General features: G+C 41.6%; 3 protein-coding genes across 7 annotated transcripts in view; 1 reads left to right on the plus strand and 2 right to left on the minus strand.

The window, feature by feature from the left end:
- Positions 1-5,926: 5,926 nt before the first annotated feature.
- Positions 5,927-16,428, minus strand: LOC135200338 (translation elongation factor 2-like). Its single transcript, XM_064228909.1, has 9 exons — positions 16,273-16,428; positions 10,847-11,061; positions 10,221-10,414; positions 9,859-9,995; positions 9,353-9,549; positions 8,858-8,993; positions 7,686-8,338; positions 7,312-7,411; positions 5,927-6,935 (listed from the first exon to the last, which is right to left on the minus strand). The coding sequence occupies exons 1-9, from the start codon at positions 16,273-16,275 to the stop codon at positions 6,030-6,032; spliced, it is 2,541 nt and encodes an 846-aa protein (XP_064084979.1). The 5' UTR covers positions 16,276-16,428; the 3' UTR covers positions 5,927-6,029.
- Positions 16,429-26,432: 10,004 nt separating this feature from the next.
- Positions 26,433-97,545, plus strand: LOC135200341 (molecular chaperone MKKS-like). The gene is made up of 6 exons (XM_064228914.1): positions 26,433-26,589; positions 32,245-32,408; positions 58,645-58,748; positions 83,891-85,064; positions 95,185-95,358; positions 96,706-97,545. Exons 4-6 carry the CDS (start codon positions 83,892-83,894, stop codon positions 97,411-97,413), a joined length of 2,055 nt encoding a protein of 684 aa, XP_064084984.1. The 5' UTR covers positions 26,433-26,589; positions 32,245-32,408; positions 58,645-58,748; position 83,891; the 3' UTR covers positions 97,414-97,545.
- Positions 97,546-108,635: 11,090 nt separating this feature from the next.
- Positions 108,636-124,424, minus strand: part of LOC135200342 (synaptotagmin-10-like) — a 118,635-nt gene continuing 102,846 nt past the window's right edge. For 4 of the 5 annotated variants that reach the window (XM_064228920.1, XM_064228919.1, XM_064228918.1 and 1 more), the window contains 5 exons: positions 124,269-124,424; positions 120,354-120,474; positions 119,768-119,939; positions 113,273-113,473; positions 108,636-111,229 (listed from right to left, as the gene is read on the minus strand). The exon at positions 124,269-124,424 is cut by the window's right edge and continues 13 nt beyond it. In XM_064228920.1, coding sequence (XP_064084990.1) covers positions 111,226-111,229; positions 113,273-113,473; positions 119,768-119,939; positions 120,354-120,474; positions 124,269-124,424 — 654 coding nt within the window. In that variant the 3' untranslated portion in view covers positions 108,636-111,225. Of the gene's footprint in view, positions 111,230-113,268; positions 113,474-119,767; positions 119,940-120,353; positions 120,475-124,268 lie in introns of those variants that run through there. The other variant, XM_064228917.1, reaches the window with a different exon arrangement.

The following is a 124,424-nucleotide window of genomic DNA, read 5'->3' on the forward strand; positions in this document are numbered from 1 at the left end:
CAGTATACTATTTGAAATTAAGAGCATCCCATTAGGAAACAGCAATAGTTTTACTATTCATATGTAAGAACTGTCTGTTCACGTATACAGAGCAGAAATGGGGTCACATACAAGAGAATAGGAGACATCCAAAGAAAATGGAAGAAATTCCAAAAATATCCCTGCACTATAAATGTTGAAGGTAATGTCATCAGTACCAGGAAGGTCATTTTACAGATGAGAAAGTTCAGATTGAAAAATAAGATTTAGATGGTTTGGGCACATGATGCAAAGGAAGGAAAAGCAATCAGAGAAGTGGCAAGACACTAACCAAGGGGAAGGTGCAGAACATCATACAGACTACGGAAAGCTAGAAGTGAAGACAAATACTGTCCAATTTGTGGAAAGTTCCAGTTTTTAATGAAGAATCTATAGCCTTTCATTTAGGTTTTAGGATACCAGTAAATTCATTTTTATGTGCATATAAAAACAACTGTATTACTATTCATTCATAATTATATTAATTGTTTGTAAAGTCAATATGTATGAATGTATGACTCTGTTGTATAATGCAGATATTTAAAGATTGTAATTGTAAAGCAGTGATTTAACACTGTTATAAGACATCAGTTCAGATGTAATGTTAACATTCTTTTTGTGTATGCAGTATGTATGGGTCAGAAAGAGTGAGTAAATGTTACTTGTACTGCCTTATGCAAACTAAGTGTACCCCTTGGTGTGTCAGTTATGCCATAACGAATGTTTTCCTTATGATCCTGCTGAATTCAAGTTTAGCAATTTAACCATAATTGTAAATAGCAGAAATATTGTGAGAATACATTTTAGCGTAGCTTTGACATGAATAAAATGGAATTCATTATTAGAATAGTGATAATAGGTTTGTAAACAGTGAAGTTAGATGGAGATCTGTCAATATAAAGGACTGGATAAACTGTAAGCCAAGGGTTCAACTGCCTTGATGCATTTCTTCTTCAAATCCCCCTTTACTTTTATCTCGTCATCTAATCTCGTACCTCCCTCTTGACCTTCTGCCCTTAACAGGTTCCTTCCAAGACCTCTTCACTCCTCTCATCTTGATTACATGCCCAAACCATCTCAGTCTCAACTCTGTCAAATCAGTAGTCTTGACCATCCCAGCACTTTACTAATTTCTTCATTTTTCAGCCTCTCACATGCAGCAAGATCCCGAAATCCACCCCAACATCCTCAGTTCTGTTCTTCCTCCTTAATACCCATGTTTTTGAACATGTATTATCACTGGTCTGATCACGTTACAACAGATCTTAGTTGCTTTGTCCTTTTTCCACACACTACCCCTCTGTTAATCCCAGGTTGCTTTTATCCTACTTTCAACCTTGTCTTCAAACCCTAAAATGCATAATTAATACTGTAATATAATTTAAATATATCCTTATAAAACTGTGATCATGTACCAATTTTGTATTGTGTAACTATTCATAATTCACCAACATTATTTGTCCTTGTAGGTATATACAGTATACAAGAGAGAGGGTTACATGCTCACTACAGAATTTCTTTATAGTTAACATAATTTCAGTAGGAACTTTTTAATGTTGAAAAAATTTTTTCCCTGACATTTCATTATAGTCCTTGATCTGATTTATTAATTCTCTACTAAAGTGGATAGCTTAATTCACGTTTGTCAAGTTTATATGAATGTATATTTACAAATGATAGTGAGCAAATTTCATTGTTTGAGTTGCTTCCAGAACTTTCAATCTTGTCACATATGTATTGTGAAACTTTGGAGAGAAACAAGTGTGTGATATAGAAGAAAAGATTAGTTAAAGAAGTCTAGCATCCAGTATTCCTTGGCACCCAGCAACGTTAATTGTAGGATTTGGCAGAATTCATGTTCCTTTATCCAAACCCACATCATTCAGTCTCACTTGAAAATAGTTCTGTCTTATGCTGCAGTTCCACTTATGTCAGCTTAGACATATACATGTTTTGGGTAACCAGATTTGAAAACCCTCAGATTGAAAATGTGAGAAAAATTTAAACCCGAAGTCTCTAGCAGTACAAAAACATGTCATCTGCCTAGACTGGCAAGAACTTGATGCAAATGCCTTCAATCTCGAACTCTCCAGCACTCACTGTCCGAGTAGTGTTCATTTGTTTTTGGTCTTTTTGCTGCTTGTGTTGTCCACACCCTTTGAGTGAAAAACTTATTTTACCTACCATGAAAAACAGTCTTATCGTTTATGGAAGAAGAATCAGTCAAGACTTTTTGTAGTGTAATTTCATTCAGTGTAGAAGTCAAGCTTGGGTTGTCTATCAGAGAGCTGAAGGAGTGTATTACAAGACCGTGAAAATCTGCACTCCAGTGGAAATGACTATAAGAGGTGGTATACCTTCAAGTCGTCACTCTTTGGAGTTGATTCGAGTAGGCCTCTTGTAGGAGCTGATGGAACTGCTGTATATTGCCCTAAACAGAAAGCAAAACTTTCAAGTCAAGTCTTTATGAGCAGTGTGTTGAGACCATGGTGTTGCTGCAACCATACATTGCAGTGCCTAAGTAATCTTCATTGACCCTCAGGTCTAGAGAAGTCAAAACTTGCTACTGGGTCATGGCAATTATGGAGACATATTCTTAGATCCTAATGGGATCTTTCCCATCTGTCTTTAAGAAACTGTTGATTTCATTGCTCTTAGGATTAGTACAACTTTCAGAGGATTAGTTGGATTTGCAAGTTTGCCCTCTTGTCTGGAAAAAGGGCAACACTGCTGCAATACCTAAGGGACTAAGTCCGTCCTTAAGTCCTCTGAGCATATGCCTGTTACAATTACCCTTGTTTATCTAAGATTTGAGATGTTGCTCTCTTAGCATCTTTGTAAGTTTGTTGAAGATAATAACCTGCTACCAGCATTAGGAACTGGTGGATCTTTTATTAACATTTTAAATGAATTTTCAATAGGCAGAACCCAAAAATTCTGTTTTGATGGCCAGCATAGCAGCTTTATTAATGTCATATCAGGTATATCCTCTGGGTAGTGTTCGTGGAGCTATTTATTATCAGTATTAGTTAACTTTCAAGGATAAAGCAAAAATCACACTATTTTTGAAAAGTTATGTCACTAACTAAAATGTACCATAAGTTCAGAAAAACAAGCCAAATCATGCCTTCTGCAAAGAAGAGGATGAAGTTCCAGGAAATGATAGCTCTGATCCTAAAACCAAATGGTTTAGGCACTACTGCAATTGCATCTGTCCCAAGGAGGGCCAACATGCGAAACAAGCATGCTGTCTAAAAACGTTGACATCTATGGAACTTCTGGGCTGAATAAATATATAAAAACAGGCACATGCTTCAAAAAAAAAATGGCTTGGGTTAGAGCAAAGCAAAAGAAAAGTCTCCAAGGCGGTTGAAGAAAGTCTGGTGCATCACGTGGTTCGAAGCCTAGTCAGTGACCAACGTCTACCTTGTATACGCATGAGTTGCCAGATGCCACAAATTCTTGTACAATTTTTGTTTTAACCGCTTTCCCGGCTTGGCGCTTTAGATTATCCTATTGTTAAGACCAAAGGTTTGTTCCACGTATGAACAAATTCTTGTGAAGATTCAAATCATTAACATAAATTTGAGGCCATTTAATCACATTTTTAGATTTATAAGGCTCATCCAAAGAATTTCTCTTAACTGGTGAAAATTTAAGGAAGATAAAGATAGCCAATCAAGAAGATATTGGAGAGAGGAGACAAGAAGTAAAAGGCAAACAAGTATTTAGCTAGATGATGTATCTCATGATTATCAGCACAAAAGATCTAGGTTGTGATGTGTTAATGAAGCATTTGAGTGGGAATTGGTTGATATTACAATATTTTGCAATTTACTCATGTACAATATTGTCTTTCAGGTGAGCAAGTAAAAAAAAATTTTTTAGGTATCATGGACAAGTTTGCCTACTCATTTTTATTTCAACTCTAACATTGCACTATTATGTACTTTTTGCTGGGTCACTACAGATAATTTTGTTCCTGCTCTGTTACATCTCACCTCTTGCACACCAGTCATGTCTTGACAATCATCATACACTTTGGAGATTTTGCCCTACCTTTACTGAGCAAAATAGCCTTATTTTTATTTGCCTAGATCAGCCATACCAAGTTGCAAAAAAAAAAAATAAATAAATAAATAAGGCAAGACTTGTGGTCATATGGATAACAGCAAAGATCATGTTTCTTCAGTCCTCTTTTCACGAGAGATCAATCTTCACTTCTTGACAACTGACAAAAACATATCCGCAAAGGACCTGCAACAGGAGTGAACTTAGCAGCAAAAAGGTACAGTATCTCTTTGTTCCTTCGAAGGGGCCAAGCAAATAAAATGCAACTCAGCTCTTTCGACACTGTTTCCAGGTTCAAGGACTTAGCCATCACCAATATTGGAGAAGTTAACCAGAGACAGCTTCCCTATAATGTCACATAAGGTCTTCAGACTCCCTCTTTGTCACCGAGGGATAAAGTTGGATTTCATATGCGTGAGCAGGTCCAGGCAGAAAGAAAGGCATGGGGAATCCTCACCTATTTGATTACATGCAACATTCCACTTTTCCTCCCTACCAGTTGTTATCCTCTAGAGCTGGTGAGAAGGACGGGGAGGTAATGCCACTAGTGGAGGGATAGAGGTTAGATGTGCTGCCAAATGAGATATCACACACACTGGTCTGTGTATACTGAACTTGAGGGAGGGTCGTGACAAACTTTAAAACAAAAATGTGAGATGAAGAATTCAAGCCTAAATTATCATCCCCAGAGGGATTTGACATAAGTTTTATATTCTCACGGTACCTATGAAGACATTCACCACTGGTCCCTGCAACATAAAAGCACCATACAAAACAAACAAACAAACCATTGAAAGGGGACATGATAGTAGCAAGGTGTAGTAAGAGGAAAACCTGACAGTTGCATGATGAAAATAGGAGAGGGTGCATAGCAAGATGGGGAGAATATTACTGTAGGTACAGTAAAAGGAAAGAAGGGGTTACAGCTAAGGGACACTGCAAAATACCTTAAGCAGTAGGAACTACCGAGGTCCATTAGAAACAACAAAAGGTTTGAAAGGTGTAACAGAAATTGGAAAGTAAGATGGTAGACTATGAAATTAATGAAGTATAAGGCAGTAACCGGTTATAGGTTGGGGGGGGGGGGGGGTTTCAACTAGCGAAAAGACATAGGCAGTAACCGGTTATAGGTTGGGGGGGGGGGTTTTCAACTAGCGAAAACAGACATTAACTGGAACTTGGCGATTTATGGCATCATAATGGTATCTCTCATAGGTATGGGGAGGCAGCCTGATGGCAGAGGCATAGTTGGGGAGTAATGTGTGTAGGAAGCACAGTGTGTGTCCCACAGACAAGACTGAGAACTGATTATAGATTAGAGGCCACGCTATAAATCTGTTGTTAGTAGATGGTAAAAAGTAAGGGGAAAGGAGGTATAGTAAAGGAACAAGTTGCAGCTGGTTCCTAATTACAAAGCAAAGAACTTTTAAGTAATGCTTGCAGTGAATGCATGAAGTACACTACCACCCTCTGGGAAGTCTCATTCAAGTTTTGAACAATCCTGTTCTCTAAGAGAACTCACGCCTCCTGTGTGGGATCTTTCTCCTGAGAAGTCTCACTCACACTCCTTTCAAGTCCCTTTTCCTGATCATCTGAAGGTATCTGCCAACCCTCAAGGGGATTAAATATTTAAATGCTTTTGGTTGTGAACAGGAGTAAATTAGTTAAAATTGAAATGTTCTTAGAGAGGGTGGCAAAATGGTTCATGTCCAGGACTCCCAAGTGTGAAGCGTGATTTTCCATTCACAACTCCCTTATGATTCTACATCCTATTCATCTATTTTATGAATACCAAGTTCCTAATTCTCAGCATGTATTGGAGGAAACAAACAAAATATACCCTCTTATTTTTTTTTATTGTAATCACATCTTCCTCATAGCACTATGGTAAATAAAACCTTAAAATTAAAATATCCGTTATGTTATGTTGTATTAGGTGATTACAGTTTGTCAAGATAATTGGAAAGATCAGGTAAGCCTTCTTTAAGACCCTTCCTCTTTCTGGTTTCCATAACAATATTGTAAGGTTTGCAATTGGGATTGCAATCCAAAGGATTGCCAGGCATCTCTTGCCAGTGATCAAACACACATTGTGGGAAGGCCTGTCCACCAGTGTTGGAACGCAAGTCAGCAGTGAAACCAAAGGATTCATTTACAGGAAGATGAGCTTTAACAACAAACATAGGGGTACCAGCAACCTGCATTTCTTCAAATACGACACCTCTGCGCCTGTTGAGTACACCGTAGATACCACCCACAGCAGCTTCAGGACATTGGATTTCACAGAGGTATACTGGTTCCTGGAGACGTGGCTCGGCTGTAAGGACACAGGCATATAAAACACGACGGGTGGTAGGAATGATCTGACCACCACCACGATGGATAGCGTCAGCGTGCAAGGTCACATCATGAAGATTGAATCGTACAGCACGCATGTTCTCGTCACAAAGGACACCTTCCTTAGTAGCCCATTGGAAGCCAGCAACACAGGAGTCCTTAATTTCATTGAGGTACTGAACACCCTTGGTGACATCTACCAACAGATTTGCTCCAGTAGACTCGGGTCCAAATGTCCAGATCTTCATTGCATCAGTGGCATCGAAGCTGTAGTTCTCACACAAGAAGGTCTTCCTGTTCTTGGGGTCATCACGAGGAGTAACTTTGCCATTTTCAATGTCATCAGCCAAGCCATCAGGCATAGGATTAGCCTTCATGTACAACCTGTTGTGCTTGTTGGGAGACTTGGACAAACAAAGCTCAGTTGATTCAGCACTTACAGTTTCCCTGTATGATACTACAGGGTCGGTCTTCTTCAATGGAATGCAAGCATGATCTTCTTCCAGATCCTGTAAGGTTGAAAATTAATAATTTTCTTGGAAGTTTACATCAAATACTGAAAAATTAACCACATCCATACCCAGTTGTAGGTTAAGGATGTCACATTATCTCAAGAACATAAAACCTAGACCAACTACATGACATTACTTGGAAGTTAACCCTCAAAATTCATCAAGTTTTTGTGACACATTTTGCCTTAACATAGGTTTTTACATTTAATTTTTTTTTTTTTTGCTTCAGCTTTATGACACCACTTTCATTATATCAACTATATTTGGGAAAATCTGACAAACTAGCATAATTTGTATATTGCTGCAAACTAAATGGTGTTATGGGCAGCAACTACAATAAATAAAACTAAATAAATAAATGAGTACTACTTGCCTTCAAACAGATTTCTAAGTGAAGTTCACCAGCACCAGCAACAATGTGCTCACCAGACTCTTCAATGATACACTGTACCATAGGATCAGACTTGGACAGACTGAAATTGAAGTAAAAACAAAATAACGAAGTTCCAACAAAATGACAAATATAAATTAAATCATTATTACATCCAAAACCAGTAATAAATACCGATACACAAGGATGGAGACATAACCACATCTACTTACCAAAATTTAAAGATAGCATACTGGACTAATTTAAGACCACTTCCACTATTATATAACAAGGAATCAACATACTGGACATAATTTAAGACCACTTCTACATTATATAGCAAGGAATCAAGCAATATAAGTATCTGAAATACTCACCGCTTCAGACCTTCAACGAGCTTGGGCAAGTCAGAGGGGTTCTTTGGCTCCACAGCTACTCTGACAACAGGAGATACACTGAACTTCATCACTTTCATGTTATGAGCATCCTTGCTGGTGGTAATTGTACCAGTCTTCACCAAATACTGATCAACACCTACAAGACCACAGATGTTACCAGCTGGGACATCTTCAATGGCTTCAATGAAACGACCCATCATGAGGATAGACCTCTGGATTGACTTCTCATACAAATCTTCCTTCTTTCCTGGCAAATAGTTGGGTCCCATAATGCGAACCTTCTGACCAGAACCAACTTTGCCAGAGAACACACGTCCAAAGGCATAGAAACGGCCCTTATCAGTTGTTGGTACCATCTTGGACACATACATCATGAGTGGAGCTTCAGCATCACAGTTCTTAATACCTGAGCAGCAAGCATCATCACTGGGACCCTCGTACAGCATTTCAGCCCTGTACTTCTGAGCAGTTACAGGTGATGGAAGGTGAATAGTAATCATGTGGAAGAGAGTATCACCAGCAGGAAGCCATGTGCGCATTACAACCTTCAAAAGAGGTTTTCCTTCCTTTTCACGATCTTCAGGGGACAACTTGATCTTCAAAGTATCCAACAGCTTCTGAGTTTCGTCTTTCTGTTGGAGAAGGTAAGGAAAAAATGATTAACGTGTATAATGCTGTAGTAGTAAGTACTTGCATGTTTTCAAATTATTGAGAATTTAAAAACAATTTCAGCTAACTGCACGTTCAAACAAGATTATACAAGTCCAGTATGACAATCTCTTACTTTATGGACATGAACTTTACTAAAAACCAAAAGCATTGACTATAGAATTTAAGCCAAAGGCCATACACTGGGACCAATGGTCACTCAACACCGAAAACAGAAGTTGACAGTGAACATTAGAAAGGTGTGACAGAAGGAAAACTTCGCAGTTGCACTGACTCAATTGTTTAGAGGGTGGAAAGTAAGGCAGAAGAGAATATGAAAGGAGATACAACAAAATGAAGTACTCCGTTTAAAAATATAAAAAAATGAAAAAAAATTACTGGGGCAGATGGCACAAATAAAGGGTATTTAAAATAATCAAATAGACCTTGGGTTAAAGGGGACAGTATTGTTACCAACCAATATTTCAGGAAACACAACCAACCTTGAAATTCATGATAGCATCAAAGAGCTTGAAGATGGGGTCCAGGATGTAGGTGTTGAAGGCACGCTCGTTGTCGGAGCTCTTGGTGGTTGACCACTTCTTGGTCTTCTTGTTGAAGAAGTTTTCTCCCCACATCCTGAAAGATGAGGTAGATATTTAAAAGTTTCCAACCCCCTCCCCACAAATTACCTACACTACTAATTGTGTACACCAATTATTAGAGTAAGGTGAAGAAACCAATGGTGTTAAAACCTTTTTTCCAATTTGAAGGTGAGGGCACTGTCAATAGTACTGTTGTTACAGCAGCCATACAAGGATTTTGCCATACAAGAAAATCCTACAGAACCAGTCAAGAGGAAAAAAAATATGAAGAGGTGGCAAAGAAAATCAAAGATAACCTTCCTAACTAGTATTAAGTTTTTCTTTATTGAACACACAAACCCCCCCACCCCCCCCCCCCCCAAAAAAAAAAAAAAAAAAAAAGGAAATACTTACTTGTTCATCAACTTCGAGGCAGGAACTTTGAAAAGAGAGGCATAAATATCTGCAAACTCCTTTACAGAGAAAGCCCAACCATGAAGACCAGAGCCAAAGCCAACTGATCCCTTGCTGGGGTCAACACGCATTTCTCCCATGGGTCCAGTGTCGTCATTGTAGGTAGCAATAATAACGTTAACATTTTCAACGATCCTCTGCAAAATAAGAGCTTTTCGTCAAACCAATCATTCAAATACACTAAAAATTTGCAAGCAAGTCCACCATCGTCATTGTAGGTAGCAATACGAATGTTAACAATTTCAACAATCCTCTGCTAAATGAAAATTTTTTTTGTCAAATCCATCATTCAAATACACTAAAAATTTGCAACTAAAAATACTAAGCTGACAATTAATCATATAAGCCTTTTAGAAAGGGATTGGATTACGTGCATCAATACTGGGCTTACCTACCCCTTACATCAATTGCAATAACTCAAAAACACAACATTACTTCACACCAACCTGGAATGTTTGGTAAAGCTCCTCTTGCTCCAACTGCAATTCCAACAAAGCACGATCCATCTTGTTCATGAAAAGAACTGGCTTAATTCTTTCAGCAATGGCCTGACGCAATACCGTTTCAGTTTGTACGCATACACCTGTAATGAATTATTAATCATAGATTAAAGTTACATCAGTGTTAACATTTTTAACTTAGTAAATTACACCTATAACATTCTATAAAGTGGTTGACTTACAAAAAGTGAGATGCAGGTCTTATTTCAGAACCAATGGGCCGTCAAAACTAATTGCACCTCGCTAGCTGCCTATTTCAAACTTCAAAAATTTCCAAAAACATTCCACTATTGGAATAAAATACTGACCAGAAACACAATCGACCACAACAAGAGCTCCATCAGTTACACGCAATGCTGCTGTTACTTCAGAAGAGAAATCAACGTGGCCAGGTGAATCAATAAGATTGATCAAGAAGCCAGTTTCTCCCTCCTCCTTCTGATCTTTGCTGTTAATCAAGGCCACATTCTCATCACTGAGCTTGAAGTACATGGAGATGGCACTGCAAGAGAAAAAAGCGGAATGTGGAAAATAATAAAAATTTACCAGACAACTTTGTAACCTAAATGATTCATGTACCAAATTTCTTATAAAATGCATTTATGCAATTACCAGAAAATGCACTTATTACTTATGCACTTAAATATAAGTTTATATGCAAAGGCTGCTCAATTTGTTACAGTAGCACAGTAGACAGAAGTAAAATTTGTATCATGTAATTTTTTCCATCTTGTACATAAAAAAAAAAAAAAAAAAAAAAAAAAAACTACTACTTTGCCCATGCACTAAACTTATACCATCTCTTTCAATGCAAACAAAATAATCAAGACACCAAAGACAATTACGTACTATACCTAACCCTATTATGGTACTGCAATAAAACATTTAAATGTAATGGATTAGTCAAACATGTTCAAGTTTTGTCAATACTCACGTCGATTTGATAGTAATGCAACGCTCTTGTTCATCCTTACGCGTGTCCGTAAACCGCGTTTCTCCAGCTCTTGATGATGCTATAATACCAGCTTTGGACACGAGCGAGTCGGTAAGAGTTGATTTCCCGTGATCTACATGGGCAATTACTGACATATTACGGATGTTCCGTTTTTTGTCCATCAATTGACGGATCTCCTCGACTGTGAAGTTCACCTGAAAAATTAAATATTAAGATTAGGCTGGACCCCCAAACCAAGAAAATATTTTTTGTAATGTTAACAAACACAACCAAGCACTTAAAACTACTATAATCTCAATACAGTATAACTGGCACATATTGTCGAGTCCACCATTGTCAGTATATTGCCTAATAATTCCAGCATTTCCCAGTTATGTATCTCATCAGTATACAATCTGAAGGTCATCATAAAACATTTAAAACCTTAACATAAATTGCATACAGATTGAGATAACAGGTATTCAAGAGCTATAAGCTGATTACCTTACTTCTAATCAAGATAAAACGCTATGTACAAATGACATGCAAGAATGTTTGGAATACTATATAAATGAAAGGAAATAACCTTACTTTAAACAAGCAATTAACTTTTATGTAATAAATGTTGCCTATATAGAAATAAGTTTATCTAAGGCAACATATGCCTAGTAAATCTCTAATCAGTAACCTAATGTACCTTGAATGGAAGGTGAAGTGACAACAGAATACAGAATATTAAATTTTGGTAAAAGGCTGCGCCATTTAGCGCTGAAACGGAAACCAACAGCAACAAAGGTTGAAAGGTCTAACATGAGGAAAACCTTGCAGTTGCACTTGAAAACAACAGTAGTGAAATAATGACCGCACAGTGAATCACGGTGACCTGGCTACCAGAAACTTCCACCACCACATCAACTTGATTCTTAAAGAAAAGGCATTAAAATGAGATTCGAACCGATAGCTCTACTAGGCAATACTAATCCCAGCTGCAACTTGTCAGAAGAGTCCAGACAAAAGTAGTCTATGGATCTTCTGGCAATTCTAACTTTCTCCTGCACTTAAATGGCAGGAATGTGGTTTGCTCGATTGCTGGATGGTACAAAACCCAATGATCAGCAAACTTGACTTGAACCCTGACGCAATGCACCCAAGCATAAAAACAACAGTTTGCACAACTGCCTTCCCACCTTACATGGGTATTATGCTCTATTGATCCAATGGGCTCAACCGAAGAGCAGCAGTTACTTGTCCACAACCAATAAAGCTTCCAAAGAGCCAAGTGATCTGTTCCAACTGCTGAAAGGGTTATGAAAGGAGAAAACTCCTCAGGTAACAAGACTTCATTAAACAGACATTGGATTCATTCCCAGAAAACTCTCTTGAGCTGTGGAAACTAATATTTAGACCACCAAATATCTCATGGTACTTTGTAAGTACCAAAAATAGCAGGCCACAATCCTATGAACTACAATTAGCTGAATTACACGACAGGTAAAAACTGAGTGAGGAGCTATGGCTGAACGTTAACATTCATGTGCACTACATAAATGCATACTGCCTTTACTGGTATCATATTGTAACCACCCAGATATTAATTATACCTAGAACCCTCCCAAGGACAAGATAACTATGATGCTCCCTCTTCTTGTAGAAGGCCCTCCACTGTACACAGGCCATGAACAACATTCTGGGCAAGGATTAGCAACAGTACAATAATTAGATTGGCACCTACTGCATGTAGTACTATTGGGATCTAATACTATCCAAGGCAATCAAAGAAAGACTAACGCGTCACAGTGTTCTGAGCCTGGTCAGTGACCAGCTTCCACCTCATATACGCACGAGTTGCCAGATGCCAGAGATTCCTTGCTTAACAATCTTTGATTGTTTTTAATCAGTTTCGCTTAACAATCTTTGATTGTTTTTAATCAGTTTCCAGCTGGTGTCAAGTGTGAACCACAAGTAGCATGTGCAAGAACCAAGTAAGAGCAGTGACTACACAAACCCACAAGCCCTGGAGGAAACAGGTGCAGGAGTCACAGGGAAACTCAGTACCATGAAAGCTCAACAAACCCTGTGTCAGCTATCTACAAAAAGGTGTATGACAAGCTTGTGAACAATGCTACGACTACCACTAAGTGAAAGGCTGTAACATAAAGCCAGCAGGATTTCTTACAAGAGGGCTTCATGGACTAATACCAGTACTACTTCCTGCAAGAGGATGGGGAGGCAGACCACGGGTTGTTTAAAAAAATATCTTAAATATCTTAAGACTTCTTCACTTTATTCCTTACTTTGTCATAACTCTCCTCACAAGATCATTGAATCAGCAGGTAGCAATCACAATAGACACCGAGCCATCTTTGATGGGAAGGGCAACCACTAGTAAAGGCTCAACAATAATGAGCTGCTTACCATGTGCAGCAACAGCTGACGAGACTGTTCCAACTTGGCCAAAGGTTCAAGAAATGCTGAGAAAGACAGGCTCCCAAGAATAAATGGAAAGGCCAGACTGTATCCTCACAGGCACTTAATCATGTTGTCCACAGTTGTAGGAGCATGCAACAAGACAAGCATGTTCAATGGTCTCTAAGAACCAACCAACATAGGGTAAAAAACCGCATGGTACAGGGGTGGACCATTTACAACCAATGTGTACAACCCCAAGAAAAGTACATTATAACGCGTCCTGACACCGGAGTAGAGGTCTTTAGCTCAGTTTCTCACCAACAACAAGTCGCGTCTGATGCCCATCTCCGATGTCAGGACGCGTTATAATGTACTTTTTTGGGGGTTGTACACATTGATCGTACATGGTCCACCCCTGCACCATGCGGTTTTTTACCCTATAACAAATTCACCATTAGAATGTCATTCCTGGGGAGCTGGCCCCGACCTGGACCACAAAATCAGTGATCAGCATAGGTGGCAGGGACCCAATGTAGGTCAGGGGGTTTTCACTCTACTTTCCTCCTCTTACCTGCCCCCCCCCATATAAATTTCAAGTCATTTTAATTTGTCATCCTATTGAGAAAATGTAGAACTAAGGATACACACCATGTTTTAATCCATCCAAAAATTATTTGCTAATTCAAATAGGGCCGAGAAAAGTGTTTTTGTTTTCGTCTAGCCACCATCTTGCTTGTATTCTTCCGCTTTCTAGTGGAGCTCACCGCCATCTATCGGTGGGGTTTTGACTAGTAAAGTCGTCAAAGGTAGCCTGGGCCCCTTAAACAGCAGGCGCTCCAGACAGATAATCAAAGTGACAGTAGCAATTTTTTGTGTATATGTCAGTTAAAACCCCAACTCAACCAATTAATAACTGTTGCATATATTTAGTAATTTCATAAGATTTTTTAATAGCTAAGGAGTAATATTGTCAGAAAAAAAAATTGTGAAACTATCTCCATATATGGCATATAACATTCCAAACTAAAATGCAGTTGTTGGAGAAACAAATTTTTTTCTTTCCAAAATATATATATTCTTTTTAAGTATCAACTTCCAGATTATCTTAAATTTCATTTTTTGTTATTAACCAGCAAAACCAGGAGAATACAATCATGTATAACATTAGGTGATCAGTTAAAAAATGAGCAAGAAAACATTGGTTCCATTACTGATGTTGCTAATGCATAATATTGCTGTCATTCGTCAAGTAGCAACCCCCCTAGCACCTCCTGGATTAAGGACTTGAGCAAGTTGAGGACAATTTTTAGTTGGGTTAGTCTTTATTACAACATGGGCCACTAACAAGGGGTAAGACACAGAGGGGGGTAAAAGGGGTCACAACTTGCTTGAGGGGTGAGGACCCCCAGCCCTATTAAGGGCACACCACCCTGTGTTGGGTTAGGGTAAAGTTAAGTCTGGGGTATTTCTACAGAAGCAATCCGCAGTGGCCTAGACTATGGCAATTGACGTTCTCAAATATTATTTTACTTAATGAACAAGAATTTAAGGTATTTCTACAGAAGCATTCCGCATTACCGCATCGTTCATCCCAGCGAATACGAAAGCCACCAGGAATTGGGGTGTCTAATGTATTTCGCCATGTTTAGTACGAGCCCCTGGGGGTTAATTACAGTCGTCCAAAAAAATATTACTTAAAATTCTTGTTCAGTAGGTAAAACTGCATAGAAAAACCGCAACTGCCATTGTCTGGGCCGCCGCGGATAGGTACCCTAGATCTACCAAGTCTGATTGAGTTACATTCTCTCTGAAATGGGTACCAGGCTTACAGTAGCCCTGACCCCTTACTTTGCATTCCCTCCCTCCACACACGGGATTCGGGTTAGTCTTTCCATATGTTTGTATGAAAACTCCCACCATCAGTCTACTACTGTTTGTAATATCTGTTAAACATTAACAGCATAGAACGAAATATTTCAAGACCATAATTCCCTCTCTGGACAGTTAGGGGTATTAAAACACTTGGCTGTTACTGTCGAAAACCTTCGATATGGGGGACAAAAGCATAATATAATTGGCCTTTCCAAAAGATATTTTCGCGAAATAAGAACACTGAGGATTAGATCGAAGAAAATATGCAGGCAAAGTCGTAAAGCAGATGGAACAGTCTAGACTAACCCCAAAAAGGGTTAGCCTACCTTAATGGAACGACTTTAAATACTAAAATATTAACGTAAATTGTTCGTGTGGCCTTTTATTCGTTACTCGAAAAACAACCCTAAATTAACGGAGACTACCTAAATTTTTACGGGCGATGACCTTTCTCCCATACCCTACTCGTCAGCATACGGGTTGGAATTGGGCCAATTCCTCAAAATTACAACGGGGTGACCCTTGGGTGACCAAGTTTACGTAGCAACGGCCAAAGGTTATCGTTTTATTTCCATTAAGAGAAAGAAAAAGGCCTTCGAAAGTCGATAACCAGTCGCCATTCCACGTACTGACAGGATAATATGGGGCCGCCGTCTCCGTCAACTGAAGCATACGTCCGGGAAGCAGATTGACAAAATTCTCGGCTAATTAGAAAACAATTTCCTAATTAACGTACATGAACGGTGTCATGATTTATAATTATCAAGAGATTCAAAACCCCTTTTTCCATATTTCCTAATTTTTCGACTTGTCATTGTTCGAGTTCGCAAGCGAACTTTCGAAGAACGAGACAATTTTTATTATTCAAGTTTACGAAAGCTACACTGTTAAACTATTGGTTTAATTTCAATCGTAACCAATTGCTCAATTTTCATCGAATTAATAAATTCCTTCATTCGAGTAACGTATCTTTATATACCATTGGGCGCTGGTCAATAACAAGACTAGACCCGACAAAGATATGCACAGATTTTCAATATTTTCAGTATTTATCACCCATCCAAATAACACACACCATACACCAACATGATCTCCAGTAAATACTCTTTCTGAAGATGCAGTTTAAAGCCACGAATTATGCTTACCATCTTGGATGTTTGTTGGTAAAGTTCACAGAGAAACAGAACAATGCAAGGCGTATGTTGGAAACGCCGTAAAGGACCGACTAGAGCAGAAGGAGGGTGACGTCACACGATTCTCAGTCGCCGCTAGATGGCCTCGTGGAGGTTCTGTCACATTTCACTAGGTCGTTTTACGTCTTATTTTTCATTTTCTTGCTGTGATAGCCGAAGAGTCGTAGGTCCACATATTTCACGGTATACAGCAGGTTAATAGCTCGTTTCAGAATGGGGGAAATTATACAAATACCTTTCCAAAAGTGATTGCGTAACCTTTGCTATGTGAAGTAATTTGAACTCGGTGATTGAATGACAACAATGTATTTATAGTTTTCTTTAAGTTGAATTCATGATGGTAATTATATTTAATTTACATAAATGTGGTTTAACTACTAGCATCAAATATAAGATGCAACGACAAAGAAGAAGAAAGATGGTCGAATAACTTTTTTCAATAAGTATAGATTAGTTTATGATATTTTTATTCCTACAAATCTTTCTTAATAAAAACTATAGTCTAATTGTGCGAAAAATATGTACGTATGTGAATATTTTATTCACCACTGACAATATTACTAATATCGCATTTCCCAGAAGGCATAGATCATAAAATAAAACCATGATAGAGTACATAAGTTCACAAATCTCACGCCGCTCTTAACCCAATATCACAATAACACAGCTCATAATAACAACAATTGAGCTATATTGTGCTTCAGAAAATGTAAATGGATGTTTTAATCGTGTAAAATTACTCTAAATTTTACGATTTAATAAAATAACTTGCGGCCATATTGCAATGACCAACCACGTAATTCAAGTGCGAGTTTTTTTTGTGTGGGGGAGATGGTTTCACACCCTTCCCACATGGAAGTGTCATGTGTCATCTTCTGTTTAGGATAACTGAATTGGATAACGAAGAAAAGACTAAATCAGTTACATCACGATAAGTTACGTGAAGATACAACGCATATGCAATTTTGTTTAGAAATTCAGGAATAAGCGATAGCATGGGGAAGCATAGAACATGTCCTACTTTTAGGCCAATGGCATTGCCCTCCGCTCAAGCGAACATATTCGTACCCTACAAGCAACTCTAAGTGACGTACATCTTTTCGGATGAGCTGTCTTGCACTTAATCTGAAATGACCAATTAACACAACAATATAAAGGTATAATGTGGACGTTATAAGCAGGTTCATAAAGGGAATCTTATTCGTCTTTGTTTTGCAAGAACGAAATATAGCAAATCATAATGTCCTATTTTGACAGATGTATACGTTTTAATATACGTCTAATATCTTAGTATAGTAAATGTTTTTAATGTTCTATTATTATGTTTAAAAGTCTAGGACTTGCGGTCGTAACATTCACAACATTACGCAATCCTATCGTTCTGCTTTCTCCCCACTTAACGAAACGAAATCGACCAACTTCACCTATGGCGTGATTAAATCTTTCCAGAGAAACGGTGTGTAATTTCCATTTATAACTCCACTTCATGAGTCTGTAGACCCTAATTTTTCCCAAGACGTAAGCAGAATTTGTATAATAATGAAGCGTAGTTAATCTAGGCAAAGTAAGTTAAGGTACGGCTACGTGGAATAGTTTGCAGTATATGTTTGAAGTAATCTCGCTATAATGAAAGTATGGTAATTGTGAATATTCATTAATAAAAGGTATCAGATAAATGCAATAAGACTAGATTAACAAAATCACCGATCTGCAATAGGTAAATGAACATACACTGAGACTAACAGATATTATGAAGACGCTCCAAGAAGCGCCGCACCGTGACTTGTGGTAAGTTCTCGGGCAATCTGCACAGACGAAAAAGGACAGATAAGAATCCTGAACTCTATACTTCTAAACATTATTTGTAGTAAATCGTTTACTTTAGTAAAGAAAGGATCGTAAATAAAGTAATCTGCGGTAGTTAAAGGTAATGAAAGACTTGCATTTAACTGTCTACTTCAGGACAAATAAATGATAGACTCAGATAGTTCTTCTCAAGATAATTGGCTATATAACTTTGCCCAGCTTCTTAATTAAGAGACATTGACTGATAAGCCAGGTGACTCTAGATATCAGTTCATGAATCATCGACTTCAAGACAATGGCACTTACACCATCTTGCAGAGAAAGCAGAATTGAACGCCGGCTTTCGGAATATAATGGATAAAACATCTGCATCAAAATAAAAAGGGATGAACCCTACGTTCATATCCCTTTGTAATCTATTATGAATTAAATCCCGCAGCCCATATTTCCTCTCTTCTTGAATCTCGCATTTTAATCTATTCATTCTCAATGTGATCCAGCTGTTGCTTGACACACTGCCTTCCTGTAAAAAAAAGATAAAAAAATACGTTAGGATCTGCACTACGTAGACGCTGTTACTTGTACTATTTCTTTTACTTTAAATTTATGCTTATTGGCATTATCTCCTCCTTTAGTTTATGAAAGTACTCTTGTTTAAATTGGGAATCCTTATTATTAAACCATTTTTTCTAATCATAATTTAATTGGTTATCTTTGACGTTTTTACAACAATAACAACGACGACATCAAAGACTACTGCTATTACTATTATCATTTTTATCATTACACTTCGAAATGTTCTGGATAACATTAGCATATCTATATATATAATATATATTATATATATATATATATATATATGTGTGTGTGTGTGTGTGTGTGTGTGTGTGTGTGTTGTTGTTGTTGTGTTGTTGTTGTTGGTGCTGTTGTTGTTGTTGTTGTTGTTATTGTGATGCAGTCACTGTCACTTTTGCTGACATTATGGTAATTCGCTAGATCGAGCTTACATGTACGTTGTCTCGGTTTGATGATAAGATATGGTACAAGAAGTTGGAAAAAGCGAAGAACAAACAGTACCCCGCTCTGCTACAGACTTGAAAGTAAAATAAAGTATACATACAGGAAATTGGAAAATAAACTTCAACTAACGGGACGCCACAAGGAAGTAAGCATTCGATAAGAGTTAAGCTGCTTCCCTAAGAGGGCTTGGCTCCAGAGGAAAATGACCTGACCAGTTACTAGCCAAAATGGCATAACTTTAAACGCGAGAGAGAGAGCCGAGAAGAGGAGATTTTTTGAGAGAGAGAGAGAGAGAGAGAGAGAGCAGGAGAGATGAGAGAGAGAGAGAGATAGAGAGAGAGAGAGGAGAGAAGAGAGAGAGAGAGAGAGAGAGTCCTATCTTTAGCAGAGTCGAATGTGCATGTTTACAATTATCTCGGCTATCTGCATAGTCAGTGATTTCATTTTTGATCCTTTTGTTTCAGTTAATCATCGAGTGTGGTCAATCATCACTCATCCTGGAAGGTGAGACAGACTGGCTTAGTGCTTCGCCTTAACAAGAAGTCAAGTGAACGATAAAACAAAACCACAGTCGATGCGGATAACTCAGAAATTGTAAAAATGCATATTCGACACTTTACCATATACATATATATATATATAATATATATATATATATATATACATACATATCATATGTATATGTATATGTATAATATATATATATATATATATATATATATATATCTAATAAAAGGAGCCCATATGGGCTCCTTTTATTAGATGGAATTCTGTTGTTACAGAACATTTTTACCAGTCATATATATATATATATATATATATATATATATATATATATATATATATATATATGCATACATACATATGTATATGTATATATATATATTATATATATATATATAGTATATATATATATATATATATATATATATATATATATATATATATGTGTGTGTGTATATATATACTTAGATACAATATATGTGTATAAGCATATTAGGATCACATCAAGATATATATATATATATATATATATATATATATATATATATATATATATATTATGTCCGTGCGTGTGTATATTATCATGAACCACAACTCTGCTGCAAAACAGCACGAGAATCTTGCAAGAGAATATCAGAATACCTCATCAGCAAATGTGAATTGTTAAATTGTTGTTACAAGCTTTCCCATTCACCCAGCCGACCTCCTCTCTCTCTCTCTCTCTCTCTCTCTCTCTCTCTCTCTCTCTCTCTCTCTGCATTCACTGCACGCCTAAATGTCAATACCACTGCCCTCTCTAAAGGATTTGTTCCTAAAAATTACTCCCCAGCTGTATTCATATGCTAACTGACATATGTGTCGATATGTACGTTACAGTATCTCCTAATGGTTCGTGTATGGCAGTCCTTTTGTAATAAACAATATAATCGCTGGACGTTGCCGCAGTGACAGCAAAATGCAAGACACATGCAGTATGAAACGTCAGTCACACATTGACATAATATCGTCAGTAAGAAGAAGTGCAGTGAATTTTATTAGATTTTATATTTGCTATTCCCTCACCTTCTTTGAATTCAGATATGGGAATCCTGTTCGGTGGAAACTTCCTCCGTAAGCTAATGGTTATTTACGTAGATCCATAATTATACTGTTCACACGATTCGATATTATAATAATATCAATTAGAATAAATATGAAAGTATTGCAAAATCAATGCATGTCCCCTACTGACGACCTCCTACCAGCTTTTCGCTAAGAGCATTTCGGCTGATTAAATGTTGAAGAGGCACAATCATGGCCTCGCAATTTTCCCCAGAAAAGATGAGTTTTGAAAAGCGAATATCCGATGGTATCTATCTTTGGTATGAAGGTCACAGTCAAGGTTATAAGTCACTAACCTAGCATTTATCTAGAGTTTTTTTTTTTTTTTAAGTCTACATTTCTTTTCATTCAAAAGTTATCGTTGTGGTCAAAGTTCTTAGAATTTGGAACCGCCATTTCACCTTTTTGGAACGTCACGTTATTTGATGAAAGAGGGAAGTCTGTACAGTGACGCAGAGACACGTGGAACAGACGACTGGGAACGGTGTAATTCCCAGAATTCATCCTACGCGTTGACTTTCATAGCGAGCCTCAACAGAGTCGAATGCCCACGTGTGCAGAGAGGTAAAAAGAAAAAATCTTAATAAATAAACGAATTGAATATAAAATTCAGGCAATAAGTCAAGCACAGGGATCTATGCGATCATTCAGCGCTGAAATGGAAATTGACAGGAAAAGGTTTGAAAGGTGGAACAGGAGGAAAACCTCAAAGCAGTTGCGTTATGAACCAAGTGTTGGGAGAGGATGGAAAGTAAGATGAAGAAGGAATATATGAAAGGAGGTACTACAGTGAAAGGAACGAAAGTGGTTGCAGCTTGGGGCCGAAGGCACGCTGCAAAGACCCATAGGTAATGCCTACCGGGCAATGACGGAACTAGTACCCTACGGAGAATAAATGAAAGATTAATTAATGCAGTTATATCAATAATCAAGTCTACATACAAAACATGTTATGCAAATCAAGAAATCTATAGACCAGAGCGCTTTGAAGGGTTTTTTCTATCTTGTGAGCAGCAACATCAGTCGGTGCCAGAAAAGTCATTCCACAGCCTGGTAGTAAAAGGATTAAGTCAAGTATGCCAGACACGCTAACAAACGAACAAACAGATAAACTCAGTGCAAGTCCCAAGCCCTGATATATAGGGAAGGCCGGAGTCAGGAACTGCTTCCGTCCATAATAAATCTTCCGAAACCAATTATGAAATGAGCTGTTCAAAAGAAGGAACAGCTGGGGGAGGCTTATTTATATCAGCTGCCCTGGCTCGGATGAAGCTGAGATGAAAAAGTTTACCTTTATATCATGTCTGTCTGAAATACCAGGGAGAATTGTGATGAAAAGGTAAGTTTGACAGTCACAGTGAGACTAGTGACTGGTCAGGCAGACGGACAACCTTCCTTCGTGCACATCTATGCATGATGGTCAACCTCCGCATCAGTTTTGACTGATGCCCCTTTAGCGTGATAGACGCACTGGAGGACGGACAGACAAATGAACCGAAAACCTATAGTCCACCGACTATGTTGGCTGGAGAATATAGTAATGTTCAGAAGGATTTTAGCCAAAATCAGTTTTATACAGATATGAAAATAATTCAAAATTAAAATTGCTCCTTTCTGTTGTCAGTAAACCAAACAAAATGTCCCTTTTTAACGTATATATATCCACATGCATAGTTTCAGTTAACAAAGTGCTTAAGCCGATTAAACAAAAACTTATCATCCTCGTGCATTTCTATTTATGAGGCAAAGAAAGAGGCTGGGAGAGTGATGACCGTAAACGTGAAGGGAGGACCGGCCAAAATACTGCAGAAGAAGAATGAACCAATGAGGTACCCTACTCACACTTGTTTCTGTTTACAATGTAGGTTGGTTACGGGCTGTTGAAGAGCAAGAGCCTGTGCCAGTACAAGGCTGACTGAATCTAAGTAGTAGTAGCATGTAGACAGGTGGTTCTTTTCGCATGTAATATTATTTTTTCCTATAATGAGTGAAATTAAATGAGCTAATTGTGATTACTCCACACTCATATTTGTATGTATAACTGAATCACGAAAGTTAGGAACGTGATAAATCCATAAATAAAGATATATGCCACGAAGGAAAAATAAACGAAGGAGTATCTGCGAGATCTTTCGACGTTAAACGTCCTTTACTAAGGTCTCGCAGATACTCCTTCGTTTATTTTTCCTTCGTGGCATATATCTTTATTCATATTTGTATGAACATTTGCTCTGATATGTTACATTAGACTTTATAGAGCTGAAGTTAATATATATAAAAATGTACATAGGTATTTCCACTTTTTTCTTTTATGGTCCGAACAGTATATTTTTTCTCCTGATGAAGAGCTTCAGTGACTGGTTTTCCCTGCATTACGGCCCTAAAGTGCTCCCACTTGTTTCTTCGAAACTGCTAAGGTCATTCAAGGTCGAAGGTCTGGATAAGAATAAGAACAAGCATACGGCGACCAGGAACAATATAACGCCATTCTGAATGTGGAATTACCATTTAGGTAGGACATGCTTGCATACTCCCCCTCCTTACGCGTCTTCTTTTCTTCTTCTTCTTTTTCTTCGAAGTTTAACCGATGCGACTTGGGATCGCCTGTGCGTGCAAACTCAACCTCGGTTGCTATTGATCCGCAACGAAGGAGGTGGTGGAAGGAATCAGACACTCCGAAATGGAGTAGGGGTTGGGGGAAGAGGTAGGGGAAAGGTGGGAAGGAAAGGGTGTGTTTAGGAGATTTTGCAGACATACGGACACCCGAGTTTTGACGTCAACTCTATTTCTAGCGTCCAAAATCTATTCTACGGGAATTCGATTTCCAGCCTTCGTGAAAAATAACTTTAGGATGAGAAGTTAGACTACGGAAAAGGACAAGTCATCCATGAAAATTATAGGCAGTAACTGACAAATAAACGGGACCCGCCCCATGTGGTCCCCATAGACCACATGATGATGGTCGATACAACGGCCTACATTGATAAACAATGAGGATTATAACAATGAAACTTTTGTTTTTATCATCAGCCGTATCCTTTGCCTTGGAGATTTGTAACTTATTTTCCCAAATCTAAATTATTTTAACGTTTTTACGTCGATTTGATCAAAATGCTGAGTTCCTCTATGTAATCTATTCCGTGAGAAGCATCAGTGTCATGTTTGCTTAGTCAAAAAGTATTCTACTTAGTAAATATGCCTTATTTCGTACCGATTTTCATATGCTAAAGGTCATTATCAAGTTTACTTGCTCATTTATTGATTCCTCGCACAATTACATCTCATTTTATTATTACTACATTTGATTTATTTGTATAATTCTTATGCTAGAAAGTTTCCCTCAAACCGATAGTCACACACCTAGACTGATGCGCAGTTAAAATCAGGCGATGATAAATGATTTGTAATTATTGGCTATCTTTGTCGATCAGCGGAACTCAGGTAAGTACCTGCGCCAGAGGACACGATTGCATCATATGACGATATGGCACTTACAATATTTTTCTGGCTTTTAAGACTTTCACGACGTTAATTGCAGACGATTTTTTTTTTTACTTCCGACGATCCTCAGAATATGAAAGTAATTTCCCTGTAACTTTGCATTTAGTATAAACAGGACTAAATAGACTGCAGAGAGCTATATTGCGCAAAAAATATGTTTGTTTGTTTGTATGGTGCTTTTACGTTGCATGGAACCAGTGGTTATTCAGCAACGGGACCAACGAATTTACGTGACTTCCGAACCACGTCGAGAGTGAACTTCTATCACCAGAAATACACATCTCTCACTCCTCAATGGAATGGCCGAGAATCGAACCCACGCCCACCGAGGTGGGACGCTAATACCATACCAACCACGCCACTGAGGCGGCCAGTGGACTACTGATCATTGGGAACTGGGAAGACGTCGAAAGCATTCTGTTACCATCCGAACCACAGATAACGTCTATGGTTTGAGCTGTCTGGATCACGAATACAACTGATCACGAATACAACTGATAACGCCTGCCGTGCATTAGGCATCAAAGATGCACGACTCCCGTAGGGGGTTAGAGCCGTTAGTGCTCCTGACGCGGTGTGCTGCAGGCATCACTTAAGGTTCTTTGGAGCGTCCCTTCAGCCCCTAACTGCAACCTCTTTCATTCCTTTTACTTTATCTCCGCCCCTAGTCTCTTTTTCATCATTCTTTCCATCCTGTGAGGTTTTCCTCCTGCTACACCTGTAGGCTACAATCTATTACTCTCTATTTCCCTTCAGTGTGGAAGAACCTCGTAGGTCCCAGCGCTTGGCCTTTGGTCCAAACTTGTATATTACCTTTCATATTATAATAACTGCAAAGATGTACGCCCACAATAAAACATGATGCTTGTGTAGGAGCGAGTATATTTTCACATAACTACTGTGCACGAGAGAGAGAGAGAGAGAGAGAGAGAGAGAGAGAGAGAGAGAGAGAGAGAGAGAGAGAGAGAGATGCAGTTACTGAGCAACATATATTGCTGATGGAAGTCACACATAGGTTTGGTTCAAGTTACTCTAGAGTAAATAAAAAAAAAAAAGCCAATTCGAGTACAGAACACAAAACCTCATGTTGCATGCATGCGCAGGTTCAGCTGATCACGTGAACTGGTCGTGGCTGTTGCATAAACATTGCTTCTAGACCTGCGGATTAATGTCCAATATACAGGTTATTTTAGAATGACTCATAATTTCAGGCAAAGTCTACGGATTTTTTTTCTGCTTTTTTATTTTTGCCAGTGTCACATTCAACTTAACAAAATCACGAAAAGTGACTTGTAGCATGACCAAAGGTTTGAAAATGTCTTTTACTGTAACGTTTTTGTTTTTGTTTTGTTCTATGTTTAGGTAGGCAAAACTCATGTACTTTTTTTATAGACTACGCTGAAAATACTCCAGTTTTTTCCTACAGATTTTATATATAGATTTTGTTTTGCCGCTTTCTTCCTTTTGATATTCGGAATGCAGCTTTGCCAAACTGTGATGTGTGTAGTGCAGCGTAATAGTCAAGAAAATTCTTTATTTTGTCATAAACAATTGACTTAATAGTACAAGATCACTAACTGGGGCATACCAAACCATATTATTAGAGAAAGAACGTAAATGATAACACATTTAAGACACTAATAACGACTGAGGTCCACAGTTTTTTCTTGACTACTAAGTACTAAGCAAACTTTCCAGTATGATCCAGTACAGTTTTCCGTTTCCACGTAACTATTAAATGTCACCATAAACAAAAAATAGCAACGAATTTCTGTAAAGTTTGGTATAATTGAAAATTTAAATCAAATTTCTGGTGATCTAGTAAGGAGAGGTATAATTTGCTGTATAAAAAGAATTGTTTTAAATGGTATTGAACAGTGTTTTGCCACTGGCTCACTATAACTCCATTTATTGTAATGACTGCGCCTGCAGCCTAACCTGTGCAACTAACACTGTAGATTTTAAGCGCTGTCAAATCAGATTAAATAATTTTCTTATTAAATAAAAGAAGAAAATAAAATTTAAGTAGTCGGATGGGATACAAATCCAATCCCATGACATCTTTCAGCCATGTTTGACATGGGTCGTCAGATTTAGTCAGAAAATATGGTACGATTATTTTATACATCTATCAGTCAATGATAAATGCCTCTGGAGAATGATTTGCCAATATGTGCAATTTGCAAATGCAATGTCGTCTATCGCGAACGAACGCAGCCAGACAACAGAGATCAGCTGTTGGTCTTTATGTTGAAGGTTAGGTAACCAACCTACTTATGATGGTGTCGTTTTGATACCTTATAAAACGAAAGACTTGCGGTCGTCACTTAACGACAGGTAATTGAATCATAAAATTGATAAGGATAAAATTTAAGGATAAACTATAAGATTTTGTCGTAAACATTGTTACTTTACGCCTACGATAGGTAGTACTTGCCGGCATGCAAGTAAGGATGATGTTTAAGCTACGTTGTATCTTGATAGACCAAAGGCATGTGGACTTTGGTATCAAGGTTTTATGGTATAGGTTAAAACCTTGATTATTAGAGACTTCTTAAGGTTACTTATATAGTCGGTTTTAGCCTTTCCTGATCTAAATCGGGTATCATAACCTAGGTAGCTAGTATAGGGTACTATAAATGTTCTTTGTTGTAGCCTAAGGTACCTACTACCTAAAGCTAGCCCAAAAGTGCAGCCTATTGAAATTACTAGTATTAAAGTTTGGGTAGATCTACAGTACTATTCCGTGGCGGCCTAGACTATGGCAGTTGCTGTTTTTCTTTGCAGTTTTACCTCCTGAACAAGAATTTTAAGTAGTAATGTTTAGGCTATTCGGATGACTGTAATTAACCCCCAGGCGCTTGTACTAAACATGGCGAAATACATTTGACGCCCCAATACCTGGTGGTTTTCGTATTCGCAGGGAGGAACGATGCGGAATGCTTATATAGAAATACCTTAAAGTTTTATATTTCCTATAGGCTAGCTATTACCTGGGTGTTTCGTACAGGTCAAATATTCATTTAAGTAACAAGTGCTTTCCTAAAACGTTATTGGTAGTAGGTAGTATACTACACCTCTTCCTACATCGAACAATTGCCTACGAAAGCCTTACCTATTAATTAAGAAACTATGGTCTTACATTAGAGATAAATGTGGGAATGGAACTCTTCTCAACCTAACCTGACATAGGGTAATGGGCCTCATTACTTCTTCTGGGTTCCCCTTAACCACAGTGAAAAAATAGGTAGGTATGGCAGGATTGTCTGTTTACAGGGATACAACCAAATCTATCCCATCTTATGTGTGTATTACAACCCCTCTCCCCCCTTCTGACATTATAATCCTTCATTCTGAGAGGTTCTAGGTTCAGTAGGGTCAGCAGCCTCATCAAGGAAATGTCATAATAGGTTGACCACATGAAGAGGATTTTTTACTTGTTGTTGTTGTTGTTGTTAAGCCATCTACACCCTTAAATGGGAAAGTAGAATGCAGCTAGGTTGGGGGCTGTCAGAGAAATGCAGGCCAGTATGGGAGAGAACAAAGGGTAAAGAATGAACTAATAGAGAAATACAAGTAATTAAAACAAAATAGGATAAATAACTTTGAAAATTGAAAAAAAGGCAAATAACAAATAATGGAATGAGACTCATGTTATCCCGATCAGCAAAACAGTATTAATACTGAGTATAAACTTTGGATGAATTCATCTACATGATTATGAGAGTCATTGCATAATTTGGTCAAAGTTCTGTAATTTATACTCAAGTCATTTTATTTTCTCTTAATTATGTGTGATTACTCAAGAAATAATATATAAATTACAGTGATAACATTAATTAGCAAGGAACACATACATGCTTAGAATAAATTGTATATCTTTGGCCTGAATACAGTCAGTAGCTGTTGGCCTTGCAATATTTGTCGGCCATAATTTCACCTGTCATAGCTTTTTTAGGTTATGTAAGTTTCCTTAAGATGTTTTCTCTCTACTGAATGAGAGATATTCCTGCTTCAAGCACTCCCTTTTGATTAGCATTTTTTTGTTGCACAACGGTAAAATGCTGTTTCATATCACCCTTCAACACTGAAAAATATTTTTGTACAATATTGCGAAAGGAAGAATAAGATGGGGAGTATTTGATTACAATGTAATGTATTCACTGTGTGATCATACAGAACACAAAACATCTTTTTTTATGTAAGAGTACCCTTCAGCACAAGTTGGGCATCCAGTCTTAGAGCTTCAGCTTATTCAGAAGCAGCTCCCTACATTTCCCCTTTTAACAATGGAGGGGGAACAGTAGACCCATAAGCTGAACCCATCAAATTCATTTGTCAAATTGTAGCAGCCTTCTGACTTGTCAAGTCAACCCTTGTAGTGGTCACACTTACTTTGCCAAGATTTTCATGTACTATCAATATTCCAGACACTTCTCACTCAGCTTTAGGCCCCTATCACTCTGGCATCCCTGTGCCAGACTGAATAGGAGGTTAGAGGAGTTGTATAATGTATTAGTTTCAAGTGACATCTTTTACTTGTGTATGGTGCTTCTTGTATTTGGTATTGTTGTAGCTCCCATACAGTCATGAGTTTTGCTCACACCTTAAAATGATGCTGGTACTGTGCCTTGATCCTTGATGATAAGCAAGCAGTGAAACCTCGAGAAGTCTTTTTTTGAACCTCGAGAAGTCAACTCAAGGAAGGGCACTAAGTGATTTTGCAGCCTAGAGGAAGTGCCTAAACACAAGGGGAACCATGTTTGCATTAACATACGACTTGGCAATTGATATAACCTATCAGAGGGTGTCTTAGTCACTAAGTAGCATAAGGTTACTATGAAATTCAAAATTGGTTTTTAATTGCTTATACCAGGAAAAGCACAGGAAAAGCAATAATTTGAAATTATCTAAGAACAGGATATTGGCTTAGTACATTTTAACAAGTCACTGGTTTTCAAAAAACATGTGAAGTGCATGCTCTCACTGGAGGATCTTGCTTACTTCTTCATTTTCATCTAGTGACAGATAATGCACATACAATATACGTATGGGTTTGTTTAGTTACAAAGGATTGAAATGGTGTTGAAAATTAAAACTTAGTGATTTGTAAATTTCTAAATCTATTAACTGCAAATTTGTTCATGAAACTTACCTGACAGATATATATATAGCTGTATTCTCCGAAGTCCGACAGAATTTCAAAATTCGCGGCACACGCAGTGGGCGGCCAGGTGGTAGTACCCATTCCCGCCGCTGGGAGCGGAATATCAGGAAACTATTCCCAATTTCCATATTCATATTTTTTCTGTCGCTGGTCGGTAAACAACTGTTTACAGACCTCCGCCTAGGATTTTGAAACTTCATTAGCCGCTTAAGTATCCTAATTATTCTTTCGATTATTGACTGGGATTTGTGGCTAGGCATACGCTATCGTAAATTTTTTTTTTTTTCATTGCATTTGATGTCTGAAGCTAGTTAGCCTAGTTTCAGACTTTGTTGTCTGCATGGGGTAAGGTGAGGCTACCGGAACTTTCGGTAGACACTCGCTTAGTATATATGACGTTTACATGTTTTCTTTGCATAAGTTCAATGTAATTAGTGTAATGTGTGACTGATTACGGAAGAAGTAGGATTCATGTACGCATTTTAGAGCGGGTTAGAATCAGGAGTTTTCCTCCACAGTAAACAGAAGTTAGAAATAATGAACCTTCTAACCTCCTGTAGATTTTATTTTGCCTAACCCTGTGGTATGGCTTACGGGCCTAGAAGAAGTGTCTGCTAGAGGATTACATCAAGTAATCTTAGACTAAAGTGCTCGCTCTCCAATCAGTGTTGTGAAGTGTTGTGCCCCTTGTGTTGTGGAGGGGGCGTCAGATCGGCCCCATAATGCCTCTAGGCCTGGACCTCTGTCGGACTCCCAGGACTCAGGGAGAGGGCATGTCGAAAGCCGCAAGAGGGTTACGGGGGCTCCCCACCGATCTGGCGTCCCTTCGGCAGAACCTGTTGACGCTTCCCAGGCTGCTAAAGATCGTGCACGTGCACGAATCTTGAAGGATTGCTTCTCGTCCTCCGAGGCGTCCTCCCCGCGCAAGGGTTGGAGCTCTCGGAAGGACTCGCGCCCTCTAAGAAGCTTTAGAGAAGAGGACGCTTCACGTCCTCTCTCTCGTCAGGAGGGAACGTCAGATCGGCCCCATAACGCCTCTAGGCCTAGACCTCTGTCGGACTCCCAGGAAACCAGGGAGAGGGCATGTCAAAAGCCGAAGGAGGGTTACGGGTTTTTCATGCTGATCTGGCTTCCTTTCGGCAGGTCCTGTTGTCGCTTCCCAGGCTGCCGAAGATCGAGCACGTGCACGAATCTTGAAGGATTGCTTCTCGTCCTCCGAGGCGTCCTCCCCACACAGGGGTTGGAGCTCTCGGAAGGACTCGCGCCTCCTAAAGAAGCTTTAGAGTCCTTTCGAACCTCTACATGAAGCGTCTCTTAGGAACTTGACTAAGAAGGCTCTTTTCCTAACTGCTCTGGCGACGGCGAAGAGAGTTAGCGAAATTCAGGCCATTTGTAAGAGAGTGGGCTTCAAAGGGGACAACGCTGTCTGCTCTTTGAGTCCCACTTTCTTAGCAAAGAATGAAAACCCGTCGAACCCTTGGCCAAGGAGCTTCGAAATCAAGGGTATGACAAGCCTTGTGGGCCAAGAAACCTGAGAGAGTCCTGTGCCCTGTCAGGACTCTAAAGTTTTATGTCCACAAGACTAAAGAGGTACGAGGTCCCTCAGATAATCTTGGTGTTTCGGTTAAACGACCCGATATACCATTGTCCAAGAACGCTTTGGCGTTCTTTCTGAGGGACGTCATTAAAGAGGCTCATTCGTCTTCCACACAGATCGATTTGAGCCTCTTGCGAGTGAAAGCTCACGAGGTCAGAGCTGTCGCAACCTCGCTTGCCTTCCAAAGGAACATGTCGATCAAGGACATCCTTGACGCCACCTTTTGGAGGAGCAATTCAGTATTCGCCTCACACTACTTGAAAGATGTGAGAACGATATACGAGGACTGTTGTTCTCTTGGGCCATACGTTTCTGCAGACACAGTCTTGGGGGCTGAAGGTAGCTCTCTCCCTATCCTTTAGTTTAGTTTGTTAGGTTAGGTTTTAGTTGTTGTGTTTTTTGGTTGTGGTGAGGCTTTGGTGAAGACCTCCCATCTCTTAGCTTAGTGTTCAGGGGGTCTTGGATAGTTGGTCAGGTGGTGGTCAGTTGCTTCGTTGCCCTCATTTGTATGGCTCTATGCTCTTGTCACATTGAGGTCACGTCCCCGTTGACAGAGCATCCAGAGCGCACCAGCACTACAGGTCTCCACCTGGCTGGCAACTCTGGTTAAGCACAAGCAGGCTGAAGTGACAGTAATCACAGAGTCTACTTTGCTAACAGGTGAGGAACCAAGGTGTATATCATCTACTTAATTTAAGTTTCCTACAAATCCTATTCTGTCTCTTCCCACCATCCGAAGGTGGGATTCAGCTATATATATATCTGCCAGGTAAGTTTCATGAACAAAATGTTATTGTTATAATACAATTAAGTTTGTTCATACTTACCTGGCAGATATATATAATTAAGTGCCCACCCACCTCCCCTCAGGAGACAGTGGCACTGATAAAATATGAATAGAAAATGGGAATGGTTCCTGATATCCGCCTCCCAGCGGCGGGAATGGGTACTACCACCTGGCCGCCCACTGCGTGTGCCGCGAATTTTGAAATTCTGTCGGACTTCGGAGAATACAGCTATATATATATCTGCCAGGTAAGTATGAACAAACTTAATTGTATTATAACAATAACATTTTTAATCTTGATGTAGTAGTTACCTTTTTGGAGTAATGTGCTGATAATGCAGTAGTTTTCTGATAGAATACATACACTCTAGATATTTGTATTTGGAATAAATGTGATTTCATTTATAAACTTATACACTGAACGTTTTTATAATTTTACAGACATGAACCCCAAGTTTGGACGCGTTCAGGAATTTATGAAAAGAAACATGGTAATGTTGGTCATGGTTCCTATAATAATTGGATTTCATGTTGGATGGCAAAAACTACAAAGTAATGAAATGTTTGTTCCCAAGAAACAGAAAAGGGATCTGCCAGTGATTGAGGTAAGCTATTTATGTTATAATTTTTGTCGTCATGGTGGAGGAAAATGATTTTAATTGTGGCTTCAGATATACATATGCAAACTGGTAGAAATAAACAAAAATACCCTTTCAGTTCATTCTCATGCCACCAACTACTTTATTCCATTGTTTTATGCATGACACTTACCTGGCAGGTATATATATAGCTTATCCTCTTGACGCACTGGCAGAATTTCAAAACTCGCGGCAACCGCTAGTACACTGGTAGTTCAGGTGATGGCCACCCCGTTCCCGTGGCGCTGGTACTTGGAACTATTCCCGTTTTCCTCAGATTTTCTCTGCCAGCCGAACCGGCAACATCGTTGTTGGTTCTCTGTTAGAATTTCCTGCTCGTTGACTGACTTTTTGGATATTGGTATCGTATTCACGAAGTTAGCGTGGCAATCGCATTTTGTTTGGATTTTGATTTAGTATGTCTGATTCAGGAAGTATGTTTAGAGTTTGTGTGAAAGAAGGGTGTAAGGTGAGACTGCCGAAATCATCGGTAGATCCACATACTATTTGTAAGAAGTGTCGGGGGGAGTTTGTATGTACGTGGGACAATAGGTGCAATGAATGTCAGTGTCTGTATGAGAAAGAGTGGAAGGCTCTTATGAAGTATGTTGAGAGATTAGAAAAAGATCGGGTTAGAAGATCTGTCTCTAGGAGTGAGAGATCGGGATCTTCGAGTAAGCTTTGAATGAATCTTTGCATGTGTCTTCTCCAGCTCATTCACATGTAGACGTCAGCACCTTCCCCTCAGGTTTCTCCTGCGCCCGTTGCTGTATCTGAGGATACTACTGATCCACAAATCGTGAAAGTGTTCGCTGCCCTTGCGTCCATGGGAGATCAAATTAAACGATTAACAGACAAAGTGGAAGTGTTCGGTCCCTCTCGTACTCCTAGACCGAGACCTCTGTCAAGCTCCCAGACCCAAGGGAGAAGGCATGTCGACAGTCGAAGGGAGGCGAGAGGGGTTTACTCGCGATCAGTCGTCCCTTCAGGCAGTCCTGTTGCTTCCCAGGCTGCAGCAGTACGCCATGGAAAAGGCGATACTGGAAGTGCCGTTATTCTTCGGATAGTTCGGCGTCAGGAAGGAGTAGGCGTTTCGCGGAAGTATCGCGTCCTCTCAAGAGGTCATACTTTCCGTCCTCATCACAGGATGAAAGGGCCTGTTGACCAAGAAGGGTGGAGTAGCCCTGAGATTTTTTCATCGGAGGATGAAGAAATTATCCCTATCAAAAGGAAGAGGATTTCTCGTCAGTTGGAAGTTACTAGCGGTGCGGTGAGAGGTGTTTCTCCGCTTAGAGGAACTCCTCTGCGTAGACCGCAGGTTCGCTCGCCTCTCCGTGTTAGCCCGGTGCGTCCTCGATCTCCTCATCATCAGGAGTCTCGTAAGGAAGCGGAGACGAAGGAAGTTCTGCGGGACATGCAGGAGAGATTAGCAGTGATTGTACAATCATGGGAGAAGCCCGAACAACCTTTGGTTAGACGTAAGGACTCGTCTCTCCCGGTTAAGTCCTCCAAGAGGACGCAGGACGTGCAACGCAAGCCAGGACGCAGTGCATCCCTTAAGAAGGACGAAGCAGTGCAGGACGCAGGACGCAAGAGGAAGAGTGATGGACGCATGGTGGACGCATACGTTCAGGAGGACGCAGGACGCAGGCGGCAGCAAGTCGAAACTTTTTCTCGACAAGGAAGAGAGGAGTTTTACAAGGAGACAGCGCCGCATTCGCTCTCTAAGCAGGCTCGCATAAGAAATCCGTTTTTGATGAGTCATCAGGATCTTGGTTTTTCAAGATATTTCTTCGCAGGAGGAAGAATTTGTGGAGAGTGCGGAAGAGGACAAGAATGTGGAAGCTCCTTCTTCGGACTACAAGAGACTAACAGAGTGCCTTCTTTCTTTGTTTGAAGGAGATTTTCAACCTGCAGGCCCGCCATCGCCTTTGTCTCAATTTTCGAAGACGAAGACAGCCAAGAAATCGTCTTTTGTTCATGAAACTTACCTGTCAGATATATATATAGCTGTATTTTCTGAAGTCCGACAGAATTTTAAAAACTTCCGACACACGCAGTGGTCGGCCAGGTGGGGTTAGTACCCATTCGCCGCTGGGAGGCGGGTATCAGGAACCATTCCCATTTTCTATTCATAATTTTTCTGTCGCCGGTGCTGAAAACACCTGTTTTTATACATTCAACTTCCCTGCCAGATATATACTTAGCTATAGACTCCGTCGTCTCCGACAGAATTTCAAATTTCGCGGCACACGCTACCGGTAGGTCAGGTGATCTACCGCCCTGCCCTGGGTGGCAGGACTAGGAACCATTCCCGTTTTCTAATCAGAATTCTTCTGTCGCCCGGACCATCAACATTGTTGTTGGTTCCTCTCGATTGGTTTTTCTTTTTTCACCGGCAATTGATCTTCTTGACCGACTTTTGGTGACGTATCTGGATTGTTGGATTGGCATACGCTTTTGTGGACTGTTTTGTGGACTTGATTTGGAATTTCTTTAAAATGTCTGACTCTGGAATGGTTGTGAGACGTTGTGTGAATGTAGGCTGTAAGGTGAGGTTGCCGAAAGCTTCGGTAGACCCTCACACGGTATGCAAGGGTTGCAGGAGTATGAATGTTCTTTTACTAATACTTGTAAGGAATGTGAGAATTGAGTGAGAACGAATGGAAGAATCTAACTAATTATTTAAAAAAGTTATTGAGAGAGAAAGAGTGAGGAAGGCTTCTTATAGAAGTTTAAGTAGTTCTAGATCTGAACTTAATTCCTAGCTTGGGATCTTCCCCAAGGGTAAGTATTGCGTACTTCTCCTTTCCATTGCAGCCCCTTCTCCTATTGCAGAACCTGTAGATTCAGCGAAAGAACTTGCGGATCTAAAAGCAGCTTCAAGTTGATGGAAAACAAAATGGCTGCCATACAAGGTAAGGCTAGTGATTATCAGTGGACAGTGATATAAGTGTCCCCAGTGTAGTGGAGGGGGCATCTGGTCGGCTCAGCAACGCTCCTAGGTCTAGACCTCTTCCAAGCTCACATGCCCAGAGGAGAAGGAATGTCGAAAACCGAAAGGAGGTTGTGGAGAATCCCCACCGATCAGGTGTCCCTTCGGCGGTTTCTGTGACACCCCAGACTGCCAAGGATCGCTATTGTAAAAGCGTCCTGCGTGAGTGCTTTTCGTCGTCGGGATCTTCATCTCCGAGACGTGATTGGAGAGATTCAGATCAATCTCGGCCACTCAAGAGGAGTTGGAAGGCTCCGACTATTGATTCGAGCCCAGAAAACTTCCCTGAGGAGTCTCCCTCGGGAGTGAAGAAGGCAAGAAGAGCCATTCTTTCAACCAGAGTGAGAAGGAGGCAGGAGGTGGAGGCGATGGACTCCTCCCCTCCTCCTTCCCCTCCTCCTTCCCCTCCTCCCGAAGAGGATAAAGAGGAGGTTACGAAGAGATTCATGATGGCGATGCAAGAGCAGATTTCGTCTTTTGTAGGAGTCCTGTCAAAGGAGCCTCCTAGAAGGAAAGACTCTTCCCTTCCGATCAAAAGATCCTCCAGACGTATGGAGGTAGGATCTGCCGCCAGGATCGATACTCCTACTCGAGGTGAGGTTTCCGGTACGAACCTGGATGAACCTATCAGACGTCTGGCACCGGCCAGGAGTGAGGAGTCACCCAGGAGGCAGGAGCCAAGAGCCAGGAGTGAGGAGTCAACCAGGAGGCAGGAGCCAAGAGCCAGGAGTGTGGAGTCATCCAGGCAGGAGGCAGGAGCCAGGAGGCAAGAGCCAGGAGGCAAGAGGCAGGAGTCAGGAGTCAAGAGGCAGGAGCCAGGAGCCAAGAGGCAGGAGTCAGGAGGCAGGAGCCAGGAGTCCGGAGTCAGGAGGCAGGAGTCCGGAGTCAGGAGGCAGGAGTCAGGAGCCAGGAGGCAGGAGTCAGGAGGCAAGAGTCAAGAGCCAGGAGGCAGGAGTCGGAGACTCGTTCCTGGAACTTATGACTCTTCTCCAAATAGGAGCTCCTCTCCTTCAGAGCGTAGGAGGTCTTGGAAGGACTCTTCCTCCAAACGTGAACTTTCTCCTTCGTCTGATCGAGGTTTAGACGAGTTGTCTGATGACGAACCTCCTGCTAATGAGGAACTCTCGAGTTATAAGGTCTTAGCCTCATTATTGCTTCAAGAGTTTGGAGATTCTCTTAGTCCGGCGGCTCCTCCTTCTCCTCGGTCTCTCTTTTCGAGCTCGGCTACGGCAAAATCTTCGGCCTTTTTGAAAATGAAGCCTGCAATATCGATGAAGAAGGCTCTCCATTCTTTAGATTCTTGGATGGACAAGAAAAAAGAGTTAGGAAAGGACGGTATTCTGCATGCCTCTTCCAAACTACATGGAAAGAGAGGTATTTGGTATGGGACAGGAGAGACTATGGGTCTTTCTCTGCCTGCCTCTGCAGATGCGGACTTTTCCAGTTTAGTGGAGGCCTCTAGACGTCACTCCTTAGGATCGGTCAGAGCGACGTGGAGCACTTCAGAGTTGAACCACTTTCTAAAGGGACTTTTTGTCACTTTAGAGGTGTTCAACTTTCTGGATTGGTCACTCGGAGTTCTGGCCAACAAATCTAAAGATCCGGAGTTTCTTAAAAATCCAGAGATTCTCCATAGCGTCCTGTCTTGCATGGACAAGGCAGTACAGGACGGTTCGGGTGAAGTGGCTTCCCTTTTTGGTGCTGGTCTCCTGAAAAAGAGATCAGTATATGGATACCCTATTATCAAAAGGGGTTTCTCTGAGCAGAGGACTGCTTTATTATTCGCCCCTCTATCGGATCATCTGTTCCTTCTCAGTTAGTGAAGGATATATCTCGCTCGTTAACTGAGAAGGCGACACAAGACCTACTAACACAAACGTCCAAGAAAGGACGCCTGTAGTGTCGGCGATTAAGAAGGACTCTCGTCCTCCTCAGCAGCCCTTTCGTGGTGGAGGTACAGCGGCTCGTCCCCCTGCCAGAAAGAAGAGCTCTGATAAGAGAGGAAGGTCTTTCCTTTAGGCCCTTCAAAGAAATCCAAATGACTTTGTTGCTCCTTCAAAGCACCAGTGGGCGCCAGACTCCTGAACTTTGCAGGAGTATGGGCAAAAAGGGGAGCCGACCCTTGGTCAGTGTCGGTCCTAAAGAAGGGATATGTAATCCCCTTCGAGAACAGGCCCTCCCCTAACATCTACGCCTCGGGAACTGTCAGCGAGGTTACAGAGACCCGGTAATGAGAAAGACTCTCCTTCAAATGGTGGAACAAATGTGGGAAAAAGAGGCCATTGAACTTGTGCAGGATCCACACTCCCCAGGATTTTACAATCGCCTTTTTCTAGTACCAAAGGCATCGGGGGGGGTGGAGACCAGTTCTGGACGTAAGCGCTCTGAATCGCTTTGTTCAGAAAAAGAAGTTTCGCATGGAAACGTCCGCCTCAGTAATGTCGGCTCTTCGTCCAGGAGATTGGATGGTCTCTCTGGACTTGCAAGACGCATATTTCCACGTTCCCATTCACCATTTGTCAAAGAAATATCTTCGTTTTGTAATAGGAGACAAGATCTTTCAATTCAGGGCTCTGTGCTTCGGTCTGTCTACAGCTCCGCAAGTAATAGGAGACAAGATCTTTCAATTCAGGGCTCTGTGCTTCGGTCTGTCTACAGCTCCGCAAGTATTCACCAACCTGATGGCGAATGTGGCAGATGGCTTCACCTAGAGGAATAAAACATCTCCCTCTACTTGGACGACTGGCTGATCAGGGCCAAGTCGGAGATTCAGTGCTTGGAGGACTTATCAGTAACAAGGAACATGATAGAATCGCTGGGATTACTCGTGAACCTCGAGAAGTCGCAGCTGATCCCCAGCCAGAGCTTGGTCTATCTGGGGATTCAGATGGGATTCTTGGGGTTTTCGAGTATTTCCTTCGCGAGAAAGAATCACTCGAGGTTTGTCGAAAATCTCGAGCTTCTTAGAGAAAAGAACAGTTCAGCGAGGGATTATCGAGCCTCTTAGGGACCCTGTCCTCACTAGAAAAGTTCTTCTCTCTGGGGAGGCTTCACCTTCGCCCTCTTCAGTTTTTCCTGAAAGGGGTGTTGGGAGTTGGAAGACAGGGACAACTCTCGGACATCTTCCCGCTTCCACAAGAGGTAAAAGATCATTTGAAGTGGTGGATCCTTCCTTCTCAAAAAGAACGAAGGCGTATCGCTTGCCCTGCAGAAACCCAGACCAAGTGTTATATGCCGACGCTTTCGAAGTCGGGATGGGGAGCGACGTTAGGAGCAAGGGAGGTGTCAGGCACCTGGACAAAGGAACAGGTGTCCTGGCACATCAATTGCAAGGAACTAGTGGCCATACACCTAGCCTTAAAGTTCTTCGAAGAGATAGTCAGAGGCGAGGTGATACAGATAAACTCGGACAACACCACGGCTCTGGCTTACATACGCAAGCAAGGAGCCACGCACTCTTTCTCCCTCTTTCAGTTAACAAGACACCTGTTAACCTGGACAGAAGAAAGAGGCATAACTCTCCTCACAAGATTTGTTCAAGGCATCAAGATTGTGAGAGCGGACAGACTGAGCAGGAGGAATCAGGTCCTTCCCACAGAATGGACTCTATAACGAAGAAGTGTGTCGAAGTCTTTGGTCCCTGTGGGGGAGACCTCACATAGACTGTTTGCGACGTTCCTCTCCAAAAGAATAGAGATCTTTTTGCTCTCTATGGGAAGATCCGAGAGCCTTCGCAATAGACGCGTTTCTCCTGGATTGGTCGGGTGTGGACGCATACGCCTTTCCCCCGTTCAAGATCCTGGGGGAAGTTCTCAGGAAGTTCGTAGCTTCGAAGAACACGAAGTTGACGCTAATAGCCCCATTTTGGCCAGCCCAGGAATGGTTCACAGAGGTACTGGAGTGGATAGTGGACTTCCCCAGATCTCTTCCAAACAGACCAGATCTACTCAGACAACCCCCACTTTGAGAGGTTTCATCACAACCTCCAGGTCTCGCTCTGACTGCCTTTCGACTATCGAAAGACTTGTCAGAGCGAGGGGCTTTTTCTCGCAAGGCTGCGGGCTCTATCGCTAGAGCCCGCAGAGCTTCAACGAGAAGAGTATACCAATCAAAGTGGGAAGTCTTTAGGAGGTGGTGTAAGAGTCAGAAGCTGTCCTCCTCCAGTACCTCTATAGTGAATATTGCCGATTTCCTCCTCTTTCTGAGAGAGGAATCACACCTTTCTGTCTCAACAATAAAAGGATACAGAAGCATGCTGGTCTTCAGTATTTAGAAATCGAGGGTTAGATATTGCAAGCAACAAAGATCTACACGATCTAATTAGATCCTTTGAAACTTCAAAGGCAGCTACTCCTAGAACACCTAGTTGGAATCTAGACGTGGTACTGAAATTTCCTTTCATCGGATAAATTCGAGCCTTTACATCTGGCTTCCTTCCGCGACGTCACTAGGAAATGCTTATCTGGTGTCTCTCGCTACAGCCAACGAGGACGAGCGGAATTGCACGCCTCTAGATTCCACAGTGGGGTTCAAAGGAGATGCTGCCATCTGTTCTTTCCAGACAATGTTTCTGGCAAAGAACGAAAACCCGTCAAAACCGTGGCCCAGAAGTTTTGAGGTAAAAGGCCTATCTAACCTCGTAGGCAGAGAGATAGAGAGGTCTCTCTGTCCAGTGAGAGCTCTTAAATATTATTTAGAGAGGAAGAGGCAGATGGGAGCTTGTCAACAAGGTCTTTGGTGTGCGGTGAAGAACCCAAAAGACTCATGTCCAAGAACGCCTGGCTTTCTTTGTGAGAAGCGTAATTACGGACGCTCACAAGAACTGCTCGGAGGAATCCTTCGGTCTTTCTAAAGGTCAAGACCCATGAGGTGAGAGCAGTAGCAACGTCCTTGGCGTTCCAAAAGAATATGTCTCTAAAAAATATCATTGAGACTACATATTGGAGGTGCAATTCAGTGTTTGCATCTCATTATCTGAAGGATGTGAGAGTGACCTATGAGAAGTGCTTCTCACTAGGTCCATTTGTATCAGCAGATACAGTGCTGGGTCTTGGAGCAAAGACTGATCCTTAAATATTGTGTTTTTTATCGTACATAAACCATCTTGTCAGATATGTGCTTGGTTTTCTATTAGCAAGCTCACTGATGTCGCACGGGAGCATAGTGTCATTGCTGGTAGGGGATCAAGGGTATGTATGGCTAGTAGGGGAGTACAAAATTTTTTTTTGTATATTTTGTAATGAAAGTGTAATTATGTTTCGAGTTTTTTGGTTGTTTGTAAGGAGTTCGGGGATAACTCCTTGCAATCTTAGAACTAACATGGATGTTAGGATCAGGTGATCGGGATCGGTTGTGCTCCTTGAACAAGGTGTTATTGTCATGTAGTGGAAATAGCACCCAATGACAAAGGCCTTTAGGCTCTGCCGAGTAAGTGGATAAGACCCCATTGGCAGACCCACAAGAACTCTTAGCCATAGATCAATATCTCGCTGAGGCTCTTGAGGCTAAGCAGACTCCAAGGCAGTAGCCGCGAAGTCTTCAGCCTAATAAGGTAGGAACCAAGGTTTATTAATACCTACAACATATGTTGTTTACCTGTCTATTTCAGTAGTTAGCTGTCTCTTACCCACCCCCACCAATGGGTGCTAATCAGCTAAGTATATATCTGGCAGGGAAGTTGAATGATAAAAATGATATTGTCATGTTACAATAAAGTTTTTATACATACTTACCTGACAATATATACGATTAATGGCCCACCCAGCCTCCCCGCAGGAGACAGGTGGAGAAGAATTCTGATTAGAAAACGGGAATGGTTCCTAGTCCTGCCACCCAGGGCAGGGCGGTAGATCACCTGACCTACCGGTAGCGTGTGCCGCGAAATTTGAAATTCTGTCGGAGACGACGGAGTCTATAGCTAAGTATATATCTGTCAGGTAAGTATGTATAAAACTTTATTGTAACATGACAATATCATTTTCAGTACCTCCGTCTTAGGATTTTGGAAACTTCATTGCCGCTAAGTATCCTAATTGTCTTTTGATTTATTTACTTGGATTTGTGGGATTTGTGGCTAGGCATACGCTATCTTAAATTGATTTGAATTTGATTCATTTTTGCATAAAATATCTGAATCTAGTTAGGCTAGTTTCAGACGGGTTGTCTGCAAAGATAGGGTGTGGCTACCGAAAGCTTCGGTAGATCCGCACTTGGTATGCACGAGGGGTATGGGTCTTGCTTCTTTGTTGAGATTTGTCATGTAAGGAGTGTGAGACTTTTGTCTATTCCGTAAGGAAGACGTATGATTACGTATGTACGCAATTAATCAGTAAACATGTCTAATTCCGTAAGGAAAGACGTATGATTCGTATGTACGCAATTAAATCAGTAACAAAAGAAAATCAGGGTAGTGAACCGCTAACCTTCCTGTAGACTTTATTTTGCCTAACCCTGTAGTATGGCCTACGGGCTATGAATATGTCTACGAGAGGTGCTCGCTCTCCTTCATTGCTGTGAAGTGCTACTTCTGTAATTGTTACTCCTAACCCTGCAGTGTTACCTTCGGGCCCTAAGCAGTGTCTGTAGAGGAATTGCCCTTTCTCTGATACTCTTTCGATTCGTAACTTAGAATCGAAAGTGCTTGCTTTAGAGAGTAAAAGTGAAGTGCAGAAGTGCAGTGATACCCCTTGTGTAGTGGAGGGTGTGTCAGATCGGCCTCGTTTCGCCTCTAGGCCGGGACCTCTGCTTGACTCCCAGGACCCGGGGAGGAGCATGTCGAAAGCCTAAGGAGGGTTACAAGGAACCCCCACCGATCTGGCGTGCCTTCGGCAGTTTCTGATGAAAATCCCCAGACTGCCAAAGTGCGTCGCGTGCATGAATCCTGAAAAGATTGCTTCTCGTCCTCCGAAGCGTCCTCCCCATGCAGGGGTTTGGAGCTTTCGGAAGGACTCGCGCCCTCTAAATAGAAGCTTTATAGAAGAGGACGCTTCACGTCCTCTCTATCTCTCTCTCTCTCTCGTTATGCGTTTCAGTGAGAAGTAAGAAGGCGAACGTCGCATGAACTCGTGTCCGTCTTTCCACCGAGAAAATACGTAAAAGAAGTCATAGTAGCAGGAAGCTTTTGAGAGCGGACGCGCGGGACGCTCGGATGGACTCCAGGCGCGCGCGGGTGCAGGCCAAAGCGCGCGCCAGTGGACGCCGAGCGCTGCGCGCTCCAGTGGACGCCGAGCGCGCGCCAGTGGACGCCGAGCGTGCACCAGCGCACGCCAGGTGTGTCGCCTGGCTGAACGTTTCTGTTGAACTCTTCAAGCTCTTGTTTCAGATATGGGCCTAAAGAATTTTTACCTCTACCTTCGGTGATACCTTCTACCTCACCTGCAAAGAATGTGAAGTAGGCGGTGCTTCGGAGGAAGCTGAAAGTGAACAGACAACTTCTTCTTCGAAACCCAGCAAGACATCGGGTTTCGTGAATTCAAGAGGGTCTCTGTCAATTAATATTGCTTTTCGCATTAAGGTGGATGGAGTTAAGAAAGCTCAAGGGAAGATCTCGTTTGCTCTACCGCAACCTTTGCCATTCTGCCAATAAATTTAAGTTGCCACTACCGCAGTCAAGACTTTGCGATAAGGCAGTTACGGGTTATGTAAGGCTCGATGTCCTGCACGTCAGGACTCTCGGCAACGTTCAGTAGGATTCTTGCAAAGGCACTCATCAAAAGGACGCTCTTCAGGAAAGCGCAAGACAGGACTTCCTTTGCCATACTGCCAATAAATTTTAAGCTTTAGCAGGCATTAGTTGTGATACGGGAGAGGAAGCTGGTGGAGAGTTTCTTCCTCTTCCCAGGATAATTTTGCAAGCTTTTTAGCCCATCTGAAAGGGTTTTTCAGATGATGAGATTTTGGTTAGTTTCTAGTTCGGGACTTAACGCTGCCGAATTGAACAATCGTCGTTCTACTGTCCGTAAGCCCAGCCGTCAGTCTCTTAACAGGATTCTTGCCCCTTCCTCGTTTGAGACGGGAATCGGAAAAATTAAATGCTCGACTTCCTGGATTACGTTTTGTCAATTCAGTGACTTTCCCCCATTGACATATACTATCGTTTTGTCAAGTAAGTGGGTATCCACCCCTCATTGACAAAATATCTCTTTGTCCCGTAAATGGGTTAGTTCTCATTGACAAACATCTCATTAACTTGATATTGCGTAAGCGAATAAGCTCTTATTGACAAGATTCGGAAGAGCTCTCATTCGTCATTCGCAGACTCGTTACAAGAAATAGACTTGTAGACTACGTCAATGAATGCTTATGTCCAATAACATAAGAAGCTTGAGCTGACTGCTTCGATTCTTTTAAGTTTTGTTCATGAAACTTGCCTGTCAGATATGTATGTAGCTGTATTTCCGAATTCAGCTATATATATGTCTGCCAGGTAAGTATGAACAAACTTTATTGTGATATAATTTCATATTTTGCCTTGCGTTATTTTACTTCTGGTTGGTTCAAGTCATATACGCTTGCTGTAGTTACCTCTTTGGATGGCAACCGAGAGGTCTATTTTAAGGACATTTAATCGTTACTCCCTGCAGCCTTCCAGGAGTTTCCGATTTATCTTTTACCGTTGTATGGTAGTGTTCTGACGACACAAACGCATCTATATATTTAGCATTTTCTGTTTCGCTTAAATATACCAGCTGAGAGTCTTTTGCTCAAAAAATAACGGACCTATTTCTTCGTAGAATAGGGTAGCTGGCAACCCAGACATAAAGTTAAGAGACGACGTTCATAAGCTGCTGGCTGCTGCTGTGTCTGACTGTCCAACCGAGCCAGTAACAGATCGTGCGCTGTCATGCGCTGTAGGTTACGTCTCTCTCTCCTGCGGGATGACTGACTAACCGTATCTCTGTGCTGGCGGTTACGTCTCTCCTGCGGAATTGACTGACTAACTGTATCTCTGTCCTACAATCACGGACTTTAGCCTAAGATTGAGGGGATTTCTTACGTGAATGAATAAATGTTGCATTCGTTTTGCCTTACTATGTTCAACAGAGTTATCTTTTAATCCTTTCGGTGCTCGTTACCGCACGGTATAGAACTACGAGTCTACCGCAACATTGCACTTTTATATGCTCTCTTGCTTAGGCAAAGCGCAGCCTTATTAGGAAGTAAGCATACTCGGGGAGGGAATGGATGAGCTTGCTGGGGGACCATTTCCTTCCTGAAGAAGTTTGTTTCCCCGAATAGACTGCAATTCAGACCACAGTTTTTTCCTACCGGGAAACTGAAATATTATTCAAGGTCTAGGAATGATTCTGAACATCTCTCAGTGCGTCATGATAGAAAGAAGGTGCCGGACATCTGGATAGAGTTTCAGATGTCCTGGATCTTAACTGAAAGAAGTAAATGCAATTCGGTCGTCCCTCCAGTCCTCGAAACGAGTGTTTTTGGAACCAGTGGTCCACATCAACTCTGTTTTTCCACAGCTCTCTCATTTCTTAACAAGTTCTTCTCTCGGTCCCTGCTCGAGTTTACGAGAAAGAGCCTATTATAACAACAGGCGTAGAATGTAACGATCCTCTACAGGTTCGTTATAGGATTACAAAAGTCCGTTCGAATCGTCTCGATCGACGGCAGCAACTATTCACTTCCGAGTGGAATCTTTCTTTAGAAGTAAGTTGAGAGTTGTGTAGACTTCAGGGACGCCCTTTCATTCTTCTCTTCGATATGTTGAGGACGAAGAGGCTTCTTCTCTCTGCTCCCTTATTCTCGATCGGGATCGGTACCATTAAACGCCATCCTATGATATTGAACGGGGATGGATGTTTAGTCTCTTTTCCCACCCCTTTTTCAATCGCTTAGAAAGGAAATGTAATAAGAGGATTTATGACGTCACAGGGAGCGACAATGACGCTGATCGCCCCATGTTGGCCTTCAGGATCCTGGATTCACAGAGGTCACATACTTCCTAGATCACTTTCCAAGGACCTTTTCCGAGAGAGTCGGTCTACTCTAACTTGAAAGGTACCTATAACCTCTCCGCTCTGAGTCTGACTACGTTCAGACTATCGAGATGTTGACAGGAATAAGATTACCGTCTTCCATTTCCGTCTGAAGAATGGGATAAGCTGGCAGTCACAACTATTAAAGAATATGCAAATATGTTGTTGACGGCCTTTGGGCTCAGAGATTGCGTCTGTCAAACAACAAAGCCCTTCACGATCTTTGAGTTCTGTGGAATCTCGAAACTCGCTCACCATCTACTTTTGTCTCACCTGTTTTCTCGGAGTCAGGCACTCGTGCGAGATCAGGCGACATATAGTAGCCCTGAGTTTCTTGTTGACGAAGTCGGTTGCGTTTTTACACCCCGATGATCGTGTAACATGAGACCAGGTTGGACTGTCAGGCATTCTTCCTTCGGGACTGAATCGCCTTTTTGCTCCTCGCTCCTTTCTCCTGGCACCAGAAGCTCGAGTAAGGAGTTTGATTCGCTGACGACGTTTGGGTTGCGTTGATACACCCCCAAGGTTTGCTTAGATTGAATCGCCCAGCAGTCCAGACACTCATCCTTCAGCAAAGAATAGTGCCTTATGGTCTTCAGGGTACAGCCTTGCTGTCCTTGATTCGTCTGACTGGTCAACTGGTCGGTCACCTGACTTTAGTACAGACGGACTGACTGTGCATGTCCAGATCGAAGCTTTCAATATGGAACTTAGACGTAGTCTGAAGTTCTTGATGTCAAAGCATTCGAACTCTCCTACTGTTAACTTCTTGCATGTGATCAGGAAGGCCTTCTTCTAACCACCCTAGATACGACAAAGAGGGTTAGTGAAATTTTAAGCCATCGTCACAAGTTTGGCTTTAGAGAACACAAGGCGGTGTGCTCTCTAAGCCTTCCGTTGTGGCCTAAGAATGGAAACCCGTTTTGTCCTTGGGCCAGGAGCTTGGAAGCAAGGATGGCACAAGTTAGTGGGCAGGAGCCAGAGAGAGTCCTGTGCACCCTGTCGGGTCTCTCAAGTTTTATCTACATAAAACCCAAGAAAGTCGAAGTCATTCGGGCAATCTGCAGTGTTCCGAAAAAGACCAGACTTGCCCATTATCGAAGAACACCCTGGCTTTAGTGTTAAGGAGTTCTTTCAAAAATGCTCCTTCATTGTGTTTGCACAAAGATTTGAAATCTTTTTATCTGAATGCTCACGAGGTGAGGGCGCGGCCCCGGAAGCATTTCAACAGAGCATGGCACTCAGCAACATCCTGAGTACCATGTTTTAGCGAAGCAACTCTGTGTTCACTTCACACTCCCTGCGAGATGTGAAGATGGCATATGAGATCTGCCGCTCGCTAGGGCCATACGTGTCTGCAGACACAATCTGGGGGCAAGAAGTACCCACTCATCCTATCCTGTAGAAAATGGTTAGGAAGAGCTCTTAATTTAGTTGTTGAGTCGCCGACAACGGCGACTTCTTAACTCTTAAGCCTTAGTTAAAACACCTTAACTTGGCTAGGTTGGTCAGGTGGTGATATATATATATATATATTTATTTTACTTCTTAGCCCTCATGGTATGGTCAATATGGTCTAGTCAACGTCGTGGTCTCGACCCTGTTGACAGATCATCTGGAGTGCACCAGCTATAGGTCTCTACCTCGCTGGCAACTCTAGTAGCACAAGCAGACTTACGTGGCAGTAACCACGAAGCCAGCTATGCTAACAGGTGGAACCAAGATGTAAATCATCTGCATGCATTTGTTCCCAAATCCTTCTATTCTGTCCCCCCCCTTCCCACCTCCAAAGGTGGGATTCAGCTATATATATATCTGACAGGTAAGTTTCATGAACAAATGATATTGTTATGATACAATAAAGTTTGTTCATACTTACCTGGCAGATATATATAATCAAGTACCCACCCACCTCCTCAGGGGACAGTGGAAATAAAAATTATGAATAGAAAATGAAAAGGGAATGGTTCCTGATACCCGCCTCCCAGCGGCGGGAATGGGTACTAACCACCTGGCCGACCACTGCGTGTTTCGGAAGTTTTAAAATTCTGTCGGACTTCAGAAAATACAGCTATATATATATCTGCCAGGTAAGTATGAACAAACTTTATTGTATCATAACAATATCATTTTTTGAAAATGACTTTGTCTATTTCGGCCAAGAAAGCCCTTCAACGCGTAAATGAGTGGTTGAAGGAGAAGAGAGAGTGGGAAAGACGCTTTTGCCTTTCCTCCGGCCAAGTTGGCTTCTAAGTCTGGTGTTTGGTATGCTACGGGGGAAAGTCTTGGCCTGGGAGTTCCTGCCTCCTCCCAGGGAGGACTTTTCCAACATAGTGGACAGCTCCGTTAGACATGCTTTACATTCAGCAAAGTGTGGTGGACTTCGTCAGAGTTCGACCATTTACTCAAAGGTATCTATCGGCTTTTGAGGTGTTTAATTTTCTGACTGGTCGTTGGGGCCCTGGCTCGGACTTTGGAGATGGAAGATTCGTCAGAATCCGAGTTGCCGAGAAGTATCATGTCCTGTATGGATAAAGCCTTGAGAGATGGAGCTAATGAATTGGCTTCACTTTTTACAGCAGGCGTTTTGAAGAAAAGACATCTTTTGTGCTCGTTCGCTGCTAAAGGAGTCTGAACGCGCAAAAGTCGGAGTTGATGTTCTCTCCGCTTTCAGGACAGCTCTTCCCTCAGGATATCATTAAGGACATCTCGCTCTCCCTCACTCAGAAGGCTACTCAGGATCTTCTTACGTCTTCTGTAAGGAAGTATTTACCTTCTAATGTAATGAAGAAGACCCCGAAGGATACAAAGACATCACAGCAGCCCTTTCGGGGTAGGACTTTTTCCCGACCAGCATTTTAGAGGGAAAAAGAGTTCCAGCCAAAAGAGGTTCGAAAACCTCAACCAAGCAATGAGTCAGAAATCCTCCAGACTTGTGTGGGGGCCAGACTTTTAGACTTCTGGGAAGTCTGGCAAAGCAAAGGAGCAGATCCTTGGTCTGTAAAGGTAGCGAAGGAAGGATACAAGATCCCCTTTCAAGAAACCACTCTCGCTACAGCTCCGAGAGCCCTAGGGGCTCATTACATCGATTTAGAGAAGAGAGAGGCTCTTTGGCATCAAGTTGTCAGCATGTTAGAAAAGGGGGCCATAGAACCGGTTCTGGATCACGAATCCCCAGGTTTTTACAACCGTCTGTTTCTAGTACCGAAGTCATCAGGAGGTTGGAGGCCAGTACTGGACGTAAGTCAGCTAAACTTGTTCGTAGAGAAGACCAAGTTTACGATGGAGACGAACGATTCAGTACTGGCAGCGGTACGACCCGGGGACTGGATGGTAACGCTGGACCTTCAGGATGCGTACTTCCATATTCCGATTCACCCAAGGTCCAGGAAATATTTGAGATTCGTGATCCAGGGACAGGATTTATCAATTCAAAGCCCTTTGCTTCGGTCTGTGCACGGCTCCTCAAATTTTTACAAGAATGATGTCGAATGTGGCGAAGTGGCTTCATTTGTTAGGAGTCAGAGTCTCTCTCTACCTCGACGATTGGCTCATAAGAGCACAATCAAAACAGCAATGTCTGGAGGACACGAACATCACATTGGAGTTAACTCAGCAACTGGGTCTGATGGTGAACCTGAAAAAGTCACGGTTGATCCCCTCTCAGGAGCTAGTTTATTTGGGGATTCTGATATCCTCAGTGACTTTTCGGGCTTTTCCGTCACCCGAAAGGCAGACCATTGTGCCTGTGGAAAGTGCAAGAATTCCTATTGAAAGACCAATGCTCGGCGAGAGAGTGGATGAGTCTGCTGGGGACACTCTTCTTCGTTAGAGCGGTTCATTTCACTAGGGAGACTTCACATGAGGCCCATTACAGTTCTTTCTGAACAAAGTCTGGCCAAGAAGATCGCAACCAGATTCCTTCGGTTTCCAATTCCTTCAAAGATAAAGGAGGAATTAAAGTGGTGGCTAGTTCGGGGAGGTTGTCAAGAGGGGTACGTCACTCCAGCAGAGGAACCCAGACCGGATATTATTTTGCCGACGCGTCAGACGCAGGCTGGGAAGAGCGACGCTGGGCCCTCGGAGGAGTCAGGCCTTTGGAACGAAGAAGAAAAGGCATGGCACATAAACAGGAAGGAACTGATGGCGATCTTCTTGGCTCTGAAAGCGTTCAGACCGTGGATCAGCGGCAAAGTGGTGCAGATCAACGCGGACAATATCACAGCTCTGGCATATATACGAAAACAAGGAGGAACCCACTCGTTGTCCCTTTGCAACTTGGCGAAGGAGATTATTCTGTGGTCGCAGAGAGAAAACGTCACCCTTGCTCACCAGGTTCATTCAAGGAGAGAAGAACTCAGAGCGGATCTGTTGAGCAGGGACGGACAAGTGCTTTCCACGGAGTGGATGTTGCATCTTCAAGTATGCCAGAGATGTGGAAGCTCTGGGGCACACCAGTAGTGGATCTTTTCGCTCACCGCAGCGACGAAGAGGTTACCGAACTATTGTTCTCCAATCCCGGACCCTCTTGCAGTCGCAGTCGATGCCTTCCTACTAGATTGGACGGGTCTAGATGCGTAGCTTTTCTTTTCCCCCGTTCAAGATTTTAGGAAGGGTAATGAAAAAATCAGAGAAAGTCGAGGAACAAGGCTGACTCTGATAGCCCCATACTGCCGGCCCAAACGTGGTTCACAGAGGTACTGGAATGGACAGGGGGATTCTCCGAGAAGTCTACCCACGAGAGTAGATCTTCTCAAACAACCCCACTTCGACAGGTTCCACAAGAACACCCTCGCTCTGGGTCTGACTGCGTTCAGACTATCGAAAGACTTGTCAGAGCGAGGGGGTTTTGTTTCTAGAGAAGCAGCAAAGGCAGTTGCAAGAAGCACGAAGGACATCAACTATCAAAGTGTACCAGTCGAAGTGGGAGAACTTCCGTAAATGGTGTAAGAATCAGGAGATTTCTTCATCCAGTACCTCTGTGACACAAATTGCAGATTTCCTTCTATACCTGAAGAAGGAACTGGGTTTGGCTAATCAGACAATTAAAGGTTTATAAGTGTATGTTGTCTGCAGTGTTTAGACACAGAGGTTTAGACCTGTCCAACGACGCAGATCTTAGAGATCTTCTCAGATCTTTTAATACAAAGAAGGATCGACTTTGCAGAACTCCTTCTTGGAATTTGGATGTCGTTCTCAAGTTCTTGGAGACGGATAGGTTTGAACCTATGGGCAGTTCGTCTTTGCGAGAGCTAACGAAGAAGACTATTTTCTTAGTAGCCTTAGCTACAGCTAAAGGATTAGCGAGCTGCAAGCTATTGACAAGCAAGTAGGTTGGAAGCACAACAAAGCAGTTTGTCTTTTCAACAGGAGTTCTTAGCAAAGAATGAGAATCCTTCGCATCCGTGGCCAAGATCATTTGAGATTGAAGGACTGGCTGATCTAGTAGGTCAAGAACAAGAAAGGGTTCTTTGCCCAGTAAGAGCCTTACGGTTTTACGTAGAAAGAACAAGAAGCATTAGGGGGACTTCATGTTCTTTGTGGTGCTCTGTTAAAGATCTTACTAGACCCTATGTCTAAAAACGCGATGGCTTTCTTTGTAAGAGAAGTCATTAAAGAAGCTCATTTACTTTGTCAGGAAGAATGCTTCGGCTTGATTAAGGTTAAAGCTCATGAGGTGTAGAGCAGTAGCTACGTCCTTAGCATTCAGGAAAATTAGCCCTCAAGGACAATTATAGATTCGACGTTTTGGAGGACAAACTCTGTGTTTGCCTCTCATTACCTTAGAGACGTGAAGACAACTTTTGATAATTGTCAAACGTTAGGCCCGTATGTATCCTCAGGTACAGTACTGGGCAAAGGAGTTTCCACCCCATAACCTAATAACATGCTAGGTTTTATTTTAATTAGGTTATAGTGTTTTTTATGGTTGTCTGAGAAGGTTAATACCAGCTCAGTTTTTGGTGTAGTGTTTATTATTGTATGTGTGTGTGGTTCAGGTGACTAACTTTCCTAGCATGAATGCCCGTGGTAAATGAGGGCTAGGGTTCTCTGTCAGCAGATTGGTCATGTCCAGTTGTCAGACCCTTGTTGTTAGCTTTCTCAACAAACAGGTCACATCCTAGTTGAGAGCTACAAGGTTTAGCAGGCTAAGAGGCAGGACCTACGAAGTCAGCTACCTTAGCAGTAAGGAACTTAATAAATAATTTTAAAAATTTAGTTAACTTTTGAATTATGACGATGTTGCTGTCTGTGACCCACCTCCAAATTGTGTCAATCAGCTATATATATTACCTGCCAGGTAAGTGTCATGCATAAAAATGATATTGTTATGATACAATAAAGTTTATGCATACTTACCTGGCAGGTATATATAATTAAATTCACCCACCCTCTCCCCTCAGGAGACAGGGTTCAGAGAAAATCTGAGGAAAACGGGAATAGTTCCAAGTAACCAGCGCCACGGGAACGGGGTGGCCATCACCTGAACTACCAGTGTACTAGCGGTTGCCGCGAGTTTTGAAATTCTGCCAGTGCGTCAAGAGGATAAGCTATATATATACCTGCCAGGTAAGTATGCATAAAACTTTATTGTATCATAACAATATCATTTTCAGACAACAACAACAAGGTCATGTACTATACAAAATATTTTAGATATAGCACACCTTGAATGTAAAATATTTATGAATTAGAATATCAGAATATGAAAGATTACAAATTACATATATCTTATAATGATACAGCAGTGTTACACAGCTAATCTACTTAAATAACTGTATTCAACATAACTTTGCATTTTATCTTTACTTTAGGCTTTTGTAAAACATCAGCACATTAGATTCTGTTGGAACTTAAGGACAGCTCCAGTTTACCACGTCACTTCTGACCTTATGAAGTGATATCCCATTTCAGTTTGCGTCGACTTGTGACGACTAACAGGGTTCTTGGTTAAGGCTGTGGAGCCCTGGTTTATTGGCTCAAATTGTAAACTTGTTTTAGCTCAACATTTGCGACTAAATCTGTCAACAACTGAAGAAGAAAATCCCTTCCTGGTAGCTGAAGCTGAAGCTAAAGCCATATACTCAGTTTTACATGATAACATTGCAACTGTTGGTTGCCTCTTACTGTTTCAAGTTATTATAGCTGAGCCTTCACATAATCTGAAACAATATCCTGTTACACTCTTACTATCATCTGATAAGGCCCAATCTGCATTAGAAAACCATACAATCTCAAGTCATTTTCTGTGTAGCAAAAATATATATTGCAATACACCCCCTGAACACCTGAATAAGCCCTGGTCACTTACCAGCCCGAACCATCATTTATTAAAAATTTACCAAATCTTTGGTTAAAATAAACGATCAGTGTTGCCAATCTCCTGGCAAACACCCTCGTTACCTAGTTACCAGCCCACCGCTGGTAGTCCCTGCTCACGGGCCGGTCACACCTGCCCTCTCACGTCAATCACTTATCGTTCGCGTGGAGTACAAGATGTATCCACAGCGAACTCCTTTTTGGTCTTGCCCGGCCTTCATTTGCACCTTTGATTTGATTGATTGTTTGGTGACGAAATTACGCATCCCTTTGGATTACGGTTGGATTGCTCTTAATACCTTGTCATCAGACATTGATTCTGCAAAGGAAGAAACAACACAAGCTACGACAACGACTACTGCATTCTCGGCCACGACATCACAGGAAAACGACGAGCGGGAAGTTCAACAACGTATCGTCTTTGCCAACAACGCAAGAAAAGAAATGAGTACCCTATGACACGATAGTCATTCCTTATGCGTAAATTGTAGGCCTGTTCAATATAATGTAAAGACCAGATGTTTGGAATGTCAGGAGTGGTCTTTGGACCAGATGTTAGGGTATCTCAAACATAGGAAAGGTCTCGTATTAAGAAGTAAGTGTAGGCAGGAAGAGACTAACGTAGATCAAGATAAAGACTTATTAGAGACAGTGCTCTTTAAGAGACTTGAGAGTAGGCTGACATCGAGTATGACATCTCTGTTACCGATTTTGTCAAGATTAAGTGAGGATAGATCGAGCAATAGGGATACTGAAATTACTAATCGTTCTTTTCCAGCTCCCCTGCCTGTTCCAGAACCAGCCCTAACCGGTGCATGGGGGTTACCCGGGGATCCAAGCAAGCCACAGGGCAGGATCTGCCGTCCCCCCTGGCGCGGAGCAGGCAGTGTAGGCAGCAAGATTCCCCTTCCCTCGATGTGTAAGTTCTCAGGATGAAAAAAACAAAAAAACTTATGGTCAGATATAGGACGAGTTATGGGATAAATAGGCTACATAGCGTTAGTTTTGGAAGAGAAGTGCAGGCTTCTTCGGGTCGGTTTTCTATTAAAAGTAGTAGTTATAGAGGCACAGTGTCCTTAGAGCATCTTTAGGCTTTTTCCTGCTTCGAGTTCTTGCATCAGAAGCTTTTAGGCCATGGTTGGTCTTTCAGATATGCTCCTTCGTCTTTTAGGTTACTTTCCTCTACTTATACGATTCGATAATTGTTAATATCAACTAATTCTCCGTTCAATGCATATTGACTTACGATATTCAGTATGGAGAGAACTCGAATAAAATTAACTACGGTTAGCCTAGTGTTCACGATGATATATTGTATGCATATTCAGTAGCCTAGCCTAGCCTAGCCTAAAGTATTCGCTGTACAACATATCGGTAGTTATTTTTAATATGGCTAACGCTGTAAGGCTCAAGGCATTCTGACTTCGGATAATTCATTACAGGTGTAATTGAAAAACGAACGAGGGGAATCCGATCTGAGGATAATTAATATGAATGTAATCGAACAGAATGAGATCGGATTCTGTCCGACTAAAGCATTATAATTGTATTATATGTATCATCATATTAGCGTAGTATAAACACTAACTCGGCAGTCATTCACGCTGGAATCAGCGGATGACGAATACGGGTTTGCGTCGCCGTATCCATCTCATTCTCTCCTGATTGCCTAAAATGACTAACGTAACAACACTCTCACTTATGCCAAGTTTGTACAAACGTCTTGAAGGAGACGTGTGTTCAACTATGTTGACATTTAACATAGTCAATGAGGTATCCATCTTGGGGCATATAATCAGATGTCAGATATAAGGAATTCGTATGTATGTCGTCTTCATACGTTTAACAGACTATTGCCGTCAGTAATTAATTGCGCTTATGTCAATTACAGTTACAAATTATTACCAGTCGTATTATCAAATTACAATGACAACTGAAATTAATATTAGGCCTAATAAAGTTAATTTAATTACCTGTAAATATTATTTTATTACTTTTCAATTAAATTACAATTACACTAGCTTGTCGTCAAACAGCACTATTGTAAGGAGGTGTGGCTTAGACAGACAAGGATGCCGGCTAGTCTGTTTTTTTTTTCCTTGGCTTCCAGATTCAACCATATCACTTGGTCTCGGCTAATGTTTTTGTCCCTAGTTAGCATTATTAATGAATATCTGGATACTAACTTATGGAACGAAGTCAATCTGTTCGTCTTACAATGTAATTTAAGACCAAAATTTGACTGGTACGTCTCATTGGAAAGCTAGTTTTTTCCCTCTGGGTTAGATGGCGTTAAATTTAGGATTCCGTTCGTTTTTCACTCGTTTTCATAGGTATTATGAACCTTACACTTTATATACTTTATTAATCCTTTGTCTGTGTGAAAACAACAGTAATGAGCTCTTTCATGCTATTAGTTTCTTTTACCACGGCTGCGTTTGAATTCATACAAAAGCTCGGGACTTCTGTCCAGGTTGCTGATGCACGTAATTTTGCCTTATTAGCTTCAGCTGCATTTCTAACATGAATACAGTAATTACCGTCGCACGCGGATGAATACAATAACGGATGTTGCTATCGGATTCGATTACTGTCACACGCTGATCAATACAATAAAGTGATGTTGTTAGCAACAAGTTCTCGTTCGGTTGTTCATTGCTGTACGGGGTTATACGAGTATATTATCGTTAAGATAATACCCTTTTAACTTAGAAGAGGGTGCAATTTACGGAGGTGGAGATGTTAGACGATTGTAATCTCTCTCTCTCTCTCTCTCTCTCTCTCTCTCTCTCTCTCTCTCTCTCTCTCTCTCTCTCTCTCTCACACTTCCCTGATTTTATATTCTTCTCTCTTTATCCTAGACGATTGTAATTTCTCTCTCTTTCATCTCTCTCTCTCTATCTGTTCTCTCTCTCTTCTCTCATCTCTCTCTCTCGCTCTCTCTTCGTCTTTACTCTTGATTTCTTACTTTTCTGATTTCTATTCTCTCATCCTATTTTCCACGCTCTCCTAACACTGGACTCATTGTGCAACAGAGGTTTTTCTTCCTGTCACACCTTTTCAAACTTTGTCAATTTCCCTTCAGCGCTGACTGACCTCATAGGTCCCAATACTCGGCCTTTGGCCTAAATTCTATTTGTAAACCCAACAATCTTGCTGTCTGAGTTAGTATTAGAGGAGGGAGCGAATATTAGGAATATGTATAAGGTATTCATGATATGATATATCACGAGAGGATTTTAAGGATTAGGACAGATAGGAAAGAACATGTCTGGGTCTATCTGAGGGTATTCTTCCAAGTGCCAACCAGGCAGAGTACAGACAGGCAGGTACAACACTACAAGAGAGGACATCACTACGATCGACAACACCGTCGCAGACGCAACCGATGGACATGGTTGTCTCTCCGTACATGAGAGGCCTAAGGTCACATGGAGGTCTTCAGTTTCCCTCCATACATGAGAGGCCGAGAGCCACATGGGAGGTCTTCAGATTCCCTCCATACATGAGAGGCCGAGAGCCACATGGGAGGTCTTCAGTTTTTCCTCTACTCAGGTGAGGCACATAGCCAGCTGAGAGGACAGTTTGTCCCTCCCGCACTCAATGAGTTTTGACCTTAGGGTAGAGGTGCAGGGAGTTTTTCCCTCCACATATGGGAGGCCTAGAAGGCCACACATGGGAGATTAGTTTGGACGAGTGACAAATGAACTTGAGACTGACCCGCGTACTCAATTATATTGACTGACAACTGGTACAGTGGAGGGCCGGGTAGATTTGATTCCCCACCTCCAAATTAATGTTGTTAATCGGGCTTATTCAGGTGTTCAGGGGGTATTGCAATATGAAGTTTTTATTGTAAAACTAATATTGTAATACCTACCTGAACACCTGAATGATTCCCACCCTCCTCCCCTCTCATACAGAGTATTGAGTATGATTGACGTGAGAGGGCTGGTGGACCGGCCTGTGAGGCAGGGCTACCAGCGGTGGGCTGGTAACTAGGTAACGAGGGTGTTTGCCAGGAGATTGGCAACACTGATCATTTATTTTAACCAAAGATTTGGTAAATTTTTAATAAATGATGGTTCTGGGCTGGTAAGTGACCAGGGCTTATTCAGGTGTTCAGGTAGGTATTACAATATTAGTTTTTTACAATAAAACTTCATTTCACAATCTTAATGGATTATGATTACACCTCCAAACATGTTTAACAACTACATAATGTTCAGCACTTGATTTTCTTAAATACTATGTATGATAATTTAGTAACAGTCCATCTCAAATCATGTACTACATGTCATTGCTTAAACTAACTACCAATCATTTCTCTCCATTTTACAACATCGATGACCAGATTTAGTGAAAAAATTCAACCTAAGTTCACAAGTCTTAGCCCTTGGCTTACAGTTTTCCATCTGAAATTTATGGAGAATCTTTTTATGATACTGGCGTTACCAATTTTTACAGTATATTTTGAAATTTGAACTTTACCTAAAAAGTAAGGTATTTTCTCCAAGTCTGACAGTTTGAACCTAGTTTGTTGTTCTATCGAAACAATACATGTCACTTGATGCAATAATAATGTCCTCAACAGAGACAAGGTAAAAAAAACCACAATGTTCTGTTTTAAGACTGTACACAATAATCTGAACAAGACTGAATCTAAGACTGTACTCAATAATCGGAACAAGATTGAATCTTAAATTGACCAAAAATTCATGCTACACATTGTTCCAGTTATGGTCACTGTTTCAACCTGTACAAGAATTTTTTTTTTTCTCACAAAAGCTTAAATACCAACATTGAAATCTTCAGGTTGTTCTACGAAAATTTCACAAACTATGGGTGCATTGAGGTAAGTGGTTCTTATATCTAACTGAGAAACATTCAAACCAAACTGGGCCTCCAGTTCCATTACTCTCATTGAGGTCACCTCTGACTACTGTATAACCATTTGCAAAATACATGCAAAATACATGACTGGTGACTATTCTCCTATTTTCTGGAGATGGAATAATCTAAAATTTGTTGTAATTCTTCAAAGAGGATATTTTCCTTCCATTGCTTTATACCATTTCGTGGGTCTGGTGATGACACAGTCTCTTGATATGTTATTCGAACACCTAAAATGATTTTCATCATGCATAATTATCACTCAGTGGTAAAGCAAATATTACAACTGTTTAATATTTATTTACTTCTGACTATAGCTAATGAGTGACTTGTTCATAGCAACTGTGGTTTAAAACTATCGTACATGTTAATTATTGTGTAGGTAATGTAAAAAAAACTCTTAAGCTTTAGAGTCAGAACTTATTTTGTTTCATTTCATTTAACTTTTTCTATTTAATTTTTATATCTGTTTAATGGGAAATATAATGTTCCAATTTGCATATCAATATATTTCATTGCCTGGCTTCTGTGCCTGTTGAGTCTTACTTTATTTTGAGAGACACTTTAGTTTGTGTTTACACTTGAGGGTGAGATTTGTTATTTGCCACTAAAACCAGTTGCCTTGTCCCCTCCCTTTTTTTTTAAATGAAAAAATTGTGTTCTATGCTGGGAAATACAGTATGTACTTGAATTGGAAATACTTTGTACACACAACCATTCTCATTCTTTCTGTAACTGTAGATTACAGTATACTGAATTACTATGTGAAGTGTAGTCCAAGAAATCTTTTGCCATACACTGTAGTGCATTGTTATTTGAAAGGAGGAAGATTATTGCTAATCAGAGAAAAATATCCTGTTTCAGAAAAGACACAGTTGTAATATTGACCAATCCAGGGATGTGTTGATTTGAAATTAGTTATAACAGGAAAGTTTTCCTAGATTTATGTTGCTGCTTAAAATTATTTTATACCCTCTAATGATTTTTTCTGCTTTTATTTCAGGGAGCAAGATACTTGGAAGAAGAATTGAAATCTTCTCTAGGATTGAAGAAAGAGTAACCAGGCAGTTTTAACCATTTGTACATACAACTTAGTTTAGTTTTCAGGTAAGCTTACCATAAGACTCCTTTGGCATTAATGGTAGACTGTACTAGACTTAAAAATCACATTTGATAATCTATATAAACATATGTGTTTCCTAGCAATAGCTTGGGCAGCAGTCAGACCAACCCCAATAAGTTCTGCTCTGTCTCTCATTTGTTATGCTATTATGAATATCAAACTTATTAATTTTTCATTGCAATAGTCTTGAAACTTATGACTTATATGTATATCATGAGGTGGTTTTTGAATGCAAGAAAGTTATGATTTTTTATTATGATAATACATACAGGTCATTTAAGATTCATGTCCTGCAATTTTTGTGAATTTTATTTAAGGTATATAGTCACTGTCATGGGGTAAACTATGCAGTAAATAGCTTTTCAGTCAGCAAAGTGTTAGTTAGTGACAATTGAGAAGGAACCTCAAACTTCAACCAACCTTGTGTTTGTTCTCATTCTCAAACTTTGTCTTACCATGAGTGAACTAGAGGTCAAGTATGTTTTATTTTGGGTTCTTAGAGGACAAAGGGTGCAGCTTTACATGATGCCTAACTTGGAACACTTGAAGGCTCTTTGCATAATCCTTACACTCCTTTCATCCATATAATTTTGATCAAAAAACTTCTTGGCCAGGACCCAGGCTCCTTTTAGAAGTAAGACTCTAGTTAACTAGTTTGTTGTCCTTGGCTGGTGTCACAGTGAACTGAATGTCAGAAGTTGAATTGTCTTCTCGCAAAATATTGCAGTCACAGCATCTACTGAGTGCTTTATTTGGTGAGTTTTGGGAGACAAAGATGGCAAGAGATGTTTGGTGGCACCAACATCTTTCAGGCAAGATGCCCAATTGGTACTGGTTGGTAATACGTAGTACTACAGTATCCTTATCGAAATATAAAAATTTTATGTCTTTCTTGATAGGGTCACAATGCCATTTGTTGTAATGATTGATGTTTGCAGTCAACTTCATACTGCAGTTCCCTTTTGAATGAAAACTACAGCTATGCTTTGTATGAGATGGAGATTGTATGCAGTTATTGCTATTACTGTGGTCACTGTCCTGTTGACTGTCATGGTCAATGTATGATCAAGATTTGGAGTGCATCTGATAATAACATTCGTGACAGTCGCAGTTCCAAGAATGCTTGTATCTATGCTAGTACTCTTGTGCCTGAATGTATAACCTCTAGTGAAGAGGATGGAGAAGTGCTTTATCCCCACAAGGATCCCACATAGTTGTGACTTGATTTTTGCTTTACACATGACATGTTTTAGGCCATCACGAATGGAAAGACATTGATGGCTAGATCCCGGTAGCAGGATAGCTGTGATCTTGTGCTGTGGCACTGTACTTTCTACTGCTGGAGGACTTGTCTCTGTTATGGTCATTGCTGGAGTAGGGGTCATGGGTACATCAGCTGGAGGGTTGGTGGAAGAGTGGGAGCTGAGTGCACAAGCCATTCACTGGTAAAGGCAAGTGTTGAATTGTCAAGAGGAGAAGTAGGCAGAGTAGGAGTGTTGAGGAGTGCTCAGAGTGAACAGGGGCAGGTAGTTTGGGTTTCACCAGAGCCAGGCTGCTGGAATATCACTTGAAGACTGGCTCGTCTTGACTGTTTACTGATAGGAAAATTATATTACCTACCTAGAGACAAAAGACTCCAAAGAAAATGGAGCACATATTTCCGTGACTTTGTTCCTGGAAAGCCATAGCCTGTATGTTCTCTTTTTGAAAAAATGTGTCCCTCTGGCTGGATGACTCCAGGGTAGGTGAAAGCACCTGGTTTCATCAATTAAGAGAGTTGCATATGTAAGAATATATTTATCTGCTTAATTATTTATTCTCAGATAATTTAAACCAAAGTTAACATTATTACCTACATATTTGGTCATTCAAATAGTAGGAACAGTTTTGCCTGTGCATTTTGTATTATGCCCAAAATTGGATGCACTAGTGACCAGGGAGTTATCAGGGTATGAAATGAAGTCTCAGACTTGTTGAAATTCACTGTAGCACATAATCATTAAATGAGTTAGTAGTATTGCAATAATGGGGTAACAGTTATGGGCAGCTAACTGATGTAATTGACTCACTTGCAAAAATAACAAAATTATTGCATTAATAGTGGAACAGTTATTTTAATTACAGTATTGTACAAGAAAACAACATACTTAACAGTAATGAAACAGATCATTAGTGCTAGGAAGATAGTGCCCAGAAAAATGCAATAGCCAAAAAATACCTAAAATTACCAATATTATCTTAATATACTAAAAATACAATTCCAAGAAGAGGGAAAATCAAATTAACCTTCACAGTAGTGCTACAATTAAGAATATCAGTGAAGCAGGGTGCTGATGCAAATCAACCTCTTAATCCTAGTAAGTTAACTATATATGTCAAGTTATCATAAACATGTAGTAACACTAAAAAACTTGACACCAGAACTGGAGGGAATTTAGAATTAGTATTCAACAACTTGAAAAAAACAGAAAAATATTAGAATACTAGTACATATTGCTAACAACTGGAAGGGAGCGTAATTTTCTAAGGGCAGTTAAACAGATAACTCCATTTATGTAGGGGTTACACTCCTAAAGATGTTGTACATGTATATGTAAACGGAAATATTGTAAATTGATCATAGTTTCCCCATGAGAATCAAGGGTAATAAAGGGGATAAGGTTCTGAGATAGTGGGAAAAACTGACCCTTCTCTTGGGTTCAGACAAGAAATATTATGTGGACATTTTGAGTAACATTGAATATTAAAAAAATGCAAGTTTTCACTGTCCATCATTATTGCCTTACCGTCATCCCCTTTGCTTTGCTTCCAGTTTGCACTGTGACCTCAGGTGATGAATCCACATTTCCCTATATGTACATATGTACATAAGTTTAGAGGCAATGGAATATACTTTTCATTTGATACTAATAAGAAGCAGTATAGAAAATGTTGCTCTTGCTTCTTGTTCTTCTTACGTATCTTATGTACTGTGTTCACGTGAGGAGCAATTTGTGTGAACAGATCATTTTTTCGTCTACTCATTGCCTGTGTTAAAGTGACATGTATTTAGAACCTGTGTAAATGGGGAGTTATCTGCAATTCTTCAACTCCCTGCAGCCACACCATAAAGCCAGCAATTGAGGATACGTATATGAATTGGGTAATAATTAGTAAAACTAGTGAGAATATTGACTTAACAATAAATATGCTGCTCCTGCTAAGCTGCTGGGAGATGGTAGCAGCTTTTCAGACTAAAAGTGGGAAAGGTGACTGACAAGTATGTGAGGGCGGTAGGCGATACATGCATCATTGAACTACCATTCCCCTCTTTTGTCTGTTAGGCAAAAGACTTTTGAGATTGCAAATGTTGCCATATATGTACTATGATGAATTGGTTTGGTTAAAAAAATTATCCTTGCTGACACTGTCTTTATTCAAGTTGTCGTAGCACATAATTCTCGTTTATCAAATATTACTTACATACAAGGGTTATTTTTTCTGAATGGGATCTGTTATATACCAGTTTCCTACTTTTATTTTTCATTTTTTATTTGATAATAAAGTGCCTTGTAAAACATCTTTTGTTCATGAAACTTACCTGACAGATATATATATAGCTGTATTCTCTGAAGTCCGACAGAATTTCAAAATTCGCGGCACACGCAGTGGGCGCCAGGTGGTAGTACCCATTCCCGCCGCTGGGAGGCGGATATCAGGAACCATTCCCATTTTCTATTCATATTTTTTCTGTCGCCGGTCGGTAAACAACTGTTTACAGACCTCCGCCTAGGATTTTGAAACTTCATTAGCCGCTTAAGTATCCTAATTATTCTTTCGATTATTGACTTGGATTTGTGGCTAGGCATACGCTATCATAAGTTAAATTTTTTTTCATTGCATATGATGTCTGAAGCTAGTTAGCCTAGTTTCAGACTTTGTTGTCTGCATGGGGTAAGGTGAGGCTACCGGAACTTTCGGTAGACACTCGCTTAGTATATATGACGTTTACATGTTTCTTTGTTTGCATAAAGATCAATGTAATTGTGTAATGTGTGACTGATTACGGAAGAAGTAGGATTCATGTACGCATTTTAGAGCGTGTTAGAATCAGGAGTTTTCCTCCACAGTAAACAGAAGTTAGAAATAATGAACCTTCTAACCTCCTGTAGGATTTATTTTGCCTAACCCTGTGGTATGGCTTACGGGCCTAGAAGAAGTGTCTGCTAGAGGATTACATCAAGTAATCTTAGACAAAAGTGCTCGCTCTCCAATCAGTGTTGTGAAGTGTAGTGCCCCCCCCTTGTGTTGTGGAAGGGGCGTCAGATCGGCCCCATAATGCCTCTAGGCCTGGACCTCTGTCGGACTCCCAGGACTCAGGGAGAGGGCATGTCGAAAGCCGCAAGAGGGTTACGGGGGCTCCCCACCGATCTGGCGTCCCCCTTCGGCAGGACCTGTTGACGCTTCCCAGGCTGCTAAAGATCGTGCACGTGCACGAATCTTGAAGGATTGCTTCTCGTCCTCCGAGGCGTCCTCCCCGCGCAAGGGTTGGAGCACTCGGAAGGACTCGCGCCCTCTAAGAAGCTTTAGAGAAGAGGACGCTTCACGTCCTCTCTCTCGTCAGGAGGGAAACGTCAGATCGGTCCCCATAAACGCCTCTAGGCCATAGACATTCTGTCGGACTCCCAGGAAACCAGGGAGAGGGCATGTCAAAAGCCGAAGGAGGGTTACGGGTTTTTCACGCTGATCTGGCTTCCTTTCGGCAGGTCCTGTTGTTGCTTCCCCAGGTCTGCCGAAGATCGAGCACGTGCACGAATCTTGAAGGTTTGCTTCTCGTCTCCGAGGCGTCCTCCCCACACAGGGGTTGGAGCTCTCGGAAGGACTCGGCGCCCTCTTAAGAAGCTTTAGAGAAGAGGACGCTTCACGTCCTCTCTCTCGTCACGAGAGGATGAAAGAGTCCTGTGCCCTGTCAGGGCTCTCAAATTTTATTTACATAAACGAAGGAAGTAAGAGGTTGGTCCTTCGGGTAATTTATGGTGCTCAGGAAGAGACCACATCTACCCTTTTCGAAGAATGCACTGGCTCTTTTCCCTAAGGGGACATTATTAAGGAGGCTCATTCATCTTGCCAGAAGAGTGATTTGAGCCTCCTGCGAGTGAACGCTCATGAAGTTAAGAGCTGTTTCAACCTCGCTAGCATTCCAAAGAATATGGTAATCAAGGACATTCTTGATTCCACCTTTTGGACGGAGCAACTCAGTATTCGTCTCCTCTCCTCATGGCGCTCCGTATATGTTATGTAACGTTCGCTTTACTTCGAAAAAGGATGTTGTTCAAGCTGATAAGTTGGACGTCCGGCAAGCTGCTTTGCACAGTCAAACAATTTATGTCTCTGGTTCGGCATAAGAAGGGCAATTTAGACGTGAGGAAGCTTTTGGAGGTGCTCGACGTCCTACAAGTAGAGACGTTTCTCCAGGACGCTCGGCAAAGCACCTTGCGAGGGTGTCTTTCGGACGCTCGGCGTTCCTTTGCTGATTGCGTTTCTGGAGATGTTCTTTTGCATTACTAAGACGCAAGTTGTCGCACAGGCGGCCACTGTCTTTGTAAGAAGGTATGAAGGTCTTTTAAGGCCCGTCTTGAAGACGAAAGCCGTACGTCTTCCTTTAGTGTTCACACACTTCAGGAGCAGCGTGCGGCTCTCCATGGAGACTCGCATGAGGACGTCCCTTGAAAATATTCAACGTCCTACGCAAAACGCGGTACGTCATAACATTGAGATTTGGCAAGGTCGCTCGCCAGGATGCCTCTTGGCGGGCCTTGCATGCATCAGGGCGCTCAACGAGATCCTCTCTGAAATGTTTTTTCAGAAAACACTTGGTGTTCTCTGCACAGACACGCTCGCAGCTAAGCAGGACGTTTTTTGAGGACGCTAAGCAGGACTCTTTTGAGGACGCTCAGCAGGACGCTTATGAGGACGCTCGGCAGGACGCTTGGCAGGACGCTTATGAGGACGCTTTTGTGGACATTCGCCAGGATGCTTCGGTGGAAGCTCGGCAGGACGCTTTGCGAGAGAATAGACTTGTAGACGGCGTCTTATTGCTGTTCAGGACGTTTCTTCTTGGGACGCTTGACGCTTTCTAAACGCTCGTCAAGAGGAGGTTTTTCAGGACTCTCCACAGGACATTTCCTTTACAGTAATTTTTAAAAAAGGATTTCGGAGTTAGCGGAGAGACATACCCGAATTTTTTCTTCGATCCCTCCTGCCTCTTCATCGATTTCTCTGAGAATCGGGAAGATTATATACTCGGATTCCTGGGTGACTTTCGGTCATGTTAAAGGGTTTTCCCCTATTAGCAAAGTGCTAATTGTTTTGTCTAGTAAGGACGTTTTCTCCATTGTCAAGATACTTAACGTTTTGTCTTTTAAGTGGGGGACCCCTCATAAATGGGGTAGTTCTCATTGACATAGATTTTAACGTTTTTATCGTTTAAGCGGATAAACTCTCATTAACAAATTTCGGAAGAGCTCTCATTCATTTTCAGAGGCTCATCCGGGGAGTAAGAAAAAGACTTGTAGACTAGATCCAGGAAGTCTTATGTCCAATATCATAAGAACATTGAACGGTCCTTTTCGAGCCTCAGTTCTCACTTGATGGTCTCTATTCGAATATTACTCCCTTCTCTTGGCAAAGAGTCTTGGCAAAGAGTCAAGGAGTCTTTTAAAAAGTCTCATTCATTAGACGTGGACAGTCATTTCCTTTCTTTCTCTTTTTCTCGTCGAGGAAAGATGTAGTAGAGAATTCGATGTTCAAATTACTACAATACTTACGTAGTTTATCTTTGCGTCATTTTGCTAACGCATGGGTCAAGTCATATACGCATATCGTATTTACCTCTATGGATAGAAGCCGAAAGAACTGTTGTTCTAATGTATTTAATTGACACTCCCTTCAACCTTCCAAGAGTTTTCGGAGTAAGAACAACTCTTAAGGTATTGTTACGACAACACCAACTCAGCTTCTGTATTTAGCGAATTCTGTTTCGTTTAAATATGCCTGCTTGAGAGTTTCCTTTTGCTCGACAATATCATACCTATTCCTTCGTAAAGGGAGTAGCTGGCAACTCAGGCAGATATTGCGACCGACGATGAATTAACAAGGCTGCTGTTACTGTGATCTACGCAGTACCGGCTAGCTCTGTGACATGCGCGGTTGGTTACGTCTCTCTCCCCTGCGGAATGGGCTGACTAGCCGTCTCTCTGCTACAATCATGGATTTTAGCCTGCGGGTTGAGGAAATTTCTAGTAATCATGAATGAGCATGCCTTCCGTTTACTTAGAAAATTTCAACAAGATATCTCTTATACCTGTTCGGTGCGGTTTTACCGCACTGTAACAGAATTCTGTACGAGTCTACCGCGGCATAGCACTATAATAATGCTCTCCTGCTTATGCAAAGCGCAGCCTTATTTAGGGAAGGAAGCAGGCTGAGTGAGGGAATGGATGAGTTTGCTGGGGACCATTTCCTCGCTGGAGAAGCTTGTTTTCCCTGAATAAACAGCAATTCAGACCTCTACAGTTTTTCCTCACGGAGAAATTGGAATAACACAAAGATCTAGTAATAATTCTAATTTTCTCTCAACGGCTTGAGGATCACCTCAGGTGATAGCGAGAGGGTACCAGACATCCGAACAGAGGAACGAACAGATGTCCGGGCACATTGTCTGAAAGAGTTGGAAGCCAATTTGGTCGGCTCTCCAATTCCTCGAAGAGTGATTTTGGATCGAGTGGTCCAAATCATCTCGATAATTTCTCAGCTCTCTCATAGCTCAAGAAGAGAGAGTTGGTTATGGGCTTGGGCACGGAACGTAACGATCCTCAAGAGGTTCGTTAAACTAGTGCACGTCCGTGCGGGTCTTCTCGATCGAAGGCAGCAACTACTGACGTCTGAGTAATCCTCACTTAGAAGTATGTCGTAAGTTGAGGAGAGACTGAGGGCGTCCTTTCGTTAAGTTTTCGTAATATTGAAGACGAAGGAGCTTCCTCTTAAGTTGTTCCCTTATTCATGATCCTAGAGGATTAGCATTAGTCGCCACCATTTGGCCTTTAAGAAGTTGGATTCACAGAGGTCATGTAATTCAAAGAGAATTGTCCTAAGACCCTTCCCGAGAAAATCGGTGTAATCTAACATCGTCACTTAGTGAAGTATCTAATATCTCTCCTCTCTGAGTCTGAAGGCGTTCAGACTATCGAGAAGCGATAAGATCTTCAAGATTAATGGCAGTCTCTTGGCCAAGGCAAAGCAGTGCTGCCTATTTTCAGTGTTCATCGGAGGGGCCGTTTCTGGAGATAGTGAAGGGAAAATGACTGTTCCTCCACCTCGACCTCTGTGAATTTTCTTTATGGTTCTATCTTTCCGTCTGAAGTATGAGATAAGCTAGAAGTCCTAACTATTGTAGAATATGCAAATATGTTGTTGACGGCCTCTAGGCTCAGAGATTCGGTTCTGTCAAATAACAAAGCTTCACGATCTTTGAAGTCTGTGGAGATTTTGAAATTCTCTGGATCGAAGGTATCCGCATGGAACTTAGACGTAGTCTTGAGTTTCGATGCCAAGAGCATTTCGAACCTATCCTTTCTGCGAACTTAATACACGTAACCAGAAAGGCTAACATTCTAACCGCTCTAGCCACAGCAAAGAGGTTAGTGAGGTTTTAGCCATCATCAGAGGTTTTGGCTTTAAAGGACATAATGCGGTCTGTCCTCTAAGCCTTCCGTTCTTGGTAAGAACGAAAACCTGTCTAACCCTTGACCTGAAGGCTTGGAGACCAAGGGTATGGCACATTATTGGGCAGGGCATTAGAGAGTCCTGTGCCCTGTCGGGTCTCTCAAGTTTTATCTTGATAAAACTATAGAAAGTCGTGGACAACGGACAATCTGCGGTGTTCCGTAAAAAGACCAGACTGGTTCATGTCCAAGAACACCCTGGGATTATAGTCAAGGAGTTCTTTTAAGAAAGTCTCATCATTATGGTTTGCATAAAGATTTGAGATTTTTTCTAATATGAATGCTCAAGAGAGGGGCGCGGCCTCGGAAGCATTTCAACAGAGCATGACACTCAGTAACATCCTGAGTGCCACGCTTTAGCGAAGCAACTCTGTGTTCGCTTCACACTCCCAACGGGATGTGAAGACGACATTTGAGATCTGTAAGTCGCTAGGACCATACATATCCGTAGATATATTTTTGGGGGCAGGAAAGCAACACGAATCCTATCCTATAGAAAAGGGATAGGTGTGCTTTTAACTTTGAAGGGTTGGTCGCTTGAGGCGGCGTTCCTTTTGTCTTTAGCCTAGAGTTTATGGAACTAACTTTGATAGGTTAGGTCAGGTGGTGGTTTTAGCTTCGTTGCCCTCAGAAGTATGGTCATATGGTCTAGTCACATTGTGGTCACGACCCCCGTTGACAGATCATCTAGAGCGCACCAGCATTACAGGTCTCTACCTCGCTGGCAACTCTAGTAAAGCAGAAGCAGACTTTGGTGACAGTAATCACGAAGTCGGCTATGCTAACAGGTGAGGAACCAAGATGTATATCATCTACTTAATTTAGTTTTCTAAAAATCCTATTCTGTCTCTTCCCTCCAGCCGAAGGTGGGATTCAGCTATATATATATCTGTCAGGTAAGTTTCATGAACAAAATGTTATTTCTGGCTCAGCTCGTGTCGGCCTATGAAAGGATCCTTAATATCATTCTTTCTAGGTAAAATTAATCTCAAATTACCAGAGAAAAACAATTAAGAAATGTCAGTAAAACTGACTCGCTCACTCTTAAAAAGAAGTGTCGGTATGGTAATAGGGGCGAGTGGGAACACTACCACGAGACATTCACCAATTAGACCTTCCAATCAGAATCCCCACAAGAGAGAGCTGATACCAACGGGCGATGCAAGCCCGCTACTACCTACTACTAGAGGACGCCACGGACAGCAGCGCCCCTAGCGGTCATCCTTAATATTTAGCGCTAGCGTCCAGACGCATTTTTTCTCTGTGCTGTGCATTTTACGAGGATTTATTATCTTCTTCAAGATGGAACGTTCTGCAATCGCAACGGCTAAGTTTAAGTGCCTCATAAGTATGTTTTTACTATATTTTTGTCTTCCGGGAACCAGTATTTTCCTTCTAATAGGTCATATACGGTTTCCCGGTTGTCTCGTGGCGGCGCCATGCTGCCTCGTTAAGAATTCCCGGTCCTCCATACTGGGACTTCTTATACTTATGGGCTTACCTTTTACGTTCATCGTTTTTATTTTTACATAGAGTTTTAGCTAGTTTAGCCCCCCTTACCATTTCTCTTAGTTTGGTATTTAGGGCTATTATTATTGTTCCAGCCCAGCATCCCGGCTCTTGCTCTTCATCGGCTTTCGCTGGCTCCGAGTAGGCTTCTGTTCCTCGGAACAGTTTGCCTCCTCCTGGGCTTTCTTTTTCTTCTACTAAAAGTGTCATCCATCTTTACGATGTAATTTTATTCTATTTAGGGTGTTAGGCTAGCCTAGGTGCATGTTCCATGATTTGGTACAGCCTGGTTCACGTGGCCCTCCCACGGTTGTGTTGCTCGCGGCTTAGGCCACTTGCGGTCACGTGTTCCATCGCAACCTTACCCTTCCCCTTCCCTCCTACCAGGTATAGGGAGGTGCTGGGGGACCCCTTGGTTGTCATGACAACCTCAGTTGCCTCCTCCCTCCCTCTCTGAGGTGGCCAGGGGTTCCTCCCAGCGAGGGGTATAGGGCGACCACTCATAGGGGTACCGTGTCTCCGAGCGGGTAGTTGTTGAGACGGGGAGGAGTAGGCCACCCCCCCCCTCTCTCTCTCCCGCCGTGTTACGCCGAGACCCTCCACCCCCCCTTCCCCAGTTGCTCAGCCACCTTCCCTTTCTATAACGAACGGAGCCTTCCGTCGCAGCCGGGGCACCTTTGGTTATAGATTACTGGCTCCGCCAGCGGGCGGGTGGTCACTACTAGTGGTCGGTTGCTTTGCCTATATCCTTATATCTATCTCTCCCCCGCTACCGGAAGGGAGCTTGCTTCTTACCCGGGCACTCTTCTAGTAGTCGGGTGGAGGAAGGTTTGATATTATTGTATGTTAAGGATATGCCCTAATTTTACGATGATTTGTTTAATTTTATTATTCATATGCTTACCATCTCCCCGCCATTTTTCCGTAGCGTGGTTTCTTTTACCACCACTCCTGGTTGGATTCTATCTTTTGCCCCTCCCCGCCGCCAGCGGAGCATAGCCTAGGACAACCAACCAACCTTGTTACCACACGTATTATGGCGGCGCTCTGGTTTAATCTAACTTTCTCGCTCCGGCACCAGCGGAGCAACTGTTAGACTGTAAGTGTTCTCCTGATACTCATGTATTTTTCCACTTACAGGCTACCAACTGTCAGGTCCCGGCGTGCAACGCGACGTTGTACGACCCCTGCGGCCATGATGAGTGCAGGTCTCACGCTCCTTGTGCCACGTCATTCAACGATATGATCGTCTGGCACCGGAAGCCTGCGCCATCTGCTACGACCTAGTCGGTTCAGCTGGTGGAGGGGGTAAGTCGATTATAGGCTTCTTTATCACTTACTAACAACTCTTAGACATAAGTTTGTTAACCGCCCCGTTCCGCCATTAGAAGCTCATCTCGTCCTTTCTTCCAGGCTACTAGTGTGAGGGAGGTCGCCCTTGCTACCCTGAAAGCGTGGGTGGGCGGCTTCGGGAAGAACGCCGCCAAAGGCCAGCCGTACATCCTTGATAAGAGCTGGCCGTCCAGATCTTCCCGGCGGGCAAGTCAACAGGGTACGTTGACCCCTTGTCCGCAGCCCCTCTCATAGCCTCCATCCAGCAAGATCTCCAGCAATCTTCGGGTCGTAGCTTCTCAGGAGTCGGTCCCGGACGTCGCTGCCCTGGACCTAAACATCGAGCCGATGGCGGTTGGAGTAGAGATTTGTTTGGTTGAGGTAGGTGTGTCGGGGCGCCCAAGGTCTTTTCCTTGGGTGTTCCCGGATCTTCTCCTGTCCCTTCTTCGAGCGCCTCTTTCCAAGGCTTTGTGGGATCTGAGATCCCTACCCGCTCTCCCGCTCTCTCTGTACCTCCTAAGGTGAAGGGACAGAGAGAACCGAAGACTCTATCTAAGACGACTTCTAAGAGTCGTCTTCGTCTTCTTTCGGCTAGGAAGTCTTCGACTTCTTACGCCGACGCGGTGAAGGCCAAGCCGAGCTCTTCTTACTCGAAAGAGCTCTAGAAGCAAGGCTTCTAAGGAGAAGGCTCGCGCTCTCCGCCGAGCCAGTGCCTTCTCCTGCCTCCACCCGCATCCACTCCGGCAACGCCGTTGGGAGGAGCGGGATCCAGCACCTTTGATCCCACTGCTTTCTCGGCAGTGGTGATGCAACAGGTGGGTGAGATGGTTGGTTCGCAAGTCTCCGCCCGGGGTGGGGACCGAAATTTGAGCAGATGTTTGCACAACTGTCAAGCACCCTGTCTCAATCAGGCCAATCCATCCAGGATCTCTCTAACAGGGTTAGAGAGAATGAGGACCGAGTGGCTGGGCTCTCTCAGGTCCCTCTTCCAGTCTCCCCCAGGGCCAAGCGCTGGTATGTCCAGCTCCCGCCATAAAACGACCTCTCTGCCAGCTTTCTCTATGGAGAACCTTGGAGAGTAGCCGCCTACGCTCCATTTAAGGATGGATGATCTCTATCCCGGAGTGTGGAACTCGAAGGATTGAGGACTTTGAGTTTTACCCTCCGGGTCTGGCGCAGCCTTTCATCGGCTATGCTAGGCTGACTGTAGCGGCTCTTACTAGGGAAGACAAGATCTCTAGGGAAGATGTTCTCTACAGTAGGGATCATGCCCAACGGGAATGGGTTCACTGCCTTGAGGACTGGGAGTGCACAAACACTAAGCTCCAGGCCTAATAAGAGTCCTTTCACTATTTTTGCGACGGAAGAAGAGGCTTCTCTCCGTTCGCCACGAAATAGTTGAGAGGACTCTTCAGGCAGTCCTCAAGGATGAGCCCATGCCACAGCTAAGGGAGGCGGAGTCTACTTCTCCGCTCTTCCCAGCTTTTGGAGAATTGTGGGAGAACTTGCCAGCCACATTCACGCTTGGCAAGCTCAAACCGGACTGCGCCATCAGGACAGTTCGGCGAGAAGGCTCCCAAGACTGCCTGAATTCCTTGATTCAGGCAGAGTTTGACGCGCGAAATAGGTTTGGCAGGTCCCTCAATTCTCTAATAATAACGGAAATGTTGCTGCTCTTTCATATGCTACAGAACCGCTGTTTAAGATCTTGGCCAAATCCCAGCTTCAGACGGTTCAGACAGATGCTTTCGACTTCTTCCAAGCTAGGAGGAATTGCGAAAGCACGTTCTGCAGGAGTGCACTATTAGGCACGAGCCTAATAGACTCCTGGCTTCTAGCATGTGGGGAGCGGATCTCTTCCCAGAATCCGCTGTAAATGAAGTGCACCACGAGGCTGCTAGGCTCAACCAGAGCCTTAGAGCTAGGTGGGGAATTTCATCTAAGAGGAAGCAAGAATCCGCCCCACTGCTGTAAGAAACCAAAGAAGTCTGGTAAAAGGTTTCCAGGCTTCCAGCCTTACACCAGCAACAGCAGCAATTTGTCCAGGCCGTCCCGGTTACCAACAGGACAACCTGGTAGTTCGAACAGAACCAGCCCATCCTCCTGCTGTCTCCTCAATCACAACCGTCGACCTCCTACGCACTCTCGCCGGCCTTCAACCCTACGTATGAAGGTCAGGGCTACACTCCCTTTAACAAGCAGCCGAGAGGTAGGGCGAGAGGCTACTTTCGCCAGCGTGGGCGCAGGACGGGCGACAAGGAGCAGGCAGTTCAGAGAGGGCGTGGTGGTCAACCCGCCCATCAACAATGAGGCTCCCCAGGTAGGAGGGAGGCTGTTCCTCTTCCGTCACAGGTGGGGGTTCAGCAATTGGGCACAGAGCAATAGTGTCCAAAGGGTTGGGTTGGAGTTGGATCAAAGATCCTCCTCCAATCACATCATTCCACCAAATACCATCAGAGGAATTGACAGATTACGTGGAGGAACTCCTTCAGAAAGGAGCTATTGCGAGAGTCAAGCATCTAAAATTTCAAAGGTCGCTTATTCAGCGTGCCAAAGAAAGGCTCAACAAAGAAGGGTATCTTAGACTTGTCAAAGCTAAACTCTTTCATTCGTTGCGACAAGTTCAAGATGCTTACCCTCTCGCAAGTAAGGACCTTACTTCCGCGTGGAGCCGTCACATGCTCCATCGATCTTACAGACGCATTGCTATCATATCCCTATAGCCAGACACTTCCACCCATTCCTAGGGTTCAGGCTAGGAAATCAGACATTCTCATTCAAAGTGATGCCCTTCGGTCTGAATGTAGCCCCCAGGGTATTCACGAAAATAGCAGAAGTGGTTGTACAACAATTGAGAACTCAGGGAATCATGTAGCAGCTTACCTCGACGATTGGTTGATTTGGGCACCAACCGTCGAGGAATGTCTCAATGCCACCAAAAGGTAGTTCACTTTCTGGAACATCTGGGGTTCCAGATAAACAAAACGAAATCCAGACTTACCCCGGAGTCTCGTTTTCAGTGGCTGGGAATCCAATGGGATTTGTCTTCCCACAATCTGTCAATTCCAGTGGCCAAAAAACGGAAGGAAATAGCAAAAATCGGTCAGGCAATTTCTCAAATGCAAGCAAACATCAAGGAGAAACCAGGAAAGAATCCTAGGGTCCCTTCAGTTTGCTTCGGTAACAGATATCCTCCTGAAAGCAAGGCTAAAAGATATAAATCGAGTTTGGCGATCGAGAGCAAAACACCAAATCTCGAGACAAGTTGTCAGTAATTCCACAGATCCTTCGCAATCAACTCCGTCCATGGTCGAAAGTAAAGAACTTAGCCAAGCAGGTACCCCTTCAATAATATTCCCCTTCCAGTGTTAACCATTCACACGGATGCCTCCCTGTCCGGGTGGGGGGGATATTCTCAGTTCAAACAGGTTCAGGGGACTTGGTCAGTTCAATTTCGCCAGCTCCACATAAACGTTTCTGGAAGCAATGGCAGTATTTCTTACCTTGAAGAGACTGCTTCCCCCGAAAAGTCTCATCTAAGGCAGATTTTTGGGACAGTGCAGTGGTGTTCATTGCATCAACAGGGGAGGGTCCAAATCCAAGCATGTGAACCATGTCATGATAGCCATTTTGCCCTAGCAAACAAACACAAATGGCATCTGTCCGCCACTCTCACCTGGCGGGGGTAAGAAATGTGATAGCAGACGCTTTGTCCCGGTCAGTGCCTCTGGAATCAGAATGGTCCCTAGACGACGGGTCATTCCAGTGGATAAGCCGGAGAGTCCCAGGTCTCCAAGTAGATCTCTTCGCCTCACAAGCGAACCACAAGCTCCCTTGCTATGTGGCCCCCAACCTGAACCCTCTGGCTTATGCCACGGAGACCCGCCCTGTCTTAGATTGGGATCAGTGGAGAAAAATTTATTTTGTTCATGCCACTTACCTGACAGATATATATAATCTGTATTTTCTGACGTCCGACAGAAATTTCAAAACTCGCGGCACACGCAGTGGGCGGCCAGGTGGTGGTAGTACCCATTCCCGCCGCAATGCGGGAGGCGGATATCAGGAACCATTCCCATTTTCTATTCATATTTTTTTTCTGTCGCCGGTCGGTAACATCTGTTTAACAGACCTCTGCTCAGGATTTTTTGGAAATTGACTCGCTTTTAAGTATCTGATTGATTTTTTTTGGTATTGAATTGGATTGTTGAATTGGCATGCGCGATAGTGGACCGTTTTTGATTTTGGATTGACGTTTTCTCTATAAGATATGTCTGGGATCAAGTGTTGTGAGTTTCAGAGTGTGTGTGAGGGCTGATTGTAAGGTGAGGCTACCGAAAGCATCGGTAGAACCCCCACACAGTATGTATGAGTTGTAGGGGCTTAATTGTTTGATTGATCATCGGTGCAATGAATGTGAGAAATTGACTGATGATAGAATGAGTATATAGTCCTATCGCCTTAAATTGGAGCGCGATAGATCAGGAGGTCTTCCTCAAGGAGTGGTTCTTCCAAAGGTAAGACTAACATCTCTCCTGCATCTAACACCTGTATGTTTTACAACCCTAAACCTGTGTTGCCTTCGGGCTCTGATTCTGTGTCGGGAGAAGCGAATGCTCTCTCTATGATTTTGGAGTCTCTTCGCACTCTGGAGACCAAGGTGAAAGCCTTAGAAACTGGCTCGGTGCAAGTGTGTGATCGTGCCCCCATGTTGTGGAGGGGCGTCAGATCGGCCCCATAATCTCTAGGCCTAGACCTCTATCAGACTCCCAAGACCCAGGGAGGAGGTATGTCGAAAGCCGCAAGAGGGTTACGGGGGCTTCCCACCGATCTGGCGTCCCGTTCGGCAGACCATGTAGCAAAGACCCAGGCTGCCAAGGACCGTGCACGAGCACGCGTCCTGAAAGAGTGCTTCTCGTCCTCCGAAGCGTCCTCCCCGCGCAAGGGGTGGAGCGCTCGGAGAGACTCTCGTCCGTTAAAGAGGACGTTCTTGCGGAGGACGCTTCACGTCCTCTTTCGCCGCTTTCGTCGGAAGACGCTTATGATGTCTTTCCGCCTCAGAAGAGAGGTAGGATTTCCTCCGATGAGGACGCTAGGTTGCGTGCACAGGCGCGTATACCTGAGAAACAGGTAGCTGTACCTGTGAGAAGGAAGAGGCGTCCCCTCGCGTCTTCTCACAGGATCAGTCCTGCTTCCTCTGCTCATTCTTCCCGACGAAGAACATTCTTTTGTCCCTTCAGGACCAGCTATCCTCGCTTATGGCTCAGAGGACTCGCCCAGCAGCAGTCGAGCCTAAGCGAAGGAAGGACCTTAGACTGCCTGTCAAGAGGACTAAGCAGTCTCCTTCGCCTTCTCCTACTTCGTCTCGTTCGCCAGCGCATTCGATCGCTTCTCCCTTCGGCGATTCGCCGATCGTCGTCCGTCCGCTAGAAGACGTTACGTCAGGACGCTTTTGAGGAGGACGGCTCTGTACGAGGACGTTCGGCAGGACGTTGGGCAAGACGCTCGTCAGGACGCCTTGTCAAGACGCTCGTCAGGACGCTTGGCAAGACGCTAAGCAGGACGTTCGTCAGGACGCTTGGCAGGACGCTAGGCAAGACGTTCGTCAGGACGCTCGCCAGGTCGCTAGACAGGACGTTCGGCAGGACGCTCACCAGGACGCTAGACAGGACGCTTGCAGGAAGCTCGCCAGGACGTTCAGACCTCCTCCTTTCAAGACGTTTTTTGGGGATTCTGATCAAGAAGTCTTTCCCCCAGACGCTAGTTTACGTACACAGGCACGTATACCAGCGAAGAAATGTAAGGACGCTTCTCGAGCAGGTGAGACTGCTGCGGAAGGCGCTGAGGACTCGTCCTCCTCAGACGCTCTACCGTCAACGAGCAGTAAGCGTCATTAAAGAAGACAGCCGTATTAGGCTGCATCTATCAAGGATAGGGGTCCTTTGATAAAGCCAAGACCCTCCATTAGGACGCCTTCTCCTGACAGACGGTCTCCTCTTCCGTTTAGAGAAGAAGAGAGCTAAGTATTCTGCCGAATCGGCTGAGAGGAACCTTCTACAGCCCCTTCTATCTCGGACTATAAGGTCCTCGTACGACTCTTGCGGTCTTTGTTTGAAGATAAATTTCAGCCCGCAGCTCCCAAGTCTCCTCCTTCGCTGTTTTTTCCTCATCTAAAACTGGGAAAACCCCGGAGTTTGTAGAGATGAAAACTTCTCTATCAACAAAACGTGCTTTCAAAAAGCTCCAGGACTGGATGATACGAAGGAGAGAGCAAGGTAAGACGACCTTCGCATTGCCTCCTACTAGACTTAGTGGAAAAGGGGGCATTTGGTATAGAACCAAAGATGAAGTGGGAATTCGTATCCCTTCTTCTGCTCAGGGAGATTTCTCCAGCCTTGTGGATTTGCCAGAGGAGGTCGCTTTTACCCTCTGCCACCAAGGTAACTTGGACCGCGTCGGAGACTGACCATTCATTTGAAGGGTCTGCTCAGACGCTGGAAGTCTTCAACTTCCTTGACTGGTGTTTGGGAGTTCTGGATATGCAAGCGAGAAGCCCAGAATCTCTTAGTCTGGGGAGCTGTCCAACGTGTTTAGCATGGTATGGACAAAGCCGTCAGGGATGGTTCGGTTTCGGAGGAGCTCGTATCTCACTTTGGAACAGCTTTATTAAAAAAGAGAGCTTTGCTGTGCAACTTCACAGCTCGTTCGGTGACGCCAGCCCAGAAAGCGGATTTGTTGTTTTCGCCTCTTTCGAACCATCTCTTCCCCCAGACTTTGGTTAAGGACCTGACGAACAGCTTACAAGAGAAGGCTACTCAGGACCTTTGGCCCAGTCTAACTAGACGGTCAGCCGTACCTTCAACCTCTTCTTGGCTGCAGTTCGTCCGCCGAAGAAAGTTAAGCCCTTTCGTTGGGGCTCCCCCCCCTCGAGTAGCAGCTCCTCGAGGGAGAGGGTTTTCACGAGGAAGAGCTTCCTTTAAGCCAAAGCCTTCCAAGTGAAAAGCATGTCCTTCAGACACCAGTCGAGCCAGACTGAAGTATTTTGCGGGAGCGTTGGAGAGAGAGACACGGACTCTTGGTCCCTCAAGATCGTGGAGCAGGGGTACAAGATCCCCTTTTGGACCTTCCTCCTCTTTCTACGACTCCCACCCAGAGACCTTTCTCCATCCTATCAGGAGAAAAGAAGAAAGTCTTGTTCGATCTTCTTCAACAGATGATCGACAAAGAGCGGTGGAACAAGTCGCGGACCTGCAGTCTCCAGGTTTTTACAACAGAATCTTCCTGGTACCAAAGCATCGTCAGGTTGGCGTCCAGTTCTAGATGTGAGCAGGCTCAATCTTTTTCGTGGAAAAGATCAAATTCACGATGGAGACGCCTCATTATGTTTCTGGAGCGTTGAGACCGGGCGATCTGGATGGTATCCTTAGACTTGCGGACGCGTACTTCCACATCCCGATCCACCCTCTTTCAAGAAAGTATCTAAGATTTGTCTTGAACAACAAAGTATGGCAGTTCAGAGCTATGTGCTTCGGACTGACCACGGCTCCGATGGTGTTCACAGTGTGGTGATGAAGAACGTAGCGAGGTGGCTACACTCTTCGGGAATAAGAGTTTCCCTATACCTCGACGACTGGCTGATCAGAGCGTCGTCGAGAGAGTGTCCTGAAGGACTTGCAGTTCACTTTAGCCTTAGCGAAGTCCCTGGGACTTCTGGTCAACCTCGAAAAGTCGCATCTGACCCCAACACAGTCCATCGTGTATCTGGGGATTCAGATGGATTCAGTGGCTTTTCGAGCGTTTCCGTCCCAGGAACGTCAGCGGCTAGGCTTAGAAAAGATCTCAGCCTTTCTAAGGAAAGAGACTTGCTCGGCGAGGGAATGGATGAGTCTGCTGGGGACCATTTCTTCGCTGGAAAGGTTTGTTTCCTTGGGAAGACTGCACATCAGGCCTCTCCAATTCTTCTTGGCAGACGAGTGGAAGGCCAAAGACGATCTCATGCAGTTATTGAGAATATCGATTCCTATCAAGAACCACCTAAGATGGTGCGGTTGGACCCATCAGAAGCTTCAAGAGGGCGTGTCCCCTAAGTCTTTTGAGCCCGACCTAGTTTTGTTTTGTTTTCAGACGCTTCCATCACCAAGGATGGGGAGCAACACTAGGGGGAAGAAGTGTCAGGCTCCTGGAGAGGGGCAACAGGTAGCCTGGCATATAAATGTCAAAGAACTGGCAGCAGTCTTTCTGTCCCTGCAGTTCTTCGAAAAGAGGTTGGAAAACAAGATTGTTCAGATAAACTCGGACAATACCACAGCACTCGCTTATTTAAAAAACCAGGGAGGAACACACTCCAGAACGTTGTACTCCCTAGCGAGAGAGATTCTGCTGTGGGCAAAAAGAAAGAAGGTGACTATCCTGAGAGATTCATTGCAGGAGTGCAAAACGTCAGGGCAGACCTTCTCAGTCGTCGAGACCAAGTCCTTCCGACGGAATGGACCTTGCACGAGGACGTTTGTCGAGACCTGTGGACGCTGTGGGGACGTCCACTGGTCGACTTATTCGCAACGTCAAGGAACGGAGAGACTTCCTCTTTACTGCTCCCCGGTCCCTGGATCCAGAAGCAATCGCGGTAGAACGCTTTGCTTTGGAATTGGACGGGCCTAGACCTATATGCCTTCCCACCATTCAGATTCTGGGGGTAAGTCATGAGGAAGTTTGCGGCCTCGGAAGGGACAAGGTTAACCCTGATCGCTCCGATGTGGCCAGCGAGAGAGTGGTTCACAGAGGTCATGTCTTTCCTTGTAGACTTTCCAAGGACATTGCCCTGGAGGAAAGATCTACTCAAACAGCCTCACTTCGAAAGGTTTCACCAAAACCTCTCCGCTCTGAGTCTGACTGCGTTTCAGACTATCGAAAAGTTGGCCAGAGCGAGAGGTTTTTTCGAAAGCAGCTGCGAGAGCAATCGCACATGCGAGACGTGCTTCCACAAGAGCTGTTTACCAGTCGAAGTGGGCTTCCTTCAGGGCATGGTGTAAAAAAGGAGGGAGTTTCCTCTTCCTCGACCTCTGTGAACCAGATAGCTGATTTTCTGCTATTTCTCAGAAATGTGCAGAAATTAGCGGTCACCCTACCATCAACGGGATATATAAAAGCATGTTTGTCAGCGGTCTTTAGGCACAGAGGCCTAGACCTGTCTGACAACAAGGATATTCATGACCTTTTGAAGTCTTTCGAGACCTCGAAGGTTCCTCAAATGAGACCTCCATCATGGAATCTGGATGTAGTCCTGAAATTCCTTATGTCGAACACTTTCGAAACCGCTTCAGACGCGTCTCTTCGAAACCTGACAAGGAAGGCTCTTTTCCTAACTTCTCTTGCGACGGCTAAGAGAGTTAGTGAATTCAAGCGTTTAGCAAGTTAATGGGCTTCAAAGGGGACAATGCTGTCTGCTCGTTGAACCCATCTTTCTTGGCGAAGAATGAAAATCCTTCGAACCCTTGGCCGAAAGACTTTCGAGAGTCAACGGTATGTCAAGTCTGGTGGACCAAGAAACCCAGTAGAGAGTCCTTTGCCCGGTAAGGGCTCTCAAGTTCTACGTGCATAGAACTAAAGAGGTAAGAGGTCCCCTCAGGTAACCTCTGGTGCTCTGTGAAGAGGCCAGAGTTTACCTTTATGCGAAGAATGCTGTGGCTTTCTTTCTAAGGGACACCATCGGGAGCTCATTCATCTTTCCAGAAGACTGATTTGAGCCTCTTCCGAGTAAAAGCGCACGAAGTACGAGCCGTCGCTACCTCTCTTGCCTTCCAAAAGAACATGTCAATCAAGGACATCCTTGATTGCACCTTTTGGAGGAGCAACTCCGTCTTCGCCTCACATTACCTAAGGGATGTGAGAACGATCTATGACGATTGTAATGCACTGGGGCCATACGTTTTCTGCGGACACAGTATTGGGGTCCGGAAGTAGCTCTTTCCCTATTCCTTAGTTAGGTTTAAGTTAGGTTGTTGTGTTTTTAGGTTGTGGTGAGTCTTATGTGAAGATCTCCCATCCTTTAGTTAGTTTTTTTAAGGGGTTTTGTGTATAGTTGGTCAGGTGGTGGTCAGTTGCTTCGTTGCCCTCATTTGTATGGCCTCGATGATCTTTTCACGCTGAGGTCTCGCACCCCGTTTTGACAGATCATCCAGAGCGCACCAGCACTACAGGTCTCCACCTGGCTGGCAACTCTGTGATTAAGCAAAAGCAGCCTTACTGACATAATCACATAGTCTACTTTGCAAACAGGTAAGGAACCAAGATGTATATCATCTACTTAATTTAAGTTTTCCCCCAAAAAATCCTATTCTGTCTCTTCCCACCATCCGAAGGTGGGATTCAGCTATATATATATCTGTCAGTAAGTGGCATGAACAAAATGTTATTGTTATTATACAATTAAGTTTGTTCATACTTACCTGGCAGATATATATAATTAAAGTGCCCACCCTCCTCCCCTCAGGAGACAGAGGCAAATAATAAAAAATGAATAGAATAAAAATGGGAATGGTTCCTGATATCCGCCTCCCAGCGGCGGGAATGGGTACTACCACCTGGCGGCCCACTGCGTGTGCGCGAGTTTTGAAATTTCTGTCGGACGTCAGAAAATACAGCTATATATATATCTGCCAGGTAAGTATGAACAAACTTAATTGTATAATAACAATAACATGTTTTTCCTCCAGTGAATCTTCTCTTGAAAGTCTTAAGCAAGCTGAGGACTTTCAAAGGAATAGTACTCTGATTGCACCGGACTGGCCAAGAGCAACTGGTATCCTCTTCTTCTGGAATTGGGTCTCCGACCTCAACGGATTCCCAATCCCAAGCTGTCACAATCAGTACAAATGAGGACTGTGTTCGCTTCCTCAGGAATTCTTCAGACCCTAACTTTATGGACTTCATGAAGTTTGCGGCTAATAAAGATGCTAATATTGATCCACAAAATATTCTCTTCCTAGAATCAGATAAGAGAGAGTCAACCATTAGACAATATGACTCAGCTGTTAAAAATTAGCATCTTTCCTGAAAGAATCAAACACTACAACCATGACAGTTAATCTAGCTATATCCTTTTTCAGGTCCTTGTTTGAAAAAGGTTTAGCAGCTAGCACTATTACTACTCATAAATCGGCTTTGAAGAAGATCTTTCAGTTAGGTTTTCAGATAGATCTGACTGAATCTTATTTCACGTCTATTCCTAAAGCCTGTGCTAGACTTAAGGAGCCACCTTCTCAAAGGCCTACTGCAGTTTCATGGTTCTTAAATGATGTCCTCAAACTGCTTCAGATACTGACAACTCGTCTTGTACATTCATAATGCTTCTTAGGAAGACATTATTCTTATTAAGCCTAGCTTCAGGAGCTAGAATTTCAGAACTGTCGGCTCTATCCAGAGATGCGGGTCATGTGGAATTCCTCCCCTCAGGAGAAGTTCTGCTTGCTCCGGATCGTAGCTTTTTAGCTAAAAAATGAGGATCCTCTGGCAAGGTGGGCTCCTTGGAAAGTCATCCCACTTCCCCAAGATCCTTCTCTCTGCCAGTATCAACTTTAAGAGCCTTTCTATCTCGTACATCCTCAAGATCCTCAGGTCCTCTCTTCATGAGAGAAAAAAGGTGGTACTTTGTCAGTAAAAGGTATTAGACAACAAATCCTTTACTTTATTAAACAAGCCAATCCTGATTCATTCCCAAAAGCACATGACATCAGGGGAGTAGCCACCTCAATTAATTACTTTCAACATATGAACTTTGAGGATCTTAAAAAGTATACTGGATGGAAATCCCCGACAGTCTTTAAACGTCATTACCTAAAGTCCTTGGAATCTTTAAAATTTTTCAGCAGTAGCAGCGGGAAACATTGTTTCTCCTGCATACTGTATAGTAGTCGTAGTATAGATCCAGGTCTCCTTTCTACCTACCTCAGCCAACATGCCTCACCCTATCGCCATGCTACTCGGATATCCTAGCCTTAGCCGCTGAATCATACCAGTGGATTCTCCCTTATTTTTTTGCTAGGGACATCCACACTTGTACTGATATTGTACTTCAGTGTACCTACCCTTATTTTTATGCTAGGGTAGGACACAATGTGTTTGTATATTATGTAAATAATTTTCTAAGTAAATCTAATTTGTAAAAATTACACTGCATTATTATATTTACTGTGTTTACTGTAATTTTAAGTACTTTACATTACTAACTTTCTTTTATGTTACTGTTTAAAATAAGTTAGACTTAAGTACTTAGTTTATATGCTGTAATTGATTTACTTATATTATATCCCTCATTTTACAACTGCTTTTCATTTGTCCCTTTTTTCCCATCTTGTCTGTTTCTCTGGTACTCTTTCATAGGCCGACACGAGCTGAGCCCAGAAAAGGGATTTTGACGAAGGAAAAATCTATTTCTGGGTGATTGGCTCGTGTCGCCCTATGAAACCCACCCTGTATTGTTTGCCCCCCCCTGCAGGACAAGATGTTTTTAGATTAAGGATGACCGCTAGGGCGCTGCTGTCCGTGGCGTCCTCTAGTAGTTAGTAGTAGCGGCTGCATCGCCCGTTGGTATCAGCTCTCTCTTGTGGGGATTCTGATTGGAAGGTCTAATTGGTGAATGTCTCGTGGTAGTGTTCCCACTCGCCCCTATTACCATACCGACACTTCTTTTTAAGAGTGAGCGAGTCAGTGTTTTACTGGACAATTTTCTAATTTTGTTTTTCTCTGGTAATTTTAGATTAGAATTTTACCTAGAAAGAAGTGCATATTAAGCGGGATCCTTTCATAGGGCGACACGAGCCAATCACCCAGAAATAGATTGTTCCTTCGTCAAAATCCCTTTGTTATAATACAATTAAGTTTGTTCATACTTACCTGGCAGATATATATAATTAAAGTGCCCACCCACCTCCCCTCAGGAGACAGTGGCACTGATAAAATATGAATAGAAAATGGGAATGGTTCCGGCTTGATATCCGCCTCCCAGCGGGCGGGAATGGGTACTACCACCTGGGGCCCACCTAACTGATTGTGCCCGCGAGAATTTTGAAATTCTGTTGGACTTCAGAGAATACAGCTATATATATATCTGCCAGGTAAGTATGAACAAACTTAATTGTATTATAACAATAACATGTTCCCATTTGTAACCAAGCCATCAAGGGCTTTAAAGCATTGTCTATAATTTATGATAACCTAATCATTGTTTTAAATTGAGAGCTTGTCTCCTGATTTTATCAGTTATGTATTAGGTTCCATTTGGTGAAGCTGAAAATGAAGATTGGTCTTGATTGACAAGGGCTGTACCTGTTGATTTTGTGTTTTCATATGAAACTTTAGTCCTTGCAAAGATCAATTAACTTCTTTGTATTACTGTTAAATATTATGAAAAACAATGTCTTGCATGTCTTAGAAAATGTAAATTTAACAATTTGAGCAAACATTCTTTTATTTTGTGATATTAAAAAATTATAGGTTTTCAAGGAATTTATTAACTTGTTTTTCAGCATGTCTGGTGGAATTCTTCGAGAGGAACGGGTGAATGGTGTGTACTGTCATAGTTTACTGAACTTGTCTTTTGCTTCTATGTTGGCGCAGTACAGAAAACTATTGTTTTCTGCCTATGGTCCAAAAGGAGGTACACTTTTAATTACTAATTCTGTGGGAAGAAGTACTCTAGCATCATCTTCAGTTGATATTACAAAACAATTGTCATTTGGTCATCCTTGTGCAAAGTACATCAATGCGCTGATTTCTGCTCAAAATGCATCTTGTGGTCTAAGTGGTCTATACACTGGCATCCTTTGTGTGCGACTTCTAGAAGAAGCTCTTTGTTGTGAAGGTAACACACCCCACTATGCAATTGCAGATGTTTGTGAATGGATAATAGACCAGCTTCTGACTCAGATGGCTCAGTTTCCTGATCAAGTAGTAATAGATATAGATATTGGAGACATACAACAGGTGTCATCCTTTGTCAAAACTATTTTGGGCTCAAAAACGAACTTAAATCTCCCTAAAGCAGAAATGGACAACTTGAGCATTCAGATTGTTAGAGCTTTTTTGAAGAGCATTCCAGATGAAGGTTTGACAACCAAATTTGGTCATGTGAATGTGTTGCAAGAAGGCCCTCCAGGATCAGATGCTCGAGTTTTTGAGGGATTACTCTATAGGGAACCTGAGTTTGATACAAATCTATCAAAAAAAATTGCCCAGCTGCCCAAAGTTATCAATATTTTACTTTTTGCAGTTCCATTGTCACCTGATGTGGAAAAAACATCTTTACTGTGGACAGGCACTTATTCAAAAGAGGAAGCCTTTATCAGTAACTTGGTTGTCTGTCTTTTGTCCATTTTAAGGGACAAAAATGTTCATGTGCTTGCAAATCAGAAATACATCCATCCTGCTATCAAGTTTGAATTAGAACGTAAAGGTTGCATAGTACTGGAAAGACTTGGAACAATAGCCACAGATTCTTTGATGAAACTCAGTGGTTGTCAAGCTATTACAAATGTGAGTAATTTAAAACAAGAGGGAAGTAATGCTGTCTTGGGAAAGTTATCATCCATGCAATATGTCAGACTACGAGGGAAAAATTATTTGCTCTTGAAACAGGATTCAAGTTGCCTATCTACTCTCTTGCTCCCCGAAGTTAGTCCTACCACTGAAGGGACTTTGAAGGTAAGCTATACATCCTGACCAGTTTTAAAGGATAAGAAAACAATTCATGGTATTTTAAGAAATATTCTATATTAACCTTACTCGATTAGGGGCTAACGGATAGGAATAAAAAAAATGAAACCAGGTAAATCATTGAATTTTTACCTACATAGGAATAAATTTGCTGTCAATGCATGCACTAAAAACACCTTATGCATACACTAAAAACAGTAAATGTCATGTGATTTATGATTTAATTTCCCAAAGTACCTATGACAAAATAAACCCCAAAGCATTTTCTTGAAAGCCTTTGTTTACGTGGTTCGGAAGTCACGTAAAGCTGTAGGTCCCGTTGCTGAATAACCACTGGTTCCATGCAAAGTAAAACCACCATACAAACAAACAAGCAAACAAACAATAAAAGCCTTTGTTGTAGGCTGTTTTGTAATTTTACTATTAGGCATTTTCGTAACTTTTAAATGTAACTTGTTTCCAGACAGTGGTAATTTACTTATGTCTTTTTTTTTCATCTGTTATTATAATATTAATGTGGGAACATTGGTGATAAAATGCAGGGAGGTGATGGAAATGCTAGCAAGGATTGTGGCCTGGAGATAAGTTATAAAGGACTTGGCATAAAATCCATTGGAAGTGATGTGAAAAAATATAAATTCTGGTGGAGTGGTAGTGATACAAGGCAAAATTGGGTGGGCATCAGGTTAGATATAAAGTGGCTGTAGATGTTATAGAAAGTGGGTGAATAATTGAAAGAATAATGAAGATGATGATCTTTGGAAATACAGTAATGCACATATTTTTTGGTTTAATTTCTCAGAATTACAAAGTATTCATAGGAAGGGATTTGTGCCCAAAATGCATTACAAACATAGAGGGGAAAGTGAGTTGAGAACCTTTTTATAATTGCTGGGCAGGTTCTAGAAATAGGTAAAATATAACTGTTACTTTATTGGACACACGGGACTGGCAAGGTGTGAAAGAGAACTAAGAAAGACCAAATGCAGTATGGATGAAACAGAAAGATATAACTAGACTGCTGGTAAACTGAAATATCCCACAAGTAGAGGGAGCGAGCAAATATGATGTGTACATAAGACTGATACTGTATGAAGCAGAAAAATGGACTCTGACGAATAAAATGGAGGATATTTAGAAAAGCTGTAACTGTAGAATGTTGAGATTCATGGCCAAAGCATGGTGGGAAGGTTATATTGCAAGTGGAGAATTGATGGAGAGATGTGGCATCCAGAGGCTGGACAAGACTAAAAGCAGTAGATTTGGAAGTATGTACCGTAACTGGACAAAGACCTGTAGGAGGACCTAGGGAATCATGGAAATAAGGGATAGATGAATAAGCCAATTTCACTGTAGTTTTGGCTAGAAGAGCATATGACAAGAGGGAATGCATCTCATGATTAGCCCCATAATGTATATGATGATAATGTTGGTAATATAATTCACCAACTAAAGCTACATCAAAATGCTTTTAAATCACCCCATATTCTGTCAGAACTTCACATGCTTTCTGATTTTGCCACAGCTTCACTTATTACTTTGTACATGCAAATGTTGGACATCCACAAACAGTGGGACTTCAAACTTTCTCTTTATCCAGCTACACATTTATATTTGAGATTTGCTGGATTATATCACACCACATTTGTTTTCTACATGATGGTGAGTGTATAGCTTGAATTTTCAATGTTTACTTGAGATATAGTCAGGCACAGTTTCCTTTTCATGTTCGTTGGTTCATTAGCATTAATCCCTACTTATGATGTGCGGCAGTGTCCCTTCAGCCCCAGCTGCATTTCTTTCTGCCATGGATTGTTAATTTTTATTAATTATACGTGTATACATTATATTCTATGAAACTCATATTTTTTTTATATGTCCTTTTTATTGTGTAGGGACATTTTATTCTAAGGAAGCATGATAAGCACTTTCATGATGTTTTGATTTATGCTGTAGAATTACATGATCATTATATATAATTGGTAAATTGTATTTTTGTTTTATTATACAGGTATATTCTTTTGACTTCTTGGAAATGTTTTATAATGAAGACTTATAATCTATATATGAATAGAACATTTTTCTCTAAATACACATGGATTTTTTCTTTCTATATTGTCCCTTCCAGTTTTCTCAATGGGTGTAATCATTACTTTGTTACATGCTCTTCCAAGGTTGACTAAGCAGTTTTTTCATTGTAATTATTGCATTCATGTTTCACACTCCTGGATTTTGACCTGTTTACTTGTGTACATACTGCTTACACCTTTACATCCCATAAAACTACCTAATAATGGTAATAATACTGTTTAAAAGGCAGGCATATTTTTTTATTCCTTGCTGCTTCAGAATTTTTATACATTCAACTTACCTGTCAGATATATACATAGCTATTGACTCCGTCGCGCCGACAGAATTTCGAATTTCGCGCACACGCTACAGGTAGGTCAGGTGATCCACCGCGCTGCCGCTGGGTGGCGGGAATAGGAACCCATTCCCGTTTTCCATCAGATTTTTTCTGTCGGCCATACTGGCAACATCGTTGTTGGTATCTCCTGCTGGATTTCGTTTTTGGATACAATTGATCATTGTTTTGGACCCTTTGGTGACATATTTGGATCGTTGTACTGGCATACGCTTTTGTGGATCGTTATTTGGATTTTGGCTTGGAATTTTCATCATGATGTCTGATTCTGGAAGTGTGGTGAGAATGTGTGTGAATGAAGGGTGCAAGGTGAGAATGCCGAAAGCTTCGGTTGATCCTCACACTGTATGTAAAAGATGCAGGAAGTATGAATGCTCGATCGATAACACTTGTCATGAATGTGAGAGTTTGAGTGCTGAAGGGTGGAAGTCTCTAACTTCTTATTTAAGGAAATTAGAGAAAGACCGGTTAAGGAAGTCATCTTCCAAAACCAAGCCTAGCTCTCAATCTTCAAGTGGTTTGCTGAGTAATATTGTACCCTCCTCAACATTATGAACGCTCCTTGTAATATTTCAGGTCCTTCTCCGAATGCAGATCCTACGGACTCTGCTTCGGAGATAGCAAGCCTTAAAGCTGCGCTTATGAAAATGGAGCGTAAAATGGCTGCCATAGAAGGTAAGCAAAGTAGTGCTGTGGAAAGTGATGTGAATTTCCCCAGTGAAGTGGAGGAGGCGTCTGATTGGCTTCACAACGCTCCCAGGCCTAGACCTCTTTCAAGCTCCCAAGCCCAGAGGAGAAGGAATGTCGAAAGCCTTACGGAGGTTATGGAGGATCCCCACCAGTCAGACGTCTCTTCGGCAGAATCTGTAACGTCACAGACTGCCAGAGAACGCATTAGAAAAAGCGTTCTACGTGAATGTTTTTCGTCATCGGAGAATTCCTCACCTAAAAGAGGATGGAGATCAGCGGATCGTTCTCGTCCCTTGAAGAGGATCTGGGAAGAATCGGGCATAAACTCGAGTCCGGAACGTTTTTCGGAGGACTCCCCGACAGAGAATAAGAAAGCAAAGGTTTTGGCTTCTCCCGATAAGTTGTGGGGAATGGAGAAAGAAGGCTCTCCTTCCTCTCGTTTAGACCAGAGAGAAGAAACGACGAAGATATTAAAGGATATGCAAGAGTCTATTGCTTCTCTAGTCGGGGTTCTTTCGAGAGATCCTCCAAGAAGAAAGGATGTTAATCTTCCTGTGAAGAAGTCAAAAAACCCTTACTATCAACCTCCCAGAAAAGAAGATTCTTCTTCGGATGAAGGGTCTATTTTTCACAGACCCGCGAGTTCGGGGCGCGAGGCGCCAGCCAGGCGTGAAGCGCCAGCCGAGCGCGAAGCGCCAGCCAGGCGCGGAGCGCCAGTCAGCCGCAAAGAACTAACACGTAAGCGCGAGGCTCCAATCAGGCGCGACGCGGCAACCAGGCCCTATCCGATATCGCAGGAGACGACTAGGCGCGAGAAGCTGGCCAGGCGCGAGGAGCCAGCCGCGCGTGAGAATTCCTACAAGCAGGAAGAGACAATCAGGCACAAGGCGCCATCCAGGAGCGTAGCGCCAGCCAGACGAGAAGCGCCAGCCAGGCGCGAAGAGCCAGCCAGGCGCGATGCGCCAGACTGCCGAGAAGCGCCTACCAGGCGAGAAGCGCTAGCCAGGCGCGAGGCGGCCGCGAAGAGACATACAGGCGCGAAGCGCCAGCCAGACGCGACGCGATAGACGGCCGCGAAGCGCCAACCAGGCGTGAAGCGCGAGTCGAGCGCGAGGCGCACGCCGCGCAAGAGGAGCCAGCGAGGCGGGGCGAAGCGCGGAAGCGCCTAGCGAGCGTACGGCGCCAGCCGCGCCGGATAAGATTCACCAAGCGCGAAGCGCCAGTTCAGGCGCAAGGCGCAGTGATCATGACGAGGCGCCAGCCGCGCAAGAGGAGCCAGCGAGGCGCGAAGCGCTAGCCGAGCGTGAGGCGCCAGCCGCGCGAGAAGATTCAACCAAGCGCGAAGCGCCAGTCAGGCGCAAGGCGCCAGCTGATCATGAAGAGCGGCAAGAGCGAGAAGTTATAAGGGGTAATAGAAGATCTTTTCATGTAATGTCTTCGGATAGCGAGTCTCCTACAAGTAGAAACCCTAATGCAAGGAAGCAACCTGGTACATCGAAGGTTACGGTTTCAACCTCCATGTCTCAGGAATGTTTTTGGTGTATAAGAAAGGGAGAACTTCTAGATCTGTCAGTCTCTCTCCTTCTAGGAGTATTTCTCCTATAGGGAATATGTCTACGGACAAGAATCTAATAAAAGAGCTCGCTCTCCTTCTAGGATGGAGTTGGATGAGGTGTCGGAGGAAGAAACCCGAACAATGAGGGGGTATCTAACTACAAAGTGTTAGCCTCTCTTCTCCTACAAGAATTTGGAGACTCTCTAAGCCCTGCAGCTCCTCCTTCCCCGAGATCTCTGTTCTCCAGTACGAAGGTTCCTAAATCGTCTTCATATTTAAAAATGAAACCAGCCATATCAATGAAGAAGGCTATTCAATCTTTAAATAATTGGATGAAGGTGAAGAAGGAAGCTCAGAAGACAGTTTTTTGCACTCCTCCATGTAAGCTCGGAGGTAGGAGGGGAATATGGTACAGGACAGAGGAAGCGATGGGGCTTATGCTTCCATCTTCCGCGGAGGCGGATTTTTCAAGCTTGGTTGAAGCATCGAGAAGACATGCTTTGAATACAGCTAAAGCATATTGGAGCATGTCAGAATTGGATCAACACCTCAAGGGACTTTTCCATGTACTAGAAGTTTTTAACTTCTTGGATTGGTCCCTTGGAGTGCTGGCCAAGAAGGCAAATGAACCAGATGTTTTAGAACCTGAAGTTTTACATTGCATTTTATCCTGTATGGATAAGGCGGTTCAGGATGGATCGGGAGAATTGTCATCTCTATTTGGAGCAGGAGTAGTGAAGAAGAGATCATTATTTGGTTCATTTCTAACCAAAGCGGTTTCTCCTTCACAAAGGTCAGCCCTGTTATACGCTCCTCTCTCGGATCACCTTTTCCCTTCGCACTTGGTGAAGGAGATTTCAAAGTCTCTTGCTGAAAAGGCAACCCAAGACTTATTAGTACAATCCTCCAAGAAATCAAGACCAACAGTACCAGTAGCGAAGAAGACTACTCGTACTCCGGTAGTGCCCTTTCGGAGAGGTTCCACCTCTCGTCCTGCCAACGAAAAGGAAGACAGCAGAAAAGCGAGGAAGGTCCTCTCGTCCTCCAACGAAAAGGAAGACAGCAGAAAAAGCGAGGAAGGTCCTCCTTTAGATCTTTCAAGAAATCAAAGTAGCAGCGAGGTCCTCCAAACATCTGTAGGGGCCAGGCTCCTAAACTTCATAGGGGAATGGAAGATAAGGAAAGCCGACCCTTGGACGCTAGCAGTCTTGGGGAAAGGTTACATTATACCTTTTCAGGACAGACCACCTTTGTCGAATTCCCCAAAGGAACTGTCGGCGAAGTACAAGGACCCTGTTCTGAGGGAGACACTTCTTCAGATGGTGATAGGAATGAAGGACAAAGAGGCAATAGAAGAGGTTCAGGATCCTTCCTCTCCGGGGTTTTACAACCGCCTGTTTTTAGTTCCAAAGGCATCCGGGGGATAGAGGCCAGTCTTGGACGTGAGCATTCTGAACAAATATGTGGAAAAGAAAAAGTTCTCGATGGAGACTTCTGCCTCGGTACTTTCAGCCCTGCGAAGAGGAGACTGGATGGTCTCTCTAGACCTGCAGGATGCATATTTCCACGTTCCTATTCACCCGTCATCAAAGAAGTATCTCAGGTTTGTGATTCAAGGGAGTCTACCAGTTCAGGGCCTTGTGCTTCGGCCTCTCCACGGCTCCACAGGTATTTACGTACCTGATGCGGAACGTAGCCAGATGGCTACACCTGGAAGGCATAAGCGTCTCTCTGTACCTAGACGATTGGCTGATAAGAGCAAAATCCCAGGAACAATGTTTGGAGGATCTGAAGAAAACATTAGAATTGACAAAGATTAGGACTTCTCGTGAATCTCGAGAAATCGCAGATGACCCCCAGTCAGGACATAGTCTATTTGGGGATTCAGATGAATTCTCGGGATTTTCGGGTTTTTCCGTCCCAAGAAAGGATTCTTTGGGGGATTCAGAAAGTTACATCCTTCCTAAAGAAAGACAGGAGTTCAGCCAGGGAGTGGCTGAGCCTTCTAGGGACTCTTTCTTCCCTGGAACAATTTGTATCCCTAGGAAGACTTCATCTAAGGTCTCTACAATTCTTCCTAAAGAGATCTTGGACTTGGAAGAAGGGCCATCTGTCGGACACTTTTCCGGTAACATTAGAGGTGAAGAAACACCTAAAGTGGTGGCTGCTCCCACTCAAAGAGAACAAGGGAGTGTCCCTAGAGGTTCGGAACCCAAACCAAATCTTGTTCTCAGACGCTTCAGAAACAGGATGGGGAGCGACTCTAGGGGCAAGAGAAGTATCTGGCAAATGGAAGAAAGAACAAAGAGATTGGCATATATGCAGTGTTTCTGGCATTAAAATTCTTCGAGTCAGAAGTAAGAAATCAAGTGATTCAAGTCAACGCAGACAACACCACGGCGTTGGCTTATATAAAAAAACAGGGGGGACGCACTCGTTTTCCCTATTCGAGATAACGAAGGATCTGTTGTCATGGACGGAGGAGGAGGAATATTACCCTCCTGACCAGATTTGTGAAAGGGGAAAGAAATATCAGAGCAGACAGGCTCAGCAGGACGAAACAAGTTCTCCCCACGGAGTGGACTCTGCACGAGCAAGTCTGCCAAAGTCTGTGGAACCTGTGGGGAAGGCCGCAGATAGATTTGTTTGCGACGTTCCTGTCAAAGAGGATAGAGAACTTCTGCTCCTTAGTAGAAGACCCGAGAGCGATAGCGGTGGATGCCATGCTACTGGAGTGGTCGGGACTCGACGCTTACGCTTTCCCTCCATTCAAGTTGCTAGGAGTAGTGATGAAGAAGTTCGTAGCATCAACAGGGACGAGATTAACTCTCATCGCCCCGTTTTGGCCATCCCAAGATTGGTTCACAGAGGTACAGGAATGGACAGTAGACTATCCAAGATCTCTTCCAAACAGGATAGATCTTCTCAGACAACCCCACTTCAAGAGGTTTCATCAAAACCTCCCCGCTCTCGCTCTGACTGCCTTTCGACTATCGAAAGTTTGGTCAGAGCGAGAGGCTTTTCAAGCAAGGCTTCGAAAGCAATTGCTAGAGCCCGGAGATCGTCAACTATCCGGGTCTATCAATCGAAGTGGGATGTGTTTAGAGATGGGTGTAGAAGAATAAGCTGTCCTCCTCCGATACCTCTGTGACCAATATAGCAGATTTTCTGTTATTCCTGAGAGAGGAATCCAATCTGTCCGTAGCTACAATAAAGGGATACCGAAGTATGCTCTCAGCGGTATTTAGAAATAGAGGCTTAAACTTGGCAGAGGATAGAGATTTGCACGATCTCATAAGATCGTTCGAGACGTCAAAATCTATATCCTCTACTCCGCCAAGTTGGAATCTGGATGTGTGCTCAAATTCCTTACATCGAAAAATTTGAACCTCCCGACCATGCCTCGTTCAGGGATTGGACGAGAAAGTGTGTTTTTCTCATAGCCTTAGCGACGGCTAAGAGAATAAGTGAAATTCAAACTCTGTTTTTGGCAAAAAATGAGAACCCTTCGAGACCATGGCCAAGGAGTTTTGAGGTGAAAAGTCTTTCAAACTTAATGGGAGACGAAATTGAAAGAACTTTATGCCCGGTTAGAGCTCTTAGGTTCTATCTTAAAAAGAAAGAAGAGTTGAAGGCATGTAAACAAAGTCTATGGTGCGCAGTTCGGGACACGAAAAGACCAATGTCCAAGAATGCGCTAGCGTATTTTATTAGAAGTGTGATTATGGAAGCTCATAGCGATTGTGCAGAGGATTCCTTTAAATTATTACGAGTTAAAGCTCATGAGGTAAGAGCAGTGGCAACATCATTATCATTCCAAAAGAATATGTCCATGAAGGACATTATTAATGCGACCTATTGGAGATGCAACTCGGTATTTGCATCCCACTATCTTAGAGATGTTAAAATTACCTACGACAAGTGCTTCTCTCTAGGTCCTTTTGTGTCTGCGGATACAGTGCTGGGACTGAGGACACATACCGATCCTTAAACTTTTATGAAAAGTCTAATACTTCCATACCATACTGGTGGGATGGGCTCTAACTTTCTTACCTGACGGCTAGTTGTTGCACAGGCGGCCATGGCCTTGTTTAGGTAAGGAACTTTTGAGTTTATCTTACAGGATAGGCTTGGATAAAAACGGTGTCTTTGATTACGGAGATCTCCACTATTTGAGGCAGTTTTTGTGTTACTATTGGTAAAAGTGCTTGGTGTCGCACAGGCGGCCATAGCCCTTGCTAGTGAGGAACTAGAAATGTGCCTTTTAAACGGAGTAGGATTAAAGACATTGTCTAAATTCGTACAGGGACCTCTCCTTTTAAGACAGTATCAGGATTTTCTGCTGACAAGAGTGCTTGGGCTAGCACAGGCGGCTTTTGGTGCTTTTGACAGTATGAGAATGTGCATAGGTCTTACAAGCGAGGTAGTACAAATTGAAATTATATGTTGTTTATTTTTATTTTTATTTATTTTTCATAAAGAATTAGGTGTAAAATATTGTGATTGAGTTTTTTGGTTGTTTGCAAGGAGTCCGGGGATGACTTCTTGCAATCTTAGATACATTTGGTTAGGTTAAGGTGATCAGGATCGGGATTGTGCTCCTTAGAAAAAAGGTTCTTGTCATATAAGTGGATTGAAACCCTTTGACATAGCCCTTATAGGATCGGCCAAGTAAGTGGATAAGACCCCTTTGGCAGACCTACAAGAACTCTTAGCAATAGATCAATATCTCGCTGAGGCTCTTGAGACTAAGCAGACTCCTGGGCATTAACCATGAAGTCTTCAGTCTAAACAGGTAGGAACCAAGGTTTTATGTTATTAATACCTACAACGATTGTTGTGTTTTCCTGTTAAATCAGTTATTAGCTGTCTTTACCTCCCCCCTCCAATGGCCTTCGTGAATCAGCTATGTTATATATCTGACAGGTAAGGTTGAATGTATAAAAATGATATTGTTATGATACAATAAAGTTTTTTTATACATACTTACCTGGCAGATATATACAATTAAACTACCCACCCAGCCTCCCCTCAGGAGACAGATGGTGTAGAAAAAATCTGATGGAAAACGGGAATGGGTTCCTATTCCCGCCACCCAGCGGCGGCGCGGTGGATCACCTGACCTACCTGTAGCGTGTGCGCGAAATTCGAAATTCTGTCGGCGCGACGGAGTCAATAGCTATGTATATATCTGCCAGGTAAGTATGTATAAAACTTTATTGTATCATAACAATATCATTTTTCCATCAGTCAAACATAACTTCTAAAGTACTTTGTTAAACTTGCCCTGTTCTTTTGGCATAAAACAGGTTACGTATTATGTTGATGAGATTGTATTACTTTTTCTCCCATGCAGCTTTCTTTATTGTATTGAAGGGTTGCAAATTACTTTTGTTCATAATGAAAGACATAATAAAGTGTCACATGCTTCTTATTAGGAGGTTACAGAAAGCTGCCTTGCTGCCCTGAAGATGGCTGTTGTAGATGGGAAAGTTGTTGCTGGTGGTGGATGTTTAGAGACCTGGCTAGCAACTCAAGTGATCCATATGGTGAAAGTGAATATGGATTGCCTTGCATCCATGGCAGAAGTCCCGAGTCATCACATTGTCAGAGTATGTACTTTCTGAAAATATCTCTTTACTGAAATAAGTATAGAAATAGTTTATTAACCAGATTAATTAATCCAGAGATGTGGATTTTGAATATGGTAACACTCATTGTTTGTTGGCACTATAGTATATCTAAGCCACAATGAAATTATTTTACCTTTATTTAGCTGCTGTGAGGATTGGCAAGGGTACTATTGTGGAAGATATTTAACGGATCTTTTGTTGCCAGAGTTACAATGTAATGGATGAGGGAACGCTGAAATGATGTTTCTTTTGTCATATCCTTCTTAGAATGCTGACTATGTATTAGCAGCATAAATGGTTGTTTCTTTTCTGTGTACAGGCAGTCCCCGGGTTACGACGGTCTCGGCTTACAACGTTCCGAGGTTACGACGCTTTTCAATTATATTCATCAGACATTATTTCCAGGGTTACAACGCATGTTCCAGGGTTACGACGCATGTTCCAGGGTTATGACGCCTACAATGCTCATCTGGCAGATGAAATATGACACCAAAAATGCAAAATAATCAATATTTGAAGGTTTTTTTGATGAAAAATGTCATAAGAATGCAGTTTATATAGTTTTCAATGCACCCAAAGCATTAAAAGTAAGGTTTTCTTAGGAATTTTGACAATGTTCCGGCTTACGATGATTTTCGGCTTACGACGCGTCTCAAGAACGGAACCCCCATTGTAACCCGGGGACTGCCTGTATTTAGCTGACATTTTTATGAATACTGAATCCCTGTTAAACACAATTATTTTTAGAACAAATGTCATTCATCTTGAAAAAAAATCACTGTTGATCACATCCATTTTCTGGATACAATTTCCTTGACAGATTCATCATTGAATCAAATCTTAAATGTTTCTGAAAATGTTAGTGGGTTCTAAGGTAGTTACAATAATTGCCAAAACATCTTAAAATGGTAGGTGATGCAGACAGTCAGTGGACTTCCTGTTCTGCTAACCCACAATGAAGTAGGTTTTAAGATGGCAGAGGATGAGGCGAGGAGATGCCTCAGTCATTTTCTAGAAAAGTTTAGTTCCCCTTAACAATTCTCATGGCGTGTTAAGGGCATTGGTAATCATAAGATTGAGAAATTTAACTTCTACCTGAGAGTGCTATGCTCTGGTGCTATAAGATTTTTCATTATTTATGGCTGTTTGTTTATTGACATATTTATTTATTGATGATTTTATTTGTATATGATATTTAAATCTCCAGTCTCCACTGAAATTTTTTTCACAAAGGGCCACTTTATTAAGGATTTCAGACCTGTGACCTTATTTGTGAGCCTTGTTTAACTACAATTTTTTTTAGGAATAATAACTCTTTTATTACAGGTTGGCAATGCCTTTGTTCGAGTGTTCATGGAACTCGCCATCCAAGTAGCAGGCGGCTCATCAACAACAAAATTTGACTGGTGTGTTGATTCTGTCTTTCACCACCTATGGTATTCTCAGGAATGCCTGGCAAATGGAGAATCTCCTCAAGAGAGCTTTACTGAGCAGAAACTGCACAAATGTGTGTGTGGCTTGTTGACAGATGAAACCATCAAAAGCAAATATGGTGGTTATTGGTATGACTTGGATTTCCAGATGAATCAGAATGTTCTTCAGGGGTCACCAGAGTCCACTTGTTTTTGTGAATCATTGATGCAATTGGATAATACAGAGGGAGAGACATTTTACCATGACTCAGAATTACAAACAGAAGATCCCGATGTTGGCATTGACAATGACAGCTTAGAAGAGAAAGTTGCCATTGAAGATGATGTTGATAGTTTGGAGAAGACTTTAAATAGCCTGGAAGAAGAAGGTGATAGCTTAGAGGGAAGACTAGAAAGTTTAGATGATGATGTGGATAGCTTAGAAGATGTATTGGATAAAATGGTGGATCAAGTACACACAAAACATAATCCAAAAATTATATTCAATTCTCAAATCCCAGATGTGTTATACGACAGTTACCTTGCAAAGTATAATGCTATGCGTCTTGCCCTGGAAGGTTTCACCCAGTTGTTTCAAGTAGGTTACTGTGTGTATGACTAGCAATTTTATTGTATGAACTATAGGCAATTCTCTAATTGTGTTAGAAATTTTTTATAAATGTATTTCAATGAATAGTATGTGAATGGCCATGCATGTTATTGAGAGATGTACAGTAATAAAATAATTTCTAAATTTGATGTTTTACTGAAAGGACATTTTGATTTCAGGATAGAAGATCTGCTGAAAAGTACCTCTGCATCTTATCGTTATAGCTAGTGAGTTTGCAGAAAGAGAGGATACTGTAACGTAATGTGAAATTTATTTGAATTATTTCATAATTTTGTGTAAATATATGTAATACATTCACTGTACAGTACAAATTTTTGCATTTCTACAGACTGAAAGTTCTTTATACTGTGAACCCTAGATATTATGATATAGTACACTCAAGTATTTATTATGTGATACTTTTGTCATGTACTGCTTCATTTCTTCTACCTGTGATTAGAATTCATATGGTAATGTAAATACTGTGAGATCTTAGAATTGCAGGTATACTGGTCTAAAGGAAAAGTTCATGTTAACACCTTTTGAAACTTAATCATCTTCCAATTTAAAAGAGAGCACAGTACAGTAGAGTATTCAGTAATCAGTAACATAATTTAGCACAGTGATCAGCAGCCATATGCCTAACTTCGTGAGGGGGTTTTTTTTTTTTTTTTTGTAGAGTATTTTTACTTAATTCCTTAATTTTACTTTGCTACTTCCTTTGCAGACTTTCTAATTAGTGTCTCTGTTAAAATTGCAAGAAAAGTGAGCCAGAATCTCAAAGGGCTGGAGACCAAGTGAACATGAAAAAATTCAGTGAATTAAAATATGGTGAGTGAAAAGGCCATGCTGTACCAGAAAGGCAGAACAGGTATGCTGATTTTATCCTTTTATGTCAAGTTGAAATGAAGATGCACTTTCCCCAGATTAATTCTGTTTAATAATGTAACTTCTTTGGTGTATCAATTTTATATTTGCTTTTGATCTAGGACACAATGAAAATTGAAAGTCCAGTTCAAGTACTGTTGCTTGTCTAATGTGAATAGCAATGGGTTAGTAGTGCTCCTTGCACAGGGTACAGCAGGTAGTGCCAAGTGTTCTTCATAAGTTTCCTTTCCCAGTCCTATAGATCAAATACTGTACTCTTCATGAACTATGTGATGCCATTACTGTAAATGTTGAGCAGTGCTAGAATTGGTACTAAATGCAATGATGATGCTGGTAAGGCAGCCAAGTGTGTACTGTAATGACTAGATAAGAGGGTAAATGATTATGCAACACTGTGGAAGCCCATTACACTGAATGATGACAGAATTTGTGGAATAATATATCAGATTAAAGATTAAATCCACAGATGGTTATAGTAATCTACAAGTTTTTCCAGACTATAGGTCAAGTCTTAGGGGGTATTATCCTGTTTGACAGTTGGCCATACCCATTAAAACATCCCTCATGACCCAATTCATGTCCATAGATAAGGCAGTACATCTTTAAAAGAAAGATTTTAGGTGATCTAAATTTCAGTCAACACACAAGAATGTTATTGAATGAAAATTCCTTGAAGACTTTAAATACTGTGTACAAATCTTCAACATTTCCATTGAATAATGATTTTTTTTTTTTACAAAACTGATGCAATTGACAAGTTATAATTAATATTAATATATTTTATAAGAATGCATCCAGCCCCCCGAGAGTCAAGAATTTGAACTCTGTTGTCTGGTTGAACAGTCTTTGATACCCAGGTGTAGAGTTCTTTTCATTAGGTCAAATAAACACCACTCAGACATACCTTAATTATGATGGACAAAGAGATCTTGATCCATATGTATCATCAAATATGATTGGAAAATATCCAGAGTGAACAGCATTGAGGTGAATACTTCAGTGACAAAACAAAGGCAGATATTAATTTTGAAGTAGCCAAAGGTTTGTATTAATTTAAAGGATTTACTGTACCAGCTTAACCTCAAGTTAAATTAAAATTGATTAAACATCTAGCCCCTTAACCAGAAATTATTTACTGCAATTCTACAAACAATTCTGGATTAAGAAAATGTTTTCAGAAAAAGGGCAACATGCCATTGGTATGCCAATAATCAAACCAGGCAAGGACCTTGGGAATCCATCAGGCTAGAGACCAGCGTCTTTAGCAAGCCTCCTGTTTTATGATGGAAAAATTGTCAACTTGGTGTCAATGTGGTAGCTGTACTGAAATGAATGCATCCAAGTAATTGTTGCAATATTTTTTGACATCAAAATGGTGTTTGATAGTACCTGAAGACAATACACTATGGGGAAAAAAGTACACATAAAAACTATGTCAGCGTTCACCTATTATTATTCATTAGAAAGAACATAAAACAGACTATGTACACTTTTTGTACATGAACTTTCCTGCCAGATATATACTTAGCTTACGTCTCTGACGTCACGACAGAATTCAAAAACTCGCGGCAAATGCGACAGGTAGGTCAGGTGATCTACCCCACCCGCCGCTGGGTGGCAGGTGTATGAACCAATCCCCCTTTCCAGTCATAATTTTTCCTGCCGCAGGTGTCACTACATCTGTTGTCGATACCTCTCGATTTTGGATTATTACTCGTTTTCGCCCTGGATTGTTTCATCGGACTTTTGCTGAAGTACCTGCTCCTTGGCTTGGCATTTGCGATTTGTGGACCGGTTTTTGATTATTCTTTTGATTATTCTTGGAATTTCATTATGTCTGATTTAGAAATTAAGAAATCAACTATGTTCAGAGTTTGTTCTGGTTAGCGATTGTAAGGTGAGGCTACGAAAGCTGCGGTAGACCCTCACACAGTATGCATGAGGTGTAGGGGGAATGACTGCTCATTTATTAACCCTTGTAATGAATGTGGTAATTTGAATGAAGAAGAATGGAAGGCGCTTTCTTCTTATGTAAGAAAGCTTGAGAAGGACAAGGTTAGGAAAGCTTCATCTAGGAGTTCTAGTAGGTCTCGCGCTAGCGAGTTTGAAGTTGATAACCCTGTTGTAGAAGTAGCGCCTTTTACCAGTTTCAGCCCCTGCTTCCTGCATCGAACCCGAAGATGCGCCTTCGGAGGTGGACACTATGAGAGCCACTATTCGCAGCATGGAGCTGAAAATTAAATTGCTAGAAGGTAAGAGTGATAGCAATTTGTGCAGTGATCCAGTGCAGTGGAGGGTGCGTCTGATCGGCTCCCTAATGCCTCTAGGCCTAGACCTCTTCCAGACTCCCCGACCCAGTGGAGGAGGAAAGTCGAAAGCCGCAGGAAGTTTTAGGGAGAACCCCCACCGGTCAGGCGTCCCTCGGGTAGCGCCTGATGTTCGCTCCCAGGCTACCTTGGATCGCGCCAAGAGTGAAGTCTTACGGCAATGCTTCTCGTCTTCGCCTTCTCCTTCGCCCAAGCGTGGTGGTTGGAGCTCCTCGGAAGCTTCTCGGCCGTCGAAGAGAGCCTGGCAGGCTTCTTCCGCTCTCCCTCCAGCCCTGAAGTTTTTTCGGAAGATCCTGGATTGGATGTGAAGAAACCGAGGATTTCTTTGGAGTTTCGCTCTCCTAGTAAGGACGAGCTGCGTCTCCCGTGAAGGACTTTGTTAAGTCTCCTACACGTGTTTTGGCTAGTCTGCAGGCGCAGATTACGGCTCTGGCTGACTCTTTGATTAGACTTATTGTCGTAGGAAGGACGTCTCGCTCCCGTTAAAGAAGTCCAGGCGCTCTTCTCCAGGTTTACGCTATTCGTCATAAACCGCCCCTCTCTCCAGGAGTGGATCGTAGTACGAGGCGCTCTTCAACGGACAGGCCGCTCTCCTGCGGACATCGTTTCTCCAGTCGGACAAGGGGCATGCACCCGTAGACGAGCCTCTCCTGACAGGCGCTCGTCTCGAGACAGGATCTCTCCCGCTGGCAGACGCCAGGAGCCTGGTAGGCGTTTTTTCTCATGGTAGCCGCTCTCCTTCAGGCTTCCGCTCTCCTGTGACCAGACGCCCTTTGGTAGACAGGCGCTCTTCTCCTGTCAGCTGCCCTTCGCTTAGCAGGCACCAAGAGCCTGGTAGGCGCTCTTCTCCTTCAAGGCGCTCTTCTCCCGATTTTCGCTCTCCTCGAGTTAGGCGCCGGGAATCGGTCAGACGCTTCTCTCCTGTAGGCGCTCGTCGCCAGAGATTCGCTCTCCTCGCAGCAGGCGCCAGAGCCGATAATCGCTTCCCGCATGACAGGCGCTCTTCGCCAGGCAGCCGCTCTCCTTTAGACAGGCGCCAGGAGCCTGATAGACGCTTTTCGCCTAATAGGCGCTCTTCGCCTAATAGGCGCTCTTCACCAGATTTTCTCCCTGCGTTCGTTAGGCGCCAAGAGCCTAGAATACGCCCTCATCCTGACAAGAAGGAGTTTTCAGGCAGAATCTCAAACGGAAGTTATGACTTCCCCGGTTAGATGTCAGAGTTCTTCCAGACGTTCTTCCAAGATGGACTCTCGGCTGAGGACAAGACAGCCTATCATCGTAAGGATCGTTGAAGGATCTTCGCGGAAGAAGAACAGGATCCCTCGGAAGAAGAAATTCCTAAAGATTCCTCCGTTTCTTCATGCAAGCGTTTGACGGACCTGTTGCTTCAGGAATTCGGAGACGCCCTTTCTACTGTCGCCCCGCCCTCGCCTCTACGTTATTTTCGACCTCGAAAACTTCGAAGGTTTCATCCTGTGTCAGGATGAAGCCTGCAATCTCTATGAAGAAGGCGCTTAGAGGTTTTGGTGAGTGGCTTCTTTCGAAGGAAGAGAAAGGGAAGACGGTGTTCTCTTTCCCCTCCTTCTAAGCTAACGGGAAAACTAGGATTCTGGTATGAATCGGGAGAACCCTTGGGCCTCGTTCTTCCATCCTCGGCAGACTCGGACTTCTCTTCACTGGTGGATTCCTCTCGACGCTCTTGGCCCTCATGTCTGCTAAGACGACATGGGGGATGAATGAGCTTGACCACCTGTTGAAGGGAATGTTCCGAGTCCTGGAGGTGTTTTTAACTTCCTAGACTGGTCTTTGGGCGTTTTGGCCAGAAGACACAGACCCTGGATTCCATTTCACCTGAGGATCTTATCAGTGTTCTCACGTGTATGGATAAGGCAGTGAGAGATGGATCGAGTGAAGTAGCTTCCCTTTTAGGAGCGGGAGTGATCAAGAAAAGATCTGTTTACTGTTCGTTCCTGACGAAATCAGTATCTCATGCTCAGAGAGCCTCTCTCCTGTATTCTCAGCTCTCTCCTCAACTCTTTCCCTCAAGAAGATCATTCAGGATGTTTCTTGTGCCCTTTCAGCTAAGGCTACACAGACATGCTAGCCCAGTCTACCAGGAAGCCTCACTCTTCTTTCCAAGCTAAAACCAAGAGAGAGACTCCAGTTAGGCAGGAGCCCTTTCGAGGAGTCCCTCCTGCCAGAGCTTCTTCCTCTAGAGGATCTAGACCCACTAAACGAGGGAAGACCTTCTCTAGATCCATCAGAGGGCGGAAGAAGTAGGATTCAAGTTCTCCAGACATCAGTGGGTGGCCAGACTTCTGAAGTTTGCCGACGTCTGGGCCCAGAAAAGGGGCGGACAACTGGTCACTCTCGATTGTCCGCAAAGGCTACCTCATTCCCTTCTTATCAAGACCTCCGTTGACGACGACTCCGAGGGAGTTGGTAGCCAAGTACAAGGACCCCATCATGAATCAAGCCCTCTCTCTAGCAGTAGATCTTATGCTGGAGAAGGAGGCGATAGAACTAGTGAAAGATCCTCATTCTGCGGGTTTTTACAACAGACTGTTCCTAGTTCCCAAGAGCTCAGGAGGATGGAGACCGGTTCTGGATGTAAGCGCCCTGAATGTCTTCGTAGAAAAAAGGAAGTTCGCCAATGAGACAACTTCTTCAGTGTTGGCGGCTCTTCGTCCAGGGGACTGGATGGTGTCCCTAAATCTTCAGGACGCTTACTTCCATGTGCCTATCCATCCTTCTTCACGGAAGTTTCTGAGATTCATGATGGGGGAGGGAAGATCTTCCAATTCAGGGCCTTGTGCTTCGGCCTTTCGACAGCCCCTCAAGTTTTCACGGGTTTAATGAAGAATGTAGCGCAGTGGCTACATTTGGAGGGAGTGAGGCTGTCTCTCTATCTAGACGATTGGCTGATCAGAGCAAGCTCACAAGAACGATGTCTGGAGGACCTACAAAAGACACTGACTTTAGCAAGTTCGTTGGGGGTTCTGGTGAACTTCCAGAAGTCACAATTGAATCCCCAGTCAAGAGCTGATATATCTGGAGATTCGGATGGTTTCTCCGGAGGATTTTCGGGCATATCCGTCACCAGAGAGGATTGCTCGTTGCCGAGGAGAAACTAAACGACCTTCCCTAGAGAAGATGCATGTTGGCCGAGAGAAAACTAACGACCTTCCTAAGAAAAGAGATGCACAGCGAGGGAGTGGATGAGTCTGTTGGGGACACTTTCCTCGCTGGAGCAATTCGTTTCTCTAGGAAGGTTGCATCTCAGACCTCTCCAATTCTTCCTTTACCGGAACTGGAGGTGTCTCTCTCTAGACCTGAATTCTCCTTCATGATATCAAAGGAATCAAGAAGGATCTTCTGTGGTGGGCAGATCCTCTCCGATTTGCAGAAGGTCTGTCTCTGTACATGCCAAACCCGAACCAAGTATTGTTTTCCGACGCGTCGGAGACGGGTTGGGGTGCGACCCTAGGGTCAAGAGAAGTGTCAGGCACCTGGGAGGGGGAACAGGTGTCCTGGCACATCAACAACAAAGAGTTGATGGCAGTGTGGTTGGCGTTTAAAAGCCTTCGAGCCCCACGTCCGAAATGCTATAGTTCAGGTCAACCCGGACAACCCCACAGCCTTGGCTTACATAAGAAAGCAGGGGGGACACTCCTTCTCCCTGTACGAAACAGCGAAGGACTTGCTGTTGTGGTCTCAGGCAAGGAAGATCGTTCTCCTCACCAGGTTCGTACAGGGAGAAAGGAATGTCAGAACCGATCTCCTGAGCAGGAGGAATCAAGTGCTCTCCTCGGAGTGGACTCTGCACTCAGAAGTTTGCCAGGACCTGTGGAGGTTATGGGGCAGACCTCATATCGACCTTTTTGCGACAGCAAAAAACAAGAGAATAGACCTCTACTGCTCCCCGATCTCGGACCCAGGAGCAGTGTCAGTCGATGCTTTCCTTCTAGACTGGAGAGGTCTGGACGTCTATGCTTTTCCTCCATTCAAGATTCTGAGTCAAACACTCAGAAAGTTTGCGGCCTCGGAAGCGACAAGGATGACGCTGGTAGCTCCATTCTGGCCGGCCCAAGATTGGTTCACAGAGGTACTGGAATGGCTGGTGGACTTTCCAAGAGCTCTTCCACAAAGAGTAGATCTGCTCAGACAACCCCACTTCGACAGGTATCACAAAAACCTCCCGCTCTCAATCTGACTGGCTTTCGACTGTCAAAAGTCTTGTCAGAGCGAAGGGGTTTCAGCTAAGGCAGCGAAGGCTATCGCCTCTCAGCTAGAAGGCCCTCTACCCTTAGTGTCTACCAGTCGAAGTGGGAACGTTTTTTGCCGTTGGTGCAGAAACCAGAAGCTTTCCTCTTCCAGTACCTCTGTGACCCAAATCGCAGATTTCCTGGTTTTTCTCAGGGAAAACAAAAAATGCGGTCTTGCAGTTTCGAACCATCAAAGGATATCGGAGCATGTTAGCAGCTGTGTTTAGGCACAGGAACTTAGGATATCTCCAACAACAAAGATCTACATGATCTGCTAAGATCTTTCGAAACTTGCAAGAAACCCTCGTCTCAAATTCCGAGCTGGGAATCTGGGATGTGGTTCTTCGTTTCCTGAGGTCCTCAAAGTTCGAACCTCCCCAGTCATCTTCTTTCAAGGATCTTACGAAGAAGGCTCTGTTTCTTTTGGCTTTAGCATCTGCCAAGAGAGTTAGTGAGCTTCATGCTCTAGAAGAAGGGTAGGTTTCAAAGGAGATTCCGTGATTTGTTCCTTCCTTCCTTCTTTTCTAGAATAAGAACGAGAACCCCTCAAATCCTTGGCCAAGGAGTTTTGACCGGTTCCAGGCTTAGCTCCCCTGGTAGGGGAAGAGCCGGAAAGAACTCTTTGCCCTGTGAGGACTTTAAGATACTACCTCCAGCGGAAGAAGTCTCTTAAGGGCATTAAGGATAGACTTTGGTGCTCTGTAAAGGATCCCAGTAGACCATTGTCTAAAAATGCTTTGTCCTTCTTTATTAGAAGCCTCGTGAAGGAAGCACATTTGGCTTGCGGTGAGGATCAGTTCAAGCTTTTGAAAGTCAAGACTCACGAGGTAAGAGCCATTGCTACGTCCTTGGCTTTCAACAAGAATATGTCACTCCAGAATCTGATGAAAGCAACATTCTGGAGATGCAATTCAGTATTCGCGAACCACTACCTTAAAGACGTCAAGATTACTTACGATAAGTGCTTCGCGTTAGGCCCGTATGCATCGGCGGATTCGGTGCTGGGGCAGGGAGCTGAAGCATATCCTTTGTAAATCTTTTTTCCCCTATTGTTTGTATTGTGTTTTTTATGGTTGTTGAAAGAGGATGCGGGTAGGCATCTCTTTCTATTCGATTGCTAACATTAGAATGGTTAGGTGATCTGTTTGTGCTAGAGCTCCCTGCATTGGTAGTGGTCAGGCTCTGTCATTTAAGAGGGCGAATCCCATTGACATGATCCGACTTGGATTCTACTGAGTAAGTGGATATCAAATCCCTTCGTAGACCCAAAGAGTCTTTTCAGCTGTAGGTCACGCCCTCGCTGTAGCTCTTCAGGCTTTGCAGACTAATAGACAGTAACTATGAAGTCTTCAGCCTTATCAGGTAAGAACCAAGGTTTGTTAGTATCCTACAACAGACGTTGTTTCCCCTTTTTCCTTGTTAGCTCTGTCTCTTTCCCTCCACCAAGGGTGTCAATCAGCTAAGTATATATCTGGGCAGGAAAGTTCAGTACAAAAAATTGATATTGTTTTATTTTTACAATTAAAGTTTTGTACATACTTACCTGGCAGATATATACGATTGATGGCCCCCTCCCAGCCTCCCCTCAGGAGACAGGTGGAAGAGAAATTATGACTGGAAAGGGGGATTGGTTCATACACCTGACAACCCAGCGGCGGTGGGGTAGATCACCTGACCTACCTGTCGCATTTGCCGCGAGTTTTTTGAATTCTGTCGTGACGTCAGAGACATAAGCTAAGTATATATCTGCCAGGTAAGTATGTACAAAACTTTATTGTAAAATAACAATATCATTTTTAGGTGCAAATTGAATTGATATCATGCAGTCAAACACATATAACCTGAAAGCGGTATTCCTCAGGCTGTTTTGAGCGACAGTGTTCTTCTAATAGAATTAAAAACGCACTCCAGGTTGTACTTTGGAGACTTCATATTTTCCACTGCCTCAGACTTCCTACATAGGTATGTTGTTATTTTTAACCTTGCCATTACAAAGGTAGATACTTGGGCTTTTTCAGTAGGTACTACTGTTACATTTTCTGTGGAAAAAGCAAAAGTGGTCCGTCAAACTGTAAACTTCATCTTTTTAAGCTTTGGTACACACCTGAAGAGGAAAACACATATCACATACATAAAAGGCAAAGGGAAAATGTATTAATCATAATAATAAATATTAAATACAACTGCGGAAGTTGGCAAATCAAAGCTGATGTTACTGCATAGCAAATGTTTTATCTATTTTAGATTGTGGGTGCCAAGTACATTGCCCAGCATCAAAAGGGTTAGATTCAATTCACTATGTCTGTACTGTACTGGGCATTCAGGTCCTATAGTATAAATAAACCTGCAAATTGACAGTGATGAACCTCCTCCCTCTCTTCATTGAGACTTAGTACGTAATCGTACAAAGGGCAATAAAGATTCAGGCAAGTGATTTACCAACTAAAAAACTAAAATAGACATTTTTATAAAAGCACATTCCCTACCAGTCCTAAGAAAATTTTTGAGTCAATAAATTAAAACATAATGCTTCCTGAAGCACTAGAATATCCCCTCCTTTAATTATATTTATGAAGTATGTCTCTGTTCAAACTTAAGTACTATCTATCCAAAAAGTATCCAAATGCAATGCTCCCAAATATCACAAGAAACATACAGCATTCCACCAATTATATGAAGCTGTTATAGTATGGTGCTTTTCATTCCAAGAAAAATACTAGATTAAATTAATATTCCATCTTCAAATTGGTCACTCGTGCCTGACCATGGTAGTTTCATGAATAACCCACATGACCGATTCCCTGACTGTAGATAAAATATGATGACACTTTTGTGATTGTCCAACTTTCAACCAACAGTTAATATAAAGTTTCAGATATACTAAACCCTGGAAAGAAATTGTCAGAGCCTTCAACATTTTCATTTTATCCAGTGATTGGATTTTTAAGGAGTAACAATACATCATATACTGCACAGTATGATATACTGCACAGTATTTAAATTTAGACTGAACCCTTTAGGTCAGCCCTAAGAGAATCAAGAATTTTAACCCAGTATTCTGGATATTATGGTACAGTACTGTATTAATGGTGGTCTTAGCAGGTTGCAGTCTGTTTTACTTGGAATACACTCCCTTTGGGAGTCTCCCATCCAGTTGTGCAAATTTTGTAACTTTGCTGTGTATTAATAGTATTCTCTTCTCTCTTGAGAAGCATCTACTTCAGACCTCCTTTCCAGAAGAAAGTGTGAAATAAGTCAAGTATTATGCTACACATTCTTTTATTAGTCAAACATATAATGTATCTCTACATTCCATAATGTTAAATTACTGTTGGAAGTGAAAAGGTATAAAAATAGACAATGTATATGAAATGGAAGATTCAATTGCACATGACATCATGCTTTGAAAATATAACATAGATAACAGAAAAAGGTACAGTACCTTAAGTTGCTATCTCACTTAGCAGATCTCTTGTAGAAATATTAATACGTATCCCCCCACAATTCCCTTAATTTAACAAGTCAACTTGAAAAAATTAAAAAGTTATGTTAAAATAACAAATTTCATGATTTACATTTGCTAATCAAGAAGTTTTGGTACTGCCAAAGTAATTAGGCTCTCAAATTGATATACCTTAGATTGAGTTACGCCAATATGATTATGATTGTAATTATTATGAAAATTGTATAAATTGAACGACATTTCTTGAACTGAAACATTTGAAGGTTATAGAGTGAGACAAATTGATAGAGAGAGAGAGAGAGAGAGAGAGAGAGAGAGAGAGAGAGAGAGAGAGAGAGAGAGAGAGAGAGAGAGAGAGAGAGACTAAGGCATTGTCATTACTAAGAATGAAATTTATATGAATACTAAGGCATTGTCATTGTAGATCAAAGTTTGAATAAAAATATAACACAGTATGATATGGACAAGCTTATCTTAAGAGGTTTATGTCATGGCACAGCCATTACATGCTGGGTACAAATAAGAAGCAATGATTATCTCTGCTTCATCCCACTGAACAGAAAGCATATTCAAGATTACAATTACAGTAGACATCTAACACAACACTTACATTGTTACAGTTTTCTTGACAATGTTATGTATTATACCATGATGCAGCAGAATATGGATCTTGACATAGTAAATTTTGAAGTGTAATTAATGTTACAGGTGTTTTTCCAGATCGTGGAAAATGTTTTCATCTATTAATAATGAAAAGCCAAACTGCACAATACAAAGTACATTAGTGTTGCAACATGAACATGCTACAAATGCAGACCATTTGAGTACCAAGCACACATCGTTCGCGTTTACCTTAGAGGTCAATGTATGTAAGATCAACAAAAATATCTTCCTTTGACTAATGTTACTACAGTCACAGCTTAACACAGATGTATCTAATTTTCAGCCAGGTATTGAGAATGATTCAGATAGCATGTGTAGACATCAAGTTTACAAAGAAAGGGGCAATTATGTATTCACATACATACATACATACATGCATACATATTTTATTTATATACTGTATGGAATACAGAAATCTATATGTAGTACGTATTTGCAAATGTGCTTTATACACCTCATTCGCTCAAGCATGTGCTGTAAATGCTTCTTATATATCTGTAAGACAATATTTTATATTTTCTGCCAGACTTTATTCCTGTTAATTAAACTCTTTGGAATGTCTAACAGGTCTAACATTTGTTTCAGCCTCACACCACAAATAATCAAAGACAATGTCAAACATTCATAGAACAATGATTTGCGCTATAGCTGAAAAGAAACCTAGGAGATATGCAAGGCCTATTTGTTGTTTTATTAAGTGTACAAACTTTATATTCCTAATTCATTTTATTTAAAACTAAATACTGTACTACTAAGTTATGCAGTTCATAGTAAAATATTTTAAACCCCTGTTAGCTAAATGTATGCCAACACAAAGGTACTGCAATATTGATTTCAGTTCATAAGATCTGAATATGAGAACATTTATTTGAAAAAAATGAATAGCCAATTTCTTGTTCTATTTATTACTATTTAAGGCCTTAGTGTTTTTGTAAATGCAAAAGTATCAGAAAAATTGAAATTATGGAAATTCTTGCTATGTTACTGCAATTAGAATCTAGCTGGCAAGAATCACTTGAATTGAAGCTGCATTACACACTGTGCCAGCTATGGACTTTTAAAAAAATGATATACATTTGAAATATCAAAACCCTCTCATGCAGCTGCATGCAAAATTTTGAATGGCGTCTTGGAAATTCTTTGACAACTTTCACGTCATGTTCTTGATATCAATAAAAAAATAGGAGTTACAGACCTAGTAACATCAAAAATATATCTCTAACCAAACATTTTCCCTGATTATCTATGTTTGTATACTGTTTTTATATTATCTACTACGTATTTGAAATGTGACAAACAACCAAGTTTCCTGGTATATTACGGTGTTTTGCCACCAGACTTTGTGCCAAGTAACAAATATTGTTAGAAAAACTGAAGTCATCCATGTTGATATTTTTGTAACAATGCGCCATGAAAAAAAAGAGGAATGACTTAAATTCTAAGTTAATATAGAAGAAAAATATTGGTTGCTTCATGCAAACTTAAGTGGCAAGATTCCAGAAAACATGTTTGTTGGCCACCAGGTTAAGGTAACAATTTTTCTCAGTTGAAAAAAAAAAATCTTTGTACAGGATAGGATATATTCAGGTTTCACTCTAATCTTCCTAACTTTACATCAAGACAATCTATGTCAGTATCTACTAGACTGACTACATCCTATTAAAACACCTCCGGAAGATGACTAAAGATGATAGTCACATAAGCACATTCCCTGGCATGTTTAGTGTCATATCAGACATAGCATCAAGTAAACAATGTTTTCTCTATATTGCTGTTGTGCATAATCAAACATTTATGACTGTCACAAATGTACCTTCAATTTTGCATGAATATAGAAAAAGGCATCGATTACTTGGTGCAAGGTTTGCTTGCAAGATGCCATAGAAGTTGCTCAACTGTCACCATCCCAAAGCATTTCTAGAAGGGCAGCACTTGCTAATGAAGAGACTTTCAGTACAAGTAATAATGGTAACCATAAATGCGGATGCTATGGAGACTTAACTACCATAAAGCTTTATTTATTGTTTACTGTCTATTCTGCCATATCTAAAGCAAGGGAGATGGCACCAGCACCAGCCTCTTAACTGAATGATAAATGCTCAATTCATCAAAGTGTACCTCTTCCGAGACATCCTTGGATTCTCCTCCAAACGATGACAAAACTTCCAGTTTGTTTCAATGATTCCTAAAGGTGTCATTAATCGTATCCTTTTGAGCTTCACCTGCAAAAAAAAAAAAAAATGCTTTTAGTAATCCATTTTATGTTTGCACAAGCAAGTCACTTGATATCTTTAGCATCTTGCAGCTAAATTTTTGTGTGAAGTTGCCAATATTTTCTTCACAGCACTTGTAACCAAATTCAAGTTATGAATTTTCTTTTTGTGAAGGCAATGCTTTCAAGAACAACTGTGAAGAACTTTGCCACTGGCCATGGCAATATTGCATAGAATCTGTTTTTTAAGATGCTAAACTATGCCAGGAAACACGTTTGTGTTTCACAGTCTTAGTTGTTTAGATGTGTTGAAAATTTAAATGACTTAAGGCTACTAATTACTTAATATTACACTTTTCTTGCCTAAAGTAAGGGTCGAATATAATCCTAGTGACGCCTCCACCTAACGGACTTCTTTGCTATTCATTACATTATTATAATTATTTTTTACTATGTTGCCATTTCAGATGTGTTACATTTTTAAATGTCTCTTAAATCAAATGTTAGTTTAGGTTAGGAACTGTGTGTAATTGCCTCTAGCTGTAAGATATCTAGAACATGTGCAAGTATAGCATATGTGAAGTTGGGGACTAAGGTGGGGACACTAAAAAATTCATCTTCATATAATTTATTTATAATTTATTGTCCTGAAACGTTACTAAGTCTTTCATACTGGAATTTATTAACAGATATTGTATTGTACCAATTTGTACAGAACTTTCCCAAATTTAGGGTCGAGCTCCCTTTCCCATCATACCCCGGCTATTCATATAGTCTTATTGTAAGAAAGCTACATTTTTTGCATTTTCAATGAACGTCATTGCGTTTCATTTGCAGTTCACAAAGCTTCCTACATTTTTCAAGATATTCAAGATTGCTTTGTTTGTGGTATTTTCAATGTTAATTCCTTTCATTATCTTTCAGTAATCTTTGCCTTTATCTTTTGCTTGATTTTGTTTGTGAAGTTTGTAGTGGAAACCAAATTTAGTTGATAAAACTAGGTTTAGTTGTTTTCAGCAGCTGTCTGTAAGCATTTTTGTGTTTTCAATTTGGGTATGCACTGTAGGCATTAGGTACTTATAAAGGCCCTTGAAATAATAATAAAATTCACGCCAATGAGCTCAATGCAGCAATTATATGGTGTCAAAATACGCACAAAATTCAGTAGGCTTACAGCACCCCCTTTACCCCCAACTGATAGCTAGGTCTGCTTTACTCGCCAACCCACCCAAACCATAAGTTCCTAACCTCCCCCCCTCCCCATGAAAAATTTGAAATGGCGCCACTGTATACCTTCCATTTTAATTTTCTTGTTTAAATCTTTATGAATTTCTGAAGTATTATCTACGTACTTGATTTTCGATAGCTACCCCATCAAAATCTGCTATTACCAAGGCAAAATAGTCTTGATCAGGTGACTAGTGGTCCTGATGCATCAGACTGGAAGACATCTTCTGGTGATTTTTAGTCATCTTATCTTATTTTTGGACACTCGTCTTTTCTTATTCTTGGGCACTCGGGTGTTTTCTTTGCTAAAACAGTACCAAGTATCAAGTAAACAATGTATGAAAGGAGAGAAAAATGAGAGCAATTAGCTGCTCCAATAATTGTAAGTTTACCTCCAATAATGTAAGTTTACCGTGCTATAAAACTAAAGAAAATGAGAATTTCCAATTAAGAAAATCAGATTTTTAAAAGGAGAAACTAAAACAACTACATCCGACATTAGAATTTTATCATATTACCCAGTGATTTATCATCCCCAGGGATATGGCGAGGCAGTTCCTTTAAAAAAGGATACTTTAGCCATTAAAAGTTTTTCACTGTTAAAGATATTGCAGATTAAAATATGTGCTTTGAATTTTCGAAAAGCTGCTTCCCTCCAAAATGCAAATACCTTATAAGTAATTAAACGCAACCAAATATTCAATCTCTGTTCTCTTATACAACGAATATAAATTATGTATCTATTGTTCAATATACGTAGAATAATGATAGGAAGTCCGGACTAATGAAATGGATTACCTCTCTACAAGTTATCAGAAACACTTACGTGGAGTTAAGGCAAGAAAGTGGTGGTGGGAGAGTGCGAGAGGGAGACACCACTAGATTTACCGGCACACTTTCCATCAGGGGATACCATTGAGTCACTGGCCTCCTCGGGCACTCCAACATCTCCAGCCAGTGGTCTCTTCCTGGTCCAATGACCTGAGTCCCAAGGACAGTGACGCCCAGAAGTTCATTTGCTCCGACCCTGCGAGGAAACTGCGGCATAACGTATGTTCTCCTCGAAGGTATGAATTGAATGTCTTTATGTAAAACAAATTGTAGTTTTGTGGCAAACAGAAATGATATTTTATTGTCATACCTATTTGCTGTTAACTAACCAAATATTTACTATTAAGCTAGATTATGGGTTTATAATAATATTATACTGTAAAATGGTACTTGTCAATAAATACAAATTGTGAATTGTCAAGTTAGCAAATGTCATTTTTCTTTTTGCATGAATTAACAGAATGGTGCGATTTCTTTAAACATGATGCATTCTTTAGCTAGACCTAGGATTATCATTCGTGGGTTCTATAACCAACGAAGGTGGTACTCCCACAAAATATTGGAAAAGCAAAATGAAATTCATTTGAAAAGCGCACTTATGAGACTTTTAGTTTAAGCGATTTTTTAAATTGCATTTCCAGATTTCAAGTTAAATTTCCTGTTCTTATTTCACACATTTCCGTCATCATGCTGAAAAATTGAATATGCCTTTTAACTTGCATGGTAATTTTCCACAAAGCGGCCCAACGTAAAAAAAGAAAAAAAATCATGACGACGGAAGTATAGTAAGATACCGATGAAAATTAAAATAAAGGTAAATGTTATGTATGCAAGACGTTATGTAACGAGCGCGGGAAATCTTGGAGCTCCGCAGACACGTTCAGTTCAGAGCTATTGCACTGTGTTGCATAATGCGTAAATGTTATAAGTATAACCAATTATTATTGTGTTAGTATCGAGTCCGACACAGAGGCTTCGATCTTATAAATTCTACCTCATGTATGCAGGATATGATTCCTTATTGTGTATAGAGCGTCGATGCTCATATGTTTGTTATGATTCTATTATATACGCTTATTGTATTTTGTATATTCAACTACCCGCCTTCTTCAATGTAGTTTAAGCCAATAAACACCAGCAAGAAGATATTGCTTTATTATCGCCCTTCATCCCGGAACCTCGGCGACGAGAAATGGAATATTACATCCAATACTAAAATACCATCTTTCCCTCTACCTACAGGTAAGAGTGAAGAATTGTCGTATGGTCATATAACTAAGCAGACCCAAAATAATGACGACAAACATTGGCGACGAGAAATGGAATATTACATCCAATACTAAAATACATCTTTCCCTCGACTACAGGTAAGAGTGAAGAATTGTCGTATGGTCATATAACTAAAGCAGACCCAAAATAATGACGACAAAACATTGGCGACGCAGGTGACGAACTCGTAGCAGCCAAATGGAGCCTATAGCCTACGCCTAATCTCCTAGCCAAGAAGCGGAAGACGACGACCCCAAACGGATGAAGTCTACCCGAAAACGAAACATAACTCAATTACCTAGATGCCTTCATCACACTCAAACCAAGCAGCGCTGTGCCAAGTCAGGAGCGTTACAACAAAAAAGGTTGGTTTAGAGAGTAAAAGTGCAAAAGGTATGTCTATGCAAGTGTAGCCTACAAGGTAGAAAAAAAAAAAAAAAAGAAGAAAACTTCCAAATTCCTAGCCTAGCCTAAACTTCTTAGTATCACAGCAAAAATGCCGATAGATGTCCAAAAGTTAGACAGCTTCAGCATCGGTGATGATCCTAAATCAGTGGTACAAAGATGAAAAAGTGGATAGGCAGCTTCCAAATTTATTTAGAAGCACTAGGGAAAATAAACGAAAAGCAGCAGAAGGCTTTGTTACTTCATACTGCAGGTTTAGAAGTTCAGGAAGTATTCAATACTTTAAATCTAACAGGTGATTCATTGCAGGACGCAATTGAAGGGCTTACAAATTATTTTGCTCCTCAAGCAAATAAATACTTTGAACGTTATCAGTTCATAGAAGCATCACAGGAATCAGGTGAGACAATAGATTCTTTTGTAACTAAGTTAAAGAAATTAGCTTCAACTTGTGAATTTGGAGATCTAGAAGACAGGTTAATAGAACAAATTATAGTAAGGAGTAACTCGCAAGAGCTTAGAAAGAAGTTATTGCAAGAAAAGAAGTTAAATTTGCAAAAAGTTCTGGAAATAGCAAGAGCAATAGAAACAGCTAATTACCAGTCCAATGTCATTGTAGGTAAGACTCATAATAACAACAGTAGTCAGGTAAATCATGTAGCCTATAAAAGGAGTTACCAACATGCAAAGAAAGGGCAAACAAATGAAACGAGTAAGCCTAGCCCAGGTATATCCAAGTATAACAAGGTTAAACCTAATGCATACTCACAGAAAAGTCAAAGTCACATAGGGACACAAAAACCTCAAAAGAAATCGTGCTTTAGATGTGGTAAACAAGATCATTATAGCAATGATTGGGATAAGTGCCCAGCGTCAGGTCAGACGTGCAATAACTGCAGGAAGCGTGGTCATTTAACAACTCAGTGTAAATTTGCTAAGCAAAAGACCACAAAACAAATCAATAGAACCGTAAATTCAAATGACTGCTCTAGCTCAAATGAAGAAAATGTACATAAGACCACAGAAGTAGAACAATTTGCATTTCACATTAATTCCGTGAACAAAGACTCACAAGAACGTCTTATGGCTCAAATAGAAATAAATGGGAAACTCACACCCATGCAAATAGACACAGCTGCAGATGTGACAATAATTTCTGAAAGAGTAGCACAAACGATACCTAACCTAGTGATAAGACCTTCAGACAAAGTGCTCAAAAGTTATAATGGTACAAACATAGAAGTAGTTGGTTCATCACAAGTGAAAGTTCAGTACAAAGATCAAGAGATAGGTAAGTTACCATTGACAATAGTCAAGGGTCAAGGACAGACGTTATTAGGATTAGATTGGTTAAGATGCATAAAATTAGATTGGCCTAGTATTCTAAGGGTTACAGGTACAAAACAAGAACCAGCAGAAGAAATTTCATTAACTAATCTTCTATCAGATTACAAAGTAGTATTTGAAGACAGAGTAGGAACAGTAAAGAATGCACAAGCAGTCTTAGTTTTAAAGGAGAATGCTACTCCTAGATTTTCTGCTCCAAGACCAGTTCCATATGCATTGAAAACAGCTGTGGAAACTGAAATTAGAAGGTTAGAAAGTGAAGGTTCATGGGAAAAGGTAGATTATTCAGATTGGTCTACACCATTAGTTCCAATTGTTAAGGACAACGGTCAAGTTAGGTTATGTGGAGATTACAAGGTGACATTAAATCCACAATTGCAAGTAGCACAACATCCATTGCCAAATCCTAAAGATATGTTCGCAACTTTGTCAGGATGCTCAGTATTTTCTAAGATAGATCTTAGACAAGCATTTCAACAACTATCCATGGATGAAAATTCCCAAAAGCTATGTACTGTAAACACACATTTAGGGCTGTATCGTCCAAAAAGACTTCCCTATGGTGTTGCTAGCAGTCCAGCAATATGGCAGCAAACAATGGACAAAATATTTGCAGGTATGTCAGGAGTATTCATTTTCATTGATGACATATTAGTAGCTGGCAAAAACAAAAAAGAACATAGAGAACAAAGGTTACGTTAGCAGTTCAAAGAAACTAAAGGAACACAATATCAAGGTCAACCAGAGTAAATTGTATTTTAGGAGTTGACTCGGTTGAGTATTTAGGCTTTATTGTAAATGGTAAAGGTATTCATAAGACTCAAGATAAGGTAAATGCAGTGCAGTCAGCAAAGTTACCAGAAAATGTCAAGGAATTGCAATCATTTTTAGGTTTAGTAACATTCTATGGTAGTTTCATTCAAAACTTAGCAACAATTGCACACCCATTGTACAATTTGCTGAACAAAGATGTAAAATGGAATTGGACAAAGGAATGTCAAAATGCTTTTGAAAGAATCAAAGCAGAAGTGACATCACCCACATTCTTAGTACATTATCAAATGGATTTGCCAGTAAAGTTGGTTTGTGACGCCTCAAACATAGGATTAGGTGCAGTACTAGCACATGTAATGCCAGATGGTACAGAAAAACCAATAGCTTTTGCCTCTAGGGTATTGAACAAAGCAGAGAGAAATTACTCACAAATAGAAAAGGAAGCATTAGCACTAGTGTATGGAGTGAAAAGTTCCATATGTATCTGTATGGGCAGGAAAAGGTTCACATTAGTTACAGACCACAAACCATTATTGATGATTTTAGGTCCAAAGGCAAGTTTACCGACGTTAGTAGCTGCAAGACTACAACGTTGGGCAATCATATTAGCGGCATATGATACAACATAGAATATAGACCAACATCTAAGATGGGTAATGCAGACGCTTTGTCGAGATTGCCTGTAGACAAAGCACCAGAGCAATATGAGGAAAGTATTCTTTTGATTTCTGCATATAATTTACCTATTACAGCTAAGGAAATAGCACAAGGTACAAAGAAAGACCCAGTACTTTCAAAAGTAGTGCAGAGTCTAATAACCGGCAGAGATATTTGTGCAGAAGATGCCAATTGTAAACCATACAAAGAAATTTGGAATGAATTGAGTGTAGCACAAGAATGTATTTTGAGAGGATCAAGAGTAGTGATTCCAAATGCATTAAGGAATAGAGTTCTATCAGAAATACATGCAGACCACCAAGGTATTGTCAGATCAAAGTCATTGCTAGAACTTATGTTTGGTGGCCAGGTGTTGATAGGGACATTGAAAATTTGGTTAAGAAGTGTATGAATTGTGCATTACAACAAAATAATCCAAAACTAACACTAATGCACCCATGGGAATTACCCAGATACCCGTGGCAACGTGTACATGTAGATTTTGCAGGTCCATTTTTAGGATACTCATATCTAATATTAGTAGATGCATATAGTAAGTGGCCAGAAGTTATACCAATGCAAACAACTTCATCGGTAGCAACTATAAGATCACTCATGCAAATCTTTGCAACGCATGGTTTGCCAGAAAGAATAGTGACAGACAATGGCCCACAGTTTACTTCACAGAGTTTTTAAGGATTCTGAATGTAAATGGTATACACATACATTATCAGCAACTTATCATCCATCCACGAATGGTGAAGCAGAAAGGTTTGTTCAAACTTTCAAACATAATATGAAGTGTAGACAAGCAAATTCTGGTAATGTAGCATCTCACATTGCAAAGTTCCTATTATCCTATAGAACAACCGTGCATAATACTACGGGTGTAACACCATCTTATTTGTTGATGGGAGGAGGATCAGGAATAATTAGATCTAATGTATCCAAGCTTGCAGAGTCAGTTAGAACAGAAAGGTTATGATCAAGTAAAAAAACTTCCCTATGTAAGACATTTCGCTCCTTCAGGTTATGTCATGGTAAGGTCATACAATACACCAGAAAAATGGGTACAAGGAGAAATTGTCAGGAAGATTGGTAATTTACATTATGATGTTAATGTCGGTGGAAAGATTGTAAAACGTCATGTTGATCAGTTGCAGTCATTTAGTACAAATCATACAGAAGTACAAGTTTCAAATACCTCAAACTTAAATAACTCAGATGTGCAAACTGCTCACCAAGATGTTCAAAATCATGCAACAGCTCAGAACACACCTATAGTACTCCCTAACAGAATGAGTAGAGGAAAACCTCCTGAAAGAATTAGATTTGTAAATGTGAGGAACATTTGTTTCTTAGTCACAGGTAAAGGGGGAGGAGACTGTTATGTATGCAAGACGTTATGTAACGAGCGCGGGAAATCTTAGCTCCGCAGACACGTTCAGTTCAGAGCTATTGCACTGTGTTGCATAATGCGTAAATGTTATAAGTATAACCAATTATTATTGTGTTAGTATCGAGTCCGACACAGAGGCTTCGATCTTATAAATTCTACCTCATGTATGCAGGATATGATTCCTTATTGTGTATAGAGCGTCGATGCTCATATGTTTGTTATGATTCTATTATATACGCTTATTGTATTTTGTATATTCAACTACCCGCCTTCTTCAATGTAGTTTTAGCCAATAAACACCAGCAAGAAGATATTGCTTTATTATCGCCCTTCATCCCGGAACCTCGGCGACGAGAAAATGGAATATTACATCCAATACTAAAATACCATCTTTCCCTCTACCTACAGGTAAGAGTGAAGAATTGTCGTATGGTCATATAACTAAAGCAGACCCAAAATAATGACGACAAAACAGTAAATAAACAAATAAATCTAAGAATAATTAAACAGTTGATGACGACTGCTGGAAACGTTAAAGCCGTGGAGCACAGCACATAAAAGTAGCAATATAACTTCTCTTAAATTTTATGGCTACAGTACCAAGATCATTACCACTGTTATGGGTCAGGTGAGGCTCACCTGTCGTAATCCATGACCTTGACCAGTAGGGTGACGTCCTCGATGTTGTCGTTAGGAATATCAAAGACCAGAGCCTCATTGTAGATGGGATTGAGAGTTGATTTTTTAACGCTTGTCTTCTTCTTCTTTATCCGTCTGCCACGGCACAGGAGACAAACTTTGACGTACGGGTCTGGAAGGACGGAATGTTCGTAAGATTTTGGTACTAATGAATTTTTATTTGTAAGGCCGATGGAAATGACAGCTCTAAACCATACGTGAGGAAGATGAAAACCCAAGTGTTGTGCTTAACAATGTAGGAAATGATTATCATGCTATAATAATGTGTTTTATTGCGATCTAGTTCTTATTTTTCCACTCCATGTTTTGGCTCTAACACCAAAAGGCCTAAACACACACACACACACTTAGGCCTACGGTACTGCTTACACGCATTTACTGCAGCAAAATCAGACATACATACCTACTATTGCACACACACACACACACACACACACACACACACACACACACACACACACACACACACACACACACAGGACACACCTCAAATGTGCATATATCCATAAAAAAAGTAATGTCTCACCAGAAGATCCAGTAATATCCATGGCACGCAGATTACGCATCTTGATCACCGTCACCGTGAGCCGTCCAGCCGTGGGCAAATAGCAAAGACTAAGCATGAGTTCACCAAGTTCACGAGATTCCTGAAAAATAAAATAATAATAATAATTTTATTTATAATCATAGATGCTTTGATAAACTGTAAATGGAGCTACTGAAAAAAATTAGTACTAAAATTTAGCCAATCACTGGGAGATCCATGTTTCAGCTGATTGTCTGTGTGGTTAGAGGGGATTTAAATTCAAATTATGCTAATCAGTGTAAAATTGACAGCTCTTCAATTACCTCATCGCAATTGTCTATAAAGAAATTCATTGGATGTTGTCAAAGTAAAATCAACAGTTCATTGCCTCTCGTACCCAGTATGTCTGAGGAAAAATGTAAATGCAAAGCAAATTTAAAATTGTTTTAATAAATTTTCACCATTATCACCACCATTATCCTTATTAGTATAATTTTAATCATTAGTAGCACCGCCAAAATCTCCAGCACTATCTCCACTCCACTATTTTTACAACATCCATCATAATTATTATTGTCATTAGCTTAGCATTGTCATCTTCATTGTCAACATCATAGAAACATGTTCATTACCGTATCCTTCTCACGCTCCATCATCATCATCATCATCATCTGTGCCATTACATATTCATTATGAAAGGACAAATCAAGATGGCATCAAGCACGCTGATAATGGTGATTTAACAACGAGCACACTGTGAATGATGGAAATTCCGTCCCTGTCGTTTGCTAGAATCCAGAGGTCCACATTAGGCCTCTAATCCCACTACCTCACTTACGGGCTGCTTAAGAATATCCAATTATTAAGCTCCGGCAGGTTGGCTTAATCTAAGTCGCAAGATCGATAATATTTACCCTCTTGGGTTACGGACATTCTACGTGCATATCTAAATCAACTGACCAAAGAAGAGAATCCTTTCATCTTCTTTTTTAATCTGTTTTGCTCAAAAGATGGTCCAGCTTATATTAGTATAAACCGGAAATAAATACTTGAGGCGGTTGGAATGCTATTCAGCAGAACTTAGAAACATCACAATCATTCTTATATTTATTTCTCTGGATGGTTGGATTCAAATTGGACTCCGTTACCGGTTACTCTTATTATTTATTATAGTAAATATATCCATGTCATCTTCGTGAGAACTTTATCAATATCCTGAATATGTGTAAAAATGATGAGAGCGTAATTTTGCGAAGAAACTGTCCATAAATTGAAACTTTGTGAAAGGAAAACGCCACCTGAGAACCTCAGAATTGCACAGATGAAAACATGTAGGCTATAATTTATAATTTTGTAATGATAGATTAATGAACAAGAAGCTCAATTGTGTGACTATGATGATGAAAGTGTCCTAATGCAATTATCGGAGAAAATTTTGGGTGGATATAATGGCGATTTCGATGGTGATTTAAGTTTCCAACACTTACTAGGCCTAACGAAAGTTTTGTTGATCCAACTTATATATTTTTTTTCACCAGTTATTATTTTGGAGCATGTGATAATAGAAGCCCAGCCCCGAAAAATAGTGCGGGATAGTAGAAGGCAATACGTTGAACCAGCGCAGTGGAAGTAGGATATGATTAACAAGTGCTGGAAGTTTTAGCCAACCTTCTAAAAAAGAAGTTTTCTTTGAATGACGTCGAAGACAGTGACAATATCAGATATGCTTTACGCTAGCTCCGCCATTATTCATAAACTACAATTATTTTCAAACTTTGGGAATCGTGTGCTGTCGCCGAAAGCTCCCCCTTCCTGTTTTATTTTTTTATCCCTTTTTCAGGGCTACCACTGTATGAATTTAGATAAGGGGAACCCTCCGTAGTGAATGTTTTATCAGTTCAAATCCTTCCTGCAAAGAAAGCGAACTATTACTTTCCCTATATTGACTAATACCATAGTCTACTTGGTATTGGCCTAGCCTTAGCCAGATTCTTGGACTAAAATGATTTAACTCACTCCGCATTTCTTTAAGTGTGAAGAAAATTAATTTTTTTTTCATTTTACTAACGGTGGCCATTCCATTGTGTGTAAACACTGATATATCTGGAAAAGCTTCTGGAATGAGTACAATGCAATATATTTCACAATGTGGAGGGGTAATCGATTGTTCAGTGTGTCTGCGGCTTATGTACAGCATAGGCTATTTCTGATTGTGAATTATGACGGAGTTATTAAGTCAAAGGAATAACTCGACCAGTCATTGAGGACCAATTTGATAATATTTGTACGCCGCCACGAAGATATTAAAGTAAGTACTTTTCAGTGACGTTTTTTTCAGTTTCTTATTCTTTATGTCCGGAATTGGGGAGTAACACTTAGGATATTTTTAGATGTTGCATACACAGTAGGACAAACTTGTTCATGGTTAGAATGATTTATTTAGCAGCAGTTGAATAAGTACATAAGAACAGTTGAGACCTTTTAGTCTTGTTTTCATTGCCTCTTGTACAGCATTGATACTTCCAGCCTTAGGTTAGGGCTTAGTGCGGGTCCAGGTTTTGCCGATTCCCAGATAACTTAAGCCCGTTAGGTTAGGGAAGGTTTATTAAGGGTGAATCGTAGTTGAAATACCGTTTTTCATTTTTTTCATGCATTTAGATAAATTTTAATACCAAATTTTGTTGGAATTCTTTATGCTACATCTTGCATATCGAAAAACACGATCAAAGCGGCTTGATAAGGAATACTACAGGCTAGAACCATTCGAAATACCAAGGAAGCTACTGGAAAGTAGGTATTTTTATGGCAAAAAAAAAAAAAAACAAGACTGGTGCCTATGTATGTATGTATATGTGCCAATCATATTGTTAGGACGTCAAATTGTTTTGTATATACACTGTATCTATATCTGCTATAATTTATTTTTGTATTCGCATCATGTTTCTATGAGATACTTTACTTATTTATGTAAATTCTTAATCCGTACTGCAATATACGGCAAAACAAATTTTATAGTAAATCTTACCAGAAATAGGTTACAGTGTGGGGATAAACAGCACTTGAAAGTGAAGGGTGGATCCAGTAATATATTTCATCATAAAATGTATATACATAAATGAAAAAAAATGTTAATTTAATATTTAAGTTTTATGAATTTAAGTTATGTAAATTTAGTGTTGAAATATTTTTATGAATATATTCGTTATCTTTACGTTTAGAAAAGTTTTACAGCCGTAAATACGAGACTTTTAAGTAAATAAACTTGTTTTCGTCGTGCCGGTTGCCCAAAACACAAACACACACACACACATATATATGAGTCTGATTACATCACCGTGATTCATATATACGCATGAAGCTACAAATGTCCTTTAATATCTAATTCGCTCTACCTCAGAATTAATTATAAATATATATATATATATATATATATATATATATATATATATATATAATATATCATATATACATCATATATATTTATATATATATAAATTTACATATATATATATATATATAAATATATATACATATATATATATCATACATATATATATATATATATATATATATATATATATATATACATACATACATATATATATATAATATATATATATATATATACATATATATATTATATATTATATTATATATATATATATATATATATATATATATATATATATATACATATATATATATACATACATATATATATATATATATATATATATATATATACATACATATATATATATATATATATCATATATATATATATATATATATATATATATGCATGTATTATATATACCTTAGAATAGTTTTATAACCATGAGAAGAATCAGCATAAGTTTACATTGTTTCGAAAAGAGTTTCGAAAAAAAATTGAAACTGGAAAACTCCACTCACGTGTTTCGTGTTGAGGATGTCCATCACGTACTCCATCTCATTGTCCGGGTCGCAGTGCTCTGCCACTCCCTGGAGGACTACCTGTCCGATTAGGTCGTTGCGACTGAACCTGTCGAAGTCGTACACGCTGAACTGGAGGGTTCTATCTCGGAGTTC

The sequence above is a fragment of the Macrobrachium nipponense genome, chromosome 26, assembly GCF_015104395.2.
Source record: "Macrobrachium nipponense isolate FS-2020 chromosome 26, ASM1510439v2, whole genome shotgun sequence".
In the NCBI taxonomy this organism is placed as follows: domain Eukaryota; kingdom Metazoa; phylum Arthropoda; class Malacostraca; order Decapoda; family Palaemonidae; genus Macrobrachium; species Macrobrachium nipponense.

Coding starts and splice junctions, on each gene's coding strand:
- LOC135200338 (XM_064228909.1), bottom strand. Junction 10,415..10,846: donor TGCATTACTATCAAATCGAC/GTGAGTATTGAC, acceptor TTTCTCTTGCAG/TGCCATCTCCATGTACTTCA. Junction 8,339..8,857: donor ATGCTATCATGAATTTCAAG/GTTGGTTGTGTT, acceptor CTTCTCCAACAG/AAAGACGAAACTCAGAAGCT.
- LOC135200341 (XM_064228914.1), top strand. CDS start 83,892: ATGTCTGGTGGAATTCTTCGAGAGGAACGGGTGAATGGTGTGTACTGT. Junction 85,065..95,184: donor CCACTGAAGGGACTTTGAAG/GTAAGCTATACA, acceptor GCTTCTTATTAG/GAGGTTACAGAAAGCTGCCT. Junction 95,359..96,705: donor CGAGTCATCACATTGTCAGA/GTATGTACTTTC, acceptor CTTTTATTACAG/GTTGGCAATGCCTTTGTTCG.